Source organism: Notolepis coatsorum, assembly GCF_963971535.1.
Source record: "Notolepis coatsorum genome assembly, chromosome: 2".
NCBI lineage: Eukaryota > Metazoa > Chordata > Actinopteri > Aulopiformes > Paralepididae > Notolepis > Notolepis coatsorum.
This window is the reverse complement of record NC_140166.1, coordinates 228,620,967-228,765,145: the sequence shown is the minus strand read 5'-3', so window position 1 is coordinate 228,765,145 and position 144,179 is coordinate 228,620,967. Positions and strand designations below refer to the sequence as shown.

The 144,179-nt window shown below is 43.6% G+C and overlaps 4 protein-coding genes across 4 annotated transcripts in view; 3 read left to right on the top strand and 1 right to left on the bottom strand.

Moving 5' to 3' along the window:
• The window catches only part of srp54 (signal recognition particle 54), a 32,857-nt gene extending 19,340 nt beyond the window's left edge, over positions 1-13,517 (bottom strand). The window contains exons 1-5 of the mRNA XM_084307354.1: positions 13,445-13,517; positions 12,617-12,735; positions 12,163-12,260; positions 4,771-4,862; positions 1,412-1,496 (exon numbers count right to left, since the gene is read on the bottom strand). Coding sequence (XP_084163480.1) covers positions 1,412-1,496; positions 4,771-4,862; positions 12,163-12,240 — 255 coding nt within the window. The 5' untranslated portion in view covers positions 12,241-12,260; positions 12,617-12,735; positions 13,445-13,517. The remainder of the gene's footprint in view (positions 1-1,411; positions 1,497-4,770; positions 4,863-12,162; positions 12,261-12,616; positions 12,736-13,444) is intronic.
• A 666-nt stretch (positions 13,518-14,183) lies between these two features.
• Positions 14,184-37,461, top strand: LOC311248329 (uncharacterized protein). Its single transcript, XM_084337990.1, has 8 exons — positions 14,184-14,322; positions 16,924-17,045; positions 23,089-23,227; positions 25,205-25,326; positions 30,180-30,290; positions 34,056-34,162; positions 35,599-35,689; positions 35,861-37,461. The coding sequence occupies exons 1-8, from the start codon at positions 14,226-14,228 to the stop codon at positions 35,978-35,980; spliced, it is 909 nt and encodes a 302-aa protein (XP_084194116.1). The 5' UTR covers positions 14,184-14,225; the 3' UTR covers positions 35,981-37,461.
• Positions 37,462-37,731: 270 nt separating this feature from the next.
• Positions 37,732-41,229, top strand: dynlt5 (dynein light chain Tctex-type family member 5; the record flags this gene model as incomplete). Its single annotated transcript, XM_084338217.1, has 5 exons — positions 37,732-37,758; positions 38,669-38,802; positions 39,549-39,640; positions 40,114-40,238; positions 41,026-41,229. Exons 2-5 carry the CDS (start codon positions 38,690-38,692, stop codon positions 41,227-41,229), a joined length of 534 nt encoding a protein of 177 aa, XP_084194343.1. The 5' UTR covers positions 37,732-37,758; positions 38,669-38,689.
• A 14,999-nt stretch (positions 41,230-56,228) lies between these two features.
• baz1a (bromodomain adjacent to zinc finger domain, 1A) lies at positions 56,229-138,160 on the top strand. The gene is made up of 32 exons (XM_084308633.1): positions 56,229-56,348; positions 56,791-56,945; positions 60,159-60,437; positions 67,451-67,612; positions 69,553-69,657; positions 70,361-70,448; positions 74,979-75,113; positions 80,214-80,447; positions 82,567-82,662; positions 82,926-83,064; positions 83,979-84,113; positions 86,613-86,717; positions 87,237-87,461; positions 90,463-90,628; positions 92,862-92,975; positions 95,239-95,327; positions 99,571-99,659; positions 100,445-100,630; positions 100,712-100,821; positions 102,308-102,576; positions 106,385-106,554; positions 111,465-111,598; positions 114,806-115,020; positions 118,452-118,523; positions 119,126-119,208; positions 121,090-121,254; positions 123,743-123,942; positions 125,012-125,155; positions 128,387-128,778; positions 129,474-129,670; positions 135,405-135,492; positions 136,398-138,160. Exons 2-32 carry the CDS (start codon positions 56,833-56,835, stop codon positions 136,568-136,570), a joined length of 4,872 nt encoding a protein of 1,623 aa, XP_084164759.1. The 5' UTR covers positions 56,229-56,348; positions 56,791-56,832; the 3' UTR covers positions 136,571-138,160.
• The last annotated feature ends 6,019 nt before the right edge of the window (positions 138,161-144,179 follow it).

Genomic DNA, 144,179 nt, shown 5'->3' with positions numbered 1-144,179 from the left:
ACCATCCTAACCACTGAGGAGCAGAGGGCAGCCACACAGAGCGCCTGGGGACCAGCCTAACCACTGAGGAGCAGAGGGCAGCCACACAGAGCGCCTGGGGACCATCCTAACCACTGAGGAGCAGAGGGCAGCCACACAGAGCGCCTGGGGACCAGCCTAACCACTGAGGAGCAGAGGGCAGCCACACAGAGCGCCTGGGGACCATCCTAACCACTGAGGAGCAGAGGGCAGCCACACAGAGCACCTGGGGACCATCCTAACTACTGAGGAGCAGAGGGCAGCCACAGAGAGCGCCTGGGGACCAGCCTAACCACTGAGGAGCAGAGGGCAGCCACACAGAGAGCGCCTGGGGACCAGCCTAACCACTGAGGAGCAGAGGGCAGCCACACAGAGCGCCTGGGGACCATCCTAACCACTGAGGAGCAGAGGGCAGCCACACAGAGAGCGCCTGGGGACCATCCTAACCACTGAGGAGCAGAGGGCAGCCACACAGAGAGCGCCTGGGGACCATCCTAACCACTGAGGAGCAGAGGGCAGCCCCACACAGAGCGCCTGGGGACCATCCTAACCACGGAGGAGCAGAGGGCAGCCACACAGAGAGCGCCTGGGGACCATCCTAACCACTGAGGAGCAGAGGGCAGCCACACAGAGCGCCTGGGGACAAACTCCAGTTGGAATGGCAGTACCCTGGTCAAGGACAATGGCAGGAGTCTACCTAGGATGTCTTTTATGGTGTGGGAGGAAACCAGAGTACCTGGAGGAAACCCACGCAAACACAGAGAGAACATGCAAACTCCACACAGAAAGGCCCCCTGCTGGGGTTTGAACCCAGGACCTTCTTGCTGTGAGGCAGCAGTGCTAACCACTGTGGGGTTTGAACCCATGGCCTTCTTGCTGTGAGGCAGCAGTGCTAACCACTGTGGGGTTTGAACCCATGGCCTTCTTGCTGTGAGGCAGCAGTGCTAACCACTGTGGGGTTTGAACCCATGGCCTTCTTGCTGTGAGGCAGCAGTGCTAACCACTGTGGGGTTTGAACCCAGGGCCTTCTTGCTGTGAGGCAGCAGTGCTAACCACTGTGGGGTTTGAACCCAGGGCCTTCTTGCTGTGAGGCAGCAGTGCTAACCACTGTTCCACTGTGGGGTTTGAAGTTGACCCCAGGACCTTCATGCTGTGAGGCAGCAGTGCTAACCACTGTTCCACTGTGGGGTTTGAAGTTGACCCCAGGACCTTCATGCTGTGAGGCAGCAGTGCTAACCACTGTGGGGTTTGAAGTTGACCCCAGGACCTTCATGCTGTGAGGCAGCAGTGCTAACCACTGTGGGGTTTGAAGTTGACCCCAGGACCTTCATGCTGTGAGGCAGCAGTGCTAACCACTGCTCCACCGCGGCATCATAAGAGAAGCAGCTCTGACCTTGACCAGCTCCTTGAAGACGGCGTGCTGGATCATCCTCCTCTTGTTCAGGCCAGACGCCATCTCCTCCAGGTCTATGGCTCCCCTGGGGGGACAGACAGGATCACAGAACATCATGAAGCATCACAACGGATAAGACTGGTGAAAATAAAGACTGGGTATCATTCTCCAAGGACTTACGACAAAAAGGGCTTTCTCTTAGGGCCATTTCAGACCTTTTCGGCACCAACCGTCCCAATAAAACATATATAATTAATATTATATTATAATATATTGTCTATATTCATGTCTTGCCCGAAAAGGTCTCAAATGGCCCTAAGAGAAAGCCCTTTTTGTCGTAAGTCCGTTGGAGAATGATACCCAATGTTTAATCAAGGAGTCTTTTCTGTGTGCGGTGACAGTGTTATTATTCATAAATGATTTGTTTCAAGTTAAAAACAATAACAGGAGTCTTAGTCAGCTACTTTACCATTTTGGTAATTTTATATCCTCCATTGTTCTTTTTTTGTCATGTAACCCTGATGAAGGCATGTTGCCAAAATGCATTGGTTTTAATTGGTATGAATAAGGAACATTATTTTTAGAACATCCATCGGCCTCCAAAGAGTTGCCGAATTCTTCTCCCTTGATAGTCGTGTCCAGTTCACGCACCTTGGCTGAAGGACGAGGTGGAGACACATCTTCCGTTTCTCACGAAAACAACAATGAATGGAATGAATGGAAGCGGACAGTGCCGGTTAGCCTAGGCATTGTCCAACTAACACCTCTCCCGAAAGCTACCCGGTCATGTCCGCTTCCATTCATTGTGCTAAGCTAGGCTAACGTGCAGCCAGATAGCTTTCTACTGAACGCACAGAGAGGAAACTGGTATCTATCTTCTCGTCTCTCTCTGGAGAAGACGGTAAGCTCATTTCCCCAAATGTCGGCGTGTTCCTTTAAGTTTCAAACGGTGCCTGAAGAAGGCCCCAGACAGAAACACTACAGGTGCATTACATAACACTGAGTGAAGACACTCCCCACTCCTTGCTTATAGCAACTTTACATCAACAGCGTCGTCAGTTACTTTCCCTGAATATTTCTTCAGCTGCGTGTGTGACGATTCTCCTCGAGGGACAATACACCCTGTGTACCCTTTAGCTGTGCGTGTCCTCACAAGCATATCAAAACTCAGTTGATATTATTTAGGGCTGACCCCTATTAGTCGACTAATCGATCGAAAGGAGCCGTAGTCGACTGCAAAAAAAATTATATATATATATATATATATATATATATATATATATCTTTATCATTTTTTTTATCATTCTTTCCAAAAGAGAAAAGGCCTAGAAGCGTGGCTAACGCTAATGGCACGCATACCAGAGGCTAACTGCCTAAGAAAACAGGCACAGAGGCACTGAAAGAGGATTTCACCCATCTAATGAAAACACTAGACTAGACAAATATCAAGATGTATCCATCAGTGGACCAATTGCATGCTTTCGCAGAGAACAAGAAGCCTTCAGTCGACTCCTTCAGACATTAAGCACCCCCCACAGCCCAAATGGAATGATAAAAAAAATTATACTTATCTTTTTTTTTTTTTTTGTAGTCGACTAATAGTCGACTATCGGCTAATTTTGGCGACTACAAATCGACTATACAAATCCTTAGTCGGGGACAGCCCTAATATTATTAGGTTGTTTGTTGTGGTGATGGCAAGCTTGGATGGGCAACATACACCGTTATTATTACTGAATGAATGTGTGATAAGCCTGTCGGGATGACTGGAAGCACCGATGGAGGGACGGCCGAGGACGACCTAGATAAATATGGTGGTGGGCCTGTCTGATATGGTGGTGGGCCTGTCTGATATAGTGGTGAGTCTGTGTGATATAGCGGTGAGCCTGTCTGATATAGTGGTGAGTCTGTCTGATATAGTGGTGAGTCTGTCTGATATAGTGGTGAGTCTGTCTGATATAGCGGTGGGTCTGTCTGATATAGTGGTGAGTCTGTCTGATATAGTGGTGAGTCTGTCTGATATAGTGGTGAGTCTGTCTGATATAGCGGTGAGCCTGTCTGATATAGTGGTGAGTCTGTCTGATATAGTGGTGAGTCTGTCTGATATAGTGGTGAGTCTGTCTGATATAGCGGTGGGTCTGTCTGATATAGTGGTGAGTCTGTCTGATATAGTGGTGAGTCTGTCTGATATAGCGGTGGGTCTGTCTGATATAGTGGTGAGTCTGTCTGATATAGTGGTGAGTCTGTCTGATATAGTGGTGAGTCTGTCTGATATAGCGGTGAGCCTGTCTGATATAGTGGTGAGTCTGTCTGATATAGTGGTGAGTCTGTCTGATATAGTGGTGAGTCTGTCTGATATAGCGGTGGGTCTGTCTGATATAGTGGTGAGTCTGTCTGATATAGTGGTGAGTCTGTCTGATATAGTGGTGAGTCTGTCTGATATAGTGGTGAGTCTGTCTGATATAGCGGTGGGCCTGACTGATAATGTGGTGAGTCTGTCTGATATAGTGGTGAGTCTGTCTGATATAGTGGTGAGTCTGTCTGATATAGTGGTGAGTCTGTCTGATATAGTGGTGAGTCTGTCTGATATAGTGGTGAGTCTGTCTGATATAGCGGTGGGTCTGTCTGATATAGTGGTGAGTCTGTCTGATATAGTGGTGAGTCTGTCTGATATAGTGGTGAGTCTGTCTGATATAGCGGTGGGTCTGTCTGATATAGTGGTGAGCCTGTCTGATATAGTGGTGAGTCCGTCTGATATAGTGGTGAGCCTGTCTGATATAGCGGTGGGCCTGACTGATATAGTGGTGAGTCTGTCTGATATAGTGGTGAGTCTGTCTGATATAGTGGTGAGCCTGTCTGATATGGTGGTGAGTCTGTCTGATATAGTGGTGAGTCTGTCTGATATAGTGGTGAGTCTGTCTGATATAGTGGTGAGTCTGTCTGATATAGTGGTGAGTCTGTCTGATATAGCGGTGAGTCTGTCTGATATAGTGGTGAGCCTGTCTGATAATGTGGTGAGTCTGTCTGATATAGTGGTGGTGAGTCTGTCTGATATAGTGGTGAGTCTGTCTGATATAGCGGTGGGCCTGACTGATATAGTGGTGAGCCTGTCTGATATAGCGGTGAGTCTGTCTGATATAGTAGTGAGTCTGTCTGATATAGCGGTGAGTCTGTCTGATATAGTAGTGAGTCTGTCTGATATAGTGGTGAGTCTGTGTGATATAGCGGTGGGCCTGACTGATACTGTGTGGTGACTGAGCCGGTCTCATATCGCGCGCCGGCTGGCTGTCAAACATGAATCTATGCAGGTGAAAGACAGGATGGCGTGTCAGATCAGATAATGATCCAGCATGACTCACTTGACATTCTCTCTGAGCTGTTTGACCAGTTTGATGTTGACGTCGGCTTCCAGGAGGGCGGCGCACACCTCCTTCAGCATGGCGTTCAGGACCTGGACGAGGAGACGCACGCATCATGTCACCACGTCGTTACATAAAACACACGTTCAGGAGGATTACCAGGCGCAGAGAGAGAGAACATGCTTCTCTCACGACACGATGCCACACACACACACGACATGGGATTCATCAAGATTCCATACGACCAGTGATTTCAGGGGAGAGTTGAGGTGGCGCCCGCCCCACACCGATGGCTTCAGAGCAGACGGAGCGTTCACGATCTCAGAAACTAACTTGGTCCTGATACTAACTCAGTCCTGATACTAACTCAGTCAAGACGTTCATTATCAATATTAAAGACTTGTTGTGACATTACCAGACAGTATTGCATACAAAATGGCGCCCTCTGCTGTACAAACTGTAATGGGTGACCCGAGAGCTTGTAAAAGTGCAAGGCATCCAATTTGTCATCAATACTAAGGCAGAATAAAACCTAGCAGTTTTTTTTTTTTTTTTATCTACGATGGCTAGTGTCACAGTTTGTATGAAAATATATTGTCCCATTCCTTGATAAGAATCCTTATGAGGTTGTGTAATCCGAGTAAACTCCCCGTTATGAGGTTGTGTAGTCCGAATTATTCTTGACTTGTTTAAAGAAGACTTGTCCGGCCCATGGGGACATTAACTTGTGATTTCTGGCTTTACATTTTACATTTTGTCATTTAGCGGACACTTTTATCCAAAGCAAGTTTTGTACAACAAGACAGCAGGAAGGGTACAACTATATCAGCTGAGTAACTATGTTCATCAAAGTGTTGAGTGCTACAGTGTAGGTTAGTATATTAGGACTAGTGCATGACAGTAAAGTTAGTTAGAGTTAGATATATATTTTTTTCCTTTTACAAAAAAAAAATACAAATACATTTGTAGATGTGTACATGTATGCAATCATGTGTGTGTTGTGTGCATGTGTGGTGTGAACCAGGAAAACAAACAAGGACTGGAGTAACTTTTGTTGCGTTGGAAAATACAGCTATTTTAGCATTTTCTAAAATAAATAAAAACAATGGTTAATGTTTGCACATTTCCAAATTGTGTCAATAACATGTCGCCTAGTTCACATAACAGTCATATACTACTGATGATACGGACGGACACGCTTAAGTTGTGGCTAGCTTTTTAAAAAAACATCTGCCGTTTAATTAATATATAGAGAGAGAGAGAGAGAGAGAGAGAGAGCGAGAGCGAGAGCGAGAGCGAGAGCGAGAGAGAGAGAGAGCCGCTGCAGTGCAGAGTGGAGGTAGCGTAAATTGTTACTATTGATACGGACGGACGCGCTGAAATTGTGGCTGACCGAGTTGTGCCCAAATAGTGCAGGCAGAGTGGAGGTAATGTAACTTTAATTATTACAAATGGTAACTGGGACTTTTTTGATTGACAATAAGTATAATGTTATTGCAATCAGCTCAATAAACACTGTCAATATTTGACCGGAATTTATCGTATTTTTGTCCGGGACATTGAAATCTTCCCGCACATTTTCCAGCACCAATTTCTTTGAGCGGAAACCCTGGTACTCTTGCAGGGTCTTGAACGAATCCCCTAACCTGATGCAGAACCTAGTACTACACGTGTGTCTTTAAGCCAGGGAGCACCGTGGTATCGAATAGTTTCTTTAAAAAAAAATCTATTCGCTAACACACTACAAAGGGTTAATGCCTGGGTTAACAGTCTGTAGTGTGGTAGTGAAAGGGTTAACCTTCTGTAGTAGTGTGGTAGTGAAAGGTTAACCGTCTGTAGTGTGGTAGTGAAAGGCTTAACCTTCTGTAGTAGTGTGGTAGTGAAAGGTTAACCGTCTGTAGTGTGGTAGTGAAAGGGTTAACCTTCTGTAGTAGTGTGGTAGTGAAAGGTTAACCGTCTGTAGTGTGGTAGTGAAAGGTTAACCTTCTGTAGTAGTGTGGTAGTGAAAGGTTAACCTTCTGTAGTGTGGTAGTGAAAGGGTTAACCTTCTGTAGTGTGGTAGTGAAAGGTTAACCTTCTGTAGTGTGGTAGTGAAAGGTTAACCTTCTGTAGTGTGGTAGTGAAAGGTTAACCTTCTGTAGTGTAGTGAAAGGGTTAACACTTTGAGTGCCACTCACGGCTTTTCTCTGGTTTATGCCCAGACCGTTGAATGCCACGGTCACAAGTATTCTCGGGTATTTTTACATTTTTTTTATTAGCGATCTGAAATCATATTGCATCACGCAAGCCTACCGTTGGAGATCCAGGGACCGCCGGCGCTCAGATGTGAAAAAAGCGCCCCCTATCGTCTCCCAGATGGTAAATCACCCTTTTGGAATGGACTCAATGAAAGTGAATGGGAGAACGGATTTCTGACTCCACATTTAACTTCTCACTGATGCAGCCGGGGTCTACCAGAGTTCATTCTGGAGCCTCTGAGCCGCGCGAATCATGTGTTATACTGTACACACGATGGATCAATACATTTTTTTTTATCCACTTTTTCTCCCATTTTTCTATATTTTCTCCCATCCCAATTTCGTATCATCCAATTCAACCCTCCCCTGTCACGAACGCTGTTTCTTGCCTCCCACAAGCCGGCTGCAATGTGGACTAAGTCATACATAGCACAAGTCCCCTCCGGTACTTGAGGTAACAGCAGTCGCATCTTTTCACCTGCGCAGCTCGATCTCTCAGTGGCGAGGAGTAACGCGTGGGAGGCTCACGCTGCCCCCGACACTTCCTGATTCTACTGCGCAGGCGCACCAACCGACCGGTAGGAGTCGCTGTCCCCAACGCCCGATCCCCACCCATCAGTTTCCCACCCCCTAATACGGCCAATGTGTATTAGTACGGACGACCAGCTAAACTGAAAGCAATGTGGAGCGCTGGGCTCGAACAGGCAAGCCCAGCGTCTCCGTCATTCGTGGCGAGCGCCTTGCCCACTACGCCACGTAGCCGCCCACGATGGATCAATACATTTATCTATTTTTTCGAATGGCGATCGGAAATTGGAATAAACCATTTGGATACCATCGGACCTCAGGTAAGTAATCTATGTTATCAGTGTTAGGATAATCAGACTCGTTTTCACGGATATATAAGCGTTTATGTGATATGTGATATGGCTGTTTTGACTGTAAAAGCCATGAGGAAATAAGAGCAGCGATTATCAGCGCTCGGCACGAGCGTGCGTGCGCACACATATACTATCGATCATCTAGCGTTTATTTGAAAACGATTCATAAATAGGCCGACAAATGACAACGTTCTGGAATATTCCAGTAAAAGGCGATTATCATAGGCATGGGTTGTTTTTCCCCGGAAAACGGGTGATTTTCAAAATGCTATCAAACGGAAATGAAGCGATAAAAATACAATCTGCCTTGCCAATGTTGACTGGAAAATGAGTCTTTGATAAGCGACGGGCAGATTAGACACATAGCCATAATTTAAAACATAGATTAGGCGATATTAACGTTAACATTGGCCGTGGATGGTGGCATTCAACGGGGTAAAAAGGAAAACGTGGCCGGCACTGAAAGTGTTAGCAGTCTGTAGTGTAGTAGTGAAAGGTTAACCTTCTGTAGTGTGGTAGTGAAAGGTTAACCTTCTGTAGTAGTGTGTGGTAGTGAAAGGTTAACCTTCTGTAGTGTGGTAGTGAAAGGTTAACCTTCTGTAGTGTGGTAGTGAAAGGTTAACCTTCTGTAGTAGTGTAGTAGTGAAAGGTTAACCTTCTGTAGTGTGGTAGTGAAAGGGTTAACCTTCTGTAGTGTGGTAGTGAAAGGTTAACCTTCTGTAGTGTGGTAGTGAAAGGTTAACCTTCTGTAGTGTAGTGAAAGGGTTAACAGTCTGTAGTGTAGTAGTGAAAGGTTAACCTTCTGTAGTGTGGTAGTGAAAGGTTAACCTTCTGTAGTAGTGTGGTAGTGAAAGGTTAACCTTCTGTAGTGTAGTGAAAGGGTTAACAGTCTGTAGTGTAGTAGTGAAAGGTTAACCTTCTGTAGTGTGGTAGTGAAAGGTTAACCTTCTGTAGTAGTGTGGTAGTGAAAGGTTAACCTTCTGTAGTGTGGTAGTGAACGGTTAACCTTCTGTAGTGTAGTGAAAGGGTTAACCGTCTGTAGTGTAGTAGTGAAAGGTTAACCTTCTGTAGTGTGGTAGTGAAAGGTTAACCTTCTGTAGTGTGGTAGTGAAAGGTTAACCTTCTGTAGTGTAGTGAAAGGGTTAACCGTCTGTAGTGTAGTAGTGAAAGGTTAACCTTCTGTAGTGTGGTAGTGAAAGGTTAACCTTCTGTAGTGTAGTGAAAGGGTTAACCGTCTGTAGTGTAGTAGTGAAAGGTTAACCTTCTGTAGTGTGGTAGTGAAAGGTTAACCTTCTGTAGTGTGGTAGTGAAAGGTTAACCTTCTGTAGTGTGGTAGTGAAAGGTTAACCGTCTGTAGTGTGGTAGTGAAAGGTTAACCTTCTGTAGTGTAGCGCCCTCTGCTGTACAAACTGTAATGGGTGACCCGAGAGCTTGTAAAAGTGCAAAGCATCCAATTTGTCATCAATACTAAGGCAGAATAAAACCTAGCAGTTTTTTTTTTATCTACGATGGCTAGTGTCACAGTTTGTATGAAAATATATTGTCCCATTCCTTGATAAGAATCCTTATGAGGTTGTGTAATCCGAGTAAACTCCCCGTTATGAGGTTGTGTAGTCCGAATTATTCTTGACTTGTTTAAAGAAGACTTGTCCGGCCCATGGGGACATTAACTTGTGATTTCTGGCTTTACATTTAACATTTAGTCATTTAGCGGAGACTTTTATCCAAAGCAAGTTTTGTACAACAAGACAGCAGGAAGGGAGGGTACAACTCTATCAGCTGAGTAACTATGTTCATCAAAGTGTTGAGTGCTACAGTGTATGTTAGTATATTAGGACTAGTGCATGACAGTAAGGTTAGCTAGGGTTAGATATATATTTTTTTCTTTTTACAAAAAAAAAATACAAATACATTTGTAGATGTGTACATGTATGCAATCATGTGTGTGTTGTGTGCATGTGTGGTGTGAACCAGGAAAACAAACAAGGACTGAAGTAACTTTTGTTGCGTTGGAATACAGCTATTTTAGCATTTTCTAAAATAAATAAAAACAATGGTTAATGTTTGTACATTTCCAAATTGTGTCAATAATATGTCGCCTAGTTCACATAACATTCATATACTACTGATGATACGGACGCTTAAGTTGTGGCTAGCTTTTTTTTTTTTTTTAAAGATCTGCCGTTTTTAATTAATATGGAGAGAGAGAGAGAACTGCTGCAGTGCAGACAGAGTGGAGGTAGCGTAAATTGTTACTATTGATACGGACGGACACGCTGAAATTGTGGCTAACTGAGTTGTGCCCAAATAGTGCAGGCAGAGTGGAGGTAATGTAACTTTAATTATTACAAATGGTAACTGGGACTTTTTTGATTGACAATAAGTATAATGTTATTGCAATCAGCTCAATAAACACTGTCAATATTTGACCGGAATTTATCGTATTTTTGTCCGGGACATTGAAATCTTGCCGCACATTTTCCAGCACCAATTTCTTTGAGCGGAAACCCTGGTACTCTTGCAGGGTCTTGAACGAATCCCCTAACCTGATGCAGAACCTACTACACGTGTGTCTTTAAGCCAGGGAGCACCATAGTATCGAATAGTTTCTTTTAAAAAAATAATCAATTCGCTAACACACTACAAAGGGTTAATGCCTGGGTTAACAGTCTGTAGTGTGGTAGTGAAAGGGTTAACCTTCTGTAGTGTGGTAGTAAAAGGGTTAACCTTCTGTAGTGTGGTAGTGAAAGGGTGGTAGTGAAAGGTTAACCTTCTGTAGTGTGGTAGTGAAAGGTTAACCTTCTGTAGTGTGGTAGTGAAAGGGTGGTAGTGAAAGGTTAACCTTCTGTAGTGTGGTAGTGAAAGGTTAACCTTCTGTAGTGTGGTAGTGAAAGGTTAACCTTCTGTAGTGTGGTAGTGAAAGGTTAACCTTCTGTAGTGTGGTAGTGAAAGGTTAACCTTCTGTAGTGTGGTAGTGAAAGGTTAACCTTCTGTAGTGTGGTAGTGAAAGGTTAACCTTCTGTAGTGTGGTAGTGAAAGGTTAACCTTCTGTAGTGTGGTAGTGAAAGGTTAACCTTCTGTAGTGTGGTAGTGAAAGGTTAACCTTCTGTAGTGTGGTAGTGAAAGGCAGTGGTGTAGTCTAGCTTTTTGCTGGGGGTACAGGGTACACTGATTATTTTGGGCGGCGGTGGCCCAAGCAGTGTTGAGGGCGTGGCCTAAACCTGGTGTCTAATAATAATAATAATAATAGATATATAATAATACATGCATCCACACATAACAGCATTCAGTAATAGGTATGAAAGCCAATTACATTTACAATTAGGGGTTGAGTGTCTTGTAGGGCTGAACGATTAATCGATTTTAAATCGAAATTTGAAATGATGCAATTAGCAAATCGCAAAAAAAAAGAATTGCAATTTTTTCTTTTTTTTTAACCAGGAAGTCCCATTGAGATACAAGATCTCCTTTGCAAGTTGTTGTTATTGTTATAGGAACGGTTTGGGAGAGGGAGGTAAGGGGTTTTAGATTGTGTGTTGTGAAGTTTAGACTTCAGAGAGGGAGAGAAAAGCACAGAAAAAAAGGTACCGTTGGGTACCGGTATCGATTCCCAGGTAAAAAGAAAAATTTTCAGGCTCTGTGTCCCGAACAGACCCAGTGCGTAGGCCAGATGCAAGCCATATTTTACAATAAACCTCTGTGGGGCTGCTAAAAAATATATATATATAATTGCAAATTTAATCGCAATATCCCGCAATATTGCCGCTTGGGAACCAGGTTGCCGGTTTTCCAGGTGGGGTATCTCCCGGGCCTTTCTGTGTGGAGTTTGAATGTTCTCCCCCCCGTGCTAGTAAGGGTTTCCCGTCCAGAAAAATAGATAAACCCAATGGAAAAACATGCAGAACAGATCGCCAATGCTGTCGTGTCCCTGACGAAGGCGGACAGGAGCACTTGGATTGGTCCCCGCAGCCCATGTCTGCTCCCGGCTGCCCTTGGGGGGGGAAGGACGACGAGATGGGTCAAGCGCAGAGAGAAAATTCCACCGGCTACCCAAAAGAAAAATATGCGTTGTTTCCCATGTGTGTTGCCCATCGCATGCGTGTGTCGCTGCATGACAACATTGTGTGCTACGAATAAAGACTTCTTCTTTAATCATATGCGCAAAAAGCGCTGACCAATCACTCCGAGTTCACTTGAAAGGCTGAGACGGAAGGTGAAAACACCTTAAATACGGGGCTGTGAAAGAGGGTCTACTACAGTGTCTTGATAGCTACCTCCTCGTTGATGATGGTGGCATTACTGAGAGATCTCAGCGCCGATGTGATCTTTCTTCCTAGGTCGGCTAACACCATCTTGACGGTCCAAATGGAACCTGAGAGACAAGACGACGAGACTGAGCATTAAATGGTTTCCATTAAGGAGGTACTGCAAACGACATACATAACACAATACAGACAGGGGGGGAAAAGGAAGAACAGAAATGAGGAGGATGGTTTTTAACATATGCCGTTTGGTAAAGGTCTTTATCCAAAGTGGCTTCCAGTACCAGACATGCACAAAATGTTAACCCTAAAATTCTGTCAGTCACTTTTATTAGGCCTATCCCAAGATAGGGAAACTTTGACTTGCACGTCAAGGACACACGATTAAAATCTAAAAGTACTGTCAGTGGCATTTCTACTTGACGTGGGTAAATTTCGAGTACATGTCATCACATGGTCAACTCACAGAATCAATCAGATGAAATAAGGGCCTCGAAGGCTTAGGCCCCTGCTGCGGTGGTCAGCTCTCCTCAGCTCACCGGGGTCAAGGGACAGATCCGGGCGGCGACTGCAACCGATGATTTCCTACAACACGACAATAGGCGGAAAAACAACGGCAACGACAAGATGTAAATCTGGTATGTCATAAATGTATAGATGTAGCAGGACTGTACAGTCATGTATATATGTCATATTATGTTATGATGAATTGAAAATGGGGGACCCTGATGTAAACAAGATGAAAGTCTTTCTCTGGTCTGCTGCATCCCCTTATACCAATTGTGTGTATTGTTGAGCTGTACTGTATTGTACCCATTCTGCAATCTGTTAATAACATTTTCAATCAATCAATTCAATCAATGTTTTAGTGGATAGGATCGACGGCAGGCAAATGTGTCCATCTTGATTTAAAAAAATTATATATATATATATATATATATATATATATATATATATATATCGTTCCAACTTACGATAACATATTTGGCTGATTATTGACAACGATTGGATAACGTTAGCAGCACCGCCCCCCCCAAACAAAACACACAGTATGTCACACAGATGTTGACAACATTAGCTAGCTATCAGCAGCTATCACAAGCTGTCAGGGTTAGCAGCAGCTACTGTTAGCCGTTAGCTTGATCCTCGGCATTAATATAAACTCGAGTCAGGCCGTGTTTGCGACTCATTCAAACGAACACCAAACGTGACATTCCGGTAGACCTGTTTCGTGGGCCCAAACGTTATATAATGATATTTCTGACACAACAGGTCATGTATTTGTTAATCTTACCGTTATTATAAAGTGGGTCCGTTTTTCCCCTGAACTGAACAGCTACCAAAAGAACGTCATCAAATCCTCCTAACCCGGAAATAACCCGGAAACTAAACAAAACAGCTTCCGGGGTTCTGTTTTACTTCCGCGTAAGATCTTTTAAGGTCGTCTGACGTTTGGGAAGTAATAATGAAGTTCAAGTTTTTTTTTATTCCAAGTTTCTTTATTAGTTGTCAGTACAAAAATACAGAATACTTTTATATGAAATGCTTCTTTCTGTTTTGCTCCTGAGAGTTTGCTAGATAAAAAGTATAAAGTTTAAAATAAATATAACAAAGTATAAAATAGAAAGTCGTGTACAAGTGTAAACAAAACAAAAGTGTTTCTCTTTACCAATCAATATAAAGTGTGTTAAGTGTCTGTCTAAAGTGGGTGCTACAGTGAGTTGTTTGTTTAAAGTGAGTGTGTGCGTGTGGAGGATGTGTGTGCTGTGAGTGTATTTGATGGTTTGTTGTATAGTGTTATTGTCGTTGAGCAAATGTCTCTGAGTCTCTCAACTGGACTTGATTTACGTATAGATTATATTAAATAGCGTGTATTTGTATTTAAAAAAAAAAAAAAAAAAAAAAAAAAGTATAGGTTTCGATCATGCATGCTATAGTAATCGGTATGGTCACAAAATAATAAAAAATTATAACGGCTCCACCTTAAATTCCAAACACGTTGTTTCTCTCTCACACATGTTGCTTTGGCGAGCCTTCATTTCCAAGTAGATTTATGTTGAAACCTGTTCATCGCAATGGACTTTTCAGAAGCTAAACACGAAATTCAGCATCTGCTCTCTAGAGTGAACGCCAGAGACCTTCCCAGACTGATAGACTGGATGAAAAACTCAGGTATGCTTGTCCTCTTCCTGTCATCAAAGAAGACAACTTGGAAGTATCTCTCCCTTTGATTTGACTGTGATGCACTTTTCTCTGCTTTTCTACCATGTTCTCTTAGAGAGACCTCCAGCAGCTAAACAGCCTCTCATTATATATATTTATAACAGACCCATATGCAAAACTTAAAGGAAGAAAGGACCAGGTACCCCCTCCAATGTACAGTAAATGACCATGGCCTTGTCAATATTCCAATGTACAGTTTTGCTTGTACAGTTGTACAGTGTCCCCCACCCACCCCTCCTACCCAACCCCCACCCACCCAACCACCTCCAATGTACAGTCCCCCCCACCTACCCAACCTCGTCAAATGTATATACTCTCTTTTCTGGACTCTTTTCGTATCACAAACTACTGTATTTGCAAATCTGGTATGTCATAAATGTATAGATGTAGCAGTACTGTCTATCTGTATGTCATGTATGTCATATATGTTATGATGAATTGAAAATGGGGGACCCTGATGTAAACAAGACGAAAGTCTTTCTCTGGTCTGCATCCTTAACAATTGTATGTATTGAGCTGTACTGTACTGTACCCATTCTGCAATATGTTAATAAAGTTTTCAATCAATCAATCAAACCAGAAAGTTACAGGTTGAAAAAACCCTCAGCTCAGAACTCGGCAGAATCTGCACCTGGCTCACTGATAACAAACTATCATTACACCTGGGTAAAACAGAGTCCATTCTCTTCAGATCAAATAACAAACTCAGCAAGACCGACGGCTTCTCAGTTACAGTGGGTAACAATATTGTCACAAGGAAAGATGAAATTACCTACCTGGGTTCCATCCTAGAGGCAAATCTTTCCTGTGACAAAATGGCATCCAATGTAATAAAAAAAGTCAACCAACGAACTAGATTCTTGTACCGGATCTCCTCTCTGGTAAACAGGAATACCCTGAAGACTCTGGCAGGAGCACTCATTCAAGGGTACTATGACTATGCTTGCACCTCATGGTACCAAAGCACCTCAAAGGCACTAAAACAAGATTAAAAACATCACAAAACAAACTGGTCAGACTACTACTTGACCTTACTCCTAGAACCCGCCTCACCCCTGCCCACTTTGACAACCTAGGATGGCTTAGATTAGACGACAGAGTACAGCAACTTGCAATGGGCCTGGTCTACAACTACAAGATACACTACACGACTAAGGTACCCATGTAGTACATGTCAAAATACTTCCCAAAGGTCAGTGAATACCACAACCACAACACCAGAGGGAGTTCCACAAATCATGTTAAACCCAGATTCGGCTCAAACAAGGGACTAAAAACATTTAGCAATTATGCAACAACAATGTGGAACGCCCTACCCAAAGCTGTAAAGGAATGTGAATCACTACCCACTTTCAAAATCTCTCTAAAAGAACACCTACGGGAGACTGCAATTCGAAACTGGCCCCTGTAAATGTACAGTAAATGTCCTAACCCAATAATACATGTGTACAGTTTCTATGTCAAATGTATATAATTCAATTCAATTAATTCAATTAAATTATCTTTAATGACCACCCAGCCAGGCTGGTGGAATTTGGTTTCAGTGCAGCATGTTACAGCATATTGTTCCAACATAGAACATAGAACATATAACATCACTTACATTACATACATACTACATAAATACACAATTACAAGACCTCAATATCAAATGTCCATAGCAGCAGAGGTAGGGGGGGTTGCTACAGGGAGTTCAGTGTCCGTATGGCAGTGGGGAAGAAGCTGTTTTTAAAGCGGGATGTTTTGGTGGTCAGGGATCTGTAGCGCCTCCCGGAGGGCAGCAGCTGGAAGATGTGGTGTGCTGGGTGAGTGGGGTCAGAGATGATTTTTCTAGCTCTTCTAATTGTGCTTTGGCGGTGGAGTGATTCGAGAGAAGGGAGGGGGGGTGCGGATTATTTTGGATTATATACTCTCTTTTTTAGACTCTTTTTGTATCACAAACAGTAGTGTATTTGTAAATCTGGTATGTCATAAAATGTAGTACTGTCTATAATATATGTATGTCATGTATGTCATATATGTTATGATGAATTGAAAATGGGGGACCCTGATGTAAACAAGACGAAAGTCTTTCTCTGGTCTGCATCCCCTTAACAATTGTGTGTATTGAGCTGTACTGTATTGTACCCATTCTGCAATCTGTTAATAAAGTTTTCAATCAATCAATCAATCAATCAAACAAACCATTTATCAATTTACAAAGACGCACACTAACTTACACAGCTAGCCCCGTTCGGGACCAGCACAGACCTGGGCTTGATTGATTGATAACTTTATTAACAGATTGCAGAATGGGTACAATACAGTACAGCTCAATACACACAATTGTTAAGGGGATGCAGACCAGAGAAAGACTTTCGTCTTGTTTACATCAGGGTCCCCTCCCCTAAGTCCCCTTACAGAACTGTACACATCTCTTATCTCTCTCTCTCTCTCTCTCTCTCTCTCTCTCTCTCTCTCTCTCTCTCTCTCTCTCTCTCTCTCTCTCTCTCTCTCTCTCTCTCTCTCTCTCTCTCTCTCTCTCTCTCTCTCTCTGTGTGCTTGATTCAGATGAGCTGGATGAGGCGTTGGTGGACAATCAGAGAGTGGTTCTGGAGGGTATAGCAGATGATCTGAGGAGCTGTCTGCCTGTGGAGGCCATGCTCTCCTCTGAGACCAGGGCCATCCAGAAAGTAAGTGTAGCCATCACATTAGCCCCACCTGAGACCCTGTAAGCCAAAATATCTCCCAGGGGGAAATTATTTAGTTATTTTTGCTGTTTCACTAGCATGTAGCATGTAGGATAGCATTTATTTATATTGCAATATGATTCATGCTATTGGAATGTTAATTGTTGAGTCATTATTCAAATGTTCACTGAAAAACGTATTCAAATGATCATGGTGTGATTTTTGCCTGGATCTTTACCAAATAAAAGTGTTTTCTTAAGTCTGTAGAATATGTTTCCTAACATATAAAACAAAAAAAAACTGGTTGTTATGACTTATTGATCACAAAGCAGAGTGCAAGTCTAGCCTCTCTTTCTTTGGTCTTATGATAATGTCCTTGGATCCAAAGAGCACTTCTTTTTTTTTTTTTTTTTTTTTTTTTATATACCTGCCTACTTCCCTTAGTCGCCTATTCTCAGTCCTTGCCCCACAATGGTGGAATGAACTACCCACCCCAGTTAGGACAGCCGAAACATGTCCAATCTTTCGCCGTCGACTAAAGACGCACTTCTTCAACCATTATCTGAATAAAAAAAAAATAAAAAAAATCTAACCCTAACTAACCGTACTGTCATGCACTTGTCCTAATAAACTAACCTACACTGTAGCACTCAACACTTTGATGAACATTGTTGCTCAGCTGATAGACTTGTGCCCTTCCTGATGACTTGTCGTACAGAACTTGTAAGTCGCTTTGGATAAAAGCGTCAGCTAAATGACTAAATGTAAATATGAACCCTTTCACTATCACACTACCAAAGGGTTAACCCTTTCACTGCGACAATACAGAAGGTTAACCCTTTCACAACCACACAGTGTGGTAGTGATAGGGTTAAGTAGTGCTCCTCCTCAGTGGAATCTTTTGGCTTTCTCTAGTCTAGATGTTTTCTAGGCCAGGATGTCTACAGAATTACAATACTTACTTCAGAATGGTATATTCGACACACATTCGCCTTTAAGAAATATCACGCTTCCTGCGATTTGGATATTGTACTAGGCCATATTGGCGATTTCAATAACATATTGATTAACTGTTCAGCCCTAGTGGTTGGTGGTTGCTCAAGGGCACTTCAGTGGTGGATATTGAGGAAGACAAGTGTGTTAGTCATTCACTTCCCCGCCCCATATTTTCCTGCCAGCTCAGCGAATCGATACAGGGATTGAACCAGCAACCTTAATCGTTTTTTTTCTTTTAATTCGGATGTTCATTCATATGTTACACGTCAGTCCAGGGACCTGCATATACCTTATTGTGGTACTTCCCTTAGGCAGTTCTCAGTGAGGTATAGAGGGTCCCATCTTTGGAATGCAGCTGATCCTATACTGAGGAAATCTCCATCTCTGCTTATTTTTAAAGTAAACTACAAAGACATGCTCATATCCAAAAGTAGTAGATAGATAAATAGGTCAACATAGGTTTGTAGGCAGGTGGGTGGGTGGTTATGTATTATTATGTACGCAGTATACAGTATATGCATGTATGTACTGTGTATGTATGTTTGTGTTAACCAGTGTCGGCGTCAGAACGAATTTATCAGGGGGGCATATGGTAATTTTGGGAGGGCATAAAATATACGCTTCAGAAAACGCATGTGTTAATAATAATTATTGTTTTTGTCCTCTCACTAATCCCCAAAACATGCACTAATGCACGCACCGCAAGTACTACATACGTAACGTTACGTAACGTTATGTAACATAGCCTATAGTCTAACCGGCACAAGCGCATTATATATACCTGGCGCGAGCTGTTTATTTCCGGTCGCTCAAGTTGGCTGCAATAAACAGCTCGCGCCAGGTACTGACTATATTATGCAAGCTGTTATTGGCTATTGGTTATTGGTTATTGGGGGATGACGTGACTGTATGCGAGGTCTACCCCATACCCTGCGTCTGCACTGACAAGTCCAAAAGCTTGTCGTTTGTTATTGGCACAACCCATTTAAAATTTGAAACGGTAAAGGATCATGAAATATCAAACGGCCACATACATACTCTAGCTACCAAGCGGGCGAAGACTGGTCTGTTAGAGGAGAGTGTTGCGGTCAGATCCCTGGTCTCAATGAAATCAGCTCAGATGGACAAGTTGAAGCTGCTGTTCCGCACATGTGCGAGTAAGTATTAGACAAACTAACATGTATTATGTAACTAATATTACGGTGTTTGTTAGCTAGCCACATTCATTTAACATTAAGAAGCATATGGGCTCCAGACTAACACAGCCCTGTCGCAAATATTCAGCACCATGGACAGCTGCTCTCTCTCTCTCTCTCTCTCTCTCTCTCTCTCTCTCTCTCTCTCTCTCTCTCTCTCTCTCTCTCTCTCTCTCTCTCTCTCTCTCTCTCTCTCTCTCTCTTTCTCTCTTGCACGTCACGTCACAAACACACTGGGTCTTGCGCACACACACAAAGTGAAAGATCACGTATTTCGTTTTCGTATTATTATACACCTGGCTGAGAATCTTTGACGAGTCCAAACCAGCATTCTTTTAGCTCAGCTAAGACGAGAAGTAGTACCTGTTCCTTCGTAGCTGGTCTGTGTTGACAAGTGTCGAAATCTCCTTGCCGGTATTGCCGTGAAGAAACCTTAGGTGCGCCTGCCCCAGCCAACCATTTTCGTATATCCATTTTATTTGTATGTCCGTCTCCAAGAAGTGATTATTATATTTTACCTGAGTCTGACTCTATCTTTGACTTTCGCGCTCACTGACCTCACTCAAGTCACGCCCTACCCATATCAAAATCAATTCAAATGCAGTCACGCCCTACCCGTCAACTCAACGTAACCAATAATAACGCGTGCGTGAGCCGTGGCGTGAAGCCGCGTGATATCAAACATACACTTCATTTAAGACTTTTTTTGTTTAATTTCGTTTAATAATAGGCTAAATAGCCTATTTATAAAGGAAAACATCTGACTTTTACTATAATAAAAAAAATTTATGTTTAATTATTTTATTTTTTTATAATAATTGACCATGCCGGTTGGAGGGGCACAGTGCTCCATCTGGGGGGGCATGGCCCGCGAATGCCCCCCCATGGCGCCGACACTGGTGTTAACACTAGGGGTGGAATGGTACGCATTCGAACCGTGTACCGAACAATACACACATGCCCCGAACCGTGGAGGTCGTACCGAACGGTATGCATTCAGGGCATGTGTGTATTGTTCGTTTATACACCGTTACGTTAGCTACGAGCTAACTAAATTTAGCCGCGAGCTAACTAATGTTAGCCGCAAGCTAACCATGGAAACGCTCACAGAGAAGTGACTCCACGACACCAGTTCGATTAGTGGGGAAGGGGGGTATATTGACGAGTTAATACTTTGACAAATGTTGCCTATATTTTTCAGTCAGTTCGGTCTTTCTGTGCCAAACATTATTAAAGGTAAACCTTTTTTTTTACCAAATAAATGAGAAGCATGTTTAAATCAGCAATGCCTACCCTCTTGCTGTACCAAAATCTCTCCTAGCTCTAACCGTCACTGTCAAAATAATGTGCCTGATGTCAAATGGCCTCATTCTTTCAGTTTTTGCATGACTACGTCCTTGAGAATAACTGAAAAGTTGGATTATTTTTAGGCTATATATCTTATGTTGATGTATGGTATTTTTGGAGTGTTACATTTAAAAAAAAAAAAAAACAACGTATACCGAACCAAAAACCGCAAACCTAAAACGTAAGGTTATTCTATAACCCTAGTTATGAGTATAGCGAGCGCTCTGCTCTATTGGAACTATCCCTTTAATCCATTCTAATAATGAAAAAACCTTCACATGTACACACCCCTATTCACCTCCGCCTGGCCACACCCACATCCGCTCCTATATAAGCGGGGTCGTGGCCACACAATCAGCTCCTTCCCAAGTCTTTCACCACCAAAGGAGAAGACCGTGGGGTCCTCAGTGAGTCAGAGCAGAGCGCTTGCTATATTCGTATAACTAGGGTTATAGAATAACCTTACGTTATAGATCGTATAGCTTTACGCTCTGCTCTATTGGAACACAGGAGCTGAGCAGAGCGAAAAGCTCGACAGATGTACCCGCTGAGGCCCCCTACAACCATCAGAACCGGGGAGGATCCGAGCCCCCCAGCCCCCCCCCCCCCTAGTGGAGGACGGGAGGGAGATCGGATCCGACTGTGCGAAGAGGGTTTAGCACCTCAAACGCACAGGGTGAGCAGACCATGGGACTTACCTTCGTTCAGAAGGGCCCGCGACCACTTGAGCGCGCATCCCACATGCCACCAGGGAACGGACGTGAAGCAAAAAAAACCTGTCACAGCCGTAGTGGGAGTGCCAGGGCCCGCTACCTCCTCACAGCTAGCGCCAATGGTTGTAGCACAAGCTAACAGCTAACTCCAGGCTAACTGATAGCATAAAGCTAACGTTTCTAGCCGAGCATAGCCGCCAGCTAACGACTTAGCCTAACAGCTAACTGGCTAACAGTTAGCTTCTACTGGCTATCGATAGCCACCAGCTAACGCAGTAGCAAGCTAAGCGGCTACTACTGAAGCTGTATAACGTGAGAAATAGCGATACAGGCCAACACTTCTGACAGCCGCTGTCTCTTCCTCTTTTTATCCAAAAGAAAAAGGGAAAAAGGCAACACACGTCCCTCTCACAGAACGGTGTTTACCAGATACAGCGGCATCGGCAGTAAGCCCCGTCATACGCGGGCTGCAGCTGACTTGAGCTCGGAGATATTCTCATAATGAAACACCAAGCTCGCATCCTTCGTGCCAGGTGTTTTCATCTTGAAAAGCAGGGCCAGCGTAGTGGCATCCGTTTTTCAGAGACCCGGGGAATTGAACCGCAGACTCGGAATCACGGCCCCAGGAAAACAAAGCTACGACTTCACTGAGGAGGAGCACTGTGTTATCGTGGGGCATCAAACTAGAACCCCCTCCACGCCGCTATGAGGGGCAACGAAGGGATTCTAGCCTGGAGCCGACCTTACGCAAGCTGCACAGTTGTTCCCTCACAACTGACACACCTGAGGCTCGCGTCGCAAAAACATCACCCGCCCAGGGAGACCGTCAGCTCTCACACAGCCGACCGCCTCCCGAGGCAATCCAGCTGCAGAGCCAGAGACAAGGCCGGCGGGGATTGCTCAGCGACGCACGCCCCAATGATCATCATCTTCTAGACTCTCCGGTGGTGAAGACATTATCGCTTTATCTTCTCGAAAAATAGTGAGAGAAAAAACAAAGATATAATGTCAACGCAGCTCCTTTACTAACTAACTACCGTACTTTTAGCACTAAACTAAAGTGGTGTATACACAAAAACTTCTCGGTGGTGAAAGTAGGGAAGGAGCTGATTGTGTGGCCACGACCCCGCTTATATAGGAGCGGATGTGGGTGTGGCCAGGCGGAGGTGAATAGGGGTGTGTACATGTGAACGTTTTTTCATTATTAGAATGGATTAAAGGGATAGTTCCAATAGAGCAGAGCGTAAAGCTATACGATCTATAACCGTGATACGAACCGAACCGTCGATTTTGTGAACCGTTCCACCCCTAGTTAACACATATATTTTGAATGTATTACTGGTATTTTTAAAATAATATGTATATTTTTGTATGTTTTGATTTTACAAAACGGGGGAAGTTCTCGATAAGCCTCTATGCTTCTAACTTCTCCATCACAATGTGTTTTTTATATATTTTTTTTTACTTTTGTTTAACTATGTGTTCATAAATAAATACAAATACAACCTTATGGCCACAAGCACACTTCTCTAACCTGTAGGCCACGGTTGAATTTGCCTTCAATTGACTGGTAGTTGTTTGAGTTCTACCATGTGAAGTCAATGGTGAGAAATAGTCATTTAAATATACTCCTGAATCTACTGCTTTCAGAACGATAATAATAATAATAATTACATAACAATATTACAATAACAATGATCCATGTGTTAAAACGGACAAATCACTTGTGTGTGTGCGTGCTTGTGCGGGGGGGGGGGGGGGCTGCTGTATATAACACTGTTGTTGGTGTGTCAGACCCAGCAGAAGCCCCAGCCAACAGTCCATGTGGACGCCTTCCTGTACAACGAAGAGACCGTTGATGCTCTGTGTGAGGAGGGGAGGATGAGCCGTAACTACTGTCTGAGCTGTGGCTCCCAACGCACCGCTGCTTTAGGTAACTAACTAACTAACTAACTAACTAACTACTGTCTGAGCTGTGGCTCCCAACGCACCGCTGCTTTAGGTAACTAACTAACTACTGTCTGAGCTGTGGCTCCCAACGCACAGCTGCTTTAGGTAACTAACTAACTAACTAACTAACTACTGTCTGAGCTGTGGCTCCCAACGCACCGCTGCTTTAGGTAACTAACTAACTAACTAACTAACTACTGTCTGAGCTGTGGCTCCCAACGCACCGCTGCTTTAGGTAACTAACTAACTAACTAACTAACTACTGTCTGAGCTGTGGCTCCCAACGCACCGCTGCTTTAGGTAACTAACTAACTAACTAACTAACTACTGTCTGAGCTGTGGCTCCCAACGCACCGCTGCTTTAGGTAACTAACTAACTAACTACTGTCTGAGCTGTGGCTCCCAACGCACTGCTCCTTTAGGTAACTAACTAACTAACTACTGTCTGAGCTGTGGCTCCCAACGCACCGCTGCTTTAGGTAACTAACTAACTAACTAACTAACTACTGTCTGAGCTGTGGCTCCCAACGCACCGCTGCTTTAGGTAACTAACTAACGAACTAACTAACTACTGTCTGAGCTGTGGCTCCCAACGCACCGCTGCTTTAGGTAACTAACTAACTAACTAACTAACTAACTAACTACTGTCTGAGCTGTGGCTCCCAACGCACCGCTGCTTTAGGTAACTAACTAACTAACTAACTAACTAACTAACTAACTAACTACTGTCTGAGCTGTGGCTCCCAACGCACCGCTGCTTTAGGTAACTAACTAACTAACTAACTAACTACTGTCTGAGCTGTGGCTCCCAACGCACCGCTGCTTTAGGTAACTAACTAACTAACTAACTAACTACTGTCTGAGCTGTGGCTCCCAACGCACCGCTGCTTTAGGTAACTAACTAACTAACTAACTAACTAACTAACTACTGTCTGAGCTGTGGCTCCCAACGCACCGCTGCTTTAGGTAACTAACTAACTAACTACTGTCTGAGCTGTGGCTCCCAACGCACCGCTGCTTTAGGTAACTAACTAACTAACTAACTAACTACTGTCTGAGCTGTGGCTCCCAACGCACCGCTGCTTTAGGTAACTAACTAACTAACTAACTAACTACTGTCTGAGCTGTGGCTCCCAACGCACCGCTGCTTTAGGTAACTAACTAACTAACTAACTAACTACTGTCTGAGCTGTGGCTCCCAACGCACCGCTGCTTTAGGTAACTAACTAACTACTGTCTGAGCTGTGGCTCCCAACGCACCGCTGCTTTAGGTAACTAACTAACTAACTAACTACTGTCTGAGCTGTGGCTCCCAACGCACCGCTGCTTTAGGTAACTAACTAACTAACTAACTAACTACTGTCTGAGCTGTGGCTCCCAACGCACCGCTGCTTTAGGTAACTAACTAACTAACTAACTACTGTCTGAGCTGTGGCTCCCAACGCACCGCTGCTTTAGGTAACTAACTAACTAACTAACTAACTAACTAACTAACTAACTAACTAACTAACCAACTAACTACTGTCTGAGCTGTGGCTCCCAACGCACCGCTGCTTTAGGTAACTAACTAACCAACTAACTACTGTCTGAGCTGTGGCTCCCAACGCACCGCTGCTTTAGGTAACTAACTAACAGAATTCCAAGCATTAGCAACTAGTTATTGTAGAGGTCATTCTTTCTTTAACTGTGGATTTTAAGCAGAATTGAAAGGAAGTAGCCCCATTCCCTCCCATCATTACCAGAACCAGAACCTTTACCAGAACCAGAACTCTAATCTAAACAAACACATTGACCCACCGGTTGGTTTCCACGCCAGTAACCTTGGAAATGCTGTTTTTCCCACATGAATTCAGTAGATTCTGTGAATCCAAGTGTGAGGTGCTCAAATCAAGTGATTTGAGAGATTTGACAAAACTCCATCGTGTTCTCTGTAAATCTCCCTCCTGCCGTTTTCCTGCAGACTTCATCTCTCACTCCTTCTCTGTGCCGGAGCTCCGCTTCCTGTTTCAACACGTTCTGCCCGACCTGACGGGGAGACTGCTGGTGGACGTGGGCTCCAGGCTGGGAGCCGTGCTCTACGGGGTAAAGATAGATTCATGATTAAATAGAACAGAATAGAAGACTGCTGGTGGACGTGGGCTCCAGGCTGGGAGCCGTGCTCTACGGGGTAAAGAGAGATTCATGATTAAATAGAACAGAATAGATAGAATAGAATAGACGCGGCAGACAAGCTGTGCTCTATGGCAGGGGTTCCCAAACTTTTCAGGCCGGGGCCCAGAAATTAAGGCGTCAGAGAGCCGCGGCCCAATGCACATCGTCAGGCTTTTTTTTTTTTTTTTTTTTTGCCAGGCGACCGATTTTTGAAGCCAAATATCACTTCAATCCTATTAAGTTAGTTCAAGTTAGTTATTCATTTATATGTGCTATTTATGAGAGGGCTAACTTGTTGCAAAATAATAATGATAATAATAATAGTCTCATTAAAATACTATTGTTGCTTCGGTTGTTTTCAGCGTTTTATGTGCATAATCTGTTATTTAGTTTGAAATGTTCGTTGAAATAAGTAGATTTTTCGTTTTTGTTTATTTATTAAGTTAATATAAAACCATATAGTCACATTTTAGAATACAATAGAATAGAATTTTAGAATACAACTAGAAACACTGTCCTGGCCTGCTTCTAAGTTCAGTGGCCTGACAATTTTTTTTTTTTTTTTTTTTTTTTTTTTTTATCATCTCGCAGCCACCCATGGCTGCTCGCGGCCCACCTTTGGGTCGCGACCCCAACTTTGGGAACCACTGCTCTATGGCAGGGGTTCCCAAAGTTTTCAGGCCGCGACCCCCGAAATAACGGTGTCAGAGAGCCCCCACTATTATAGGAGGCAAACATTTTTTTTATTATTATTATATATTTTTTTTATAAATGGAAATGTAGGTTGAAACATGCAAACGTTCAAACACACACACACTAATAAGCATTGGAGGCTTTTAACCAGGGCCGGACTGGGGAAATCATTCAGGCCAGGAAATATAGTGCGAAATATAGCCCCAGTCAGGCCACTTTTCAAGCGGGGGGTCTGGGGGTCCCAGGCTAGCATGTGTCAATGATTAGCAACAACACTGTTTTTGATGGATTTTTTGTTTTTTGTAAGGGTCCCGCCTCCAATCACCAATCACATGCGGCTCCCTTTGTGTGTGTGTGTGAGCAAGAGAGAGATGGAGATAGTTCCCCACCTAGGTTATCTAACTATTGCACCGCTGCAACTAGAAACACTGGCCTGGCCTGCTTCTAAATTCAGTGGCCTGACTGCATACAAATATATATATATATATATATATATATATATATATATATATATATATATATATATATATATATATATATATATATATATATATAAATGTTTTCTTTTTGGATTTTTCTTTTATTTTTTTAATCATCTGGCGACCCCCCCCCCCCCCCCCCCACTGCTCTATGGGGTAAATGCCAAATATAGATGAATAATTCTATAGAATTGAATAGAAGAGCGGTGGTGGATGTGAGCTTAAGGCGTCGAGCACTGATCCGTGGGGTAAATACACTGATCTATGAGGTAAATACACTGATCTATTAGGTAAATACACTGATCTATGAGGTAAATACACTGATCTATGAGGTAAATACACTGACACACTGATCTATGAGGTAAATACACTGATCTATTAGGTAAATACACTGATCTATGAGGTAAATACACTGATCTATTAGGTAAATACACTGATCTATGAGGTAAATACACTGATCTATGAGGTAAATACACTGACACACTGATCTATGAGGTAAATACACTGATCTATTAGGTAAATACACTGATCTATGAGGTAAATACACTGATCTATTAGGTAAATACACTGACACACTGATCTATGAGGTAAATACACTGATCTATTAGGTAAATACACTGATCTATGAGGTAAATACACTGACACACTGATCTATGAGGTAAATACACTGATCTATTAGGTAAATACACTGATCTATGAGGTAAATACACTGATCTATGAGGTAAATACACTGATCTATTAGGTAAATACACTGATCTATGAGGTAAATACACTGATCTATGAGGTAAATACACTGACACACTGATCTATGAGGTAAATACACTGATCTATTAGGTAAATACACTGATCTATGAGGTAAATACACTGATCTATTAGGTAAATACACTGATCTATGAGGTAAATACACTGATCTATTAGGTAAATACACTGATCTATGAGGTAAATACACTGATCTATTAGGTAAATACACTGATCTATGAGGTAAATACACTGATCTATGAGGTAAATACACTGACACACTGATCTATGAGGTAAATACACTGATCTATTAGGTAAATACACTGATCTATGAGGTAAATACACTGATCTATTAGGTAAATACACTGACACACTGATCTATGAGGTAAATACACTGATCTATTAGGTAAATACACTGATCTATGAGGTAAATACACTGACACACTGATCTATGAGGTAAATACACTGATCTATTAGGTAAATACACTGATCTATGAGGTAAATACACTGATCTATGAGGTAAATACACTGATCTATTAGGTAAATACACTGATCTATGAGGTAAATACACTGATCTATGAGGTAAATACACTGACACACTGATCTATGAGGTAAATACACTGATCTATTAGGTAAATACACTGATCTATGAGGTAAATACACTGATCTATTAGGTAAATACACTGATCTATGAGGTAAATACACTGATCTATTAGGTAAATACACTGATCTATGAGGTAAATACACTGATCTATTAGGTAAATACACTGATCTATGAGGTAAATACACTGATCTATTAGGTAAATACACTGATCTATGAGGTAAATACACTGATCTATTAGGTAAATACACTGATCAATGAGTTAACTACACTGATCTATGAAGTAAATACACTGATCCATGAGGTAAATACACTGATCTATGAGTTAACTACACTGGTCTATTAGGTAAATACACTGATCTATTAGGTAAATACACTGATCTATGAGTTAACTACACTGATCTATGAGTTAAATACACTGATCTATGAGGTAAATACACTGATCTATTAGGTAAATACACTGATCTATGAGGTAAATACACTGATCTATTAGGTAAATACACTGATCTATGAGGTAAATACACTGATCTATGAGGTAAATACACTGACACACTGATCTATGAGGTAAATACACTGATCTATGAGGTAAATACACTGATCTATTAGGTAAATACACTGACACACTGATCTATGAGGTAAATACACTGATCTATTAGGTAAATACACTGATCTATGAGGTAAATACACTGACACACTGATCTATGAGGTAAATACACTGATCTATTAGGTAAATACACTGATCTATGAGGTAAATACACTGATCTATGAGGTAAATACACTGATCTATTAGGTAAATACACTGATCTGAGGTAAATACACTGATCTATGAGGTAAATACACTGACACACTGATCTATGAGGTAAATACACTGATCTATTAGGTAAATACACTGATCTATGAGGTAAATACACTGATCTATTAGGTAAATACACTGATCTATGAGGTAAATACACTGATCTATTAGGTAAATACACTGATCTATGAGGTAAATACACTGATCTATTAGGTAAATACACTGATCAATGAGTTAACTACACTGATCTATGAAGTAAATACACTGATCCATGAGGTAAATACACTGATCTATGAGTTAACTACACTGGTCTATTAGGTAAATACACTGATCTATTAGGTAAATACACTGATCTATGAGGTAAATACACTGATCTATGAGTTAACTACACTGGTCTATTAGGTAAATACACTGATCTATGAGTTAAATACACTGATCTATTAGGTAAATACACTGATCTATTAGGTAAATACACTGATCTATTAGGTAAATACACTGATCTATGAGTTAACTACACTGATCTATGAGTTAAATACACTGATCTATGAGGTAAATACACTGATCTATGAGGTAAATACACTGATCTATTGGGTAACTACACTGATCTATGAGGTAAATACACTGATCTATGAGGTAAATACACTGATCTATGAGTTAACTACACTGGTCTATTAGGTAAATACACTGATCTATTAGGTAAATACACTGATCTATGAGTTAACTACACTGATCTATGAGTTAAATACACTGATCTATGAGGTAAATACACTGATCTATGAGGTAAATACACTGATCTATTGGGTAACTACACTGATCTATGAGGTAAATACACTGATCTATGAGGTAAATACACTGATCTATGAGGTAAATACACTGATCTATGAGGTAAATAGATGAGGTAAACGCTACAAGATATTACTGCCGAAGGAATTTCCTCGATGCACCGAGCGCCACTTCCGGTTTGGCTTGGAGTGTAACTCGCCCGACATCCACCTGGCGGCGGTATTGAGGCGTTGCAATATCAGACAGGGTCCAGCTGAAGTCCCGCAGGGAGGCTGGATGAATTATGAATGCCAATGTTGAAGAAATGAAATATTGATCCCAAAAACGAGTTAACTCGTTTCTGGCGCACAACGCATGGCGGGCAATAACGAGTATACTCGTTTTTGGCGTCCAATGTGTTAATGTAGGGAAAAAAAATATTTGTATGTCAGCCAGAGTGGAATGGACTCAACCTTGATGACTTGGACTCGGACTCAGACTAGGGTAATGATGGGGACTCGACTCTGGCTCTTCTTTGGTGACTCGGACTTGGACTCGGACTCAAACACTGGGGACTCGAGATTCGACTCGGACTCGAGATTTGAGTGACTCGACTACAACACTGGCTCACAGTACGAGTGGATGGATGGTTCTGGTGCCGCTTGGGTCCGGGTACCACTGGGTCTTCAGCATCCGACCCTGACCCCTTGTGTTTCAGGGTCACTTGTACAGCTCGGCTGCCAGGCTGGTCGGGGTGGAGGTCAGTGAAGAGTTCGTCAGGCTTCAGGCCACGGCTGTCCAGAAGTATGGATTCAGCGACCGAATACAGGTAGGATCTATTCTCTCTCTGTCTCTCTCTCTCTCTCTCTCTCTCTCTCTCTCTCTCTCTCTCTCGACGGAGCGTATGCATTTGACTTGTCAATTGTGTCTATGTGCACGGAAGGAAAATGTTGGGATATATTGGGGTGGGTGTGTGCAGGTGAGCGAGCATGTGTGTTTGTGGGAAGGTTGGTTTTATGAAGATACCGTGAGGTTTTTTGTCTCTACTGGCCATTTTCTTTTAGTTGAGATGTTTTAATAAAGAATATCAAAAAGTCAAAGTCTCTCTCTGTCTCTGTCTGTCTCTCTGTATCTCTCTCTCTCTGGCTCTCTCTCTGTCTCTCTCTCTCCATACCCCCTCTCTCTGTCTGTCTCTCTCTCTGTCTCTCTCTACATACCCTCTCTATATCTCTCCATACCTCTCTCTCTCTCTCCATACCCTCTCTCTCCATACTCTCTTTCTCTCTCTCTATGTATTTATTTATTTGTATATTCAAATAGGTAGTCTCTATATAGTTTATTCTCAGACAAGGACGCCCAAATATACTGAAAGTATATAAATGTGACTTTTATGAAATTGTGACTTCGAGCTGTATTTTAATCTATATTTGTTTCTTTATTTGTCATGTTTTTTTGTGGTTAGTGTTTTCTTAAAGGAACACGCCAACATTATGGGAAATGCGCTCTCCAGAGTCGGACAAGAAGATAGATACCAGTTTCCTCTCTGTGTGTTCAGTAGAAGGAGGACGTGACCCTCTTTGCGCCGCCCCTGTGCCTCAAATAGATCCGCTATCAACTCTATCTTTAATCTTTCAAAATGTTCAGTTGCTATCGCTATTTGCTCTATCTTTAATTTTTCAAAATGTACAGTTGCTATTGCATGCACTCATCTGTGTTTCACCACACACATGAGTGCATGCTTACCAACTGTCCGTCTGCAACACTACTATCACCAACATCTAAGAAGGGAGATCCCCCCTTGAATGGCCCTTCTAAGGTTTCTCTCCTCCACACCGCCTGTGGAGCTTTTTTCCCTATTGTTAGGTTTTAGTGAGTTTTTCCTTACCTTCGCGTGGGGTATGTCTGGGAGTGCTTGCATTCTTTCATTTATTTGCATTCATCTAAAAAATGTTTGGACCCTATTGTGTTCTTGTTCTGTTCTTGACTTATTGTTATGTTGTCTTCTTGACTTGTTTAAAGAAGACCTGTACGGCCCATGGGGACATTAACGTGTGTTGTCGGGCCCTATAAATACATTTGATTTGATTTGATTTGATTTAGAAAGCTATCGGGTTGTAAACGAACCTAGCTTAACACAAATTAATCGAACAGGAACATGTTGGCATGTTCCTTTTAATAATAATTAGAAAACGTACAATGAGTCCTTTTCGAAGGGTCGCATGCCCCCCCCCCACTATGTCTGAGGCCTCGATCTCTCTCCTGCTCAAGAAAGACAAGGACCCTCTTCTCTGGCAGCTATAGGCCCATTTCACTTTTAAATGTAGATTTTAAAATTCTATCCAAAATCCTAGCCCAACGTTAACAACAGGTTTTACCAAGTTTAATTTCAACCGACCAAACAGGATTCATGCTGGGTAGACACTCCTTCCATAATACTAGAAGGCTCCTTCTACTCCTTCATGTCTTTTCCAGACCTCGTAAAGAAATTTGACCTTCCCAAATCCCACCAGTTTTGTTTCTTCCAAATTAGGCACTTCACACAGAACCAGAACCCCAAATTCCCTAGTCGGCCCCCTGAAACCCTTATAGACTCACTAATGGTTCTAAACCCGGGGAAGAAAACGGCTAATCTCCAACATCTACAATCTGATTAACTCCGCTACGGATACCCCAGGAACCGGCCCTCTGTCCACTCATCTTCCATTTGTGCGAGACACGGCCTCACACAGTGCAAGATTATACAAGGAAGATGTATAATTTGTATAGCTATCTGTACTTTTTATTTTTTTGAAAACTTCCAATAAAGAAAGTTAAAAAATATATATAATAATTAGGAAGAAACAATCATGAGTTTAAAGGTGCTATAGTATAGATAACACTCAGCCACTAGATGTCACAGAGCACCAGCATGTCATTTTTCCAATCAAGTGCTGGTGTCACTGTCATGAAACACATCGATCAGCTTTATCATAGAGCCATCAAGGTATTTGCCAGGAAACCATTGGCATACCACCATTGCAATATTTTGAAACAATATAGCTTTTTGAGCTTTGAAAATTTCAAAGTCTTAAAAAGCTCTTGTTTCATCTACAAATGCCTACATGGACTAGCTCCCCCTCCTGTACAGGAATTCATCTACAAAAAAAGAAACACTGGACTGCACCAGGTCAGACACCAGAGGTGACTGCATGGTCCAAAGTAGACTGACCACGTTTGGCCAAAACGTCCTGTCCATAAAAGGCAGTCAAACATGGAACAGTCTCCCCATTTCCACAAGGGAAAGCCCCACCCTTGCTTCTTTTAGAGGGCAACTAAAAAAATGGCTGAAGTCCAACCAGTCATGTGAACACATGTGACATGCTGTTATGTATTTGTTCATCTTTTTTTTACTGTTTTTATGTGTCCTGTTTTTATGTATTTGTACATTTCTTACTGTTTCTATGAGTCCTGTTTTTATGTTTGGGGACAACGGATGGCCTAAATCCGGCAATTTTTACACTCCACAGTGTTCATTAATTTTGCATTGTCCCGTCCAAATAAACTAATAAAAAATAAAAAAAAATAAAAAATAAAACATGAGAAATGGGAAGTAGGGAGGGGATACATGTAAACAACAACATCAATTTTGGTCCCCGCCAACTTTTTTTTTAATAATAGGGCTGTACAGTCAAAAGCATACAAATTCCATAATACTAAAAGGCACAGCAGGACAAGACGGTACAATCAGACAATAAGACAACCGTAAGCCAACACACGGATAGAGTAGCACAAAGTACAATATAGAACATAGGACAATAGCGGGACACTAGACATGGGGTTATTTACTAAAGTACAATGAAGCAACCTACAGGACAATGGAGCACAAAGGACAATGCGGCACAGGGGACAGAAGAACACAAGAACAGATACAAGGGGAAAGGGGCAAGATAAAATAGCATGGGAGTGTGTGAATTGGGGTGTGGGGAAATCAGGGTTTATTGAAGGCTAGGGAGTAAAGTGTGTTTTTAGTCGGGACTTAAATGTCTCCAGCAAGGGGGCAGTTCTGATCTCCAAGGGTAGCTGGTTCCACAGCTTGGGGGCCACGGCCTTGTGCTATTCCCTCAAATATCTTACTGACTGGTTTGTTGTATAGAAGAAGGATGCATGTCTACTAGGGATGCTCGATATTGGCTTTTTTACCGATACCGATATTCCGATATTGTCCAACTCTTAATTTCCGATACCGATATATGCAGGGTTTACCCCCCCAAAAAACGGAATAATTTCAGGTAACTAATAATTTCACTGGATGCATTCAAAAGGCTTTCTAAATGTAAGCATTATCTGTGCAAAATATGATCATTAAAAAAGTAAAAATTAACATTACATATCTCTTGTTGTTGAATTAAACCAACATGCATACTTTTGACAATAAATAAAATAAGAATTGGTTCTTACTTGCTTGCCTGGGTAAATAAATGTAAAAATAATTTTTTCTTTTTTTTTATACCGATACCAATATTTTTCGATATCACATTTTACTGCCGATATCGGCCGATAATATCGGACATCCCTAATGTCTACTAAAGACACACTGTTTCTCTTACCTCCTCAGTTGGTGCACGCAGATGTTTGTACCCAGGAGGCCCTGGTGAAGGAAGCTGACGTTCTCATCATGAACAATGTCTTTGAGTACTTCATGGAACCCAGCGACCAGATCAAGTAAGGACAAGGGGACACTTGGACCAGTCCTACGTTTACTTGGGATACTTTTGGAGACGTTGCATTGACTTACATTAATTTCCTAGCCTCTAACCTTAAAACGGAATGTCACCCATTTTCAGAATCCACGTATGTTCTTCCTGTGCCCCGAGGACGGTTCATTCATAAAGGCAGGGCCCCATTCATTGTCTACGGAGCAGCCCCAGATTTGACATTCCAGTGACATCACAGATTAGAGGGTTCCCTCCATAGGAATATCTGATCTCTAGCTTTAGGAGAGAGTGGTGTGTGTTCACAAACACTGACTGAACTGTCCTGGGGCGCAGGAAGAACATAATATGTGATTGGGTGACCTTCCCCTTTAACCTAACCCTAGCCTTAACACTTTCAACGCCATAAACTGTCCCCATCTCTGCCGCTTCAAGGCCAGCTTAAAATGGTCATTTTCGCAGTGTTTTTCACAATGTTTGCAGGGCTGTGTGTGTGTGTGTTCTGTATTATATCTGTGGAGACAATGGTGTGGCTCATTTGACAGACACTACTTGTAGTGCAACATGGAAAAAAGGGTTTGTTAGATAGATCGCGAGATAAAACGCGTTATGTGCAATAAGCCCAAACCGTTCTGGTTGATCCCCTGAAACCCCAAATACTCTCAAATCAAAGGTATATACACATGTACCTTCACAAAATCATCAAGGGGGGGCGTTTTAACTCAAAACCGTGATCGTGTTTGTCGAGCATGTTTTACATCCGGTAAAGCACAAAACTGTGATTGTTAGAAAAACATGTTTCAGGTTCGGTAAAATAGACATAGAATATACCTTACCTTAGCCAGAAGGTATTCCAAAGAGAATAATTCCAAGTGATCGCATGGCCATTGCGATTACCAGTGTATAATGTCTATACACGTTTCGATGGTAAACACGCTTCGGCAACGGAATTTCGAGGCGATCGATGTGAATCTCTGTTCAAGCAGGAGGAGGAGCCCTTACCAAAAAAAAAGGAATGCAATTCCAGTTCAGACACAGACGATACTGCCACCTGGTGATATTCGATCGGCATTGCAATTCCAACGTATACAAACGAGCCAGGGACGGCTAGAATGATCCGGATGATGATTTAGAACGGGGATCGGAGGAAAAATATCAAAGGATCAAAACCCGACTATACTCGTGATTGGCGCTCAACCGCTGGCGAGATAACCCGACTATACTCGTGATTGGCGCTGAATGTGTTAACTACTGATCCCAAAGAAATTGTTTTCTTTCTAATTGTGGACGGGCCTTTTGTCCCCATTTAGACAAGCCATACCCAATCAACTGGTCTTTAGTCTGAAATTCATCCCTGATTTTAGGTTAAGTCAGAAACACACACACACACACACAATGATGCGCATTTCACTCATATGTTGGTTAACACTTCATCATTGTTTGCAGGGCATGGCAATTTATCATCAGTCATTTCCGTAAGAAAGGAGCTCTGTTGGTCACTGTCCCCAGTATCCAGGAGTCACTCTCTACTCTTCAGGTAAGCAAGACACAATACACACAGGTATACCACAGGTAAACAACACACACAGGTAAACAACACAACACACTACACACAGGTAAACGATACACAATCTGGTGGTACTGTAGGGCTCTCTGAGTGAAAGAATACACCGAATGACGTTTTTTCTACCTACTGTTGTCTCTCTAGGGAGAGGTCATGAACCCGTGCCAGTGGGTGGAGGAGGTATACCTGAATTACGACGTGTACATGGGCAAAGACACCGACGCAGACGCCCTCCGAGAGATACACCTTTACAGAGTGTTGTGATACATAGAGTACAGGATGGACTCTGCTTTACAGACTGTTATCATGAGGCGATGCACACAGTATGGACTCAGAGAGACTTTGAAATGGAACTGAACTGAACTGAACTGAACTGAACTGAACTGAACTGAACTGAACTGAACTGAACTGCAGTGTGACAGACTCTAAGAAGCTACTACACCTATGCAGGGTGTTATTATGACATGGATCTCCATGTAGGTTCTGTCCCACAGCAGCCATTTTTGGGCCAGAGCTTGAATGTTCCACTATCAAAAAATAAATAAATATAAGTATATACATATTATTATGAATAACCTTTTTTTTTTATCACAGTGAGGCTAGCACAGATAATGCTATACATATGGTATATTATAGTCTTCTTTAATTAGCAATTCACTTGTTGATTTACTCAATTATATAGAAACCATTCATGATGTGAAAACGGGTGGTCGTGTCGCCCCTTTCGGGACTGTGACGCACCGAGTGAATACACGGTCCCTTATGCCACCATGTAAAAATCCTACAATTAAGTCTGTCTCGCTTTTCTCTATCAAAACGCTCCCCGTACAAGTATCGCAGAGACATTTCAAAGGTACTCACAGTTGCACGAGGGTTTCGGACAGATAAACGCTTGCTAATAAACATTTTAAATCATTTTTTATAAACTGGTCAACTTGGCTCAAAACGGCTTTATTTCCGGCTGTGGGTGCCTGATGCGCCTGCGCTGTGATCATGTCATAAATGTATAGATGTAGCAGTACTATCTATCTGTATGTCATGTATGTCATATATATTATGATGAATTGAAAATGGGGGACCCTGATGTAAACAAGACGAAAGTATTTCTCTGGTCTGCATCCCCTTAACAATTGTGTGTATTGAGCTGTACTGTATTGTACCCATTCTGCAATCTGTTAATAAAGTTTTCAATCAATCAATCACCATCACACTGCTATGGAATCGTACCATCATCCCAGGGAGACATATTCATGAGACGGACACTGCTATGGAATCGTACCATCATCCCAGGGAGACATATTCATGATACGTTGTATGGCCATCGTGATCACTTCCCCCACGCTTTTGATATCGTCAAGAACATTTGAACATGCATTTGATTATTTTATTGAACACTTTTGACGTCTTGACTTGAATCAGTTTGGAACCCTGGTCATATTATTTAAGCCTTACTGGTCTTTGGTGGAATTTGGAAAGAAAAATAACACGCAACAAATGTCACTTGGCTCTCTTTTGGTGATAGGATTCAGCAGTTCATAAATATTTTGTTGGTGATAATTCTTTATTTGCCTTGTGTGTGACATTTTCTTTTATGCTTATATATTTTTTTTCTATAAAATAACTTTTTTGTCTGTATACTATTCACTGCATAAGACACAGAATATGCAAACATTTCATGTAAATTTCCCATCCAAAGATTTTGAGAGTAAATATATAAAAAAGTGTAATGTAATATCTGTTTTACTTTGTAATAAAGACGGGGAAATATTGGACATTGATCTCTCTCTTTTTTTATTTATTTATGCATATAAACTAAATATAGATCATGACTATATGAACAGGGGTTTGTACAATACATACAGTAGTCAAATCCTGATTATTTATTGGCCCTGAGAAATGATCGACGGTCTCTTTAACCACTGGGGGCGGGGATGGGGAAGGCCCGCCCCCTAGATCGAGGGTTGCCAGGACAACACTATCAAACGTTCCTCGGCTCGGTGAGTTCAAATGTTTCCTGTTCAATTCACGAGATCCTGAATTCGGTAAGAATGAATCCCCTTCTGACTAACTTACCTCTGCTAGCATGAAACTAACCCTCCTGACTCCCTCTGCTAAACTAAACATGAAGCTTTTTGGACTTTGTGTAATTTGCGATCTTCACTTGTAATGTGAGATCTTCCGTGGATCGCGCGGATTGATTGATTGATTGATTGATTGAAAACTTTATTAACAGATTGCAGAATGGGTACAACAGTACGGCTCAATACACACAATTGTTAAGGGGATGCAGACCAGAGAAAGACTTTCGTCTTGTTTACATCAGGGTCCCCCATTTTCAATTCATCATCATAACATATATGACATACAGACAGTACTGCTACATCTATACTTTTATGACATACCAGATCTACAAATATACAGTACTGTTTGTGATACAAGAAGAGTCTAAAAAGAGAGTACATACATTTGAGGGGGAAGAAACTGTACATTGGTCTTCTGGATACACGATGCAACAGAGGGACACTCGACTGTCAACAGTCAGTCTCATTGGGTTCTTAATTAAACCAAGTGAAATAAACAACGCAAGGCAATCACACGTGTCTGAGTATCTTCATCTACGACTTCACTGCGAATGACACTTTGGCCAAGACCGTTGTTTGTAATTTTGACTGTCTTGTTTTTATGCCCTGTATATAAGGTGACCTTGGGTGTTTTGAAAGGCGCCTCCAAATAAAATGTATTATTATTATTATTAATGTATCTCAAGTTGTGATTAAAATAAATATTCAAAATGTTGCATCGTGAAAAAATAATAACCCAATAGTTGTTTCTGGCTTGAGATAGTCCAGTGAGTGAGTGATTATCAGTAACGTGACTCCAGGGAGGAGAGCGGCCCCTAGAGGCTGCAGGAGGTACTGACTGTTTGTTGTGCTTCCTCCTCCTGCTGTGAAGAAGAGGAGCAGAGCTATCATCATGTGTGACCTGGCCAAGGAGAAGGCAGCGCGTCTCCTGAAGAAGAGGGGCAGCCTGTCTTCACTGGGCAGCCATGAGGTCAGAGCCAAGGAAACAGTGGGCAAAACCAAGGAGTGAGTGGGCTGGATGTGGCAGATCCATCTATTTACTATTTCCTTCTTCTTCTTTTGTTGTTGTTGTTGTTGTTGTTGTTCTTTCAACCTTTCCAATATTTGCTATGCTATGTCATCCAGAAATGAGTACAATCAGACATCTGCACTTATAGCACTGATATTCAGAAAGGAACTTATATGAAAAGTAGAGCAATAATGAATGAATTTGTCTGGCAGGCGCCCGCTGCATCTCTGAAGCATGCCTAAAGCACGCAGATAACTTCTCTCTTTTTTTTGTATCCACTTTTTCTCCTTATTTTTCTATTTTTCTCCCATCCCAATTTCGTATTTCCAATTCCCCCCTCCCCTGTGTTGAACGTTGCTCGACTATGCCCCCCACTGGTCGGCTGCAGTGAGGACAGAAGCCTTGCATCACGTGTCCCCTCCGGTACACGAGGAGGCAGCCTGTCGCATCTTTTCACCAGACAGCGCGGACTCTCAGTGGCGAGGTGTAACGCGTGGGAGGCTCACGCTGCCCCCGCTACTTCCTGTCTCGGCTGTACAGGCGTCCCCCGACCGACCTGTAGGAGTCGCTGTCCACAACGTCCAAATCCCCACCCATCGACTTTCCACCCGCTGACTCTGCCAATTGAGATAGTATGACGACTGGCCCAAGCCGCAGGCAACGCTGACACCGGGATTCGAGACCGGAGTCTCTTGCACTGGTGACGAGCGCAATCTCCGCTACTATTGTGATGTGCTTTCAGCTCCATGAGCACCGTGTCCTACATGGAGGAGTCGGGTCACCATGACGACGGCAGCCGCCCTCCGGTGCCGATGGAGAACACCTACCGGATGGGTGAGACCCAAACTCTAACCCTGCACCCAGGCAATACCGTTAGGGCACTTGCACAGTAATTATATTGACTGTGTACAGTAACAATTGCAATTGACCTGTACTCCGTAATATGACTCAGATACCTTGTTCTGACAACGACAGTAATGGGGAGGGTTGTGGGGGGGGGGGGGGGTTATTATTTGGGGGGGAAGGGAGGGGGGTCTGTTATAACCGACACTGTCGTAAATAGTAATACTGTCATTGTTATTTTTCTCGCTGTTCTCCTCTGATACAGAGGCCACATGTTTATGCTCCATACACTCCAATGGACTTGTCTCAAGGGGGGGGGGGGGGGGGGGGTGGAGGGAGGGAGGGAGAAAAAACAGGGAGGGGGGGAATCTATTCATTGCAAACTGTTTGTAAAATTGAAAAATGCAAAAAGAAATATATTGAAAAAAAAAATATGAATGGGTGTGTTCCTCCTTCTTCAACAGGGCCGTGTCAGCGCTTCCCTGTCCTCACGGTGAACGCCATACTGCAGGACGTGCTCTCCAGCTACCTGCAGCGGGAGCGCTACGACGCCGAGCTGTGTCGGCAGATGACCAAGACCATATCTGAGGTGAGAGGGGTTTGATTGATTGATTGATTGAAATATGTATTAAAGGGGAACTATTTTACCATTTCTTTCACTATTTGGGCACTTTTACACAATTCCTGTGAGTTTATGGAACACCTCTGTAATTTTTTATTTTTTTTTAATTCATCGTTTTGTATTTCTAATCAAGTCCTCAAAAACAGCATTTTTCTACCTCAAGATCTTAAGCCGTTTTGAGCCTGGGCTCCAACCACGGTGGGAACTGTGTGGAGTGTGTGTGAGTCTCAGCTGATTATCATGCAGCTGAGTCTCTCTGACATCACAAATCAGCACATTTTCAGATGACTCAGTTCAGTGAGGGTGAATATTGTGAGAGGGTAATTGGAAGAATGCGCCAATATGAGAATTAGAGACATAGATCATATTAATATAAGTCCACATAGCTAGGAAACAATGCTAAACACTGAAAAAGGCCATTTATAAGATAGTTCCCCTTTAACAGATTGCACAGAATGGGTACAATACAGTACGGCTCAATACACACAATTGTTAAGGGGATGCAGACCAGAGAAAGACTTTCGTCTTGTTTACATCGGGGTCCCCCCATTTTCAATTCATCGGGAAATTCGGGAACATTCAGAACATTCAATGAGAAGAGGCTGCTACTCGGTGAAACGATATAGCTGCTGTTCTAGCAAGAGCTCATTTATATTAGATTCCAAAAAAAGTGCATAAAACTGAAATCTTTACCTTGTTTGACCTTAAAATTCTCTATGGCTCTTTTATTCTGATTTAACCCCCCCCCCCCCAGGTAATAAAGGCCAGAGTGAAGGATCTGATGATCCCCAGATACAAGATCATCGTTCTCATCACCATCGGCCAGCTCAGTGACCAGAACATGCGCATCGGCAGCCGCTGCCTTTGGGACGCGACCAGCGACACCTTCTCCTCCCACACCTTCAAGAACAGGTCCCTCTTCGCCGTGGCCAGTGTCTACGCCGTTTACTTCGAGTGAGTCCACTCCCCGACACTCCCAGACAATGATGCCGACAACCAGGGGTGTAGCTCCAGATTCTGGGCCCCATGAAAGAATGTATTTGTAGGCCCCCAGTGAATGCGAGCGCGCAAGCGGAAATTTTTTTGGCCATTTTTTTATTGATGAAAACGCATAATATGGTTTTTACCTATACATTCGGATCAGCAATTCAGCACCTGCACTGTTGGTGGGTGAGCCTAGTAAAGGATGTCGCATTGCATTCATCTTAAATTAATGGACCAATGCAATAGTCTACCAAAGCCCCCCCTCTCTCTCTATATATCTCACACACACACACACATACACACACACACATACACACACACACACTTCAGAAACAAACATAGTATCAATGAGAGCATCAATAATACACCTGAGTGATGTCTAGTACATTTTATTTTTTTTTTTTTTTTTGGGCCCCCCCCCCCCAGTGCTGGGCCCTTGGAATCATCCTAAGCTACCCCCCCCCCCCCAGCTACGCCCCTGCCGACAACTGCCACGAACTGTCTTCTCCTTGTGTCGTGTTTCTGACAATGATTCTAATCATCAAAATACCTGCTATAGCCTCCTGTTCATTTACACGTAGTGTAATCTTTACTTTGGTCAATGAAAATACAGTATCTGTCTACTCCTACGGATTTTGATAACATGCTTTTATTGTACTTATGCTGATATTCTGTGGACAGACTTTTCCTTATTTGGAATTACATTTGTTGTACGATCTGTCCCTCGCGACAGTGTGTGATAAAACAAGACTTGGTAAAGAAATTATTATTTTTTATTATTTGTATTAAACCATCTTTACAAGCAAACAATCAAATTGCATTGCCATTGTCATTCTACTCGTTGCCGACTTGAAGTGTGTGTCTTGAGGGACGAGGCCTCCACAGGACGCGTGCTCCTGGTCAGCACAGTCTAGTCTAGAGAGGTCACTCTTCAGACGGCCTATCTGGCAGCACAGTGTGTTCAGGGCCTGGTTTAAGTTCCGCTGGTGTCGATCCCTCGCTGCTGGTGACACCTTCCAGGTTCTCGACTCATCCTCCTCCTCGCTGCTGGTGATACCTTCCAGGTTCTCAACTCATCCTCCTCCTCGCTGCTGGTGAGACCTTCCAGGTTCTCAACTCATCCTCCTCCTCGCTGCTGGTGACAGATAATCACCGTTCTTGTTACACCTGCTCTCTCTTTATATGTCGTCTTTGGAAACCGAATGATTCACTTGTATACAATCATAGTTTTTCCCTACCTCAATGTACAAAGACAATGATTGTTTTTTCTAACAATAATTACAGTCCCTATGGACAGTATTTACCCTCTTGTAGTGCAGTATTACCCTCTTGTAGTGCAGTATTTACCCTCTTGTAGTGCAGTATTACCCTCTTGTAGTGCAGTATTACCCTCTTGTGGTGCAGTATTACCCTCTTGTAGTGCAGTATTACCCTCTTGTGGTGCAGTATTAACCTCTTGTGGTGCAGTATTACCCTCTTGTAGTGCAGTATTACCCTCTTGTAGTGCAGTATTACCCTCTTGTGGTGCAGTATTAACCTCTTGTGGTGCAGTATTACCCTCTTGTGGTGCAGTATTACCCTCTTGTAGTGCAGTATTACCCTCTTGTGGTGCAGTATTACCCTCTTGTAGTGCAGTATTACCCTCTTGTGGTGCAGTATTACCCTCTTGTAGTGCAGTATTACCCTCTTGTAGTGCAGTATTACCCTCTTGTAGTGCAGTATTACCCTCTTGTAGTGCAGTATTAACCTCTTGTAGTGCAGTATTACCCTCTTGTAGTGCAGTATTACCCTCTTGTGGTGCAGTATTAACCTCTTGTGGTGCAGTATTACCCTCTTGTGGTGCAGTATTACCCTCTTGTAGTGCAGTATTAACCTCTTGTAGTGCAGTATTACCCTCTTGTAGTGCAGTATTAACCTCTTGTGGTGCAGTATTACCCTCTTGTGGTGCAGTATTACCCTCTTGTAGTGCAGTATTACCCTCTTGTAGTGCAGTATTACCCTCTTGTGGTGCAGTATTACCCTCTTGTAGTGCAGTATTACCCTCTTGTAGTGCAGTATTACCCTCTTGTAGTGCAGTATTACCCTCTTGTGGTGCAGTATTACCCTCTTGTAGTGCAGTATTACCCTCTTGTAGTGCAGTATTACCCTCTTGTAGTGCAGTATTAACCTCTTGTAGTGCAGTATTACCCTCTTGTGGTGCAGTATTACTCTCTTGTAGTGCAGTATTACCCTCTTGTAGTGCAGTATTAACCTCTTGTGGTGCAGTATTACCCTCTTGTGGTGCAGTATTACCCTCTTGTGGTGCAGTATTACCCTCTTGTGGTGCAGTATTAACCTCTTGTGGTGCAGTATTACCCTCTTGTGGTGCAGTATTAACCTCTTGTAGTGCAGTATTACTCTCTTGTAGTGCAGTATTACCCTCTTGTAGTGCAGTATTAACCTCTTGTGGTGCAGTATTACCCTCTTGTGGTGCAGTATTACCCTCTTGTGGTGCAGTATTACCCTCTTGTGGTGCAGTATTAACCTCTTGTGGTGCAGTATTACCCTCTTGTGGTGCAGTATTACCCTCTTGTGGTGCAGTATTAACCTCTTGTGGTGCAGTATTAACCTCTTGTGGTGCAGTATTACCCTCTTGTAGTGCAGTATTACCCTCTTGTAGTGCAGTATTACCCTCTTGTAGTGCAGTATTACCCTCTTGTAGTGCAGTATTACCCTCTTGTGGTGCAGTATTAACCTCTTGTGGTGCAGTATTAACCTCTTGTAGTGCAGTATTACCCTCTTGTAGTGCAGTATTACCCTCTTGTGGTGCAGTATTAACCTCTTGTAGTGCAGTATTACCCTCTTGTGGTGCAGTATTACCCTCTTGTAGTGCAGTATTACCCTCTTGTAGTGCAGTATTAACCTCTTGTAGTGCAGTATTACCCTCTTGTGGTGCAGTATTAACCTCTTGTAGTGCAGTATTACCCTCTTGTGGTGCAGTATTACCCTCTTGTAGTGCAGTATTACCCTCTTGTAGTGCAGTATTAACCTCTTGTAGTGCAGTATTACCCTCTTGTGGTGCAGTATTACCCTCTTGTAGTGCAGTATTACCCTCTTGTAGTGCAGTATTAACCTCTTGTAGTGCAGTATTACCCTCTTGTGGTGCAGTATTAACCTCTTGTAGTGCAGTATTACCCTCTTGTGGTGCAGTATTACCCTCTTGTAGTGCAGTATTACCCTCTTGTAGTGCAGTATTACCCTCTTGTAGTGCAGTATTACCCTCTTGTAGTGCAGTATTACCCTCTTGTAGTGCAGTATTACCCTCTTGTAGTGCAGTATTTGTAGTACGGATAATACGGATGAACAATGGAATGGAACGGGAGAATATGAAACATGTGTAGTATGGGGGGTTTGCTTGCTGGTTGTCCTCGACGGGTTCAACCAAATAACCCACGGGTCAAGGTCTGCTCGATAGGAAACCTGCGGCCTGATTTAGACACTGCCACCTACAGGTCAGATTCTGTCATGTCATGTGTGACACAGATGTTATATCTTTGGTAGCGCTGTTCTAAGCCACACTTTACGACTTCAGGAGGTCAACTATATTTTACACATCAGCACTCTGAATATAAGATTCATGATGCATGTCTAAAAGAGAGAAAAAGAAATCTACTGGATGGTGGCAGGTTAAGTCAGGCCAGAGTGGACTGTCTTAAGTCAGGCCAGAGTGGACTGTCTTACAGGCTAGTTGGTTAACAATTATTAGTATTGAGCTGTACTGTATTGTACCCATTCTGCAATCTGTTAATAAAGTTTTCAATCAATCAATCAAATCAATCAATCACTGATCGCTGATATTCTTTTATAAAAAAACATTTAAAATGTTTATGGGGGCAGCATCATGGTTTCTGACAAAAAAACGTATAAATAAAGTCATTAAAAAGGCTGCCTCAGTGATTGGCCTCCCTCCTGATTCCTTGGAGGTCATCATAGCCAAGCGAACTAGAACTAAACTGAACACCATTTCTTCCTTTGAAGGTCACCCGCTGTTCATCATTTTTGATGCTCTGCGAAGCTCATTGATAGGTTGTTGATGCCTCGATGCTCTACTGAGCGATTGAGAAGGTCCTTTGTTCCTGCTGCGGTTCCGTTTTGTAACGAACACCGTTAGCACTGTGTTGAGAGGCTCTCCTCTTCTTACTGTGTTGTGTATCTTCTTGTATTGTATATCATGTAATTGTTTCTTTCATGTTTGTATATTTGTATTCGCTCTGGTGGCAAACCATGTTTCCCCTCTGGGATTAAGAAATAAACCATACCATACTATGACGATGACGATGAAGATCCACTATGGATTAACACACACACACACACACACACACATGCGATGGGCGACCCACAGGAACACACACATGCACTGAGTCGCTGATGAAATGTTCCCTGCACCTCCCAAAGCTACCTTTGAGCTTTGAACTTAAAACCCTCTCAACTCAAAACACACATTATCTTAACGACTTAACCCATAGGCTGCTGGAAAATCTGGGCTATTTTCAGCTAACGGTGAAGATGGGCTACTGCGCCTACACAAATCAAAGTTTGTCTTGGGTGTGTAGGTTAGGGAAGACCTGAAGAATCGAGTGGAAATACCCACATGTTAAAAAAAATAAACGCTCGGATCAAGACTAGCGGTTTATTCCATGATCATCGTTATGAGAAAAGTGCTCCACTGCAAAAAATTGCACACAAAGAAAAAACATACAAAATCCAAAATCAACGACCGAAAAAAAGGAATAGGCTGAAGCAGGGGCGTAGCTGTAGATTCTGGGGCCCATGAAAGAATGTATTAGTGGGCCCCCAAAGAATGTGAGCGCACAAGCGAATTTTTTTTGGCCATTTATTTATTTATTGATGAAAACGCATAATATGGTTTTTACCTATACATTCGGATCAGCAGTTCAGCACCTGCACTGTTGGTGGGTGAGCCTAGTAAAGGATGTGGCATTGTGTTCATCTTCAATGAATGGACCAATGCAATAGTCTACCAAAGAACCTTGAGTCGCACTAGGCTGGGAACAACCCTGGGTCAAGTGATAGTAAACTGGACTGGACGAACAACATCGAGGCCCTACAGGAAGGGACAGAGCAGACTGTTCTTCCTGAGAAGGCTCAGGTCTTTTAATGTCTGCAGCAAACTGCTGCAGATGTTCTACCAGTCTGTGGTTGCCTGAGATAGGCCTTCTCGGTCCCGATGAGAAGGCCTATCTCCGCCTGGATCTTCGGTATTTGCACTTCACTGAGAAAGGGCTACTTATCGACTTCCTCTTGCAGTGGGATGCTCTGTTTACGAGCAGGTATTGACTTATTTTTTTTTTATCCACTTTTTCTCCCATTTTTTCTATATTTTCTTCCATCCCAATTTCGTATCATCCAATTCAACCCTCCCCTGTCACGAACGCTGTTTCTTGCCTCCCACAAGCCGGCTGCAATGTGGACTAAGTCATACATAGCACAAGTCCCCTCCGGTACTTGAGGTAACAGCAGTCGCATCTTTTCACCTGCGCAGCTCGATCTCTCAGTGTCGAGGAGTAACGCGTGGGAGGCTCACGCTGCCCCCGACATGTCCTGATTCTACTGCGCAGGCGCACCAACCGACCTGTAGGAGTCGCTGTCCACAACGCCCGATCCCCACCCATCAGTTTCCCACCCTCTAATACGGCCAATGTGTATTAGTATGAACGACCAGCTAAACTGAAAGCAATGTGGAGCGCTGGGCTCGAACAGGCGAGCCCAGCGTCTCCGCATTTGTGGCGAGCGCCTTGCCCACTACACCACGTAGCCGCCCGAGCAGGTATTGACTTCTGAGAGAAGGTGTTGGGTAGCTCTAGAAAGTTGTCACTATCCAAGCTACAGACTTCTAAACCAGACACCATCTGGCTGCTCACGACCTGCTCGCCTCCCATGGTCTTTAGCAGGATACTTGTCTTCCTGCCGGTGACGTTAAGCGCTGCCATTAACTTCTCTGTGCAGAAAGTGACGTTGCTGCCTGGGTCGAGGAACACGTAGGTAGCCACCATCTTTGTTGCCTTTCTTGGCTTTGATGTGGACCGGAACGATAGCCAAGATGCTTTCCAGGTCCTCGTTTCTGCATTGATGCATCCACTGACCCTAGAACTGGCTTCGCCTTCTTCTTCCCCGCCCCTGTGCTTATTTTCTTTGGGCGCATCATCCGATGTCTCCTTCTTGTGTCTTGCTTCATCATAGGCAGCTTTGTTATTAATATGTAGAGCTGTAGGGTGGGGGTGCTCCAGTAGCACACCATGTTACCGCGCTCGCGCGGGACTCCGTGCTGCGTCACGGATCTGGTTGACTCCGAGTTCGATTCCCGGACTCGCCGTCATTTGCCGAATGTCTCCCCCTGCTCTCTCTCCCGTTTCACCCTACAACTGTCGGTCATGCTTGACCAGAAAAGCGATAAACGCTAAAAAAATTAAGTTTAAAAAAAAAAGAACTGTAGGGTGGGTAAGCTGGCAGTCTTGGCAGCTCATCTTTTCTTGGCAGGCCTTGCTCATGTGACCCCGTTTCAGACAGCTGAAACATAGGCCTTTACTCTTGAGAAAATCTATCTTCTCCGTGTGAAGAGACTCCTTCATCTTTTTGCATTGCTCCATGGCATGCTGTTCTCCTTGGCAGAAGAGGCAAGGGTTGGAGCAGGCACAGAGTGTATCCCCCTTGGTCCTTGCTTTAGTCTCTGCCGGGTTCTGGACTGCTGTAGCAGCTGTTATGAAGCTTCCCCAAGCGCCGCTCTTTCTGGATGTCTTCTCATCTTTGTGAGCCTTAGCTTGGCTCTTGTTTCCATCTGTGATGTTGCCGAAGAGAGGATGTAGGGCTTCTTGGGCTTGTAGGTTGACAAAATCGGCAAGGTCGCTGAACTTGACGCTGCGCTGATCTTTCTCTAGAAGAGCATAGGCTTTGCTTCTCCACCGTTCTCTCAGCTTGTACGGAAGCTTGGCTGTGATGGCACGCATATTTGATATGCTGTCAAGCTCCTGCATGTACTCCACGTCAGCCATAGCGTTGAGGCATCCAGTGAGATAGAGGCCAAAGGCGTGGAGCGCCTCTCCGTCATCGGACTTGATAGTAGGCCAGTTCAGTGCCTTGTCTATATACGCCATTTAGATCTTGTATCCATTTCCAAAATGCTTTTTCAAGAGCCTCCTTGCCTCGTCATAGCCTCGCTCTGGTTCCATGTGAAGACAACTTCTTATCAGCTCTCTCGGCTGTCCATCCGTGTACTGCTCCATGAAGTACAGCCGGTCTCTGTTACTATCTGTCTTGTCCTCCACTCCGTGTTCAAAGGCCCTGATGAATAGCCTGTACCCCATAGGGTCTCCCTTGAATATAGGAATCTGTTGAGGGGGCAGAGTAGCATGGTTTTGTTGCTTCACTAGGAAATCCACCATGGCTCGTGTGGACTCTTGTTGCAGAGACTCTTGTTAAGTTGTTCCCTCCGTGTAGCACCGCCAGGTGCACTGGAGCTGCTACTGTAAGCAGGTTCTCCTTTTATCGCTACGGCCTGGGGAGTAGGCGTAGCCTGCTCGTGAGCTTGTGATACGAAGGAACTCTTTTTCTCTATGTAAGAGTTCGTTCCATCCCTACGGGACACTCTGGATGAGGCTCGCAGGCCCTCGTACTCTGCCAGTACTTTGCACTTAGCCTCTGAGGCAGCTAAAGCAGTCTGGACCTGTAACTCATCTCTCTCTGCTCTTAGCTTAGATGAGGTAGCTAGGAGCAGAGCCTCCTGTTTTAGAGCGTGTTCCTCGAGTTGTCGTTTTTGTTTCAGCCTGGGCTAGCAACTCAGCCCTCTCTAAGTCAGCTTTCAGACGCTGGCTTGCAGATGATGTTCTGGAAAATGTAGTGGATGGTGCTCTAGACCCTTTCCTTTTTACGACGCCGGATGCACTGTCTTCAGGCCTGACCTCATCTTGGTGCTTCCTAGACTCCGCTATACGCTGATGATGCACCTCCTCCATCCATGTGTCAGCCTTTTCTGTGAAGTTGTAAAATGTGTCAGCCTTTGGCGTGAACCATCCATCCTGATCTCTCCTCTTCTGATGTCTTGCTCATGGGTTTGCTTAGTACCACCTGGACTGAAGTATTAAGCTCACCGAACTCTCCAAATAGCTTGTTGAATTCTACCAATCTTGTCTGTACACCTTCCAAGTTACCGTCGTCGTCCTCATCCATTAATTGATTCATCTGCTTCATGCGATCAGTTAGCTGACCTAGCTTAGCTTTCCTCTTATTGATGGCATGACGGAACCTTTTCCTCATAGGCCTCTTGTGTCATCTCAACCTTCTTAGGCTCCGACATTTTGTTGTTATCCTTCTTTCAGCGCTCCAGTAGTTCGTGTTGATTCCTTTTTCCTCTTGGAACAGAGTTTTCTTACTAATATGAGGGCCGACGTTCCACTCTACTGGTTAAAGTTGCTTACTCGTGAGTAGTACGTTCGTTGATAAAGAAAAATACTGTCCACAGCCGCTCCAGTGTAAAACAAAGATATCCAAATGGTTTATTTCTCTTCCACAGCGAAGTCTTTCTTTACAGAAGTGGTCCTAAAGCTATTTTCCTAAATATTCACGTTACTACTACAAGGTAAGAAAACTGTATTTTCCCAGTCTCCAAAATCACCGCCGACTCGACACATGAAAATTCCTCCACACTGGAAAGCCGTAAATCAACTTGCCGGCCCTTTCCACAGCAAAACGGTAGGCTTGGCACCTTGGTTGAGAAATGCAGGCTTCAGTCTTTGTTGTTGAGTCTATCCGTTCAGTCCTGTTCAGTCCTGTTTCAAGCTACACACCTGTTCTTCTTCTTCTTCTTATTTGAATTTCCGGCAGAGTAGACGCATCGTGGCGTATTACTGCCCTCCGCAATTCTTTTTATGGGCTCTTCTTCTTCTCCTTCTTCTCCTTCTTCACCTTCTTTTTCTTCTTCTACTGGACCCCGTCATCAACTACATTGTCCATTGGAGTGCAGCTACTGCTGCTACTTCCTGCCTGAGCCCCCCTCCGCGGGACCCTCCTTGCCCCCTGCTATCTTATCCTGGGCTGCTTTGTCCCTCGCAGCCTTGTCCCTCGCAGCCCCCTCAGCCAATTCTTTACACACCTCCTTCCAGTCCAGACCTTCCAATCCCAGATGTTGAACCGCTATCCTAACAATCATCTTCACCATCTCTGTTCTACCCGTAGCCTCTGCCATACCAGTAACTACCCCTGCCACGAAGGCCACAATACCTAATTTCTCCTCCCTTCCCCTCTCTCTTTCCACCTGCTCTACCCTCACTGCCAAATGCCCTCCTTCAACCCCCTGCACCCTTTCTTGGCTACCCTGTCCTGCCCTGCTAACCGCCCCAGCATACGTCAACTTACCCTCCCTTCTCTCTCTCCGATCCGCGACCTCCTTCATCATCACCTCGCACCCCCGAAACGCTACACTATGCTCCCCACCACAACTACAGCACTTCGGCTTCACTCCCTCTCCACATTTCCCATATTCATGTTCCCCGCCACACCTAGCGCACCTCATCCCCTTCATACACGTGGTAGCTATATGGCCAAACCCCTGGCACCTATAGCACCTAAGAGGATTATGAACAAATTCCCTAACCCTATACATCCTACGCCCTACTAACACCTCCCTAGGAACAACCCCACCCTCAAACGTAATCACTACCGTCCCCGTCACTGCCCTCTCCGCTCCCCTCTTCATCCTTGCTGCACTCTTAACTATGCCATTACGCCCGTCCTCCTTTAGCTCTTCCACCAGCTGCTCTACTGTAACCTCGACCGGTACCCCAACTATCACCCCCTTACATCCCCCCCCCCTCTTCTCCCCTACTCTCGCCACCTTACTTATACCCACCCCCCCAATGCTCTGCATCTTCCTAGCCACCTCCACCTGCCCCTCACTACCACACCCTACGGCCAGATTCCCATCCCACAAAACGTTCACGTACTTTACCTCTCCTAATCGCTCGGCAATGAGTTTGGGCCACTCGAGCCTACCTACTTTCCTCTCATCCCTCTCCCCCTCAAACCTGACCACTATATGGATCACTTCCGCTTTTGCCACATCTTTTCCTGCACCCTCGTCTCCCGGCCCACTTGAGCTATCGTCCCCCCCTTTCTTCCTCTTCCCCCCTTCTCCCCCCCTCTCCTCCCCCCTACTCTCACTATCCCCATCGCTGTCGTTCCTCTCCGTCCGCTTCTTCCTCTTCTTCCTCACCGTTTCCCACCCCTCCTCCTCCCTCTCTTCTTTCTCCCTCTCCTCCCCACTGTACTCCGACTGATCGCGAATATCGGTCGTTAGCTCCATTTGCCGTTCTTCCTCTTCCTTCTTCTTCTTCTTTACACCATCCGACTCCTTCCCTTTGTCTTCCACCATCTCCGAGACCTCCTTCTCACTTCCCTCTCCGTAGTCTTCCACCATCTCCGAGACCTCCTTCTCACTTCCCTCTCCACACGTCACACCCCGAGGGGACACTGGGCTCGCACCCGGTGACTCGCGTCCCTCCTGACGCAAGCCCTCATTCCACTCGCTCCCATCTCGATTCACCCAAAACCCTGGACATTCTTGCACCGGCCGGGGCCATTCACGAGGAATCCACTCTCCCCACTCTCCATAAGCTGCATGGCTCGCCTTCCACCACCGCTCACTCCCCCTCAGCTTTACCCAGCGGTTGTCTTTCCACAGCTAACCGGTAGAATTGTGGACTATATATAGAGACACAAATGTTCTAGAATGTACGGTTATGACATCATACGGTGACATCACCAATGTTCCAGAACGTTCGATCATGACATCTACTGTGACATCACAAATGTTCTATAACGTTCGGTCATGACATCATACTGTGACATCACAAATGGTCTAGAATGTTCTATTATGACAAATAAGCTGGTTCAATGACTTCATCTAAATCCAATCAATATTCCTAATGCCGTTTCAATGTAAGGTTATACAAATAAACATATAAACATTCATATAATACAATAACCTAAATATTTAGCTTTGGCTATGAAAAAACTATCCGTTTTGTACATGTTGACTAGAAGCAACTCACTGATATTCGATGGGTGTATTAGACCCATAGCTATAATTTAAAATATATTTTAAGCACTCGCAAATCTCGCAGTCCCCCCATTGATTAAAGCGGTGGCATTCTAGCGCCATCTCGCGGATTAAGCGATGGCGCAGAATGAGTTAAGGGTCAGTGGCATTGTTCGTCATATAGTATCGATGTTACACTCTGAGTGCATAGTAGTATTATATTTTATTATAACATAACTGTATTAAAATCGTGACAAAATTATATATATATAAAAAACGAATAAATAAATATGTATACGTTTTGTATATAAAACTATATGAAACTTTTGTAACCTTTTGTTTTTGCAAAATTATGTACTGAATTGTGTTTTTTGGTAAATAATGTAATGTAAAAAGGGTAGGCAATTATAAGCCTCGGCTTCAGCCTACACCTTTTTTTTATTTTTTTATCCATTTTTCTCCTTTTTTTCTATTTTTCTCCCATCCCAATTTTGTGTATCCAATTCTCCCCTCCCCTGTCTTGAACATTGCTCGACTATGCCCCCCACTGGTCGGTTGTAGGGAGGATGGAAGCCTTGCATCACGTGTTCCCTCCGGCACACGAGGAGGCAGCCTGTCACATCTTTTCACCTGCCAGCGCGGACTCTCATTGGCGAGGTGTAACGCATGGGAGGCTCACACTACCCTCGCCACTTCCTGTCTCTGCCGTGCAGGGCAGGCGTCCCCCAACCGACCTGTAGGGGTCGCTGTCCACAACGTCCAATCCCCACCCATCCACTTCCACCCGCTGACTCTGCCAAACGAGCCAGTATGACGGCCGGCCCAAGCCGACGGCAATGCTGACACCGGGATTCGAGGCCGGAGTCTCTTGCATTGGTGACGAGCAGTCTCTGCTACGCCACCCAGCCGCCTATAGCCTACACCTTTTCTGTCATTTTCTTTCTTTTATAAATGTTCTACTACTGTACATTGCTTTGTAAAACAAGACCGAAATAAAATCATTCATTCATATTATAGACATATTAGCAAGATAGGTAGTAGTATAAATATAGTAGCATAGTCGTAGGGTACATAATAGTAAAAAGACAGTACTTTCTTTTTTTCAGATATTGCTTTATTCTCCACCAAAGGAGAGACAGCATTGCTGTGTGACATGTTTCACATCCTAGTTTGGAGATTAACTGTGAGGAACTTAAAATATTTAAGAATAAAAACAATATCTGATGAGGGTATATGAGATGCATGAGGTGGCCACACACAGCTGGGACCATTGAGACAATCTCTCAGAGAAGACGGTTAGACCTTTCCTTCAATGAGTGCACATAGACAATGGATGGCCATAAGCACTGGGGGAGAAGAAGGGCTGCCTTTTGTACAGTAGTACAAGTTCTTCTTGCCAAACAGTTCCGTTGGTTCTTGCCCATCACCAGTGTTGTCAAATCAAACCTAGTCTATTCCTCAATGAAGCATAATTAAAATGTCCTCAAAAATTTATCTAAACTTTTTTTTCATTCCCTTACATGCACATTTTTAATCATTCTTTTCTCAAGAGAAATCCCACACAGTAGCTAGCACACCTTTGAGCTTCAACGGGACGTACTATTTCAAAGCCAGTGATTGGCTGTAAAAGAAGGAGTGGCGGGGCGGTAAACCAATTGACGTGAGAAATCGTCACCAAAAGACACGCCCAATTACTCTCTCCATGCATCAACACAATGGTGCGTTTGCTGTTCCTCGTAAATGGATACACCTCAAGAGTGTAAATGGAGCCTCTTTGGTTTCAGTGATAAACTCGGGCTAGTTACTAGTTTGGTGTGATGTGTGAGTGACCTTATCTGGTGGGGGAAAAACACATGGTTCTATGTTTGCATAATAAAGATAATGAAACATTAAAATATGCCTATGAGTGTGATTCCATGTGATCAAACCACATACGTAAAATGTGTTGATGAGTTGAATTTGCCATTTTGGATCTAATTTTTTCTGTAAAATGATATTTGTTGTTTTATTGATATTTGATTTGTTCTATATGTTTGTATATTTGTTATTGTTCTATATTAGAAAATGTGGCATACATATTTGTTTGTATGTCTGATTTTGATTGGTTTAATGTTCTATAATTGTTTGTATATTTTATTGGTGTTTTATTGATATTTGTTTTGTTTTTATGTTGTTTTATTGATTATTCTTGTTTAATTTTTATATGTTTGTATATCCAGACCCCAGGAAGAATAGTCGCTGCTGAGGCAGTGACTAATGGGGATCTGAAATAAAGAAAAAAAATCTAAGATAAGATATTCCTTTATTGCTAAATTTGGCTGTATTTTTGGCCCTTCAAAGGGTCCCAGAGAGTGACAAAAATCAACTTAAGTTAGATATTCTAGATACGTAGATATTCTAATTTCTACTATGTCTAATAGCGGCACAGTGGTGTAGTGGTTAACACTGTCGCCTCACAGCTAGAAGGTCCAGGGTTCGATTCCCGCTTGGGGACCAGGTTTCCGCGTTGCCAGGTACCCAGGTGGGGTATCTCCCGGGCCCCTCCGTGTGGAGCTGCTCTCCCCGTGCTCGCAAGGGTCCCCCCCCCCCCCCCATAAGAGAAACCCAATGGAAAAACATGCACAAAAACAGATCGCTGATGCTGTCGTGTCCCTGGCGAAGACGGGCAGGAGCACATGGATTGGTCCCCGGGGCGCGGTACCTCGCCAACGTCCCTATCTGCTTCCGGCTGCCCTTGGGGGAGGACGACGGGATGGGTCAAGTGTAGAGACTCAATCGCATCGGCGACACAAAAAATTGCATGTGTGTTTGTGACGCCCATCGCATGTGTGTGTCGTTTGCATGCTAAATAAAGACTTCTCTAAAGCCCTGCATTATTATTATGTGTCTAATGCAATTTTATTATATTTGAGGGGATACAATGATGACATCGGACCTAAACATCTATGCCGATTTCAAACTAAACCTATCAAATAAACCACCTATTTAACATTTTGACGACCTCGGTTTCATAAAAGTTGTTGGTACCCCTGGGCTACACTATGTAACAACCATCAAATGCACTCACAGCACACACATGACACATCCACACTCACTTTAAAACAAACAACTCACTGCAGCACCCACTTTAGACAACTAACACACTTTTATATTGATTGGTAAAGAATTTGTACTACAACCCATACCTCATTACACCTTACTGTAAATTGTACATCATCCCATTTCTGCATTGTACTGTATAGTATATTGTATTGTAACTCAGTTACTTTTCTACTCTGCATTGTACATTGTATATATTGAACACTTGTCTACGTACTTGACTTCTATTTTATACACTTACTATACTTATTTTATACTTATCTATTTTTATCTAGCACAATATCTCTGGACCAAACCAGAAAGAAGCATTTTATATAAAAGTAGTCTGCACTTCTATATGACAACTAATAAAGAAACTTGTGTATATGTATATATTGAACACTTGTCTACGTACTTGACTTCTATTTTATACTTACTATACTGAATGAATGAATGAATTTATTCACACACACACACACGATACATTACATGTAAGTATCCTCATGTGATATAACAATGTCGCAAATTGTGTGCATGTGCCAGGTCTCCCAAGAAGCTATTTATATTTATATATTTTTATCTAGCACAATCTCTGGAGCAAAACAGAAAGAAGCATTTTATATAAAAGTATTCTGCACTTCTGTATGACAACAACTAATAAAGAAACTTGAAACTTGGGCTGTGCTGTACACTTGTTTAATCATGTACCACAAATGAACGAGTTCAGGGAGGGGCGCTCGAAGGCCGCATCACAGTGAACTGGAGCGCGGATCACCAACGTGACGTCACTAACGCGCCAGTCGGCCCGCCGCTGCTCCGGGGAAGTCAGTGGGACACACAACACAACATAACAAACCAGGCAAAGCCGGAGTTTCTTTTGTTTTTCTGTGTTCGGATTATCTTTCCATCGCTGCTACACAACTAAGGTATAAAGACTACAGGCTCGAGATACACCTCCTCCGGTCTTCTCCCGGTTAATAATGCTCTCTGTTTTTTTTGGATTCGATTGATTTCCAGTACGAGGAGAGAGTCGGGAGGACCGCGCGTCCACCGTCAAATCAATGAGCACATTTTCATCATGTGTGTGTGTGTAGTGTGCGTGTAGTGTGTGTGTGCGTGTAGTGTGTAGTGTCACTAACCGCTAGCTAACACAAAAGGCTCCGCGCCGCGTTTCCTCTTGAAATTTCTCGTAGTTATTTTTTGTTTTGTAAACAAACACGGCACCGAAAAAACGGGAAAAAAAACACGGAATAATAATCTCTCATTCGCTCAACTTTTACCCCGAAAATAAAGATTTATTAATAAAGTAACGTTGACTTTACTTTCCCTCCTTTTTAATTTTTTTTTAATTTATTTATTTAATAATAGGACGGAACCGAGCCCGTGGAGGAGACAGAGACCGACAGAGAGATGCCGCTGCTGCACAGAAAGCCCTTCTCCAGACTGCAGCCCCCGGCGGACCTGCGGCCGGAGGAACAAGTGTTCCTGTGCAAAGTCACCCACGAAGTGTTCAGGACATACGAGTAAGTCTTATTGTTGTTCTGTTTAGCACCAAAAAAAGTGATATAAAAGTTTGTTGCCCGCTTTCTGGAAAAAGTGACATTGATTGATTGAAAACGTTATTAACAGATTGCAGAATGGGTAGACGAGAGATAATAAGGGATTATGATGATAACGTTACAACAAGGCCAAGCAGAATGACTGATTGATTGAAAATTGTATGAACAGATTACAGAATGGGTACAATACAGTACAGCTCAACAATACATACAATTATTAAGGGGATGCAGACCAGAGAAAGACTTTCTTGTTTACATGATCAGGGACAGGGTCCCCCATTTTCATTCATTCATAGTGACATTTATAGACATACACCGATAAAAGTAACGTTACAAAAGGAAAACATTTGCACACAGACAACGTGGTTACTTACAATAGGCTTCACCATAATAGCCTTAAATACAATATAAACAGGGTAGCTCGCCGTGGGTTTAATGAACTGTGTGTGAGACCCTGATGTAAACAAGACCAAAGTCTTTCTCTGGTCTGCATCCCCTTATTAACAAGTGTGTGTATTGAGCCGTACAACTGTATTGTAATAACATTTTCAACCAATCAGCTGGTTAGCTAACGAGCTAACTACCGTTAGCCTGCTTACAGACGAGCTAACTACCGTTAGCCTGCTTACAGACGAGCTAACTAACGTTAGCCTGCTGACAGACGAGCTAACGTAACTGTGTTGTCAGTGTGTGTGGTGTGTTCTCATCACCGGGCCTGCTGCTGCTGTAGCGCCGAGCTAACGCTAGTAATGGCGACCATAAGTAGACTTATATATCTATATATGTGTTTAAATATGTGTCGAAACCAATCACTTTTAGAAGTAGTTGCAACTGTGTTTTGTGCTAAAAGTTGGTGGCTAGTTCTGGATGCATTTGGGGGGGGGGGGGCAAAGAGCGCCGTGTTTATAACTGTTCTTTGAAAGTCAACTTGACTGAGCTTAGGAGGAGGATGAGAGGCGTGTGTGTGTGAAGGCTCAGCTAGAAACGTGGTGGTCTCTCTCAAGGCTATTGATTGAAAACTTTATTTAACAGATTGCAGAATGGGCTCAATACACACAAGTGTTAAGGGGATGCAGACCAGAGAAATACTTTCGTCTTGTTTACATCAGGGTCCCCCATTTTCAATTCATCATAACATACAGTACTAGTAACAGACAGTAGGCCTACTGCTACATCTATACATTTATGACATACCAGATTTGCTAATACAGTACTGTTTGTGATACAAAAATAGTCTAAAAAAGAGAGTATATACATGTATAATGTTTTACTACCCGACTCAAATACATCTGACTGGACAAGTTCACTACTATCATATAACCGGAATGAATGGAATAATTTGGCTCTGATCCTCATGTTTGTAAACAATGGTAGTCTGTGTGTGTGTGTATGTCCTCACAATTGGGGGGGGGGCGGGGTCATTTTGGTTTACATAATTTAAGATAGTGCCAGACGGTAATCAAACTAATATTTTAATTTAGTCATATTGTATAGTTTCTGATAAGTTCTCAGAATTGGTGTTGATGGTACCCATGATTATATTAACTCATTCGAGAGGCTGATTTGGAGGAATAAGATACTTCCAAGTGGCAGTGATTTTTTTTTTTAGAAGATGGGGTTTTAGGATTGCCCATGCTAGTCTAGACTTTGCCATACATTCTCATTTAAAACACCTAGCTACGTTACCCACACACAACACCTAGCTACGTTAAACACACAACACCTAGCTAGGTTACCAACACACAACACCTAGCTACGTTACCAACACACAACACCTAGCTACGTTAAACACACACAACACCTAGCTATGTTACACACAACACCTAGCTACGTTACCAACACACAACACCTAGCTACGTTAAACACAACACCTAGCTATGTTAAACACACAACACCTAGCTACGTTACTCACAACACCTAGCTATGTTACACACAACACCTAGCTATGTTAAACACACAACACCTAGCTACGTTACTCACAACACCTAGCTATGTTACACACAACACCTAGCTATGTTAAACACACAACACCTAGCTACGTTACTCACACACAACACCTAGCTACGTTACTCACACACAACACCTAGCTATGTTACACACAACACCTAGCTATGTTAAACACACAACACCTAGCTACGTTACTCACACACAACACCTAGCTACGTTACCCACACAACACCTAGCTATGTTACTCACAACACCTAGCTATGTTACTCACAACACCTAGCTATGTTACACACAACACCTAGCTATGTTACTCACACACAACACCTAGCTACGTTACCCATACAACACCTAGCTATGTTACACACAACACCTAGCTACGTTACCCACACAACACCTAGCTATGTTACTCACAACACCTAGCTACGTTACCCACACAACACCTAGCTATGTTACTCACAACACCTAGCTACGTTACACACAACACCTAGCTACGTTACACACAACACCTAGCTATGTTACACACAACACCTAGCTATGTTACTCACACACAACACCTAGCTATGTTACACACAAGTACAACACCTAGCTACATCACACACACACACAACACCTAGCTACGTGTTGTTACCCATATACACGCACAACACCTAGCTACATTACCCACACACACAGTAGGCCTACATCCACCCACAATGTAGCCCTCACAAACCTGTAGGCCTACATCCACCCACAATGTAGCCCTCACAAACCTGTAGGCCTACATCCACCCACAATGTAGCCCTCACAAACCTGTAGGCCTACATCCACCCACAATGTAGCCCTCACAAACCTGTAGGCCTACATCCACCCACAATGTAGCCCTCACAAACCTGTAGGCCTACATCCACCCACAATGTAGCCCTCACAAACCTGTAGGCCTACATCCACCCACAATGTAGCCCTCATAAACCTGTAGGCCTACATCCACCCACAATGTAGCCCTCATAAACCTGTAGGCCTACATCCACCCACAATGTAGCCCTCTGACATATGAATTGCAATTATGTTCAGACACGTGACGGACAAAAAAAAGCACACATCTCGTATGCTTTCAACATAAGAACCACCGTCTTCTATTCCCTCAACAACATGAATTATTTGAGGAGATGGCTTATACAATTATTATATGATGATTAATAACTATTTATAACATGATATATATCCACCCCTTCTCTCTGCCTCTCTCTCCAGTGAGTTCTTTGAGAGGACCATCCTGTGCAACAGCTTGGTGTGGAGCTGTGCGCTGACCGGTAAGGCGGATCTCACCTACCTGGAGGCGCTGGAGAGCGAGAAGCGCGCCCGGCTGAGCCTGCAGAGCTTCCCGAACTCGCTGGTCGTCCCCCTGTTCCACCTGACGGCGCTCACACACCGCTCCAGCCTGACGGAGCTCTGCGAGGACATCTACGCCTTCGTCAAGGACCGCTTCTTCCCCGGAGAGGTCGTGGACGTCACCGGACGCAATGGAGTCAGGTGTGTGCGCAGCGAGAGAGAGAGAGAGAAGCGCTCGGTTGTTGGAGCAGTTCGGGAATGTGCCCATTACTGGTATCGGGTATTGGTCTGATCTGATGGCAAGCTGAAAATGGGTATCGGGAGAATTTCACCAATACTAAAATATGATACCGAGGACAATAATCAAAGCAAAGTCACTCGATTTTCTTCATTTTAACACATACAAGCAGGGTAGATCTCTATCTTTTGTCCGGTGACCACAAACTGATGGACTAAGTCTACACTGTTCAGTCAAACTGATGCTCTAAGTCTCTACTGTTCAGTCAAACTGATGGTCTAAGTCTCTACTGTTCAGTAAAACTGATGGTCTAAGTCTCTACTGTTCAGTAAAACTGATGCTCTAAGTCTCTACTGTTCAGTAAACTGATGTTCTAAGTCTCTACTGTTCAGTCAAACTGATGGTCTAAGTCTCTACTGTTCAGTAAACCTGATGCTCTAAGTCTCTACTGTTCAGTCAAACTGATGGTCTAAGTCTCTACTGTTCAGTAAACTGATGCTCTAAGTCTCTACTGTTCAGTAAACCTGATGGTCTAAGTCTCTACTGTTCAGTAAACCTGATGGTCTAAGTCTCTACTGTTCAGTAAACTGATGGTCTAAGTCTCTACTGTTCAGTAAACCTGATGGTCTAAGTCTCTACTGTTCAGTAAAGCTGATGGTCTTAAGTCTCTACTGTTCAGTAAAGCTGATGCTCTAAGTCTCTACTGTTCAGTCAAACTGATGGTCTAAGTCTCTACTGTTCAGTAAAGCTGATGCTCTAAGTCTCTACTGTTCAGTCAAACTGATGGTCTAAGTCTCTACTGTTCAGTCAAACTGATGGTCTAAGTCTACTGTTCAGTAAACTGATGGTCTAAGTCTCTACTGTTCAGTAAACCTGATGGTCTAAGTCTCTACTGTTCAGTAAAGCTGATGGTCTTAAGTCTCTACTGTTCAGTAAAGCTGATGCTCTAAGTCTCTACTGTTCAGTCAAACTGATGGTCTAAGTCTCTACTGTTCAGTAAAGCTGATGGATCGGAGCCGTACTCGGTTTTTGGCCGATATTGAAAGTGTTGGACTGAATCGGTATCGGCAGAGAATAATGGTATCGGTGTCTCACTACTTCAGTTTAGTACTTTTATTATCCCAGATGGAAACCTGACTCGCAGTCATGAGTTCAGATAAAAGCTACATGATATCCCTAAAATACAATACAATATACACAAAACATCATCACTGACGTGCATAGTTACCTGCACAGGGAACCAAGAGTATTTACCAGGGGACTACAGCTGTTACTGACCATTATTCTAATTCATTCAATGATTTATTATTCTTATCCATTTTAATTGTTGCATCTAAACAATAAATCTTCACAGCCCTAAAAAAAAAACAGACCATTGAACATTTACTTGAAACCAAACTGATGCGCTTCTGTGCTTCTTGACTGGTGAAATTGTTCTTCCTCTTTTTGTATTTCCGTCACACTACTAAGACGCGTTGGAACATTTAGCTGCCACCCAAGAAATGTCTGGAAGCATTGATGCAGTAGTTTGTTAGTTTGTTTGTATTTGATTGATTGGATTCAGTGGATTAACGGTGACAGCCCTCCAGGGTGCTCTAGATCCACTGACTTGGTCTACTGTAGGGATCCACCATCCCTTTGTTTCCAATGAGCACAACGTGTTCCAGAAATGACATTATCTTTGGAGCATGAAGAGATTTTGAGGCGTGCTCTGTGTGACTAGAACTGAACATGTATGTACACTAGGGCTCGGGGTGATTCTTGCTCAAATGTGAATCACGATTTCTCTCTTAAGAATTGAGATCACGATTCTCTCACACGATTCTTGTTTTTTCAATAAAATCATTTATTGCACTCTTTCTTAACACTTTCAGTGCCTTTGATTAACGTCGATTTACCCCGTTGAATGCCACCATCCACTTCAATGTTAGCGTTAAAAACGCCTAATCTATGTTTTAAATTATGGCTATGTGTCTAATCTGCCCGTCGCTTATCAATGACTCGTTTGTAGTCAACATTGTCGAAACGGATTGTTTTTTTATCGGTTAATTTTCATTTTATAGCATTTTGAAAAGCCCTAGTTTTCAAGGAAAATATAAAGATTCCACATTCCATGATAAAAGACATTTACTGGAATATTCTAGAATACACAAACGTTGTCATTTTTCGGCCTATTTATGAATCGTTTTCAAATAAGTCTAAGCGACTGACCTGCAGTTACACAGGGATAGACGATAGGGGGCTCTTTTTCCCAATCTGAGCTCCTGTAGGGGCTGATGTACCAACGGGAGACTCGGTTGATGAAATATGAATTCAGATCGCTAATAAAACGATATTTGTCGTCGTGGGCACTCAATGGGGGGGCTGATAAAATGAGATATGTCGTCCGTGGCACTGAAAGGGTTAAACGGACAACATAACATATCAAAGTGCTTGATTTAAACATAACATATATGAAAGTGCTTGACTTAAACTTAAAAGTCTCTTGTAACATACAAAATAACTTGAGTCAGAATCGTCATCATTTAAAAAAGTTAAGTAAAAAAATACAAATAAATAATAATAATAAAATCGTCATAATTTAGAAATTAGATTGCATAGGTCTATGAATCGAGATTGTGATTTTATTTTGATTAATCGGCCAGCCCTAAGTACACATACTATCAATCTGAAGTCACACATGAGCTCCTTTTATCAGGTGGATTTACCTTTAGGACCATAATGCTGTTTAAATGGTTGCAGAGTAGGACTCGTGTGAGGGAGTGGGAGTGAGAGACAGTGGTCGGTGGCTGGCTGGTTAGCTTGGTGGGTGGGTGGGTGGCAGGCTGGTTGAGTGGTTGGCTGGATGGTTAGCTTGATGAGTGAGTGGGTGGGTGGCTGCTTAGCTGGCTGGTTGAGTGGTTAGCCGACCGGTTCAGTGGTTAGCTTGGTGGTTGGCTGACTTGTTGGCTAGCTGGTTGAGTGGCTGGCTGGCCAGCTTGGTGGTTTGCTGGCCGGTTAGCTTGGTGGGTGGGTGGCAGGCTGGTTGAGTGGTTGACTGGCTGGTTAGCTAGGTGGTTAGCTGGCTGGTTGTGTGGTTGGCTGGCTGCTTAGCTGCCTGGTCTACATACTACCATGGCATCAAGCTTGTCAAACAATAGAACTTGATCTCTACCACTACTCTGCGTTCTCTTCTCTCTATCTCAGTTTCCGGCCGCCTTTCTCTCTGTGTCTTTCCCTCGTCTTGGTTGTCATCTGAAGGTTTTCAGTTCAGTTATCACACGGGGGGGAGTCATAGTATAACATCTATAATGTTTAATTTATAATCCTTCACAGTAGTTACAATTGTGTTGCACTGCATACTTGAATCCATCTGTTCAGTGTCCCAGCCAGCCCGTCAGCCATCATGGCCTGACCTTGTTGTGAAGCGCAGATAAGATGAGGGAGTCGGTGAGCATGTGGGTGGGAGGAGCCTAAACGACACCCTCTCGCTACAATTGGCTGCTGGGTCCACAGGGAGCCGTCCCAGACATTGTGACGTCATATCTACAGTTGGGGCAGGAGTAGTAGAGAAAGAGACGGAGGGAATGAGAGAGAGAGAGAGAGTGAAGGAGTGAGAGAGAGTGAGAATGCCACCATGATTTTGTTTAGAAAGAAACAACAAGAGAGGCTGACAGTCGAGAGTAGGGAACGACAGAGGGGCTGACAGTTGAGAATAGGGAACGACAGAGGGGCTGACAGTTGAGAGTAGGGAACGACAGAGGGGCTGACAGTTGAGAGTAGGGAACGACAGTGAAGCTGACAGTTGAGAGTAGGGAACGACAGAGGGGCTGACAGTTGAGAATAGGGAACGACAGTGAAGCTGACAGTTGAGAGTAGGGAACGACAGAGGGGCTGACAGTTGAGAGTAGGGAACGACAGTGAAGCTGACAGTTGAGAGTAGGGAACGACAGTGAAGCTGGCAGTTGAGAGTAGGGAACGACAGAGGGGCTGACAGTTGAGAATAGGGAACGACAGTGAAGCTGACAGTTGAGAGTAGGGAACGACAGAGAGGCTGACAGTTGAGAGTAGGGAACGACAGTGAAGCTGACAGTTGAGAGTAGGGAACGACAGTGAAGCTGACAGTTGAGAGTAGGGAACGACAGTGAAGCTGACAGTTGAGAGTAGGGAACGACAGAGAGGCTGACAGTTGAGAGTAGGGAACGACAGTGGGCGGCTACGTGGCGCAGTGGGCAAGGCGCTCGCAACGAATGCTGGAGACTAGGCTCGAACAGGATGCCTCCTGTTCGAGCCCCGCTCTCCACATTGCTTTCAGTTTAGCTGGTCGTTCATACTAATACACATTGGCCGCAGCGTTTCCGTTAGAACATATTCGTGCCGGTCTGGGTGTCCTGCAAGATTTCTATCCCCGGACATATTCCTGAAATTCCGGTCAGAGTTTTAAACAGCAGTCTGTTATAATCACATTTTTATGAGCTAACGAATTCCGTTATATTGGACATTTGTATTAATTACATCAAGCGAAGAATGAGAAATTGATTTGCAGAATCAAATTACTATCTCTCGCCTCTCAAGTTAGTGCGATACGCTGATCCAGCATCAAGCTCCCGCCCCGCAGGCTCGCACTGCAGCAGCTGTCACACGCACCCCCAAATGAATCTCGAGTCGACATCGCTTCACCTCGTTGTATCAGACACGTCACGCATATCATAATGTTCAACTTCACACACAGCAAACTGTAGTTGATCATCACATTGCCTCGTTTGCATGCAGAGAGCGAGAGGACGAGCCACATGCTCGTAATGCGTTTGTTGATTTCATTATAGCCTACATTTAGTTATAATCAATTATATGCATTACTATGTGACACGGCAGTCAACCAACAGTTGCATTATGATTAAAAAATGTCAACACTTACTCACCCCGTCTCGTTCTGCCTATCCGTTTTGTACCTGCGACTAGATCCCCATTGCATTGGAACAGGTGGACTTCTGCGAGGCTCGCAACGGTAGCAGCAGACTGGGGATGCTCTTTGTGGTTCAATCAATAAAGTGTACTTTGTGTACGTTCAATCAATGTTATCTCTCGTACATCATAGACGCTAGACTACTAGACTATAATGTCGTACCTCAGCCAGGAGAATTTAACTTTCCACTCGGGCCGCCGCCTGAACGCTCGACATTTGTTTATTTTCCGCGGGAGCATCGGCGGTCTCTGTGACTTCAGAAGACTCATCTTCGTTGTCAATGTCATTATTATTAGACCTGCTTGTGCTTGGTTTCATGAAATATTTGTTAAGTTTAGCTTGTTTGGCCATCTCTCTCTCTTGCTCGTATAGCTGTTTGTCGTTATTATGGTGGCCAGACCGGCTCAAAAAAAGAAGAAAAAAAGATTCACATCCGAGCGGCGCCATCCGCGCTTTATTAGAGCGAAGCACAATGAAACAAATGTAATGATTGTTTCGTTCATCGCATAGGCTATTTAATTTTAGCCTATTTTAATACAATTCAAATAATAAAATTGTGCTTAGAGGAATTATTTCCACCGGACATTATGACCGGAGATATTTAAATATTCGGACTTCAACATATTTTGCCGGTCAAATACCGGTAATTACCGGCTAACGGAAACGCTGATTGGCCGTATTACGGCGAGGGAAACTGAAGGGTGGGGATCGGGCGCTGTGGACAGCGACTCCTACAGGTCGGTTGGTGCGCCTGCGCAGTAGAATCAAGAAGCGACGGGGGCGGGGCCCCTCTAAAGCCCAGACCCCGCCGCTGAAAGATCGAGCCGCGCAGGTGAAAAGATGCGACGGCTGTTACCTCGAGTATCGGAGGGGACTCGTGCTATGTATGACTTAGTCCACATTGCAGCCGGCTTGTGGGAGGCAAGAAACAACGTTCGAAGACAGGGGAGGGTTGAAATAGAAAATGAAAAATAGAAAATGGGAGAAAAAGTGGATCAAAAACAAAAACAAAAAAAAAGAGTAGGGAACGACAGAGGGGCTGACGGTTGAGAGTAGGGAACGACAAGAGAGGCGGTCAAGGAAACAACAGAGTAGGAAAGACGGAGAGGCAGAGGTTTTCTGAAAGGTCTTATGATGACCATGTCTAAGAAGAACTGGTTTTCACAATGAATGTTGGATTATTATCTCTTATCAGCCGTTTCTCATGCCGATGCTGACAGTGGCCTGGTTAAAAGACAAAAGGAATTTTGAACAGTGATTTTGACATGGATTTCCTGATGGCAGTGACTGAATCTTGGAAGCATTCAGGTCAGCCCTAAGCCTAAGTAAAGGTTCTCGACTTGGGCCATAATATTGGATGAGAAGGAGGCACTACTGCATGGCTCAGTCCACCACGTAAGAATGAATGTAAGGGCAATTCTGGGCTCCACACTCAATACAGCGGTGAACCATGCCTTACTGCGCTCAAGAGACATGTTTAGGGCTGGGCGATTAATCGATTTTATTGATTAATTTGAATGAATGATTGAGGACGATTTAAAAAATCTTTTTCAATAGTCTGTCACCTTTTATTTTACAAAAAGTGATGTTTGGTGAAAGTTAGATTTGCACTTTATTAATCCCAATAGGGAAATTCATTCTTGTTTGATGATCAAAAGGCACATTTTATTTGTTTTAAGTGAAGTTTGGTGAAAAAGCAAGTTATTGCACTATTCATCCCAATAGGGACATTCATCTTTGTTTGATCAAGAGCAACATTTTATACACATATTATTTTTTTTAAGTGAAGCTTGGTGAAAGTTAGGTTTGCACTTCAATCCCAATAGGGAAATTCATCTTGGTTTGATAATTTTTTTGTATCACTGTCAAATAAAAACAAAGCTTATTTGAATGATTTCCTTGGCGTTTCTAAAAACCGATTAAAATCGGTTGTGGTGTGAAAAAATCTGAGATTTGATTTTTAGGCCATATCGCCCAGCCCAAACTTTGACATAATCTGATCTCCTGTGTGTGTCTGTGTGTCTCTAACAGGCAGCTGTGTGAGATCCTGGAGGTTCAGGCTCCCAACTCTAACGGCCATGCTGCCGTTAACGGCCACGCCAAGCCGGCGCCCCCCGGGGATGCAGCCGTCATCGTCATCAGTGACAGTGATGAAGAGAGCAGCGCGCCCAAGACCAAGCCACAGGTCAACAGGTCAGCAGCTGCCAATCAATCAATCAATCCATCATTAAACATGATCTCAAACTCTTGCATAGGAATGGGGGCTTCAAGACACTTGGAACACTTAAAAGTTATATATAAAAGAGGGGGCGGCTGGGTAGCACAGTGGAGAATGCACTCGCCTACCACCGCAGAGACTCTGGGATCGAATCCAGCTGTCAGCGGTACCTCCGGCTTGGTCAGTCGTCCCTACTAACACAATTGTCAGTGTTAGCGGGTGGGTATGTGTCCTGGTCGTTGTAAACTGCGGTTCCTACTGGTCGGTTGGGGCGCCTGTTCAGCAGGGAAGGGATCGGGGGGAAATAGCGTGAACCTCTGCGCGCGTTACATTCCCCCGGTGAGAGTCCTCGCTGTCGGATGAAAAAAAGCGGCTGGCTGACTCCACATGTATCGGAGGAGGCATGTGGTAGTTCTACACCCTCCCCAGGCCGACAGTGGGACAATGCTCCCAACGACCAGGAAGGGAATTGGCATAGCGACTAAATTGGGATGGGAGCAAAAATACAGAAAAAGTTAAAAAAGAAATTAACAATTTTTTTTTAATATAAAATAAGGCACTTGCATTTAGCTTATCCTTCTATATACTTACTTATACACTTGCATATTATGGAAAAATATATGATTATGGCAAAACTTAACTTAAATAATAAATAATCACTATTATGGGTCCATAAAACATTTATTCAGCACTTCTGAATACATACAGTACATTAATTCCATCTTTTCTCTGGCTGCGCAGCGGACATCTGTGCTCTACTGAGCGCATCTTTCTAGTCCCCAGCTGAATGTGCTCGCTTGACTCGGCACAGTAGACGCGCGACAGACAGACAGCTGGGCTGTGTTAACATTACAATGCACAGTCGCGCGAAATAACGTTATGAATGCCCGAAATAACATAGCATTACAAAGTACAGTTGACAGCTGGGCTGTGTTAACGTTAAAATGTACAGTCGCACGAAATAATGTTATGAATGCCCGAAATAACATAACGTCACAAAGTACAGGTCCAGCTCAGTATGATGTCATAATCAAACATTCTAGAACATTTGTGTATCTATTCAACAATTCTCTCACAGCTGAGTGTGGACGACAGCGGGGACGAGGGAGAGTAACTACATAACATAGGCAGAAACACAATCCCCCCCTCTCGCTCTGAATAATATGCATATTAGATCACTCAGTGATTAACCGCGGCATATAGTAAATAAGGATATAAAGCATGTTAAAGACGCATTTATTGGATGCGTTGCGCGCAGTTTACATAGAAACAGCGCGACTCCCGACAGCGCGACATCATCACAACAACACGCGAATAATATGCATATTAGATCACTCAGTGATTAACCGCGGCATATAGTAAATAAGGATATAAAGCATGTTAAAGACGCATTTATTGGATGCGTTGCGCGCAGTTTACATAGAAACAGCGCGACTCCCGACAGCGCGACATCATCATGCGGGGTTGTTAGGTTGTTTCTGTTTCTGTGACATATTTTCGGTGAAAAAACTATTTCGGCCGAAAGGCCATTTTTTGCCATTTTCGGCCGAAATTTCGGTGCATCCCTAGTACCTGCACATAATCCTTTTACATATCCTGTAGAAGATAAGATACTATATCTATATCTGTACATATCCTACTCTTACTAGTTACGCTGCTGGCCAGTATGACAGTACTACCATACTGTCTTTATCCCTGTTATACATACCTTTTATACATATTATATTACAACTCTGAACATACATCTGATTAGTACTACACTCTGTAGTACTCATTTATATATTTTATACCCAGTTTAATCACCGGTACATTGTATATTACTATTGCACTTTACTGTTACATTTGCACTCTGGTTGGATGCCAAACTTCCACGGCTGTGTTTTAACAGCAGCGTCATGTTCTTCTTGTCCTCCAGCGGTAAGAAGAAGAAACCATTGGTCCCGTCGGTGTTCAAGTACAAAGTGAAGCTGGTGAAGACTGAGGGCAGTGAGCCGTTCTCGGCCAAGTCCAACCAGATCAGGTACAACCACAACAACAACAACGTTTGTCCTCCAGGGTGAACCGTTCCTTCCACAGCAGATATTGATGAATGTTTGTCCACTAGGGGTGGGGGAAAATATCGATACGTAGTAGTATCGCGATACTTAGCGTGGCGATACTGTATCGATACAGGGACGGCAAGTATCGATATTTGGAGGAAGTTGCATTGTTCATTTCAATACCTGTAATAGTACAGTAGTCCACACATGTGCATTCAGTTAAGTTGGAATATGACTGTAATACAAACAGTTCAGTTTGTCAGGTACATGCAACACAGATTACAGTGTTTATATCTGTCTGCTTGAGAAAATACCATGTTCTGCAATAAAAATGATTGAAGTGAGATGAACAGACTGAACTTTATTTTATTAGATAAAACATGTTGACAAAGTTTTACTTTGCAGTTGAAAAAAGGTAATAAATTGCAATATTGATATCGCAATACTCAGCATACCGCAACATATTTAGTATCGCAATACTATCGTATCGTGACTTAAGTATCGTGATAATATTGTATCGTGAGGCCTCTGGTGATTCCCACCCCCAGCAGATATTGATGAATGTTTGTCCTCCAGGGCAAACCGTTTCCTCCGCAGCAGATATTGATGAATGTTTGTCCTCCAGGGTGAACCGTTCCCTCCGCAGCAGATATTGATGAATGTTTGTCCCCCCCCCCTCCCCAGTCGTAAGAAGAACACGTTCTCCAGAGAGAGGCTGAAGCTGCTCCTGAAGCAGCACTGTGAGCCGCAGTACGGGACCATCGTGCTCAAGGTGGGAAGAAATAACTGTAATAACTAGTGCTGTCAATAGATTCATTTTTTTTTACTAATTAATCTCACAATTTTCTGTAATTAATCTAGATTAAAAATCGCATTTTTCTACTTAAGACTGAAGCTTGTAACAGATATTTACTTGAGTGAAATCATGGAATTAATGTAAAATCAACACAAAGAAATAAAAAGTGCAGATTGGCCTTAGAGGACGATAATGTCTTGTATGAACTACCAGTAATATAAATCATATTAACAACAAAAATGTGTTCCATCTTCATGTCGGATGATTTTCAAAAAGGTGCATGCGTCGATGCAAAAAGCAAATAAAAGTTCAGAACGTTGAACATTTTTCACTCCATAGATTAATCTAGATAATTTTTTTTAATGCTTTAAATAATTTAAATTAATCTCCAGAGTTAAAGCATTGATTTTGACAGCCCTAGTAATAACCTGTGGTCGTAAACCTCGGAGCTCCTGGGTTCAAAGCAGATGACGCACCGGTATAGGGAGGTGGAGTGGTTACTTCCTGGTCTATAGGGAGGTGGAGTGGTTACTTCCTGGTCTATAGGGAGGTGTAGTGGTTACTTCCTGGTCTATAGGGAGCTGTAGTGGTTACTTCCTGGTCTATAGGGAGGTGTAGTGGTTACTTCCTGGTCTATAGGGAGGTGTAGTGGTTACTTCCTGGTCTATAGGGAGCTGTAGTGGTTACTTCCTGGTCTATAGGGAGCTGTAGTGGTTACTTCCTGGTCTATAGGGAGGTGTAGTGGTTACTTCCTGGTCTATAGGGAGGTGGAGTGGTTACTTCCTGGTCTATAGGGAGGTGTAGTGGTTACTTCCTGGTCTATAGGGAGGTGTAGTGGTTACTTCCTGGTCTATAGGGAGGTGTAGTGGTTACTTCCTGGTCTATAGGGAGGTGTAGTGGTTACTTCCTGGTCTATAGGGAGGTGTAGTGGTTACTTCCTGGTCTATAGGGAGGTGTAGTGGTTACTTCCTGGTCTATAGGGAGGTGTAGTGGTTACTTCCTGGTCTATAGGGAGGTGTAGTGGTTACTTCCTGGTCTATAGGGAGGTATAGGGAGAACTTGCCGTTACGCTCTAAGACAAACTCTAACCTTAACCAACTTCGAAGGAGTGCCTAAGCTTAACCAGTGTAGAAACAGGCGTCAGCCTATCAGAGAGCGTCTTGCCAGAAATGCGGCTACGGAAAGAAATAACGCGGGAGGTGTAGTGGTTACTTCCTGGTCTATAGGGAGGTGTAGTGGTTACTTCCTGGTCTATAGGGAGGTGTAGTGGTTACTTCCTGGGCCCTCATTTATCAACGTGACGTACGCACAGATATGTGCTTAACCCGTGCGTACAACCATTTCTAAGCAAAGTGTGGGATTTATCAATTTTAACTTGAACTTGACTTTGTGCTTATGTCTACGCACAGCTCTGAGCATGCTTAGCTGACGCCCAGTGGTAGAATATCGTTACTACGGCATATGCGCTCCTCAGTTAATGCATTAGTTTCAACGCGGAAATAAGCTTCCGTGCATTACTTCCAACACTGGCGTGTTCAACTTCTGTATGACCCGTAATTCATTATAGTTCATTGTAAAATAGCGACAGTAGTGTAATTATAACGGGCTCATGCGGGAACAAGAGGTTGGCTTGCTTGTTTGGCACGGGGGGCAGAAGCAGAACACCCACCTCCAAACGCCATTAAATATTGTTTCAAATAAAAAGCGACATACTATTATTTTGTGTCATGTTTCCAAATAAGATTGGCCACAACGGAATGCTTTCTACTTCAATTTGTTGATTAGAATAGATTACCTCGCTCCGTTGAAACTTCACTGAGCTCAGCACACAGACATGATAATAATAATAACAACAACAATAATAATAATAGCTTCATTTTACATAGCGCCTTTCAAGAGACCCATGCAAGGTCGCTTTACATAGATGGGGGGGGGGGGGGGGGAATAACAAAGTAATAAAGATAGTGGACAGACTATGTAAATATGATGATGGGATTCAAGTTCGCGTTTTTATTGATCATAGGCATGCTGTCAGAGTATGATGTCATAATCAAACATTCTAGAACATTTGTCGTCACAGATCATGTCATAATAGAACATAGGCTACATGGCATGGTCCATCGTGATATTGTGTAGACTGTTATTACTGTACCACCCATTGTGACAACAGCCTTGTGAGCTCCCGCACACAAACATGATGGAATTCAAGTTCATGTATTGATCACATAGGCAGGCTACATCATACATGGCAGTGAGATTCATTGTTCTTGTATATGCTCTCGTATTATTGTTTATATAGGCTACCCAATACTGACATCAAAATAGATTGTATGCCTCTAGAAATCATATGCAGCAGGTAGAAAATTGATGGAAAATCCGTCGCGATTTGGAATAAAATTGAGGAGAACTTTAATCCCTGGGTATTAATCAAACAAAACGGAAAAAGGCAGTCATATTCCAGCACAGTCTTTATTAGTGTTTGCGCTGCCCAGGCAGCAATGGTTAATAGATATCATATCCGACATCACCGTACGTGTACACGTCTGTCAGCCTGTCTCATAACACGCTTCCCTCGGTTTAGTCCATTTTTCCACATTTCATGGGGGTGTTCCATTACCGTATATGGTTAATCGGGGCGGTTTTGGTATGCAAATACATGAAAGTGTGCACGAGCCTCAGCGTAGAAGCAAGGTGATATTTATCATGACAGGTGTGCGTAGGACCTGTGTACGCACGTGTGATAAATCCAGTTTTTTTTGTGCATGCACACATTCTAAATTCTGTGCTTACGTGTGGAAATAGAACATTTTCTGAGGAAACTTGATAAATGAGGGCCCTGGTCTATAGGGAGGTGTGCATTATTTCTTTCCGTAGCCGCATTTCTGGCAGACGCTCTCTGATTGGCCACTGACATGTTTGCCCAATCGCGTGACGAGCTGTGTCTTTGCCCATTTCCGCGTCGAACAGCCTGCTCTAAGACAAACTCTAACCTTAACCAATTTCGAAAGAGTGCCTAAGCTTAACCGTCGAAAGAACTTGCCGTTACGCTCTACGACAAACTCTAACCTTAACCAACTTCGAAAGAGTGCCTAAGCTTAACCAGTGTAGAAACAGGCGTCGGCCAATCAGAGAGCGTCTTGCCAGAAATGCGGCTATGGAAAAAAATAACGCGGCAGGTGTAGTGGTTACTTCCTGGTCTATAGGGAGGTGTAGTGGTTACTTCCTGGTCTATATGGAGGTGTAGTGGTTACTTCCTGGTCTATAGGGAGGTGTAGTGGTTACTTCCTGGTCTATAGGGAGGTGTAGTGGTTACTTCCTGGTCTATAGGGAGGTGTAGTGGTTACTTCCTGGTCTATAGGGAGGTTTAGTGGTTACTTCCTGGTCTATAGGGAGGTGGAGTGGTTACGTCATTGCCGTTTTTCGTGTTCCACCCTCTGTTCCACGGGTGAACATGGTCAAAACATGGTTGAATGCCAGCACCCACTTCAATGATAGCGCTGTGAACGCATAAACTATGTCTTAAATTATGGCTATGTGTCTAATCTGGCCGTCACTTATCAATGACTTGTTTGCAGTCAACATTGTCAAAACAGATTGTTTTTTAATCGGTTCATTTCCGTTTTATACCATTTTGAAAAACCCTTGTTTTCTTGAAAGTTTCAGGAAAATATAAAGATTCTGTGATAAACGGCCTTTACTGGAATATTCTGGAATACATTTTCCAGCCTATTTATGAATCGTTTTCAAATAAATGCTAGATTATCGATAGTATATGTGTACTTATGCACGCTAGAGAAGCGAGCTGAAAAATCTATGATTACAGTAATATATGAAGTATAGGATGAGGTAGGTAGTTATGATTACAGTAATATAGGAACTAGCATGAGGTAGGTAGTTATGATTACAGTAATATAGGAACTAGCATGAGGTAGGTAGTTATGATTACAGTAATGTATGAACTATAGGATGAGGTAGGTAGTTATGATTACAGTAATATATGAACTATAGGATGAGGTAGGTAGTTATGATTACAGTAATATAGGAACTAGCATGAGGTAGGTAGTTATGATTACTGTCATAAACTATAGCATGAGGTAGGTAGTTATGATTACAGTAATATATGAACTATAGGATGAGGTAGGTAGTTATGATTACAGTAATATATGAACTATATGATGAGGTAGGTAGTTATGATTACAGTAATATAGGAACTATATCATGAGGTAGGTAGTTATGATTACAGTAATGTATGAACTATATGATGAGGTAGGTAGTTATGATTACAGTAATGTATGAACTATAGGATGAGGCAGGTAGTTATGATATATGAACTATAGCATGAGGTAGGTAGTTATGATTACAGTAATAGAGGAACTATAGCATGAGGTAGGTAGTTATGAGTACAGTAATATATGAACTATGGGTAGTTATGACTGCAGACTGTTTCGTCTCGTGTTCATCTATATCGTGTTAATGTGAGTATTTGCTTGCCTTGTCCCCCCACAGCCATCTACAGTATCTAAGCACCAACTAGAGGAGCAGACCTTCTCTAACTTCTTCCCTGACGAGCCCCCACAGTTCCCCTTCAGCCCCCCAGCCAAGGGCCGGGCCCGTCGCCCTGGAGACGGCTCAGCGGGACAGGTGAGGAAGGAGGCAACGACGATGTTCAGTGATTGTGACGGTTCTCTTTTTGTAGTGTCTAGATCCACAGCTGGGAAGGACATCTGTACATTTATGTTTCATTTGTATGTGTTGGGAGTGGTTACGATAAGCCCAAATGGAATGATAAAAAATATATATATATATATATATATTTTAGTCGACTAATAGTTGGCCAATCATAGTCGACTATCCAAATCCTTAGTCGGGGACAGCCCTAATATATAGTAAGGCTGTCAAAGTTAATATACGCGATTCTGGACAGTATTTCTTTGTGGCAATAAATAAACATGCATTTTTTGCATAAAGCAAGCATTTGTCAACTCAATGTTGATAAGAGTATTAAAACTTGAATTCTTTTAAGTTTAAGGTAGATTTAGAACAGATAAAAAATAGAGGCGGTTAGGTGGCCGAGCGGAGATTGCGTTCGTCACCAGCCCCGGAGCTGTGAGCTTGGTTCGCCTGTTCGAATCCAGCTCACAGCTCCGGGGTTGTCACCAGCTTGGCTGGCCGTCTGCACTGATACAATTGGCTGTATCAGAGGGTGGGAGAAGCTGGCGGGGTGGGTCCGGGTCGTTGTAAACAGCGACTCCTACAGTTCGGTCGGGGCGCCTGCTAAGCGCGGATTGGACGTGAGGGGGATAGTGTGGTCCTCCCACACGCTACGCCCTCTCAATGAGAATCCGCGCTGCCAGGTGAAAAGAAGCGGTGATTGGCTGGACGTGTGTCGGAGGAAGCATGTGGTAGCCTCCACTCTCCCAGATGATCTGACTGTGGGGGGGTAAGTGCGCAGCGATCAGGAAGGGACTGGGAATTGGCATACGACTAACATTGGGATGGGAGAAAATCGGAGGAAAATGGAGGGGGAAAAGACAAAAAAAAAAAAAAAAAAACAGATAAAAAATATGCTATTAATTTGCGATTAATCACGAGTTAACTATGGACAATCATGCGATTAATCAGATTCAATACTTTAATTAGGGATGCCCCGATCAGGTTTTTGCCACCGATACCGATCACCGATAGTCTATGAGCCATATTGGCAGATACACTGCCAATACCGATCGTTTTTGGTTTTATAATTATTTTCTTTTTTTTTAATATATATATATTTTTTTAATAAAATATATATATTATATAATTATACTTGTAGTTGTATTATCTGCGAGACATCGCCACCAAGTCAAAATGCTCGCTATCTGCCAACAGCTCCACTGTCTGTGTGTATACTCTGACTAACAGGGTCTGAAACGTATAAGATGTTCGCAGTGTTGTTATGAAGCATGATAGCTAATTAGCCAACAGCTACAAAAACGAATAATGTCAATTATGTTATAAGACATTGATATCAGGAGCTATCTGTAGCTACTTCTAGCCGGCTAGATACAGTTAGACAATGCATCATGTATTAAACTAAAGTGAACTATTTAGTTTACGGGGTCATTTCGTTTAAACAGTGAGCTAACGTGAGCTAACGTTAGCTACCTAGCTAACGGAGCTGCTCATGCAGACTATTGCCGGAGCTTGTTCAAGTTTCTCAAGTTTCTTTAATAGTTGTCATACAGAAGTACAGAATACTTTTGTACAAAATGCTTCTTACTGTTGCGCTCCAGAGACTGTGCAAGACAAGATAAGTATGAAATAAAAACATAGTAAAATTAGAAGTAAAAAAAGAGGTCACAGTGTTCAGTTTAGACATATGTACAATGTTCGATGCAGAATAGACGTAGTTACCATACAATATACAATACTGTGCAGTGTACTAATATACAATACTATATAGTGCAAGGCAGAAATGGAGAAATGGGACGAGGTGCAATTTAGGTACAATTCACAGTAGGTGTACGAGTTGTAGTGCAAATCCTTTATCAATAAATATAAAGTGTAAGTGTGTTTGTGTGATCTAAAGTGTGGAGAGTGGGTGCTGCAGTGTGTTGTTTGTTTGAGTGAGTGTGTGCGTGTGGGTGTGTGTGCTGTGTGCATTTGATGGTTGTTGCATAGTGATTATTGTTCGTTTAGCGATTATTGTTCGTTTAGCAGCCTGATGGCCTGGGGATAGAAGCTTCTTCTGAGTCTTTCTGTGCTCGCCTTAAGACTCCGGTATCGCTTGCCTGACCGCAGCAGTTCAAAGAGGCAGTTGTTCGGGTGGCTCGAGTCCTTAATAATTCTCTTAGCCTTCCCCTTGCACCGCTTGATGTAAATGTTCTGGAGGGTGGGAAGCCCCCCTCCAATTGTGCGTTCGGCTGAACGTGTCACTCTTTGTAGTCTGCTACGGTCTTGTGCAGTGCTATTCCCAAACCAGGAGGTGATGTTGCCGGTCAGGATGCTCTCTATTGTACATGAGTAGAAGTTCCTAAGGATCTTCTGACTGACTTGGAACTTCCTTAGGTGCCTGAGGAAGTAGAGGCGTTGTCGTGCCTTCTTCACAACACTGTCAATGTGTGTGGTCCATGTCAAGTCCTCGGATATGTGGGCTCCGAGGTACTTGAAACTGTTCACTCTCTCAACCGGTGCCCCGTCGATGCTGAGGGGGCTGTAGTCCTTGACCCCCGACCTCCTGAAGTCCACAATCATCTCTTTTGTTTTGCTGACGTTCAGGGAGAGGCAGTTCTCCTGACACCACTGTGACAGGTTCTCTACCTCTTCCAGGTAGGCCCTTTCGTCGTTGGCAGAGATCAGGCCCACCACTACTGTGTCATCAGCAAATTTGATGATGGTGTTGTTGTTCCGCTGTGCTACGCAGTCATGTGTGTACAGGGAGTAGAGGAGGGGGCTCAGAACACAGCCCTGGGGGGCCCCTATGTTGAGCGTGATGGATGAGGAGGTGCAGTTGCCGGCTCTTACCACCTGGGGTCTGCCCGTCAGGAAGTCCAAGACCCACTGGCACAGGTCATAGTTCAAGCCCATGTCCCTGAGCTTGGCTATGAGTTTGGAGGGGACTATGGTATTGAATGCTGAGCTGTAGTCGATGAACAGCATTCTCACATAGTTCCCCTGCCTCTTGTCCAGATGTGATGCTGCTGTGTGCAGCACATGGGCTATGGCGTCCTCCGTGGACCTGTTGGGGCGATATGCAAATTGCAGAGGGTCCAGGTTGATGGGGAGGGAGGAACAGATGTAGCCCTGTTGACAGGAGGAGTCTGGGAGGGGGAGGGGCAGTGCGCTGCAGCAGCAGCAGCTGTGTGCCTGAGAGAGAAGTCAGCGAGTGAGAACTCCGCTGAGAATTGGATCATGTTTTCCGCGCGTCTTCGATCGGTTTTCACGATCGGCGAAAATAAAGCATTATTGGAATTCACCGATCTCATATTTATACTGATTATCGGCCGATACCGATCGCTGGCCGATCGATCGGGGCATCCCTAATTTTAATCGATTGACAGCCTTAATATATATATCAAGAAAAAAGCCTTATTATTGTGGTACTCATTTCTCTATATCACCCAGCCCTAATTCATGTTTTTGCTATATATATTTTGGAGTTGGGCGCAACGTGTTTGGGCAGAGTCTCGCTCTCCATCTATATACAGGGTATCTGCGGGGTATTAAAAAGTATTAAATTCATAATTCTCAATTTAAGGCCACAACCTCTTAACCCCTTAAGCCCGAGCGTTCCGGTACACGATTGATATCACGTCATAAATAGTTCAATACAGAACGTATTAATTAATGTTGCGTTTCTTTTTCAAATGTAGCCAGCCAAGAGTAAAGACTCTAATCCTGTCAAAACGGTAGTCAAAGTGTATATTTTCAGCACTATGTTTGTTTACCAATGATTTTAAGTGTTATTAGTGAAATATGAGTTTATAAATATCTCTGCGCATCCCGACGGAAACCGGATGAATTACCGTAATTGCCGGACTATAAGCCGCACCTTTTTACCCATGTTTTGAACCCTGCGGCTTATACAACGATGCGGCTAATCTATGGATTTTTACAGCGAACGGCCACCAGGGGGCTCTCGCAGGTGTCTAATGGACACCTGCGGCTTATAGTCAGGTGCGGCTTGTATATGTACACATTTATTTTTCGTTCTATATCTAGCTGGTGCGGCTTATATTCAGGTGCAGCTTATAGTCCGGCAATTACGGTAGACTGAAATAAAGCAAGCTGGCATAATGTGTGTCTAGTCCTATGAATGAGGAGATCCAGGGCTTTCGAGGGACTTTCGAATTTCATAAAATTACACTTCCCAGCTCACCAATCATCTGACTTCCAGCGTGAACTTTCTTTTTGAATGCTATTTATGGGATCATATCTCACAGGTCGAACAAACCTGAGCGTTGCCGTAAAATAGAACGCAGTTAGTTTCTCTACCTGTCTGAACGTCTAGGGGGAAAAAGTGGCTCAAGCTGATGAAAAATGTCGGAGCTATTTACATGACAAAAAAGTAACTGCACTTACAGTAGATTTCATTCACAGTTTCTGCTGCCCTGTCGGGGGCGCCTGGTGCTACTAAATCCAGATTGAACTCTGCCATTGGAAAGAGGAGGTTTGGCCCGATCCATAGAGGTGTGACTTGGGCCATAATTCAAATTGCGTGTGTCCAGATGGCAAAATCCAATACTCCAATTATTATCTACAAAAAAAAACTGTAAATAATTTGCCCTTTGTTCATTTGCTTAGATTAGAGACAGTTTGTACACTTGGTCTACCGGTGAAACCGGTATTAACCCTTTCACTGCCACACACTACCAAACGGTTAACCCTTTCACTGCGACGATACATGGAAGGTTAACCCTTTCACTGACACACAACAGCAGGTTAACCCTTTCACTGCCACATGACAGAAGGTTAACCCTTTACTATCACACTACCAAACGGTTAACCCTTTCACTGCGACAATACATAGAAGGTTAACCATTTCACTGCCACACAACAGCAGGTTAACCCTTTAACTGCCACACGACAGAAGGTTAACCCTTTACTATCACACTACCAAACGGTTAACCCTTTCACTGCGACAATACATAGAAGGCTAACCCTTTCACTGCCACACGACAGAAGGTTAACCCTTTACCATCACACTACCGACGGTCGGTTAAATTTCGTGTTTTTTCTTTTTTAACGTTTGGTTCTTCCCAGTTGAGCTCCAAGCTCCTGAAAGCGGCGGCCGAGGAGAAGCTGAAGCTGCTGCAGCAGAAGGAGGAGATGCACGAGAAGGCCAAGCAGAGGAGGGAGAGGGACGACCTGCAGGAGGCCAGGAGGAGGGAGCGGGAGGACAAGGACAAGATGAGGGAGGAGTTGAGGAGGCGGTTTGAAGAGGAGAAACAGAGGAGGAAGGAGGACAAGGAACGCATGAAGCTGGAGAAGGACCGGGTGAGTTTGTGTTAGGGATGCACCGATCCGACTTTTTCAGTCCCGATACCGATACCTGGGTTTGGGTATCGGCCGATACCGATACCGATCCGATACCCATTGTCTATTTTTTTTCCAAAAAAATTTAAATAAAAAATAAATTTTATCCATGTTTCTTTTTATATACATTTTTTTATATATTTTGTTTTTAAGAATTGTAAAGGATCACAAGTGTGTTTTTAATTTGTTGTAAACAAAGACCGAAAATAAACTTCATTCAATCAATTAATAAACTGTATGCCTCACTGTCACTGTGTGGAAGAGACTGGGATCATTCTTTTGTGCAACAAGGCAACATCAGGCTTGACTTAAAACATTACTTTCCTAACGTAGTGAAACTAAATGTAACAAATTAACACATAGATATAAATGTACTGAATGGTTATTTCTTATTTTATTTCTTATTTAAAAATAAGATAATAATAATAATAAGATAATAATCCCGATCCAGCTATTTTACTGATATCGGCGGCCGATACCAATATCGGATCGGTGCATCCCTAGTTTGTGTGTCAGAGACGTAGTAGATCTGGAGAAAGACGATGAACGACATGCATCTCATCTCACTTCCATCTGTGGAGGAGGGTGTGTGTCGGTACGAGCGGTGATGATAAAGATCAAGGTACATGTGGAAGTGACCCGCTGACACCCGGGTCCAGCAAAGCTCTCATTTTCACGTTTTTGAGTTGTGTACAATTAGAGCTGCCGCGATTACCGCATTACCGCGGTATCGCTGTTACATCACGGCCACCGCAGAGTAGGCTGAATACCGCGTCACCGCTGTTTTTTATAATAATAATAATAATTTACCCTCCTCTCGTTGGGCTTGCGGCTCTGCAGATATACCCTACTCGTCTATCGAGGTTCCAAGCGACCCTATTGGGTACCAGAAAAGTCACGTGAAACATTGCAGACCACTGATTGGTCAGAAGAGAGACGCGTCACACGTTTTTACGTCCTGAATGTCAAGTTCATCACAACAGCTAATAACGTTAGCTTTAACTCTCCGCCGGAGTGGACTATCATCGCTCTTCAGGAGTACTAAACGAGACATAATGATTTTACTGTCTGCAACGAATGTTATAATAAAAGCCCTTCGTTCTATACACTTGTCTGATTGAAAACTTTATTAACAGACCGCAGAATGGGACAACTCAGCACGCTCTGAGCAAAGAAAGGAACTGAGATATGAATAGAGTATTGCTTGCTATGGTCCGGTAAATACGCTGATGTTATTGAACGCATAACTATATAATGTCAATGCCACAAAACGAATGCCTTTATTATAAAGTAGTAACTTTATAGTAATAATAATAAGAAAGGGTCGGGGGGGTGCCCGCGACACCGAGTGAACTGCGCATCCGTGTTTCACTTTCAATAACTAATGCGTGCTTGCCGAATCCCAAACAATATTCATGCTGCAAAGTCATCCTCTAAAGATAGACATTTAGACTAGAGGCAGGCTATATGCTATAAAGAGTAGACTACTACTAAAAAAAAAAAAATGCATTCAAACTTTTTTTTTAATTTTTTGTGTGCGTGCGGTAAAAACCGCGGCGGTAGGAAATATTTTGCAAATTTGTGCGATAAGGAAATAATCAATACCGCGGCAGCTCTATGTACAATTAACATTTGAAGTGTGATTTATGCTCAATCCGCTTCGCAGCCTTGGCAGGGCTGCACTGCAATATATTGTAATACTTGAGAAAAATGTGTGTTAATAATATTGACCGATATGGTCATTTTTTTTACACATCGCTATCGGTCCGATATCAAAATAGGGCAGATTTTCATTTAAAAAAAATATATAATAAATTACTAACATGTTTTGGTCTTAAATTGTTTGAAAATATCAGTCATTTCCGAAAATAAATTACAAAAAAAAGAGAACTTTTTGGAAAATAGCTCTTTATTTGATTATCATAAAAAAAGTGTTTTCTATACAGAGATATCGGTATCGGCCAGAACGGCAATATTAATATCGGTTATTGGCCACAATTTTCACATCGGTGCATCACTAGTCCTAGTTATAATATCCCCTTTTGCATATCTGTAATCGCACCTTTTCCGCCCGTCTCAGGAGCGAGAGAAGCTGAAGGAGGAGAAGAAGTTGTACGCGGAGCGGCTGAAGCTGTGGAACAAACCCAGAGAGGACATGGAGCTGGAGGACCTCAAGGTAAACTGCTCATCATGAGACGATTATACAGTGACGCTCTATATAATGAGGCGACGGAGCACTCTGGAGTTTTGAACGTTAACGCTAAAACAAAACTACTTTCTACCAAAAACGAACGGAGAAAATAAAAAAAAACGTGTCGTCGTTTTATGTTGAGTGAAATTATAATCGAGTTTTTTTAAAGTTGTTTAACAACGAGTGAGGGTGTCTACGGTGAGCGGTTGCCGTGGTAACCGAGGACTCGTCGTCTCTCCCCTCACCAGGAGCTGCCGCGCCCCGTGCCGGTGAAGACGCGCCTGCCGGCCGAGCTGTTTGGCGAGGCTCTCATGGTGCTGGAGTTCCTCAAGGCTTTTGGAGAACTGTTCGACCTCAAAGATGAGTTTCCTGACGGCGTGTCCCTGGGTATGAAGCAACTTCTCTCTTTCTGTACACGTGCCTTTCTGCCACTGTAGTTTGTGTTGTCGTTTATGTTATCGTTTGTGGTGATGTTGTTTGTGGTATTTGTTGTTTGTAATCCAGGGTTCCTGTGGGGGGGGGGGTCTTAAAAACTCTTAGATTTTAATAAGCAGAATTTTAGGTCTTGAAAAAAGGTATTGGATTAGGAAGTTACGTCTATGTTGCGATAACGTCTCTGTTTTCACATTTAAATGTGTTCGGGGGAAATGTCCAGGCTGCAAAGTAGATCAGTTCCTCCCCAACATTTCATATGGAATGACTTCTTAAATTCAGGGTCATTTTCCTTCATACCTTTTTGCCAGTATGACCAAGAAAGGGGTATTAAATGTATTAAAAGTGGTATTTAAAAAGTGTTGAGTCCTGCAGGAACCCTGGTAATCGCATAACGGTACAATAGTTGTAATTGTTTATATATATATACAATCGTCTTTGTATTTCAAGTTAAGAATGGGGTCAAGGGTCACAGAGGACCTGGTCAGTATACCTACAGGAATCATTTGTCCGTCATATTTGTGAGTTTGAGGAAACTGGCATCGTAAACCATGAATACTCTGCGTGAGATCCACCGATCCTGCTAGATCAGCGCTGGGAAACTCAGATTTTGGTTTTATTTGGTAGAGAGGTTGTAGAATGAGTGCTGCTTTGGTCCGACCTGTGAAGCTGTCTCGAGCGCTGCCGTCTGTGTTAACGGCTCTTTCCTCCTGGCTACCAGAGGTTCTAGAGGAGGCCATGGTTGGTTCTGAGCGCTGCGGTCTGTGTTAACGGCTCTTTCCTCCTGGCTACCAGAGGTTCTAGAGGAGGCCATGGTTGGTTCTGAGCGCTGCTGTCTGTGTTAACGGCTCTTTCCTCCTGGCTACCAGAGGTTCTAGAGGAGGCCATGGTCGGTTCTGACCCAGAAGGCCCGCTGTGTGAGCTGCTGTTCTTCTTCCTGTCGGCCATCTTCCAGGCTCTGGCTGAGGAGCAGGAGGAGGTGGCCAAGGACCAAGTGGCTGAGGGTGAGAGACATACACATAATATTATATTATACACTCTCTCTCTCTCTCTCGCTCTCGCTCTCGCTCTCTCTCTCCCTGTTCTCTCTCTCTGCTCTCTTTCTCACTCTCTCTCTCTCTCTCTCTCTCTCTCTCTCTCGATGGTATATAGTATTTTTACAGTATATTGAACTCCTTCTTTTCTATTGTGTTTGATCTAGGGTTGCAAATTGTAAGCACTTTCCTGACTCGGTCATTGATAACGTTAACGAGCAATTAAACGATCAATTGTAACAAAAGATACCAAATTTACCAAACGATAACAAATGCATTAGTTTGCTCAAAGGGTTTATTTATACAGCAGCAACATATTGCATTCGAACAACACGCTCACAACATTGCATAGCATATTAAACGTATAGGTAGAGGCCTAGACATAATTAACCGCCGTCGCGTTAAATACATTTGTGTGGGCCAGCGCCGCATAATATGGCTACAAAAAGAAATAATATATTAACTAAATAACTGAAACGCGCTGAAAACGACTGTAATAACGAGCCAACAAGATTATTTAAGGCTATTAGTATTATTATTACTTTGCAACAAGATCGCCAACATAGAAAATAAAAAGCCTGTCTCATACTGACTCTCAGGGTCCTGGTTGCTGCAGGTGAGGCGAGGATGAGCCAGCCAACTTAACGTTATCCGAATGAACCTGACGTGGCAGAGCATTGCTGTTATCGCTGGGTTGTATGTAGGGATGCCCCGATCGATCGGCCAGCGATCGGTATCGGCCGATATTCAGTACAAATATGAGATTGGTGAATTCCGATGATGCTTTATTTTCGCCGATCGTGAAAACCGATCGAAGACATGCTGACTTCTCTCTCATGCATACCTTTCACCCAAATCTAATCTGAACAACCGTTGCGTTGATTTGGTTGGTTAGTGAATGGGGGCGGGGCTGTCATAGAATAATATTGGTCCCGCAGGCAGGAATATTATCCTCGAGTTAACGTAATTTATACAAATGGAAGTATTGATTTCGCCGTAACGAATCATTAAAAAAATATACCATTAACTGGAATATGTTAGTTTCTTACACATATGTTGGATTATGTAATTGGTTTGTCATGACAAACTAATAAAAAAATCGCGAATTAAGCGGTGGTATCCTATATGTACATTTCAACAAAGTGGAGCCGCAGGGGACTTCCATAGCATACGCCTTCAAATCCTCTTACCTTGACGATTAAAAGCCTCCACAATTTAGAAAACAGTATACCCATGGCTGGTGTTGATATTTTACGATGCCAGCTTGTGAGAATTCGTTGTAGCCAGCCAGCTAACGTTAATGCCATTCAGAAGTTATTAACATAGCTACAACAACACACAGTAATGTTAATATAATTACATGCATCATTGTTTACAATGAACGGTGGGGCTAATCGAAAGGACTGGACACGGACAAGTTAAACAGCAATCAATTAATTTAATACAACAACAGGTAGTTCGAGCTGCACTTTCGTGCCTACGACCGCACCACAGCCACAGGGATATGCGGCTTTGACGAGCTCTCTCTCTCTCCTGCCGAATAAATTCAGCAGCTCTTCCTCGACCTCGAGTGCCTGTAGCTGCCTGCATTTGCACAACGGCGTCCATCCCTGCTGCTAGCTAACGTTAAAACTAACCTAAAGTTAGTTGTTCACCAACAATCTACACGGACACCAACTGAACCAACTGACTTGTTGCGTGGTGGCGATGTCTCGCAGATAATACAACTACAAGTATAATTATATAATATATATATTTTATAAAACAAAAAAAATTATATATTTAATAAAAAATTATAAAACCAAAAACGATCGGTATCGGCAGTGTATCGGCCGATATGGCTCATAGACGATCGGTGATCGGTATCGTAAGTACTAACTTAGGACTGGCACAAACTAATGCATTGGTCTTTAGTCAGCTTTTAGAATGAGTATTATATCTAGGGCTGTACCGAATGCTTTGAAGCTTCGATCATAATGTTGATTCGAATTCTAAATCAACATTCGATTTTTTTATTTTTAATAAAAAAAAAATATATATATATATATATATATATATTTTTTTTAATCTTTTTTTATTATTTTTTTCTATCTGTTTAAACCAATGGGGGTTTGGCTACACTAATATTATAATATTATACATAAGACGTCACCATCACTTTCATACCAACCGTGCTCTTATTGGATTATTTTTGTTGATGAAACTGATGAAACTTTAATATTCATTAAAGAAAGTTGATTTAATAAAAAAAATACTAAGTTAATCAGATTAATCACTTTATTAAAATTGAGGATTTAGTTTTAAAAAAAAAGTTAATCTTTTTTTCATAGACATTCAAAGCTTCGTTCGAATACTTCAATCGAAGCTTCGAATGTTAAAAAATGACATTCGGTACAGCCCTACTTATATCTAGATAATAGTAAAAAAAAAAAAAGGCCTCATATTAAAGAAAACTTGTAACTTCTCCAGGTTCTAAAGACCTGTCTGAGGCGCTGGATGATGATGGAGACCCCACCCAGTCAGCCATCAGCGCTGTGGCCTCGCTGGCTGCTGCCTGGCCTCAACTACACCACGGTAACCACACACACACACACACACACACACACGCACACACACACGCACACACACACACACACACTACAACACCAAGGTAACCACACACACACAACTACACTAAGGTAACCACACACGCACACGCACACACAAACACACACTACACCAAGGTAACCACACACGCACAACTACACTAAGGTAACTACACACACACACACAACTACACTAGGTTGAGAACACACACACACACACACACAACTACACCAAAGTAACCACACACACACACACACACACACACACACACACACACACACACACAACTACACTAAAGTAACCACACACAACTACACTAGGTTGAGAACACACACACAACTACACTAAAGTAACCACACACACACACACACACACACAACTACACCAAAGTAACCACACACAACTACACTAGGTTGAGAACACATACACACACACACACCCAGATAAGAACACGATGACAGGAGACCGTTGTAAGACGTGCAGTGCGTGTCTGTCTCCCGCCACCAGGCTGCGGTCTGAAGCAGCTGGACCTGGACAGCTGCACGCTGTCCGAGATCCTCCGCCTGCACATCCTGGCCTCCGGTGCCGACTGTAACCACGGCAACGCCAAGTTCCGCTACCAGAAGCAGGGCGGGTTCATCTCCACCGACGACCCGTGTGTGGAGCTGCGATTGGCCAACCCGGGGCTGTTCAAGAGGCTGGCCTGCACGTCCGTCTACGACCTGACGCCAGGTGTGACCCTTCTTTGACCTCTTTAACGCTTTCATCGCCGCCGCACTACCAAACGGTTAACCCTTTCACTGCGACAATATAGTAGGTTAACCCTTTCACTGCCACACACGACAAAGGGTTAGCCCTTTCACTACCAACACCGCAGAAGGTTAACCCTTTCAGAAGGGGTTAACCTTCTGCAGTGTGGTAGTGAAAGGGTTAAGCCCTGGCCATATTTCCGGAAACCTGCCTGAAAGTACATAATACCCATGTAAATGGAAGAGTGCTCCACTTCTACAAGGCCCATTTGCATGTTCTTGCTATCTAGGGACATCTATGGACCTAGTAGTAGTAGTAGTAGTTAGTTTATTCAATCATTATCTCACACAATACAATATGCACAATTACTCATTCTTAACTGTATATCAGCATTGTTCCACAAGGTAATGTATGGAGCATCTATCTATCTACACGTTGGGTTGTGGTGTCATTAGGGGCCATGTGGTAGGTGGCTATGTAGCATATATCTCAGGGTTTCCGTTAGAATTTTTTTTTGCAGGTCTGAGTGTCCGGTAGATTTCAATCTACCGGACAAATGGGATAAATTCCGGTCAGAGTTTATTGAGCTTAAAAACAATTGATAGGCCTATATAAAGAATGACATCATCAAGGCATTTATAATATTTTAACTTAAAACTAGGCTACTTTTGCGTATACAGTCATTAATATATTCCAAATAAAATAAAGTCCCTCGAGACTTCGTGCTGCTGCCGACTTGAGGTGTCGGTGGGCAGTCTGCCCGACATTAATAAATAGCAGTCTGTTATAATCACATTTTTATGAGCTAACGAATTCCGTTATATTGGACATTTGTATTAATTATATCAAGCGAAGAACTGAGAAATTTGGCAGAGAGAGACGGCAACATTATCGTGGGTTTGCGTGATGACTCCACCTCCCAACCACTTGGTGCTGGTCATAATGTCCTGTGAAAATAATTCCCTCTAAGCACAATTTGATTATTTGAATTGTATTAAAATAGGCTAAAATTAAATAGCCTATGCGATCATTACATTTGTTTCATTGTTGCTTCACCAAGCAGCGGGTCTAATAATGACATCGCTGTTGTCAGCGCGAGCTGGCTGCAGTTAGATTTACGTGAAGCATGGAGCTGCAGACACACAGAGCAGCGGTGTTTTTAGGTCCGGTCCGGTCTGGGCTCAGCAGCGCCCCCCACCCAACAGCTGAATTGCCAATGGCTGAATTTGAGTACTGCACCCTGCCGGCCTGCAGATGGATGCTTCTCACAAATCTAACTGCAGCCAGCTCGCGCTGACAACAGCAATGTCATTATTAGACCGGCTGCTTGGTGAAGCAACGATGAAACAAATGTAATGATTGTTTCGTTCATCGCATAGGCTATTTAATTTTAGTCTATTTTAATACAATTCAAATAATCTAATTGTGCTTAGAGGGAATTATTTTCACCGGACATTATGACCGGAGAGATTAAATATGTCGGACTTCAACAGATTTTGCCGGTCAAATACCGGTAATTACCGGCTAACGGAAACGCTGATCTATCTATCTATCTACACGGTGGGTCGTGGGGCCATTAGGGGCCATGTGGTAGGGTATGTAGCATCTATCTATCTACACGTTGGGTCGTGGGGCCATTAGGGGCCATGTGGTAGGGTATGTAGCATCTATCTATCTACACGTTGGGTCGTGGGGCCATTAGGGGCCATGTGGTAGGGTATGTAGCATCTATCTATCTACACGTTGGGTCGTGGGGCCATGTGGTAGGGTATGTAGCATCTATCTATCTACACGTTGGGTTGTGGTGCCATTAGGGCCCATGTGGTAGGGTACAAAATGTAATGATTGTTTCGTTCATCGCATAGGCTATTTAATTTTAGTCTATTTTAATACAATTCAAATAATCTAATTGTGCTTAGAGGGAATTATTTTCACCGGACATTATGACCGGAGAGATTAAATATGTCGGACTTCAACAGATTTTGCCGGTCAAATACCGGTAATTACCGGCTAACGGAAACGCTGATCTATCTATCTATCTACACGGTGGGTCGTGGGGCCATTAGGGGCCATGTGGTAGGGTATGTAGCATCTATCTATCTACACGTTGGGTTGTGGGGCCATTAGGGGCCATGTGGTAGGTGGGTATTTAGCATCTATATCTACACGTTGGGTTGTGGGGCCATTAGGGGCCATGTGGTCGGATATGTAGCATCTATCTATCTACACGTTGGGTTGTGGGGCCATTAGGGGCCATGTGGTAGGGTATGTAGCATCTATCTATCTACACGTTGGGTTGTGGGGCCATTAGGGGCCATGTTGTAGGTGGGTATGTAGCATCTATCTATCTATCTACACGGTGGGTCGTGGGGCCATTAGGGCCATGTTGTAGGGTATGTAGCATCTATCTCTCTACACGGTGGGGTGGGTTGTGGGGCCATTAGGGGGTCATGTGGTAGGTGGCTATGTAGTATCGGCATTGTTAATACATGGAGCTCTCGCATAAAAGGGGCGCAGGTCTGTTGAAGTTAGTGATGCTGTATGGGTGGCTGTTATGGACCACGTAATACATTTGTAGTGTATAATTCCATAGTAATTCCATACTACGGACCTTTAAGGCCATGCTCAAAACCCACCTTTTCGCCATAAACAATCCATGAGCTCGGTTTTTGTATTGTTGTACGTGTGGTGTGGTATCTGCTTGGTTGGACTGCATGTATTTTTTTCTGTTTTCGTATTGTCCCTGTCTTTTTTGTTTCTCTTTCTCTCCCGGGATGCGCCCGGGGCCGATGTAACTATTGGTTGAGGGGCGCAATATAAATAAATGTATCATCATATCATATCAAGTATGAATAGGTATGTTGGACTTCCTTTGACGGTGGGAGCGGGTTTCTTCATTGAGCGCTTATCCTGATCATTAGGACACGCGTGTCTTGTGTTTCATTATAAACTAAGTGTGTGTGTGTGTGTGCGTGTTCTCCAGGTGAGAAGCTGAAGATCCTCCATGCTCTGTGTGGGAAGCTCTTGACTCTGGTCTCCACCAGGGACTTCATAGAAGACAGCGCTGAAGACCAGAGAGCTGCCAAACATGAGCTGAGAGACATGAAGACTGAACAGCACCGCAGGGAGAGAGAGGAGGTCGCACACAGGTACACACACACACACACACACACACACACACACGCACACAGATATACACAAGCACGCAAGCAAGCAAGCCTAGAGAGATCAGGGCACGCACAACCACAGAGAGAGGAGATGTTGCACATAGGTGGAAGGATATATTAACACTAGGGATGCTCGATATTGGCTTTTTTACCTATACCGATATTGTCAAACTCTTAATTTCCGATACCGATATCAACCGATATCAACCGATACCGATATATGCAGGGTTTCCCCCCCCAAAAATGGAATTATACATATCTCTTGTTGTGGAATTAACACATTATGCATACTTTTGACAATAAATAAAATCAGAATTTGTTCTTACTTGCTTGCCTGGGTAAATAAAGGTTATAGAAATGTAAAAAAAAAAAAAAAAAAATTGAAAACTGATACCGATATTTTCCGATATCACATTTTAATGCCGATATCGGCCGATAATATCGGACATCCCTAATTAACACACACACACACACACACACACACACACACACACACACACACACACACAGCATATGCAATGAGGCCATTAGACATGCACACATTTCTACTGTGGGACAGAGTAGAACAACACACATAAAGCCCAACTCACTCTCTCACTTATCACTCCTACTACTCTCTCTCTCTCTCACAGACGCACGCACACTCTCTGATAACGGGGCTAAGCTGAGCTCAAGGCTTATCAGTGATATAAAGGTTGAACATAGACTCTAACCTGACCTACAAGATAGAGTTCTCCTACCAACCGACTGTGGTTAACAACACTACTGCCTTGTAGCATGCAGGGCCTGGGTTCAAACCCTGTGGTTAACAACACTACTGCCTTGCAACATGCAGGTCCTGGGTTCAAACCCTGTGGTTAACAACACTACTGCCTTGCAACATGCAGGTCCTGGGTTCAAACCCTGTGGTTAACAACACTACTGCCTTGCAACATGCAGGGCCTGGGTTCAAACCCTGTGGTTAACAACACTACTGCCTTGCAACATGCAGGTCCTGGGTTCAAACCCTGTGGTTAACAACACTACTGCCTTGCAACATGCAGGTCCTGGGTTCAAACCCTGTGGTTAACAACACTACTGCCTTGCAACATGCAGGGCCTGGGTTCAAACCCTGTGGTTAACAACACTACTGCCTTGCAACATGCAGGTCCTGGGTTCAAACCCTGTGGTTAACAACACTACTGCCTTGCACCATGCAGGTCCTGGGTTCAAACCCTGTGGTTAACAACACTACTGCCTTGCACCATGCAGGTCCTGGGTTCAAACCCTGTGGTTAACAACACTACTGCCTTGCAACATGCAGGGCCTGGGTTCAAACCCTGTGGTTAACAACACTACTGCCTTGCAACATGCAGGTCCTGGGTTCAAACCCTGTGGTTAACAACACTACTGCCTTGCAGCATGCAGGTCCTGGGTTCAAACCCTGTGGTTAACACTACTGCTGCCTCACAGCATGAACCCACAACGTGTCCCCTTTATTCCTAACTGCTAATGGGTTCTGTCACACCTTCTGCGGTTAATTAAATCAGCTAATCAATCAATCAATCAATCAATCAATCAATTCAATCCTAATGGCTATTAGTTGATGTAAGAGCTGACATTCATCATGTCTCCTATTTTAATTGTCCTCTACTGGGGTCAGAAAACGCACACGGGTTGACTTTCTAAAACCCCTGGCCCTGACCTCCATGTACTGTACATGTCTGGGCGGCGTGGCTCAGGGGTAGAGCGGGTCGTCCAATGATCGAAGGGTTGGTGGTTCGAATCCCGCTCAAGCCCATGTCCATCCCACTGCCGTTGTGTCCTTGGGCAAGACACTTAACCTACTTGCCTCGTATGAATGTGTATGCATGTGAATGAATGTTGGTGGTGGTCGGAGGGGCCGTAGGCGATGATTATTCGCCACGCTTCCGTGAGTCTGCCTCAGGGCAGCTCTGGCTGCAATTGTAGCTTACCACCACCGGTATGACTGTGTATGAACGAATAATGGACTCTGTAAGCGCTCTGGGGTCTCTGGGGTGTCACGAAGAGCGCTATATAAATCCAATCCATTATTATTATTATTATTATTTGTCTGTCTGTGTTCTTCTTGTTATGTATGTTTGCTGTGTGTTTTTTGGAGCTTTTATTTATCTGCTGTAACATGACTTGCCCAGTTTGGGACATACTAATAAATTTGACCCTGACCTCCATGTGTTTTTGTTATTGTAACCAGAGTTCGCGTACGCAAGGAGGAGCGTCTGAGGGAGCAAGACGTGATGAGGAAGATGTTTGAGAAACACGAGAGGCTGAAGGAGCAGGAGGCGCGGAATGGACTCCCTGGGAGCAGGTGTGTACGACCGCCACGTTACTGAAGGTCAGAGGTGCATTAATGAACTTGACGATATGTATCGCGGCCACAGGGCAGAGGAACGTAATCTCAAGTTCATTTTCTTCTGCTGTAGCGGTAATCACAAATTGGATTAGTTGCCTTTTACAAACTCTGCATCGCCCCCACAGTTGGTACAACCGATGAACCAGATGAACCAGATTCATTAATGTTGCGTTTGTTTTTCAACTGTAGCCAAGAGTAAAGACCCTAACCCTATCAAAACGGCAGTCAAAGTGTATATTTTCAGCACTATGTTTGTTTACCGATGAATTAGACGCGAGGAAATGACGCCGTCATTCATGTTTGTAGTCCTAAGAGAGAGGAGACCCAGGGCTTTCGAGGAACATGTTCCGTTCAGCCCTGTTCCATCCCTTACATAACGACTCCCAGCTCGTTTACTCCTCCCAGCTGCAGTGTGATTAGGGATGGGTACCTTTCACATTTGAACCGGTACCGGTACCTGTGAATCGATACCGGTACCCAACGGTACCTTTTTTCGGTACTTTAGTCTCAAGAAATTTAATTTACCTACCTCAGTCGTAAAAAAAGAAAAAATCCAAACTTCAAATAACTACAATTTCGACAGTTTTCGGCTTGTCATTGCTCCGACTGCTTTGTTGTTGAATCAAGTCAAATCCTAGGTAAGCATATATTGTGCGTGTGAACGTTGACATGAAAGTAAAAAAAAAAATCTCTCTGTATCTCACTTGATTCGATACTCAGTAGTACCGACGTGTTTCGGTTCGGTACCTCAAAAGTACCGAATTCGGTACCCATCCCTAAGTGTGACGCTTCAGGACGCTTCCATTCCCTTACAAGGAACGCATAAACTTCAAAATACTACGAGTCCTCACCTTCAAAGCCCTCCACAGCCTGGCCCCCCCCTACCTGACTGACCACATTCTCCCTCACCGCCCCACCCGTTCCCTCCGGTCCTCTTCCACTTCTTCCCTCACTGTACCGTCATCCAAACTCAAAGGCTTTGGTGATCGGGCCTTCTCACGTGCTGCACCCCGACTCTGGAACACCCTCCTCCCTCAGACCATCAGAGACTCTCCCTCACTCTCCACCTTCAAATCCAGTCTCAAAACCCACCTGTTCTCCCAAGCATTCAACCTTCCCTACCCATAACCACCCTCCTCCATCCTGTTGTTATTGTGGCTCTATGTGCCTGTATTTCATATTGTTCCCTGTTTTCCCTGTGGTTCTAGGTTTCTTTTGTTTTTCTTTTCTTTCTGCCTACTGTCAGTGACTTCGGGTTACTGAGAAGCGCTCTATAAATTAAATTAATTATTATTATTATTATTATTATTATTATTATTATTATTATTATTATTATTATTATTATTATTATTATTATTATAACGACTTCCAGCTCCTTTACTCCGCCCAGCTGCAGTGTGATGCGAGCTCTGTTCTTCAGGACTGTTCCATCCCTTACATAACGCCTTCCAGTTCCTTTGCTCTGGCTGTTGGTCTGTGGCCCCTAATAGGTGGAGAACAAAACCACACAGAAAGGCTTCTGCGCCTGCAGCTGTTCCACTACTAAACAAAGCTAGCAGGACATGATGCACTTTAAGCTTGTGTGTGTGGAAGCATGACCAACTCGGGAGTTCTTATACTTTAATACTATAATTTTTTGTATTATATATATATATATTAGGGCTGACCTCGACTAATCGATCGAAAGGAGCCTTAATTGACTGCCAAGCTCTTAGTCACATTTAATTTTTTTTGATCATTCTTTACAAACGCAAAGAGGCCTAGAAGCGTGGCTAACGCTAATGGCGCGCATACCGGAGAGGCTAACTGCCTACGAAAACAGGCACAGAGGCACTGAAAGAGGATTTCACCCGTCTAATGAACACGCATGACGATGTATCCCATCAGTGAACCAATTGCATGCTTTCGCATTTAGCTTCATGTCTTTTTGAATCTGTATCACTGTGGTGTCTGACCCTGAAATGCTGAATCCCTGAATCCACATGAGCCCTTGGGTACTAATAAAGAGACCTTGAACATTGAAATATGAAGTCATTCTCAAATCGGTTGTAGTACGAATGTTACAGATCAACCAAAGATACACAAACCTCTCTACCATCTTTAACTTGTTGTATGTAAATAATCAGATTTGAAAACATCTTGTCGTCTAAAATGTTGCAGTTGATTTATATGATCGTGATGTGAGCTATAAGATGTGTCTTTTCTATGTCTTTCTTAGCATTGAAGCGCTGAACGCCAGCACAGAGAGCCATGGGGGACACCACACTGAGGACGAAGACGAGCAGGGCACCTCCAACAACAAGAAAGGTAAAGACTCAACCTGCGTCTTTCTTGTGTTTACATTTACATTTAGTCATTTAGCTGACGCTTTTATCCAAAGCCACTTACAAGTTCTGTACGACAAGTCATCAGGAAGGGTACATTATGACCATTAAATACCTATTAGGGACGCCATTAACACTTTCAGTGCCTTTGATTAACATTGATTTACCCCGTTGAATGCCACCATCCACTTCAATGTTAGCGTTAAAAACGCCTAATCTATGTTTTAAATTATGGCTATGTGTCTAATCTGCCCGTCGCTTATCAATGACTCGTTTTCCAGTCAACATTGTCGAAACAGATTGTTTTTTTTATCGGTTCATTTTCGTTTTATAGCATTTTGAAAAGCCCTTGTTTTCAAGGAAAATATAAAGATTCCATGATAAAAGACATTTACTGGAATATTCTAGAATACACAAAAACATTGTCATTTTTCGGCCTATTTATGAATAGTTTTCAAATAAATGCTAGATTATCGATAGTATATGTGTACGTATGCACACTATAGACGCGAGCTGAAAAATCGATTCTCTTATTTCCTCATCAGCGATCACAGCCAAACAGCCACATCACACATGGGGCAAAAGCTTATATCTCCGTGACAACAGGTCTGATTATCCTAAGACTGGTAAAATAGATTCCTTACCTGAGATCAGATGTTATCCAAAAAGATTATTCCAATTCCTGATCAACATTCCAAATATTGATCACGCTTATTGATTACAGCTAGGGATGTCCCGATCCGATCGGGATCGGGGCCGATCACGTTTTCCGAAGATCGGGATCGTTATTTTTTTTTTACTTTAATTTTTTTATTCAACAAACATGACCATGTTCACGTCTTAAACTCATACTGAGGCCTTAGTTTTGGTTTTAAATTGCATATCATCATTCATTTATTTATTGTCACACAGAGCAGAAGAATTTTGCCAAAACAAACCAATAGTATCCAGCTGCAGAACGGCAGACCAGCCACACTCTCAGACCCAAATCATTTCTTTTAACTTCATTCAAGCGAGGCATTGCAATCCTTGACATAAATCATTTGATGTATAATTAAATCAAAGGAAATGCATTTGAGTCTGAGAGTATGGCTGGTCTGCCGTTCTGCAGCTGGATACTATTGGTTTGTTTTGGCAAAATTCTTCTGCTCTGTGTGACAATAAATAAATGAATGATGATATGCAATTTAAAACCAAAACTAAGGCCTCATTTTGAGTTTAAGACGTGAACATGGTCATGTTTGTTGAATAAAAAAAAAGTTAAAAAAAGAATTGATCGGATCGGGAAATATCGGTATCGGTAGATACTCAAAATCACATGATCGGGATCGGATCGGGAGCAAAAAAACGTGATCGGTACATCCCTAATTACAGTGTTGATTCCTGTAAATACATAATCCAGGCTGATTTCCGTCCCGCGAGCAGATCGCTCTTGAGCAGACTGCTCGCCAGCAGAAGGAGCGAGTTGGTCCCCCCCCAGAGATCTACAGATCCCAGGTCAATAAAATACGGTCCGGGATTCACATTTCCTATGTTATGTATATACATTCTAATAAAATCTACAGAAATCTACAGTAAGTGTACAGTAAGTGTAATATTGAACAATGTCCAGGAAGATGGCAACTGTCGCCCTGTGCTCAGTGATGCAGTATATACCAAGAGGTGTTGGCGGTATGGGAGGCGGATACCTGGGTGGAGCTGAGCAGTGCTCTGCCCGTCACTAGTCCTCCAAACAGCATCCCTGCTCTCTGATGACCGGGGCGAATTTAGAGAAATCGCAACGGACAGATACGGGGCAGACAAAGTCACATGGGGTCAATAGCACTCTACCTCCAAACTGCCACTCCACCGTTAACCCTTTAGTAGTGTGGTAGTGAACGGGTTAACCTTCTGTAGTGTGGTAGTGAAAGGGTTAAGGAAATAACATGGTAATTTTAGGTACTACAACACAAATGTTGAAATGACAATAGCTGTGTATGTTGCTCCCTCACTGAGGCAAAGCAAAGACAACCGAGACAACTCTTGATATTATTTTCAGAGTTGTAAGCGTTAGCTAGCTAGCTTTCCTAGCTTGTCTACAATGAGAGAGTGGCCATTTCTGCGTCACCGGGAAATAAAAAAGCATGTCCATTGTCCAAGGTTTAAAGAAAAAAGTGTTGGCGGTATCACGCGAAAGGTCAAAAACTGTTCGAGTCGCTTCAGAATCAGGGGTTAAAATGAATGACAGGGAAAGCCTGACATCCAACGATGAATTCTCCACAGCTCTTTAATACAGCAGTTCTCAATCCATTCACTCCAAGGCACACTTAAACACAAGAATAACAAGAACCAATCACGCCTAATAATTCTGCACGTGAAGGTCACATGAAGAGTAGAATGATCATGCAAGAGGCAGAATATGAGCAGCTACTGGCCAAGGAGTGAGATTAATTTACACACAAATGAAACATACAGTTACATATTATGATTATTATTGATCAATATCGATAGCTGAAATGCTGTGGTATAAAAATGTATGGTATCGAATGACACTGTGTTCAAAGATATAACATTTCTTCTGTTCAGCCTCAATCCAAAATCATCCAAAATGTAAGAAAGCCTCCAATTGGCCCACACAGCACACGCAACTCGCATAACCCCGCAAAGTAAGGTATCGAAAAAAAGGATCGCTTTGGTATCGGTATCAAATCGAAACCATTTTGAAAGTATATAAATACAAAACACATCAGTCATCATCATGACATTCATACCTATGACATTATATATCCTCTAGATTCAGTGAGCAGCACACGGGTTTAGCAGCAGGATAGACTGATGAATAGACTGAGAATCCTTCAGCCCGATTGCGCTTCTCACCTGCAGTTACACAGGGATAGACGATAGGGGGCGCTTTTTTCCAATCTGAGCTCCTGTAGGGGCTGCTGTACCAACGGGAGACTCAGTTGATGAAATATGAATTCAGATCAATAATAAAAAAATAAAAAAATATTTGTCGTCGTGGGCACTCAATGGGGCGGCTGATAAAACAAGATATGTCGTCCGTGGCACTGAAATGGTTAAGACATTCAATGTACAGGAGAATTTAACCCTCAATCAAATCATTTGGAGTGTGAATGTCATATATCACAAGAAACTACTCAACCTCTACTGTCTTTAACTATGAATGAACACAACACTCTAACTTACCATCTTTAGATAATAAAGTACTCAACCTCTACTGTCTTTAACTATGAATGAACACAACACTCTAACTTACCATCTTTAGATAATAAAGTACTCAACCTCTACTGTCTTTAACTATGAATGAACACAACACTCTAACTTACCATCTTTGGTTAATAAAGTACTCAACCTCTACCGTCTTTAACTATGAATGAACACAACACTCTAACTTACCATCTTTAGATAATAAAGTACTCAACCTCTACTGTCTTTAACTATGAATGAACACAACACTCTAACTTACCATCTTTAGATAATAAAGTACTCAACCTCTACGGCCTTAACTATGAATGAACACAACACTCTTAACTTACCATCTTTATATAATAAAGTACTCAACCTCTACTGTCTAACTATGAATTAACACAACACTCTAACTTACCATCTTTAGATAATAAAGTACTCAACCTCTATGTCTTTAACTATGAATGAACACAACACTAACTCACCATCTTTAGATAATAAAGTAACAAGAGCTGTAGCAGGTTTGTGGCAGATATTATGTAAGAAAACATTTTAATGACATAGTTTTGTTTGTTTTTGTTCATTTGTTTGTCTAGTTTGCTCCATCTCTCTTTTTTCTCACTCTGTGTCCTGCTAGCTTTTTTCCTCTCATAATTCCCCACACATATGCTTGTCTGTTTGGCGCTTCCCAAATTTCCCAAAGGGGATCAATAAAGGAATATCTTATCTTATTCCATTGTTTTGTATTGATATCAAAGTAATGTATCCCTCTAATTCCCCAACTCCCTTCCTTTCGTTGTGGCCTTGGTTTCTGTCGCCGGGCACCTTCTTTCTGTCATTATAGCGACTTGTAGATGATGAGGAATTTCAGTTTGAAGTGTGGTCCTTTTTTGGTGGGCTGCGGGTGTTTATATATCTGTGTATATCTACACATCTTTTTATCCTCTTTAATAAAATGGTGAGGGGGAGACAATAATATAATAATATATATAATATAATAATAAAAAATTATATAATAATATTAACCCTCGACCCTCCAGGCAAACCCAGTCCCAAGACGGCCTCCTCCTCCGGTGCTCCTGCCCTGCTCGGCCTCACGCCAGAGGAGCTGGAGGATGAACAAGACAAGGTACCCCCCTGTTTACACACCTGTAGGATGTACAATAATGCTATTATACTGTATAAATATATATTTATCTACAACTGTTGGATATATATATACTGTATATCCCTGTTCACATACATGTGTATTATATATATATCTGTATATATTCTATACCTACTTTTACAGCCTGTTGGGATGTTAGATCCTAATGTGAAAAACTGATTTTATATGTCTGCACTTTATGTGCACATTTGATCTTCTTATTGTCTTTTTTTAACCTTCTGTAGTGTGGTAGTGAAAGGTTAATTGTCTGTAGTGTGGTAGTTAAATGTTAACCTTCTGTAGTGTGGTAGTGAAAGGGTTAACCTTCTGTAGTGTGGTAGTGAAAGGTTAACCTTCTGTAGTGTGGTAGTGAAATTAATGTAACCCTGGGCCTGTGTGCTTGTGGTCCCACCAGGTGAATGTAACCCTGTGTGCTTGTGGTCCCACCAGGTGAATGTAACCCTGTGTGCTTGTGGTCCCACCAGGTGAATGTAACCCTGTGTGCTTGTGGTCCCACCAGGTGAATGTAACCCTGTGTGCTTGTGGTCCCACCAGGTGAATGTAATCCCGTGTGCTTGTGGTCCCACCAGGTGAATGTAACCCTGTGTGCTTGTGGTCCCACCAGGTGAATGTAACCCTGTGTGCTTGTGGTCCCACCAGGTGAATGTAACCCTGTGTGCTTGTGGTCCCACCAGGTGAATGTAACCCTGTGTGCTTGTGGTCCCACCAGGTGAATTTAACCCTGTGTGCTTGTGCTCCTCCTCCAGGTGCGAGAGCTGCAGGAGAGGATCCAGACGGCGGCGGCCTGCACCTACATCCTGCCCCTGGGCCGAGACCGACTCTACAGGAGGTACTGGCTCTTCCCGTCCGCCCGCGCCCTGTTTGTGGAGGACGACTACTACGGCGTGACGGAGGACATGCTCCTGCCGCAGCCCGCGCACCCGGAGGTGGAGGTAGAGGTGGAGCTGGAGGAGGAGGAGGAGGGGCAGGCGGAGGTGGAGGTGGAGCTGGAGGAGGAGCAAGCGGAGGTGGTGGTGGTGGAGGACGAGGAGCAGGCGGAGGTGGAGGTGGAGGTGGACGAGGAGCAAGCGGAGGTGGTGGTGGTGGAGGACGAGGAGCCAGCGGAGGACGTGTCCATGAAGAGGTGGGTGACCAGTAGGGTCTGTCCGGGAGGTATATGAAGGCATTTCTTGTAAATATATATAATTTGTAGGGCTGTCAAAGTTAATGCTTTAACTTTGGAGATTAATTTAAATTATTTAAAGCATTCAAATAAATGTATCTAGATTCATCTATGGAGTGACAAATCTTCAACGTTCTGAACTTTCAGCAGTATATTTGCTTGTTCTTTTTTTTTTGCATCGACTCGTGCACCTTTTTGAAAATCATCCGACATGAAGATGGAACACATTTTTGTTGTTAATATGATTTATATTACTGGTAGTTCATACAAGACATTATCGTCCTCTAAGCCAATCTGCACTTTAACATAGGCCTGGGTTGTTTTTATTTCTGTCAGCGCCGCGGATATAAGAAAGAGGTCTAGCTGAGACAATGTTGATGGTTTTGTTGAATATTTGTATTTCACAGGAGAGAAACTGTATTCAAAGAAAGCTATTAAAATAGTCTTTGAATCTAAATATACTTTTTTGTGTTGATTTTACATTAATTCCATGATTTTACTCAAGTAAATATCTGTTACAAGCTTCGGTCTTAAGTAGAAAAATGCTATTTTTTATCTAGATTAATCTAGATTCATTACAGAAAATTGTGAGATTAATTAGTTAATCTTTTTTAATCTATTGACAGCACTAATAATTTTATTTCTCAATATTATTTTCCATTTTTTTTCACATAACCTATAACAAGACATACCAGAACATAATAATAAATAATATAAAGAATAAATGAAGGAGTAAATCAAAAAAAAAATTATATAATAATAATAATAATTAACAGATCAACAGACAATGACAATAACAAATGTTGTGGTCACAAGACGAGAGAACAGGACAAATTCTAATTTATATATATGATTATAAAAGTACAAAAAATATGTTAAGAATACTAAAAGACACAATTCCCACTAAACCCACCCCCCCACCCCAGGACCTCTCAGGACCAACCACCCCGACCTCGCTCCGTTGTTAGATCATTGACTTGCATTTCTTGTATATTTTATACTTTTTTTAATAAGTGCAGTGTGTTCATTACAGTCTCGCGTAACTGTACAGATGATGATGATGATCATCATAACATTTTGAGGAAAACATTAACCCTTTCACTGCCACATGACAGAAGGTTAGCCCTTTACTATCACACAACCGACGGCGATGCTCCATCATTAGCATCATTAGCTCCGCAAATGCGGAGCTAATGATGCTAATGATGGAGCATCGCCGTCGGTTGTGTGATAGTAAAGGGCTAACCTTCTGTATTGTCACAGTGAAAGGGTTAACCGGCTGTCGTGTGGCAGTGAAAGGGTTAAAATGAGCCCTAGCGTCTATCAGTTTGCTATTGGAACTGAATACAGTGGATAATCTGTAGAGTAAAGGCTTTTGACCGAAGAGTTGCTCAGACCTTGTTTCTCTCTGTGAGCCCTTGTGTCTCTTATCGTCCTCGTCCTTCAGCCCCGACTCCGATGACGCCACCAGCCCCAGCTCCAGCTCCAGCCCCAGCTCCAGCCCTAGCCCCGCCCCCGTCCATGTCAGCGCCCCGCTGGTCAACCGTCCCAACCAATGGGCTTTCTACAGCTCGGCGGCGGAGGTGGAGCAGCTCATCGAGGCCTTGAACCCGCGGGGTCACCGGGAGAACGGCCTGAAGGAGGCGCTGATGCAGGAGAAGGAACGCATCAACCAGCTACTGGACGACACGGCTGCTGAGAAATACACCTATACAGGTACAGGATCAATACACCTATACAGGTACAGGATCAATACAGCTATACAGGATCAATACAGCTATACAGGTACATGATCAATACAGCAATACAGCTATACATGATCAATACAGCTATACAGGATCAATACACCTATACAGGTACAGGATCAATACAGCTATACAGGATCAATACAGTTATACAGGTACATGATCTATACAGGATCAATACAGCTATACAGGATCAATACAGCTATACAGGTACATGATCAATACAGCTATACAGGATCAATACAGCTATACAGATACATGATCAATACAGCTATACAGGATCAATACAGCTATACAGGTACATGATCAATACAGCTATACAGGATCAATACAGCTATACAGGTACAGGATCAATACACCTATACAGGTACAGGATCAATACAGCTATACAGGATCAATACACCTATACAGGTACAGGATCAATACAGCTATACAGGATCAATACACCTATACAGGTACAGGATCAATACAGCTATACAGGATCAATACAGCTATACAGGATCAATACAGCTATACAGGTACAGGATCAATACAGCTATACAGGTACAGGATCAATACAGCTATACAGGATCAATACAGCTATACAGGTACAGGATCAATACAGCTATACAGGATCAATACAGCTATACAGGATCAATACAGTTATACAGGATCAATACAGCTATACAGGTACAGGATCAATACAGCTATACAGGATCAATACACCTATACAGGTACAGGATCAATACACCTATACAGGTACATGATCAATACCGCTATACAGGATCAATACAGCTATATAGGTACCTGATCAATACAGCTATACAGGATCAATACAGCTATACAGGATCAATACAGCTATACAGGATCAATACACTTATACGGGTACAGGATCAATACAGCTATACAGGATCAATACACTTATACAGGTACAGGATCAATACAGCTATACAGGATCAATACAGCTATACAGGTACATGATCAATACACCTATACAGGTACAGGATCAATACACCTATACAGGTACAGGATCAATACAGCTATACAGGATCAATACAGCTATACAGGATCAATACAGCTATACAGGATCAATACAGCTATATAGGTACAGGATCAATACACCTATACAGGATCAATACAGCTATATAGGTACCTGATCAATACAGCTATACAGGATCAATACACCTATACAGGTACAGGATCAATACAGCTATATAGGTACCTGATCAATACAGCTATACAGGATCAATACAGCTATACAGGTACAAGATCAATACACCTATACAGGTACAGGATCAATACACCTATACAGGTACAGGATCAATACACCTATACAGGATCAATACAGCTATACAGGTACATGATCAATACACCTATACATGATCAATACACCTATACAGGTACAGGATCAATACAGCTATACAGGATCAATACACCTATACAGGTACAGGATCAATACAGCTATACAGGATCAATACAGTTATATAGGTACCTGATCAATACAGCTATACAGGATCAATACACCTATACAGGTACAGGATCAATACAGCTATACAGGATCAATACAGCTATACAGGTACAGGATCAATACAGCTATACAGGATCAATACAGCTATACAGGATCAATACAGCTATACAGGATCAATACAGCTATACAGGATCAATACAGCTATACAGGATCAATACACCTATACAGGTACAGGATCAATACAGCTATACAGGATCAATACAGCTATACAGGATCAATACACCTATACAGGTACAGGATCAATACAGCTATACAGGATCTATACCGGATCAATACAGCTATACAGGATCAATACAGCTATACAGATACAAGATCAATACACCTATACATGATCAATACACCTATATAGGTACAGGATCAATACACCTATACAGGTACATGATCACTACACCTATACAGGTACAGGATCAATACAGCTATACGGTTACATGATCAATACAACTACATGATCAATACAGCTATACAGGTACAGATCAATACACCTATACATGATCTATACAGGTACATGATCAATACAGCTATACATGATCAATACAGCTATACAGCTATCTGATCAATACAGCTATACAGCTATCTGATCAATACAGCTATACATGATCAATACAGCTATACAGGTACATGATCAATACAGCTATACAGGTACACGATCAATACAGCAATACATGATCAATACAGCTATACAGGTACATGATCAATACAGCAATACAGCTATACATGATCAATACAGCAATACAGCTATACATGATCAATACAGCTATACAGGTACATGATCAATACAGCAATACAGGATCAATACAGCTATACAGGTACATGATCAATACAGCAATACAGCTATACATGATCAATACAGCAATACAGCTATACAGGATCAATACACCTATACAGGTACAGGATCAATACACCTATACAGGATCTATACAGGTACATGATCAATACACCTATACATCATCAATACACCTATACAGCTATACAGGATCAATACAGCTATACAGGATCAATACACCTATACAGGTACAGGATCAATACAGCTATACAGGATCAATACAGTTATATAGGTACCTGATCAATACAGCTATACAGGATCAATACACCTATACAGGTACAGGATCAATACAGCTATACAGGATCAATACAGTTATATAGGTACCTGATCAATACAGCTATACAGGATCAATACACCTATACAGGTACAGGATCAATACACCTATACAGGATCAATACAGCTATACAGGATCAATACAGCTATACAGGTACAGGATCAATACAGCTATACAGGATCAATACAGCTATACAGGATCAATACACCTATACAGGTACAGGATCAATACAGCTATACAGGATCAATACAGCTATACAGGATCAATACAGCTATACAGGATCAATACACCTATACAGGTACAGGATCAATACAGCTATACAGGATCAATACAGCTATACAGGATCAATACAGGTACAGGATCAATACAGCTATACAGGATCAATACAGCTATACAGGATCAATACAGCTATACAGGATCAATACACCTATACAGGTACAGGATCAATACAGCTATACAGGATCAATACAGCTATACAGGATCAATACACCTATACAGGTACAGGATCAATACAGCTATACAGGATCAATACAGCTATACAGGATCAATATAGCTATACAGGTACAAGATCAATACACCTATACATGATCAATACACCTATATAGGTAAAGGATCAATACACCAATACAGGTACATGATCACTACACCTATACAGGTACAGGATCAATACAGCTATACGGTTACATGATCAATACAACTACATGATCAATACAGCTATACAGGTACAGATCAATACACCTATACATGATATATACAGGTACATGATCAATACAGCTATACATGATCAATACAGCTATACAGCTATCTGATCAATACAGCTATACAGCTATCTGATCAATACAGCTATACATGATCAATACAGCTATACAGGTACATGATCAATACAGCTATACAGGTACACGATCAATACAGCAATACATGATCAATACAGCTATACAGGTACATGATCAATACAGCAATACAGCTATACATGATCAATACAGCTATACATGATCAATACAGCTATACAGGTACATGATCAATACAGCTATACATGATCAATACAGCTATACAGGTACATGATCGCAACCGTCATGGTTCATATTTTATAAACCCATATCAATCTTATTCTCAAATGTCTTATACAATATAACTATACAGGCATTTTACCTGTCGGGTTGAATCCCTGGCCTCAGATAAACCAGAGGTGACGCCGGCGAGGAGCGGCTCCTCCAAGAGCAGGACCAGCGCCCCCCCGGCCCCCTTCCCCGAGGCGTCTGCAGAGAGCTTCATGGAGACCCGCCTCAGAGACCTGCTGCTCGACATCGAGGACCGGATCTACCAGGGGACCCTGGGCACACTCAAGGTACACACACACAGAGACACACACACACAGAGACACACAGACACACACACACAGAGACACACACACACAGAGACACACAGACACACACACACACAGACACACACAGAGACACACACAGACACACACAGATACACACACACACAGAGACACACACACACACACACACACACAGGGAGCGAAATTAAAGCCCGCCAAGCGCCATTTGCGGGCAGATGTTACGTTTGGCGGGTGGGACTGAGAGGTCTGTCCGCCATGTGGCGGCCAACGAAATAGTCATGTGAAAACCGATCGAATAACATGATCCAATTCTTAGCGGAGTTCTCACTCGCTGTCTCAAGCACACAGACATGCAACGCGCTGCTCCTCCCTCCTCCAGCCCCTCCCAACCCCATGTAAACAGAGAGGCTAGAGTCGGGCCGGGCAGTCTTCTGACTGCTCTAACGTTAGCTACCGTTACAAAATGACCCAGTCAGGCGGTTAGGTGGCCGAGCGGAGATTGCGTTCGTCACCAGCCCCGGAGCTGTGAGCTGGATTCGCCTGTTCGAATCCAGCTCACAGCTCCGGGGTTGTCACCAGCTTGGCTGGCCGTCTGCACTAATACAATTGGCTGTATTAGAGGGTGGGAGAAGCTGGCGGGGTGGGTCCGGGTCGTTGTAAACAGCGACTCCTACAGTTCGGTCGGGGCGCCTGCTAAGCGCGGATAGGACTCGAGGGGGATAGTGTGGTCCTCCCACACGCTACGCCCTCTCGATGAGAATCCGCGCTGCCAGGTGAAAAGAAGCAGTGATTGGCTGGACGTGTGTCGGAGGAAGCATGTGGTAGCCTCCACTCTCCCAGATGATCTGACTGTGGGGGGTAAGTGCGCAGCGACCAGGAAGGGACTGGGAATTGGCATACGACTAACATTGGGATGGGAGAAAATCGGAGGAAAAATGGAGGGGGAAAAAGACAAAAAAAAAAAAAAAAATGACCCAGTCAACTATTCACTTTTAGTTTAATACTGAGGCATTGTCCGTTATCTAGCCGGCTAGCTACTGATAGCTCCCGATATCAACAAATGCTCCAGCAAGTCTAGTAGTGCATAATACCTCCGTTGGATAGGTAGCTACCTAGTACACGTTAGCTCCAGTAGGGTCCAGCTGCAGCGCCGGAGAATCCTTGCTGGAGCTGGAAGCTACTCGAGTATACACACAGACAGTGGAGCTGTTTGCAGATAGCGTGCATTTTGACTTGTTGCGTGTTGGCGATAACGTTAGCTACCGTTACAAAATGACCCAGTCAACTATTCACTTAGTTTAATACATGAGGCATTGTGTAACGTTATCCAGCCGGCTAGCTACGGATAGCTCCCGACATCAACAAATGCTCCAGCAATAGTCCAGTGCATAATACCTCCGTTGGCTAGGTAGCTCACTAGTCACTACGAAATGTCGCAGTAAACTAAATAGTTCACTGAGGCGTTGTCCCAACGCCATCCAGCAGTAGCTACAGAAAGCTCCTGACATCAATGTCCTACAACAACATGCGTATTCGAGTCCCTGGCTTACATCGCTGCTGAATAGGGTCCAGCTGTAGCTCAGGAGAATCCTTTTGCATGCTGAATGTAGCGTTTAGGGTCCAGCTGCAGCGCCGGAGAATCCTTGCTGGAGCTGGAGGCCACTAGAGTATACACACAGACAGTGGAGCTGTTTGCAGACAGCGAGGTGGCGATGTCTTGCAGATAACACAATCACAAGTATGATATATACCGGTATATATATTTTATTAAAAAAAAATATATAATAAATAAATAAAATAATAATTTTTTTTTTATCAAAAAAAAGTTGGCAGGTAAGAAATATGCTTGGCGGGTAGATTCTTCCCATCTACCCGCCACTGGCCGGTGAGTCAAAAAGTTAATTTCGCTCCCTGCACACACACACAGAGACACAGAAACAGAGACACCTTGTGGTACACCCTTTATTATGTGTAAAAACTCATTTGCTATTTCCGGACGTCACACACTGACATCTTTCAAACAAATAATCGCAAGCCTTTCTAAAAAGCTAATATTTTGTAAAAGAAAAGAATGATCAACTGTGTCAAATGCTTTAGACAAGTCCACAAAATCATCTAGTGCAGACACAATGTCATTTGGAACTAATGTGACGGCGGACATGGTGCTGTGATTAGCTCTGAATCCAGATTAATGCAGGCTTAAGACTGAGTGAGTTGGCAGAAACGTCTTGAGTTGATTGTTTACCAAGGATCTCTCTCTGTTCTCTTCCTCTCTCTCTGCTCTCTTCCTCACTCTCTGTTCTCTTCCCCTCTCTCTTTCTCCATCTCTTCCCCTCTCAGCTCTCTTCCTCACTCTCTCTGTTCTCTTCCCCTCTCTTTCTCTATCTCTTCCTCACTCTCAGCTCTCTTCCTCACTCTCTTTTCTCTTCCCCTCTCTTTCTCTCTTCCTATCTGCTCTTTTCCTCACTCTCTCTGTTCTCTTCATCTCTCAGTTATCTTCCCCTCTCTCTGAATGACTTATCTTATTGTTTGATTCTCTCTCTGAATGACTTCTCTTATGCCGCTTTTCCACTGCATCGTACCTACTCGACTGGACTCTACTCGACCCGTTTTTGGTACCTCCTGCTGGTACTTTTCCACTGCAGTTAGTACCCCCCCATCAGTGTAGCTGGTTGTCATAGCGAGGGCGCAGTGACGTCATCTTCAACACGACACACCATATCGAATGACTAGCTAGCTATGAAACCAGTGCCTTATTAGCTAATGTACACTAGCCGCAATGCTAACGGTTATAATGGGAACATAAGCTAACAAAATTTGCAATCTTTTTGTGAGACTAAACGCTGTTCTTGGTGGTAAATTGTGTTGCTGTTGGTTTTGTTTCATCAATACATAAGGCAGAATACACTGAATATCTTTTTTGTTTATTGCACTTTGTTCTCGCGGCAAACAAATAATGAATGCTAATGTTTAGTAGTAGCGAGGCTATTTAAAGATGGCGGGTTTGTGTTTTGTGCAGGACGTCCCCTGTGTAGCGCAATGATACCGTAGTGACGATTCTCTCTTCTGACCAATCAGTGGTCTGCACGTAATTTTTCCAAATAAAATCAAACGCATGTTAATGTCCCCATGGGCTGGACAAGTCTTCTTTAACACATTCACGGCCATTCGATTTCCCCATCTAGCTATAGCTGGGCCAGCTTTCCATTACACTTTCATGGTGCGTTGCGTTGTTTGTAGAGCTAAATCTAGATTTTATATTCTAGCTATGGATACAATATCATGGTCATTTGACAGTAAGAACCTTCCGTTCAAGATGCAAAAAAGAAATAATTTTTCCATCCATACGTTCCCGTTCTATACCATGGTGAATATGAGTGTTATTTCGGAATGATCAGGGCTAATTCCTGGGAGGCTATTTATAAGCTGCAAGTCTGCAACGTGTATTATACCAAATCCATTGGCGTTTTGTCCCTACACACGCTACAATAAAAAAATCAAATGCATATGATAGGAATTATGTTTCATCATGAATGCATGAAAGGGGGGGGGGTAGTTTCTGATTAATTGATTGCCAATAACGGCATTCGTTATTACCACAACATACACTGATCAGGGAGATGAAAACAAGGCACAATCAAGCTGAAATTGACGTAAAATTGTTCTTACCTGTGGCCGGTGGGATTCCAAAAAGAATATTCCAATTATTTGATCGCCATCTGGTAGATCGTATGTCCATTTGGTCGATGACATAACCCACCACAGCATAATGAATCGGGGGTCCCGAAAACGATTCAATGCGATCGGGTGAAGCCCTAGGTTCAGGTTAGTAGAAAAGAGCGCCCGGGCACCCGGTCTGGAACAGGGGTTACTGCATTCTCGCTACTAGCAGGATCTGGCCGGTACTGCACCTTCGGAGTCCCAATATGCCTTTTACAGGCAAAATAAGGTATTCAAATAGAATAAAAGGGAAAACAAGCCGTTAACCACTGGCGCCCAATAACATATATATACGTGGTTGGCCGGGAATGTTTTAAACGGGTCAAGAAGAAACATCACAATAAATTAAAAACAAACCCGCTTGGAACCTCGACAGAGCCGGTACTAAAAAAAGTACCATCTACACATTTTGTCAATGGGAAAACCGAAAAGGCAAAGTAGAGTATTTTTTTTTTTTAGGTCGACTTTTTTATTGACTTATAGTCCATTCATGCTGAGTGAATCAGTTCCCCCAGCCACATTTGTGTATAAATATTTTGGGGAATTAACTGCGAAAATGTATCTCGTCGAATCATGGTCAAATGAAGAGATTTCATGATTCATTAAATCATTCCCTGAAGAATCGTAATCGAATTGTTGTGGGGTCAAATATTTACACCCCTACTTCTTATTGTTTGATTCTCTCCCTCTATCTGTCTCTCTTTCTCTGAATGACCTCTCTTATTGTTTGATTGTCTTTCTCTCCGTCTCTCCCTCTCTAAATGACCTTATTGTTTGATTGTCTCTCCTCTGCCTCTATCCTCTGTGCGTCTCTCTTTCTCTCTCTCTCTCTCTCTCTCTCTCTCTCTCTCTCTCTCTCTCTCTCTCTCTCTCTCTCTCTCTCTCTCTCTCTCTCCTTTCTCTGAATTACCTCTTATTGTTTGATTGTCTCTCTGAATGACCTCTTGTTTGATTCTCTCTCTGAATTACCTCTTGTTTGATTCTCTCTCTGAATGACCTCTTATTGTTTGATTGTTTCTCTCTCTGAATGACCTTATTGTTTGATTGTTTCTCTCTCTGAATGACCTTATTGATTGTTTCTCTCTCTGAATGACCTCTTATTGTTTGATTGTTTCTCTCTCTGAATGACCTCTTATTGTTTGATTGTTTCTCTCTCTGAATGACCTTATTGTTTGATTGTTTGGTGTCTCCAGGTGATTGAGAGAGGCGTGTGGAGGTCAGCGTTAGAGGGACGTCACTACGAGCTGCTGAACCCCGCGAAGGAGAACGGGGAGGTGGAGGACATGGAGGTGGACTGTAACCACATCAAGACCAGCCACAAAGACAGGTAGAGGGGTGGAGATGATGGGACGGGTGAAGGGGTAGATGGATGGATAGATCATTTGCATTTCTTCCATCTCCGTTGCCTGTTGCTGCATGCTCCATTCTGGCTGCACAGTCGATTGTATCGCATGTACCCGTACTTTTCGCACTATAAGCCGCACCTGACTATAAGCCGCAGCAGCTAAATTGAATGATGTGTACATATATAAGCCGCACTGGACTATAAGCCGCAGGTGTTTTAATGTTTAATTACCATATGTAATTAGCATTGGGACACAATACTGTCGGACAAATAACAAGAATTAACCCATTTACAAGTTGTATTAAGTTTAGCAAATAAGGGAACAGATAAATAACATTTCAATGCCGTCAAAAAAGCAATATTTAGATTTTTACATTTTCGGGTTTGGTCACGTCGAGTCACATATAAGCCGCACCGTTATATAAGCCGCAGGGTCGAAAAATGGGGGAAAAAGCCGCGGCTTATAGTCAGAAAAGTACGGTAATTCAACGATTTTCACAGATCATGTTAAATGTATTTTCCTGTACCACTAAATGTGTGTACTATTAGGAAAGAATGACCAATTGATTTGTGAGCAAGCTAAAATGGGCCACATTTTTCGAGCGCCATACTGGTTACATTTCAGAACATTTGACATTCAGGGATTTCAAACCTTTATTGTATTCTCAAAGACAATTGAGGTCCCCCTCGTTTTCAATGCCCTACATTGTATTCAATGCCCTACATTGTATTCAATGTATTACATTTTGAACCAAGATTTTGCGTCTTTAAAACGTTTAACCCATGAAGAAACATTGATGAATGGGACCCGTGTCGGCTTGACTCGTCATTGTAAAAGCAGGTATTTGTCTTAGCCGTTCATGGACAGTAGCCGGTCACATCAGGTAGTATCTCAAGATCAAGTGCATGTCGTTTGTCCTTCTTGCTTTCTGTATTGCATTAGAATAGGGCTAATCCTTAGAACCTCGCTCATCCAAACGCCTTCTGGCATGGAGGTGGTTAATGACTAGTGTGGGTCAGCACCACCGTGTCCTCCATCCTCAATTTTTACTCCACTGATCACGGTAAACACAAACACAATCGAGTGGTTTGGATGAACGAGGTTCTGCTCTAGTTAATGTGCGTCTTCTAGTCTCTTTGTTTGTTTTGTCTGGTGTGAACTTGGATGTATGGTACAAGATTTCTGAGATTTAGCTTCCAAGCAGGGTTTGTTAGCCAATAGGAAACTGAACAAGCTGGTTGTTAGCCAATAGGAAACTGAACAAGCTGGTTGTTAGCCAATAGGAAACTGAACAAGCTGGTTGTTAGCCAATAGGAAACTGAACAAGCTGGTTGTTAGCCAATAGGAAACTGAACAAGCTGGTCGTTAGCCAATAGGAAACTGAACAAGCTGGTCGTTGACCAATAGTAGACGCCGGTGTCATGTTAACACCATCATTCACAAGCCACTTTCATCAACAATACAAACGGATTAGGATTGATCCCTTTTTACCTAAACGTGCTGTTGGTTTAGACACATTGTTATCAAGCACAGATTAAATGAACCATGTTTTGACTGACATTAGTTCTTCAGAACAAGAAGATGTTGTTGTTTATCCCAGGCTTTCACGTGGTGCCTTGCTCCTGAGCACGTTGGCAGGGAGATATCTCGTACCATGCATCCAGGCGATCGGTATCGGCTCCTGGTGGTTCTGAGGCCGTGGACGGTATTGAATTAAAGGTCGAATCTGTAATGCCGTCAAACGGCAACCTCTAGGCAAAAAAAAAGCTTTGTTTACTTTTTTGGTTTTGGTCTGACATGTGGGTTGGGGTTTAGTAACTTATTATACTGTGAGTTTTCTCCACAGACACAATTAAAATAATCAAATTAATATAGTGTATTAATTAATAGTAATTATTTGTAACATTGACCATCTCCATTGTGGTTTATTTAGAATGGAAATAATCAAATTAATATAGTGTGTTATAACTAATCATTGTTAACATTGACCATCTCCACTGCCTCAGAATGTTTGTCTATGTATCGACCTGGTCTTTTAGTCCTGCTGGTTTAGTTAGATGTCGTATGTCCCTCTGTCATAATGTTGGATCCCATGTCCCTCTGTCATAATGTTGGATCCCATGTCCCTCTGTCATAATGTTGGATCCCATGTCCCTCTGTCATAATGTTGGATCCCATGTCCCTCTGTCATAATGTTGGATCCCATGTCCCTCTGTCATAATGTTGGATCCCATGTCCCTCTGTCATAATGTTGGATCCCATGTCCCTCTGTCATAATGTTGGATCCCATGTCCCTCTGTCATAATGTTGGATCCTATGTCCCTCTGTCATAATGTTGGATCCCATGTCCCTCTGTCATAATGTTGGATCCCATGTCCCTCTGTCATAATGTTGGATCCCATGTCCCTCTGTCATAATGTTGGATCCCATGTCCCTCTGTCATAATGTTGGATCCCATGTCCCTCTGTCATAATGTTGGATCCCATGTCCCTCTGTCATAATGTTGGATCCCATGTCCCTCTGTCATAATGTTGGATCCCATGTCCCTCTGTCATAATGTTGGATCCCATGTCCCTCTGTCATAATGTTGGATCCCATGTCCCTCTGTCATAATGTTGGATCCCATGTCCCTCTGTCATAATGTTGGATCCTATGTCCCTCTGTCATAATGTTGGATCCTATGTCCCTCTGTCATAGGGAGGTGTAGTGGTTACGTCATTGCCGTTTTCCGGCCGGTCCACCTCGCAAAATTGCAACGTATTTTGCCCATTTCTAAATCGTCTCGTTTTAAAACAAATAGAGCATGATTGAACATTTGCATGGTGTATTCATCCACGATCTATAGCTCAACGTGAAAATATTCGCAATTAATCTCATTTTATTTCAATCAAAAATGCTTAAACAATAATGTTAGTGATAGAAGGGAACTCATTTTGTGCAAAAAAATGGAAAGCTTTCCAATGTGTTCATGAGGCAGAATTGTTACAATAGCCGATGATACGTTTTCCCAATGATGAATCCCTATATACGGGTGGACCTCGCGGGCGGTCCAAAGTGACGTCGGACTACACCTCCCCTATTAGTGTTGGATACTGTGTCGGTGTGTCATGTCCCTTACTGGTGGCTCCTCTTTTATCTCCTTTCCTCCCTCCTCTCCTTTCCTTTGCTCCTTTCCTCTCGCCCTGTAGAGAGAAGAGAAGTATAAAACAAACACTAGAGGGCCCTTGTTTCCTCCTCTTGTCTCCTTGTGTTACGTTGAACAGGCTACAGGAGCTCCGCGGAGACAGCGTGCACGTGGGCTCTGGCACGCCCCAGCCGGTGAACAGCACCGTGCGCCGTCTGGCGCGCGCCCTGGCACAGATAGAGATGGGCATCGAGAGGAAGTTCCTCAAAGCTCCGCTGGGTAAGACGACCGAGAAGATCAGTAGTTACTTGATCGTCTGTAAAAAAAAATTAAATAGGGGAGCTCCCGTAGCTCACTGCATATCTCGGCGCTATTTCTGCGTCGGGGAAAACCGTGCTCGTCACGGATCTGGGGGACACGAGTTCGATTCCCGGACCCGCCGTCATTTCTCAGAATGTCTTCCCCTGCTCTACATCCCATTTCAACCTGTTTCTGTCGGTCATGCTTGACCAGAAAAGCGATAAACGCTAAAAAATAAAGTTAAAAAAAAAATAAAAAAAAAAAGGCAATAGAAATCACATTCATTTCCTACAGGGGTGTCGGAGTGCAGCGTTCCAGGAGCAGTGTTGGGGGGGTTCAGTTCCTTGCTCAAAGGCACTTGGTCAGAGATTGTTTACATTTACATTTAGTCATTTAGCTGACGCTTTTATCCAGAGCGACTTAAAAGTTCTGTACGACAAGTCATCAGGAAGGGTGCAACTCTATCAGCTGAGTAACAATGTTCATCAAAGTGTTGAGTGCTACAGTGTAGGTTAGTTTATTAGGACAAGTGCATGACAGTAAGGTTAGTTAGGGTTAGATTTTTTTTTAAATTTTATTAAAATTTCAGATAATGGTTGAAGAAGTGCGTCCTTCGGCTGTCCTAACTGTGGTGGGCAGTTTACGCCGTAGATGTAATACCAGCCAACCGTCTAGGTATACACCCTCCTGTCAGTACTGGGGGATCGAACCGTTGACCTTTCTGTTACTAGCCTGTCTACCTCTAGACGCCCACAGGAGCACGACTGGATCCCCAGGCTCAGCCTCCGCCACAGTCTTTGTAGTAGATAACAGATGGGCTTTGATGCATGACAAAGGGGCAGAGACCACAATATATTTCCATTAGTTAGCCATGCTAGCGATCTGAACAATCAACCCATGGCCCAAGCTAGCTAAGTAGCTATGGTGAAAGAGTCACACTCGCAGCTAGGGCTGCACGATTCGTGCTAAAATGTGAATCACGATGTTTCTCTAAGAATTGAGATTGCGATTCTCTCACACGATTCTTATTTTTCCGTCATCATTTAAAAAAAAGTAAAAAGTAAAAATGTTTGTCGTCATAATTTAGAAATGAGATCGCATAGGTCTATGAATCGAGATCACGATTTTTCGTTCTATTAATCGTGCAGCCCTAGACTCGCAGCCATGCTGATTTGGCAAAATGACATCCAGCTGTTTTTGTTTGAAACAACTTTTAGTCAGGAGAGTGCGATGGTTTCTCCATAGAGCCCCCTTTTTCTTTAGCACAGGAGCTCATCGCAGGTCGGGGGATTCAGCGGGTATCGCGGTTTGGCTCGAACACAAGTGTGTTTACAAACAGGAAGCCCGTCTATGGAATGTCCTTCCCATTCTGCCTTCTTGAGAGCCTAGCAGATTATTAAAAATGTTTTAATTATGTTTTTGGTAGATATTTTATTGTTTTGTTCCCGGGCAGTCCGGCAGAGAGAGAGAGAGAGAGAGGCAGTATGGAAGGATAGATGGGGGAAGACATACGGCAAAGGTCGCCGGGTCCGGGAGTCGAACCCCCGGGACGGCCGTGTTGCACCACAGTGCTGTACGCGGTGTGCCACCCTGGGGCCCCTGCCTAGCAGTTTTTTGACCTTGGGTTCAGTACATAGTCTGCACATGTAACACAGGAAGCATTGTTGATGTATTACTGGGAAGGTTGATACTGTGCAGAGCCACTGCCCGTAAATCTTTGCATTGAAAACTCTTGGTCGCCAGATCTCTCAACCTGATTGAATACTTGTTGGACATACTGAGCTAGCTCTTGATGTTTCCCAGCAGGCGTCTTGCTGTCCAGGACCATGTCACAACACACTTGGAAGAAAAGAGTTGTTCGTCTTTCACTACCTTCACCACCCATTTGAGAAGGGATCATTTTCATAGGATATTATCAGAGTGTGTGTTGGTATCTTTCTCTACTCCTCTAAGTCGAGATCATGCACCCATGTAAAAGTTGGTCATCCTTGGCTCTCATCCAGTGCTAGCTTAGTTACAATGTGCTGTAAATGGCATAGAAAGCATTTCATTGGATGCTAAATTAGTAGGGGTGTAACGATGCATCGATTAATGGAAATGCATCGATTCTAATGTGACGATTCAACTGCATCGATTTGAAAATCTTAGAATCGATTATAATGTTTATATATTTTTATGTTTTTTTTTGTGTTGTTTTTATTGACCTATAGTCCATTCATGCTGAGTGAATCAGTTCCCCCAGCCACATTTGTGTATTCAACATCTTTTGGCGAATTAACTGATAGAAAATTTATAGAAAATGTATCAAATCGAATCGTGGTCAAATGAAGAGATTTCATGATGCATTGAATTGTTGCCTGAATAATCGTAATCGAAATTAATCGCTGTGAGGTCGCATCGTTACACCCCTATAAATGAGTATACACCCCTTTGTGCAGGATGACAAAATTGGTTTCCAGGAAATGACAAACTCGAAAATAACATTAAGAAAACCTACAAAACAACCTTTTTGTCATTGTTGGGACAGATACTGGTGTATAGGTGACAATCGGTGCAATACATTATGTGACAAAAGAACATAAACCTCTATTTTAATTCCATGGGGCCTCATTGTCCTCTTGTCTCCCTCAGTGTCTCCCAGCGGCACTCCTCTCAGCCCAAGCTCATTTAACCTACATGCACTTTGTACTGTGTGTTTTCACTATTCAACTTATATTGATCACGAAGATCCATTTACAACATAATTGATGAGTCTGGTTCAACCACACGCCCCGTGCCTCTTTCCACCTATGGTGAAATATAACGTTTATCTATGTTTACTTGCAATTCTACATTTGTTTTGGCTCTAAATTTCTATCCATTTTCTTTCAAAATTGGTCAAGGTAAAGAGCCCGTATGAACCACAGATGAAGCTAGTTTAATAAAGACTGTGGTCAAGGTAAAGGGCCTGTATGAACCACAGATGAAGCTAGTTTAATAAAGACCTTGGTCAAGGTAAAGGGCCTGTATGAACCACAGATGAAGCTAGTTTAATAAAGACCTTGGTCAAGGTAAAGAGCCTGTATGAATCACAGATGAAGCTATAGTTACTTAATTCATAGTAACGCATTCATGTTCCCATGCAGAGGAACACGTGAGCGGTCTACAATACCTTAGTCATCACCAGGGAAGGACTCCTGTCATTATGTGACTTCACACCTACAGTTTACTCATAATAACCCATTATGAACAACATCCATTATCCGGTTAGTCAGGTTCACAAGCGTGCGATTATATGTCGCTGGCACACACAGATTGCTGGGTGTCTCATCGAGGAGATTGTGTCGAACCTCGCCCCTATTTTCACCTCGCCCCTGCTGCTGCCGCCTCCTCCTCCTCCTCTTCCTCACACCCTCCTCTGCTGTTACCAGGTGGTGAAGAGTCCAAGAAAGACCAAAAGACAAAGAAGAACAAGAAGAGAGACGAAGACCAGTCCAGCGATGGTGAGACGGGCCGCGCCGCCACGGTGCCGACACCCGAATGGCTTTGCGTTGGCACAACCCAACAGTGGATCATGTGTGGTGCAGAGGGCGGCTTTGTGCATCGCCTGCGCTTATACCGCTGTGCATGCCCGTACTTATACCGTTACGCATGCCTGTGCTTACTGTACGTACCTTTGCGCATGGGTATGCATGGCTTTGTACAAGTGCCCGCTTGTCTCGCTCGCTCTAAACGCACACGCCACCTTCCACCGCATCCTTCCTACTCGAGAAAGACGGCCGTGGTTGTGTTTTGTAAGACTGTCTGAGCCTGCGGGATAATCTCCTCCATCCTGCCCATATCTGTCTCTCTCCATTCCCTGCATATCGCCTGTGTCGTCTCGTAAGAACCTCGGACAGAAGCTCTCAAGTCTTCAGGAATGGAGAGAAAGAGATGTCTCTTTTCTCTAATCCATGTTTAACCCGTCCAGTGTCGAGGGTATCTCTCTCTCTCTCTGTCCCGTCTCTCCCTGCTCTCTTTATCGCTCTCTGTCCTGTGTCTCTTTTTTAATCTTTCTCTTTATCTCTGTAAACACGTGACCTTTTCCTCTCCTCCTTCCCCCCAGACGGCAGTGATAGTGGCAGGGTGTCTAAGACTGTCCTGGAGCGATGGCGGGAGTCTCTGCAAGGTTGCTCCAGCTTCTCCCAGGTCAGTGACAGTCAACCTTCAGTGTTGTAGTCGAGTCACCAAAGAGTCCGAGTCCAAGTCATCATGTTTGAGTCCACTCCACTCTGGCAGTCTAAGAGCTGACATAAAAAAAATAAAAGGTCTACATTAACTCATTGACTGCCGGGAATTAGCCGGGGCCCCGCTCTAGCACTGCCACGCTTTAAAAGATAGGAGTGGATCACCTTGTTTGTAGAGCTATAACTATATTCTATATTATAGCTATGGATACAATACTATGGCCCATTTGACATCACCTATCTATCGTTCAATATGTGATTATAATGTTTCCATCCATACGTTCCTGTGTTATACCGTGGTGAATATAAGTATGGTTTTAGAGCGGTCTAGGGTAATTCATGAAGGGTTGAGTAATAGCCGTATACGTCAATTCCACTATAGACGTTGCCATTTCTTGCCTGTACACGCTATTATTCCGAAATCAAATCTATATCAATCATGAATGCATGAAAGGGGGGGGGGGGTTGTTTCTGATTGTCAGTAACGGCATTCGTATTGAACACTAAAAACGCTTATCAGCCCGATCGGTATAAAAGCATTGCAGGATCAAGCTATTGGATCAAGTATTCCAAAAATAATATTCCAATTGTTTGATCGCCATCTGGTACATCCAATGTCCATTTGGTCCACGGCATAATCCACCACAACATATGGATCGGGGATATTTGACGCGCTTCAATGGAACCGGGAGAACCGTTCGCCTCGCCCGACAAGGAAAAATTAAACCTGAGACATTTGGCCGTTCCACAGGCCAAGATACAAGGTTACAAAGGGTGCTCGATACCGCCGTCTAGCTGGATGCGGCCGGTATTGCACTTTGGCATTCTCAGCATGATTCCCCATGTTAACCCCGAGTCCGTGTGCCTGTAATAAATAGAAATATTGAATAAAAGAAATAACGATCAAATAACGAGTATAATCGTTGTTGGCGTTCAACGGTTGGCACCCAATAACGAGTAAACTCGTCGTTAGCGGGGAATGAGTTAAACAAAAATTACGCAGCGGTCACTGTTTCAAATAGTTTATTTATGTTGTGACACAATAGCCAAACAAATGCACTAGCCATCAATATCTTATGCCAAATCATTGGGGCCTATTACAAAAAAACTAATCAATTAACAAGTCAGTCCTTGTCTGCACCTTCCGAGTCCGAATGCTGTCAATGCTCGAGTCCAAGTCTGAGTCACGAGTCCTGAAAATCAATCGGGACTCGAGTACTACAACACTGGTAACCTTATAATCAAACGACCAAATAGCATGATTGGCACGCGCCTTTTGGTGTGAAAAGTGCACACCTTGTTCAAAGGGGAGCCACCAGAGGGCAGAAGGGCACTCTACAATAACGGTGTGGGTTTCCCCCTCTACAAAAAAACAAAAAAAACCAACCACCAGAACTGTCCTCGTGTCTTTTCCCTCTCTGACATCATCCTGCCTTGGAGGGAAAGAGATGAAGTGGGGTCCATCTTGTAAAATCTTTTGTTGTATGAAGTATTTATTGACTAAAGGAGAGTCTTATAGAGAACAAGCTTTACAGAAATCTAACTGGAGAGTTCTATATCTGTTTAATATGTTTTCATGTACATATCTTGTATTGTTTTGTCCCTGTATAACGGCGATTAAGTCCTAGACTTTATCATGTTATCCTTGACACTGTTCAGCCCTGGCTATTTCCTATGAGATATTTGAATATCTTGGGGTCAAGGTTCAGACACCCATCTGGAGGGCATCATTTATTTTCCATTTTATTTCCTCTTCATTAAAAACGCAGCTGCTGTTCGGTATCGTCGAGTGCCGGTCGACTCTGAAACGCTTCCCGTTGAAATGTCCCCCCCCCTCCTCCAGGTGTTCCTGCACCTGTCCTCGCTGGAGAAGAGCGTGGTGTGGGCCAAGTCGCTGCTGAACGCCCGCTGTAAGCTCTGTCGGAGGAAGGGAGACGCCGAGAACATGCTGCTCTGTGACGGCTGTGACCGGGGCTACCACCTCCACTGTCTCCGGCCCAAACTAAAGGTACACACTCTCTACCACCTCCACTGTCTCCGGCCCAAACTAAAGGTACACACTCTCTACCACCTCCACTGTCTCCGGCCCAAACTAAAGGTACACACTCTCTACCACCTCCACTGTCTCCGGCCCAAACTAAAGGTACACACTCTCTACCACCTCCACTGTCTCCGGCCCAAACTAAAGGTACACACTCTCTACCACCTCCACTGTCTCCGGCCCAAACTAAAGGTACACACTCTCTACCACCTCCACTGTCTCCGGCCCAAACTAAAGGTACACACTCTCTACCACCTCCACTGTCTCCGGCCCAAACTAAAGGTACACACTCTCTACCACCTCCACTGTCTCCGGCCCAAACTAAAGGTACACACTCTCTACCACCTCCACTGTCTCCGGCCCAAACTAAAGGTACACACTCTCTACCACCTCCACTGTCTCCGGCCCAAACTAAAGGTACACACTCTCTACCACCTCCACTGTCTCCGGCCCAAACTAAAGGTACACACTCTATACTAGCCTGTCTGACCTTGGCTATTATTATCTCGTCTCCCACAGGCCCCGAGTCAGAAAATGTCTGTCTTAAAGTTTGACACACACACACACAGGGTCCGTTAAACTAATATCTATATAGATATTTACTTTACATACATGTTGTTATAACCATATGAAAAAAACAGTGATATCCTTCAACACTCAACACCAAACTAAAGCTACACACTCTCTACCACCTCCACTGTCTGAGGCCCAAACTAAAGGCACACACACACTTGATTTTTGCCCTTGTTTCTTTGAGAACTGGAACACGTCCACATCTTCTCTGCAGGTGCAAAAAGGAGACTCATTTCCCAGACTTAATCGATGAAGGAATTTCATGCACTGCATGCAAAACATTGTTTATTATTAGCGGAACTTTCTATCCTCGGACCATCATCACAGCAGACATTTAGTTATTGTGTTTGTTGTTTGTATGAATTATTTATTGACTAACTAACCTTACAGAAATCTAACTGGACAGTTCTATATCAGTGCTTTACCTACCATCTCTTACCTGCCTATCTTCTCTATCCCCCTCCTTCCTCTCCTTCCCTCTCCCCTCCTTCCTCTCCTTCCCTCTCCTCTATCCCCTCCTTCCTCTCGTCCTTCCCTCCTTCCTCTCTATCCCCTCCTTCCTCTCCTTCCCTCCTTCCTCTCCTATAATACCCTCCTTCCTCTCCTCCTTCCCTCTCTCCTCCTTCCTTCTCATATATCTTCTGTCCTTCTCTCCTATCTTGTATTTCTTCTCTTCTCTTGTACCTCCTACCCTCCTATCTTGTATCCCCCTCTTCCCCTTTCTCCTATCTTGTATTCTCTCCTCCCCTTTCTCCTATCTTGTATTCTCTCTCCCCTTTCTCCTATCTTGTATTCTCTCCTCCCCTTTCTCCTATCTTGTATTCTCTCCTCTCCTTTCTCCTATCTTGTATTCTCTCCTCTCCTATCTTGTATTCTCTCCTCTCCTATCTTCTATTCTCTCTCCTTCCCTTTCTCCTATCTTGTATTCTCTCCTCCCATTTCTCCTATCTTGTATTCTCTCCTCTCCTCCTATCTTGTATTCTCTCCTCTCCTATCTTGTATTCTCTCTCCTCCCCTTTCTCCTATTTTGTATTCTCTCCTCTCCTATCTTGTATTCTCTCCTCCCCTTTCTCCTATCTTGTATTCTCTCTCCTCCCCTTTCTCCTATCTTGTATTCTCTCTCCTCCCCTTTCTCCTATCTTGTATTCTCTCCTCTCCTATCTTGTATTCTCTCCTCCCCTTTCTCCTATCTTGTATTCTCTCCTCTCCTCTCTTGTATTCTCTCCTCCCCTCTCTCCTATCTTGTATTCTCTCTCCTCCCCTTTCTCCTATCTTGTATTCTCTCCTCTCCTATCTTGTATTCTCTCCTCCTCCCCTTTCTCCTATCTTGTATTCTCTCTCCTCCCCTTTCTCCTATCTTGTATTCTCTCCTCTCCTATCTTGTATTCTCTCCTCCCCTTTCTCCTATCTTGTATTCTCTCCTCTCCTCTCTTGTATTCTCTCCTCCCCTCTCTCCTATCTTGTATTCTCTCTCCTCCCCTTTCTCCTATCTTGTATTCTCTCCCCTTTCTCCTATCTTGTATTCTCTCCCCTTTCTCCTATCTTGTATTCTCTCTCCTATCTTGTATTCTCTCCTCTCCTATCTTGTATTCTCTCTCCTCTCCTTTCTCCTATATTGTATTCTCTCTCCTCCCCTTTCTCCTATCTTGTATTCTCTCCTCCCCTTTCTCCTATCTTGTATTCTCTCCTTTCCTATCTTGTATTCTCTCTCCTCCCCTTTCTCCTATCTTGTATTCTCTCCTCTCCTATCTTGTATTCTCTCTCCTCCTCTCCTATCTTGTATTCTCTCCTCTCCTGTATTCTCTCTCCTATCTTGTATTCTCCTCTCCTATCTTGTATCTCATCCTCTTCTCTCTCATATCTCCTCCTCTCCTCTCTCCAGTCAGTGCCGGGGGGAAACTGGTTCTGTCCAGAATGCCGTCCCAAGCAGAGAGCCAACCGCCTCACCTCCCGACAGCGCTCCTCCGTCGACTCTGAGGAGGAGGAGGAAGAAGAGGAGGAGGAGGAAGAAGAGGAAGCGGATGAGGAGTCAGAAGAGGAGGAATCGGAGGAAGAGGAATCGGAGGAAGAAGTAGTAGTGAGGTGAGAGTTTGAGCAGCGGTGAAGGTTAGAGACTCCTCTCCTGTTAGGGTTAATAAATGTTGTTCTCAAAAACAAATTCATGCCGTTTTTTAAATGGCCTTGTCATGTTATCTAGTAAAACGCCCCAAAAGGCAAATTTTTTTTTATCCACTTTTTCTCATTGTTGTTTTTCTATGTTTCTCCCATCCCAATTTCATATTGCCAATTCTCCCCTCCCCTGTCTTGAACGTTGCTCGACTATGCCCCCCACTGGTCGGTTGTAGGGAGGATAGAAGCCTTGCATCACGTGTCCCCTCCGGTACACGAGGAGGCAGCCTGTCGCATCTTTTCACCTGCCAGCGCGGACTCTCAGTGGCGAGGAGTAACGTGTGGGAGGCTCACGCTGCCCCCGATACTTCCTGTCTGCTGTGCAGGCGTCCCCCAACCGACCTGTAGGAGTCGCTGTCCACAACGTCCAATCCCCACCCACCGACTTCCACCCGCTACCTCTGCCAATTGAGATAGTATGACGAGTGGCCCAAGCCGCAGGCAATGCTGACACCTGGATTCGAGACCGGAGTCTCTTGCATTGGTGACGAGCGCAATCTCCGCTACGCCACCCAGCCACAAAAAATAAATAAAAAAGGCCCATTTTCATATTTTTCACATGCTGTCTAAATCTCAACGCATCTTTCCCAAACTTTGCACAAATAATTTGTATCTGTGTCCGAACAAAATGCAACCCCAGACAGATCGATATGTTGAGATTTCATTTTTACATTGCAATTTGATGCACCCTATTAATGATTCTATGGGATGAAATAGTGTTTACACCCTGTGTGTGTCTCTCTCTCAGCACTAAGAAGGGGCGAGCAGCAGTGTTTACACCCTGTGTGTGTGTGTCTCTCTCTCCGCACTAAGAAGGGGCGAGCAGCAGTGTTTACACCCTGTGTGTGTGTGTCTCTCTCTCCGCACTAAGAAGGGGCGAGCAGCAGTGTTTACACCCTGTGTGTGTCTCTCTCTCAGCACTAAGAAGGGGCGAGCAGCAGTGTTTACACCCTGTGTGTGTGTGTGTGTCTCTCTCTCTCAGCACTAAGAAGGGGCGAGCAGCAGTGAAGCTGCCTCCTCCCAGAGGAAAGTCTGCCGGCAGCAGCAGCCGGTCGGCCAAGCAGGGAGGCTCGGCTCAGTCCACCCCCAGGAACAGCACCTCTTCTGGGAAGGCCTCTTCATCCAGGTCAGTGTGGAGGAATCTACCACGAGGGTAGAGAGGATGTACTCGGACAAATGTAGACTTAGTTAACCCTTTCACTACCACATGGTTAACCCTTTCTCACTGCGACAATACCAAATGGTTAGCCCTTTCACAACCACACCACAGAAGGTTAACCCTTTCACTGCCACACTACAGACGGTTAAGCTATAGGGTCCCCCGATGTTTTTTCTTTTATCATAAATCGATCAATACAGACCGTATTAATTAATGTTGCGTTTCTTTTTCAAATGTAGCCAAGAGTAAATACCTTAACCCTATCAAAACGGCAGTCAACGTGTATATTTTCAGCACTACGTTTGTTTACCGATTTATCGGGAAAATGCTTATTTTATCTATTTTATTGTAAAACCGAGAGGAAATGACTAAATCCAGATTTAATTTAAGAGGAGCTTCTTCCCTATCCATATATGTATGATTTGGCCATAATAAGGTCAAGTTCAAGGTCAAATATGAATTTATAATTTAAATGGATTTTATTTATTACTGTATCTACAAATCCTTCTGTTTAATCATCTTCCCTTTATTCATTTGCTTGGATTTTGTACACTTGATCTCAGGAAGGTGGTGAATGAGCTCAGTGAGCGAGCTCGGTGGTTGTAACACAATTGTAACGTGGCGTTATTCACCGGCAAAGATGCAAAAGAAAATCATAATTTATATTCTCTTTTTTTTCATCACAATTTACTCAAGCCTAGTAACGGACACAATATTTCTGACACTGGGAATACATTCCCCCAGGTCCCTAGATGTTCCTAGATACCGAGAAGATGCTAATGGACCTTGTAGAAGTGGAGCAATCTTCCATTTACCTAAGCATGTACCTTTAGGCGGAATTTCTGAAACCACTTACCGTAATCGTTTTAGGGCTGGCCCCTATTAGTCGACTAATCGGTCGAAAGGAGCCGTAGTCGACTGCCAACCTCTTAGTCGAATACACATTTTTTATTTTTTTATTATTCTTTCCAAAAGAAGAGAGGCCTAGAAGCCTAACGCTAATGGCACGCATACCAGAGGCTAACTGCCTACGAAAACAGGCACAGAGGCACTAAAAGAGGATTTCACCCGTCTAATGAACACACTAGACTAGACAAATATCAAGATGTATCCATCAGTGGACCAATTGCATGCTTTTGCAGAGGACAAGAAGCCTTCAGTCGACTCCTTCAGACATTAAGCACCCCCACAGCCCAAATGGAATGATACAAAAAAAAATATATATATATATATATAATATTAAAACATTTCTAAAAATTTTGTCGACTAATAGTCGACTAACGGCACATTTTGGCCGATCATAGTCGACTATCCAAATCCTTAGTCGGGGACAGCCCTAAATCGTTTGTAGTGTGGTAGTGAAAGGGTTAACCTTCTGTAGTGTGGTAGTGAAAGGGAGAGAATTGGCTTGAGAGACCCGGCAGAACCCCTGGCCAGGTGGGGGGCGGGGTGAGAGAGAAAAGGTGGATAAATGGCGGAGGGTAGACGGATTGGAGAGGTGTGGGGGGAACAATAAGAATGGGAAGGGGGTTGGAATGACTGGGAAATGTTTGAGGGGGGGCGGGGGGATCATTATTCCACATTTATTATCGTATGGACCACATCAACGTAATCCTATTCTTCTACTATCCACAGTGATCTATCATCGCAGGCATCGTGGTTAGGCAAACGGGTGACTGTAAGCCAGGCGATACTGACGAGTGTTTATGGCATTGTGCCGTATTTGGTAGGAAATGTTTGACACTTCATGAGAATACTATGAATTACAACTAATTCCAACAGCATCATAGGTTTATATCTGTCTCCTGTGCACACAACTTGCATACAGTCGGTATTTTTCAGATTTGGAATAAAAGATCAGGTAAACCAGAGGAAGGAAACATCTCCATCTCCCTCCTCCCCTCTCCTTCCCTCCCTCTCCCTCCCTCTCTTCTCCCCCTCCCTCCCTCCCTCCCTCTCTCCTTCCCCTCCTTCACTCTCTCCTTCCCTCCCTCCTCAAGGCCAGAGTCCTCATTATTTCCCAGTGTCCTCAGGCGTCCGCCATTGTCCTTTCATTCTCCTCTCCCAGCCTTAGAAACTACAAAACAACCACTGTATGCAGCCATAAAAACTTTGGTGATCGGGCCTTCTCTCGCACTGCACCCCGACTCTGGAACTCCCTCCCCCAGTCCATCAGAGACTCCCCTACACTCTCCACCTTCAAAGCTCGCCTCAAAACCCACCTGTTCTCCCTTGCCTTCAACCCCCCCCTCCCCTCCAACCTGATTGATGTCTGTCTCCAGTCTGTTTTGTGCTATCAGGCTGTCTCCCCTGTTCCCCCCATGGTCTCATGATCCCTTTGTTTTTGTTTCTTTGCTTTCTTTGTTGTTTTTGTTTTTGTTTCTTTGCTTTCGTTTCTTTGTTTGTACTCCTGCTCCCGACTACTGTCAGCGACTTCGGGTTATTGAGAAGCGCTATATAAATTAAATTAATTATTTATTTATTATTATTATATCTATAGATCTACCATATCTGTGTTCTCTCATACCTGTCCTGAAACATCCAGCTCACAACAGCTGCTGTATTCAATAGGGGTGTAGTGGTACGTGTATTCGTCCCGTGACTTCACGGTACGGACGCCGTGGTTCCGTACATCCAGCCATACGACGAATACGTCTCATACCACTAGGTGAAACTAGGGTTGCACATTTAAAACATGTATGCTCAATATCTCAACGGTCGCAAGTGTGGTTACACTTTACAAAGCTAGATGCAGACAATGCTCGCTGCAATATTATATATATATTAACAAATTGTTCAAAATAAAAAATTATAATAAATCATTTGAAGTTTGGACAAATCTTTTACACTTGAGATGACATTTTTAGAGACTAAAGTACCGAAAAGGGCTTTTCAAAATGCTATAAAACGGAAATTAACCGATAAAAAAAAAAAAAATCCGTCTCGACAATGTTGACTGCAAACAAGTCATTGATAAACGACGGGCAGATTAGACACAGCCATAATTTAAGACAGATTATGTGTTTAGAGCGCTATCATTGAAGTGGGTGGTGGCATCCAACGATAAATACGCCACGCTGGCAATCAAAGTGTTAAAGTAGGATTCATGTTGATTATTGCATTATTCATGACGGTGATGTAATGAGGGAAAATCATATGCCTTATTAAAAACATTAATTTATTTAACCGATTTCACAGGTCTTCCTCGGGCAAGAAAGCGACACCCACATCGTCCAAACCAACCTCATCGTCCAAACCAACCTCATCGTCCAAACCAACTCCGGTGTCCAACGGCAAACCCCCTCCCCGCCCCGGGAGCCGCGTCAGCTCCCGTCTGAGCCACGAGGTCCTGGCGACATCGAGCACCAGCAAGAGCGCCAACGCCTCGCCCGCGCTGAAGAAGAGGGCCGACGCCTCGCCCGCGCTGAAGAAGAGTGGCAAAGCCTCGCCCGCGCTGAAGAGTGCCGACGCCTCGCCAGCGCTGAAGAAGAGGGCCGACGCCTCGCCCGCGCTGAAGAAGAGTGGCAAAGCCTCGCCCGCGCTGAAGAGTGCCGACGCCTCGCCCGCGCTGAAGAAGAGGCCCCTGACAGGTGAATAACACGTGTTTATGAATTAAAAACATTTAATTGAATGGTAAATGATGGCTGTTTTTTTATATAGCGCTTTTATCCAAAAGCGCTTTACAATTTGTTACTCACATTTACCCATTCACTCACACGTTTACTCGACACACTCACACACCGACGGCGGAGGCAACCATGCAAGGTGCCAACCTGCTCATCGGGAGCAATTAGGGGTTAAGTGTCTTGCTCAGGGACACATCGACACGCTGCCCGGGAGGAGGAATCGGACCGGGAACCTCCGGATTGCCAGACGACTGCTCTATCTCCCGAGCCACTGTCGCCCCCCCCCCCCCAATTGAGTTGATTCATGTGAATTTACACTGGGAGCTCCTCCAGTGGCGAGCTCCTCCATGTTGGAAGAGACCGCGGTTGCTGTGTGCAAAACAACAGTTGCTAGGTGTCGATAACGGAGAAATGTATCAACGGACATTCAATAATTTTGGTGTCTAATTACTGGATCTTGTAATCAAGTCACAGTAGAACGGTAATATCATGCTTTCCCCGTGTTTAACTGCTCTATCCCACTGCACAGAAAGTTGGCATTTTCTTTGGAAGAGGCAACCAGTGGTTAGAGGCAGCCATGTTGGAAGACATTCTGTAGACTTTTGGACGTAACGAGTCACCACTCACCATCTAACTCCTCCTTTCCTCCCTCCCAACAGAAGTCACTCCGTCCCCGAAGCCCTCCAAGCCCGTCCTGACTCCCTCCTCCTCCCCCTCCTCCTCTTCATCGTCAAGCCGACGAAGCTCCGGCCGTAACCACGGCGTCCACGAGCTGTCGGCCTGCGAGCTGCTGACCGTCGAACTGGTCAGACATCAAGACAGCTGGCCCTTCATGAAGCTAGTGACTAAGATACAGGTATGTGCGCGCGCACACACACACAGTAGTAAACATTCAGACATGTTCTCTCTGACATTGGAGAGACATGAGTTATGCCTTATGTCTCCATTAGCTATGTTCAGCCTGGCTGGAGCTAGCCATGGTCTAGCATGGTATGGTTGGTTGTGATAGAAATCGGTGTTAAGCCTCCTTGTTGATCGGTATCACCTTCCGGGAAGTGTCTGCGTTGTGTTTATTTGTTGTTGTTGAGGCAAACGTTCGGTGGAATTCTGTCCTCCCACGCACTGACTGTAACACTGTTTCACCCCGTTAATGCATCCGGACAAAAAGGTACTGGAATCGTCGTCTCATATCAGAAAGGAGGATGTTTATTTTGCATAAACAAAGGTTCTCGTACAGCATGAAACAAATTGAAAGTCTTTAGAGGGATAAGAAACTAGATTAATAGATTCTATCTCTCTCGATACCCGCTTGGTGGTTCTGATTAGCTATGTTCAGCCTGGCGGGGTCTAGCATGGTCTAGCATGGTCTAGCATGGTATGGTAATGGTTGGGTTTGTGTCTCCATTAGCTATGTTCAGCCCGGCTGCGTGTATCACTTCCGCAACGGATTTAGTCTGATTTCGGTTTCCGGGTTGGCCTGATTGGCCGCGTGACCCACACCGCTATACACGCCTCTCTGCCTCTGCCGCTGCCTGTGTGTTGCACGGACTTCACTGCCGCTTTCCCACTTCAACGCCAGAGCAATATTGTTGCGCCATCTTCTGAGTGCAGACGCGCTGCTGTTTAATCACTTTTCCCACTTCAATGACAGAGCTGCTGTTTAATGCTCACTTTTCCCACTTCAATGACAGAGCTGCTGTTTAATGCTCACTTTTCCCACTTCAATGACAGAGCTGCTGTTTAATGCTCACTTTTCCCACTTCAATGACAGAGCTGCTGTTTAATAATATTGTCGCGTTGTGGAAAGCAGGATGAGAGAGCGTAGATTTCAGTGTATCATTTAATCATTTATCATTTAACATTTGAAAGGCATACATTGTTGTCATACAGAAGTACAGAATACTTTTATCCAAAATGCTTCAGTTCTTACTGTTACTGTTAGAGACTGTGCTAGACAGCATAAGCGTGGCGCGATGTGAAAGGGGAAGTGAACTCCAGCGTCTCACCACAGCAGGGTGCAGCGGCAAGCCTGCCGAGTCTTCCGCTGCCGCGGGGGCGTGCCACGGCGTGTCACGTGGCCGTCGTGGCCAATCAGGCGAACTCGGAAACCTAAATCCGTTGCGGAAGTGATACACGCAGCCCGGTTGTGGCTAGCCATGGTCTAGCATGGTATGGTATGGTTGGGGTTGTGTCTCCATTAGCTATGTTCAGCCTGGCTGGGGCTAGCCATGGTCTAGCTGTAGCATGGTAGCTGTGCATTTCTTGTAAACTCTCCAGTTAAAAATCCACCAACACCAACAACTGTGGTCCACAAGCTAAACCATGATGGTCCAACAGTCCCAGCCAGGTCCAGGTGTGAAAGGTGTCAGTCTCAGCCAGCGTCCAGCCAGGTTCTAATTAAAGACCATGGAGATTCTCACTGCGTGCCAGACGGGCCACAGCACTGCTGAACACTGGCTAGTGGAGACAAGGTCACAGCACTGCTGAACACTGGCTAGTGGAGACAAGGCCACAGCACTGCTGAACACTGGCTAGTGGAGACAAGGCCACAGCACTGCTGAACACTGGCTAGTGGAGACAAGGCCACAGCACTGCTGAACACTGGCTAGTGGAGACAAGGCCACAGCACTGCTGAACGCTGGCTAGTGGAGACGAGGCCACAGCACTGCTGAACGCTGGCTAGTGGAGACGAGGCCACAGCACTGCTGAACACTGGCTAGTGGAGACGAGGCCACAGCACTGCTGAACGCTGGCTAGTGGAGACAAGGCCACAGCACTGCTGAACGCTGGCTAGTGGAGACAAGGCCACAGCACTGCTGAACACTGGCTAGTGGAGACAAGGCCACAGCACTGCTGAACACTGGCTAGTGGAGACAAGGCCACAGCACTGCTGAACACTGGCTAGTGGAGACAAGGCCACAGCACTGCTGAACACTGGCTAGTGGAGACGAGGCCACAGCACTGCTGAACACTGGCTAGTGGAGACGAGGCCACAGCACTGCTGAACACTGGCTAGTGGAGACAAGGCCACAGCACTGCTGAACGCTGGCTAGTGGAGACAAGGCCACAGCACTGCTGAACGCTGGCTAGTGGAGACAAGGCCACAGCACTGCTGAACACTGGCTAGTGGAGACAAGGCCACAGCACTGCTGAACACTGGCTAGTGGAGACGAGGCCACAGCACTGCTGAACACTGGCTAGTGGAGACGAGGCCACAGCACTGCTGAACGCTGGCTAGTGGAGACAAGGCCACAGCACTGCTGAACGCTGGCTAGTGGAGACAAGGCCACAGCACTGCTGAACACTGGCTAGTGGAGACAAGGCCACAGCACTGCTGAACGCTGGCTAGTGGAGACAAGGCCACACACTGCTGAACGCTGGCTAGTGGAGACAAGGCCACAGCACTGCTGAACGCTGGCTAGTGGAGACAAGGCCACAGCACTGCTGAACGCTGGCTAGTGGAGACGAGGCCACAGCACTGCTGAACACTGGCTAGTGGAGACAAGGCCACAGCACTGCTGAACACTGGCTAGTGGAGACGAGGCCACAGCACTGCTGAACGCTGGCTAGTGGAGACAAGGCCACAGCACTGCTGAACGCTGGCTAGTGGAGACGAGGCCACAGCACTGCTGAACGCTGGCTAGTGGAGACGAGGCCACAGCACTGCTGAACGCTGGCTAGTGGAGACGAGGCCACAGCACTGCTGAACGCTGGCTAGTGGAGACAAGGCCACAGCACTGCTGAACGCTGGCTAGTGGAGACAAGGCCACAGCACTGCTGAACACTGGCTAGTGGAGACAAGGCCACAGCACTGCTGAACGCTGGCTAGTGGAGACAAGGCCACAGCACTGCTGAACGCTGGCTAGTGGAGACAAGGCCACAGCACTGCTGAACGCTGGCTAGTGGAGACAAGGCCACAGCACTGCTGAACGCTGGCTAGTGGAGACGAGGCCACAGCACTGCTGAACACTGGCTAGTGGAGACAAGGCCACAGCACTGCTGAACACTGGCTAGTGGAGACAAGGCCACAGCACTGCTGAACACTGGCTAGTGGAGACAAGGCCACAGCACTGCTGAACACTGGCTAGTGGAGACGAGGCCACAGCACTGCTGAACACTGGCTAGTGGAGACGAGGCCACAGCACTGCTGAACGCTGGCTAGTGGAGACGAGGCCACAGCACTGCTGAACGCTGGCTAGTGGAGACAAGGCCACAGCACTGCTGAACACTGGCTAGTGGAGACAAGGCCACAGCACTGCTGAACGCTGGCTAGTGGAGACAAGGCCACAGCACTGCTGAACGCTGGCTAGTGGAGACAAGGCCACAGCACTGCTGAACACTGGCTAGTGGAGACAAGGCCACAGCACTGCTGAACACTGGCTAGTGGAGACAAGGCCACAGCACTGCTGAACACTGGCTAGTGGAGACAAGGCCACAGCACTGCTGAACACTGGCTAGTGGAGACGAGGCCGCAGCACTGCTGAACACTGGCTAGTGGAGACGAGGCCACAGCACTGCTGAACGCTGGCTAGTGGAGACGAGGCCACAGCACTGCTGAACACTGGCTAGTGGAGACAAGGCCACAGCACTGCTGAACGCTGGCTAGTGGAGACAAGGCCACAGCACTGCTGAACGCTGGCTAGTGGAGACAAGGCCACAGCACTGCTGAACACTGGCTAGTGGAGACAAGGCCACAGCACTGCTGAACACTGGCTAGTGGAGACGAGGCAGCAGCACTGCTGAACACTGGCTAGTGGAGACAAGGCCACAGCACTGCTGAACACTGGCTAGTGGAGACAAGGCCACAGCACTGCTGAACACTGGCTAGTGGAGACAAGGCCACAGCACTGCTGAACACTGGCTAGTGGAGACAAGGCCACAGCACTGCTGAACACTGGCTAGTGGAGACAAGGCCACAGCACTGCTGAACACTGGCTAGTGGAGACGAGGCCACAGCACTGCTGAACGCTGGCTAGTGGAGACGAGGCCACAGCACTGCTGAACACTGGCTAGTGGAGACAAGGCCACAGCACTGCTGAACACTGGCTAGTGGAGACGAGGCCACAGCACTGCTGAACGCTGGCTAGTGGAGACAAGGCCACAGCACTGCTGAACACTGGCTAGTGGAGACGAGGTCATGTGACTTTCATGAAACTGGGTCAACGACCTGAATCCCAGATCAGTAGAAGTCTAGACGGCAAAACAATATTGTCAATATTACACTTACAGTACACTTAATGTAGATCTATCTCTGTATTTCTACTGTATATCTATATTAGAATGTACATACATTACATAGGAAATGTGAATCCAGCCCAGGGCCGTATTTTATTTTATTTTATTTTATTATTATTATTTTATTCTTAGGCTTATTTTATTCTTTATTCTTAGGCAATTTTTTGTTATTCTTATTCGTGATTTGTTTTGTCTACCTAAATGTTTACTGTGAGAGATTTGTAGTGGCAAATTTCCCTCGGATGATTAAAGTATTTCTATTCTATTCTATTAGGACTAAAGAAAAGTTATGGTATGAAATTATCATGACAATCAAGTATGTGTATGTCACCGAATTTCCCCAAGGGGATTAATAAAGTATCTGTCTATCTAAGTGGCTAGAGCTCAAGTTCACGACTTGATCTTGTCCATTCCTCTCTCCTTCCCCCCCTTCATCTCTCCTTCCCTCCCTTCCTCTCTCCTTCCCTCCCTTCCTCTCTCCTCCCCCCCCTTCCTCTCTCCTTCCCTCCCTTCCTCTCCTTCCCTTCCTCTCTCCTTCCCCCCCTTCCTCTCTCCTTCCCTCCCTTCATCTCTCCTCCCCCCCTTCCTCTCTCCTTCCCTCCCTTCCTCTCTCCTTCCCTCCCTTCCTCTCTCCTTCCCTTCCTCTCTCCTTCCCTTCCTCTCTCCTTTTTTTTTCCTTCCCTCCCTTCCTCTCTCCTTCCCTCCCTTCATCTCTCCTTCCCTCCCTTCCTCTCCTTCCCTTCATCTCTCCTCCCCCCTTCCTCTCTCCTTCCCTCCCTTCCTCTCTCCTCCCCCCTTCCTCTCTCCTTCCCCCCCTTCCTCTCTCCTTCCCTCCCTTCCTCTCTCCTTCCCTTCATCTCTCCTTCCTCTCTCCTTCCCTCCCTTCCTCTCTCCTTCCCTCCCTTCATCTCTCCTTCCCTCCCTTCCTCTCCTTCCCTTCATCTCTCCTTCCCTCCCTTCCTCTCTCCTTCCCTCCCTTCCTGTCCTTCCCTCCATTCCTCTCCCTCCCTTCCCCTCTCCTTCCCTCCCTTCCTCTCCTTTCCTCCATTCCTCTCTCTCCTTCCCTCCCTTCCTCTCTCCTTCCCTCCCTTCCTCTCTCCTTCCCTTCATCTCTCCTTCCCTCCCTTCCTCTCTCCTTCCCTCCCTTCCTCTCTCCTTCCCTCCCTTCATCTCTCCTTCCCTCCCTTCCTCTCCTTCCCTCCATTCCTCTCCCTCCCTTCCTCTCTCCTTCCCTCCCTTCCTCTCTCCTTCCTTCCTCCTCTCTTTTCCTCACCCATTACTAACCACTTCACCGTTTCCAGCGGTCGTCGCTGCTCCTTATTGTAACGCTGTTGTAATGTCTCCCGTCTCCGCAGGTCCCAGATTACTATGACATCATCAAGAAGCCCATTGCACTGAGCACCATCAGAGAGAAGGTCAACAACTGTGAATACAAGACCTCAGGTGAGGAGGAGTGTTGCAGAGCTGTCCCCGAAGCCTGTTTTTAGGATTCTAACGTTCGCCAGGGTTTTTCGAACGGACGTTCGAACCATCGTTTTTAATCATGCAAAAAAATGTGCTCCTAAATAATTTTTAGACTTCGGCGGCTAGGTGGTGTAGTGGGAAAGGCGCTCGCCACCAATGCAGGAGACGCTGGGTTCGAGCCCAGCTCTCCGCATTGCTATCAGCTTGGCTGGTCGTTCATACTAACACAATTGGCAGTGTTAGGGGTGGGAAAGCTGATGGGTGGGGATCAGACGTTGTGGACAGCGACTCCTACAGGTCGGTTGGTGCGCCTGCGCAGCAGAATCAGGAAGCGACGGGGGCGGCGTGTCCCTCCCACGCAGACCCTCGCCGCTGAGAGATCGTGCAGGTGAAAAGATGCTACGGCTGCCTCCTCGAGTACCGGAGGGGACACGTGATGTAAGGCTTCGTCCACATTGCAGCCGGCTTGTGGGAGGCATGGCCTAACGGCGTTCGAGACAGGGGAGGGTAGAATTGGACGATATGAAATTGGGATGGGAGAAAAATAGAAAATGGGAGAAAAAGTAGATAAAAAAAAATAGTAGTAGTACCTACTTACTGGATGGAAATCCATTTTGTGAATCCATTTGTTGAAACAACATCTTAACGTTAGCCAGCTAAATGTGCATAGCTTAATTAACGTGCATAACATACCTGTCTTGCTCTCCTTTCCTCTCCCCTTCTCTTTCCTCTTTCTCCTCTTGTCTCCGTCTCTCTCCCCTCCTTCTCTCTTCCCTTGTCTCTCTCCTCTCTTTCCTTCTCTCTCCGCTCCCTTTTTCGCTCTCCCCTTCTCTTTCCTCTCTTTCTCCTCTCTTGTCTCCGTCTCTCTCCTCTCTCTCCTACAGCCGAGTACATAGAGGACGTGGAGCTGATGTTCTCCAACTGTCTCCAGTATAACCCCCGTCACACCAACGAGGCTAAAGCCGGCCAGCGCCTCCAGAACTTCTTCAACGCGGAGCTCAATAAGCTGGGTCTGTCGGATCAGGTCTTCCCTCCTCAGAAACGCTCCAGGGTGTAAATCGAACGCACCTTCGACTTCAGCTTTCACAAAAGCATATTGGCAGTGAGCTGACCGTTTTTTTTTCCACCATTGGCTTATAATCAGGACTTGAAACTACCACCAGACGAAAGCGAGTAGAGTTTTATCTGACTTCTACTGGACACTTGGATGGTACACAAACCGGCGTGTTCATTGTTTTTTTTTTCAAATCTAACAACTGATTTGGCTGCTAATACGTTAAATCGGCTGGGGATATTTTTGAGTCCACTTGCTACTGTGGCTGATTAACCAAAAAGTTAAGTTTCAGGTTCGTGCTTAAAATGGAACCAAGATTGTTCTTTTTAAAAGGAAGTATTTTGGAAACCTACCCCCCATGGCTCGGTAAGGGGCTTAGCTCCGCATCAGATTCTCTTAAAACAAAGAAGTATTTTGATCGATTCCCAGGAAAATAATACATCCATACAGTTAAAATGTAGACCTAGCCTGCAGCTAGAACTAAAGCGACCAGACCTGACCTTTGACCTGACCTGTGACCCCGGGGGTCCCTGTAAACCACAGAGCCGGTACGAGGAGGACCGTCTCCAACCAGTGAGAACGCGGCGGGTTTCAGCACAAGTGCTCAATCTACTTATTTTAGTTCTGTGTTCTGAGTGAAATCCACATAATCGGACTGGACCAATGAGAGGGCTAGCTTTTAAAATCTGCTTCATTCTGATTGGTCCAGAGGAAGAAAGAAAGAAAGAAAGAAAACGAGCATTTCCAGTGAATCTGCCACCAGGCTTGAACGTGAACCCTGCTGGAACCCGAGGAAGGAAGGAATGGTCTTCTCTATTTGGTCTAGTTCTGTGTTGTAAACTCAATCTATCACTACTGTCGTGTGAAGTCCTCCTTAACTCAAGATTATTTTTTTCTTAATGCAATTGTGACTTTATATGGTCCTCTATATATGGTGAGTTTTAGGACCCTGGAAACCTGTTTTATACTTTCAGAAAAGCAAAGGCGGACATCGATGTTGACGTCAGCTCTTGCCTCAGTTCCTAGACGGTTGACTGTTTTGGAGATTTTCTTTTTTCTTTTGCTAGCAGTGGTGTTTGATCTGACTGAATCTCAAGATCAAACTCCAAACCCACCAGCTGCCAAGGCAGACCCTCGTTAAATGCTGTGATCTACTATTTAGTTGTTTTTCTACACATAACCTACTTGACCCAATCTTTTCTCAAGGACTTCCTCCAAACCAGCATCGATATACTTAAAGCAGGCACTTGGATTCTCTACAGTGGCTCGGTACCCAAAATGGGCCACATGTCTTCCTCAGGTCGGGTCCCCCCGTATGACGAGAGCACTGGCGTGTTTTTAGTGAGCCTGACGTCTTGAGGATGAGACCCAATTCACTCCGTTTGGGTGAACGGATCCAGGGTGGGAAAGAAACTGGACCACTTAAGCGGCTAGCTCAAACTCCTCAGGTTAGCTTACTGTTCAGCGGCTAGCTCAAGCTCTTCAGCTTAGCTTACTGTTCAGCGGCTAGCTCAAGCTCTTCAGGTTAGCTTACTGTTCAGTGGCTAGCTCAAGCTCTTCAGGTTAGCTTACTGTTCAGTGGCTAGCTCAAGCTCTTCAGGATAGCTTACTGTTCAGCTGCTAGCTCAAGCTCTTCAGGTTAGCTTACTGTTCAGCGGCTAGCTCAAGCTCTTCAGGTTAGCTTACTGTTCAGCGGCTAGCTCAAGCTCTTCAGGTTAGCTTACTGTTCAGTGGCTAGCTCAAGCTCTTCAGGTTAGCTTACTGTTCAGTGGCTAGCTCAAGCTCTTCAGGTTAGCTTACTGTTCAGCGGCTAGCTCAAGCTCTTCAGGTTAGCTTACTGTTCAGCGGCTAGCTCAAGCTCCTCAGGTTAGCTTACTGTTCAGTGGCTAGCTCAAGCTCTTCAGGTTAGCTTACTGTTCAGCGGCTAGCTCAAGCTCCTCAGGTTAGGTTACTGTTCCAAGAGTGTTTGTGGTTACCTTTTTATTTTCCCGATTCCTCTGGCGTACCACTAAAGAACAACTTCTGATCAAGCAATAAAGTGTCCTCACTAGAAGAGCAGCTATTCTATAGCACGTCTGTATTATAGCGTGTTATTTCTTAGTTCACTTGTGAGAACTAAAGCTATCGCCGCGGCCGCTGCTTCTGTTCCCCTTCTCGGGCCGGGTGTCGGTCGGGCATTCAGTCAGAACTGGGCAAAATTGACAGGAGGATTTGATGGTGGATGGCCTTCTCATTAGCGGAATTTAAAGGTCACATATTATATTCAATATGAACAAGTTAATTTAAGTCTCTGAGGTCCTCAAAACATTTCTTTGAAAGTTCCCCCCCCCCCCCCTGAAAATACCCCTAAATGAATTCTAGCATGTCTCAATAGCCCTCTGTTTCAGTTCTGTTCGGCATGGGCTGTTTCTGTGTCTAGCGTTGAATGAGACATGGGGAAATTCAGATCAAACTGTCAAACTACTGTAGGAGTTGCAGATCAAATATTAATTAAGATCCAGCAATTGCATATCCTATTTCCCGCGTAAAACATTGTCGGGAAAAATAATTAAAAACAAAAAAAGGACACGCACAAGTCAAAGAGGGAGAGGCAAATTTGAATGGCTCGTTTAAAGGCACAGTTTCTGAATACCGGCTGTGTGCAAAATCTGACTGGGTTGTCTTATTTCACAGGTTGTGTTGGTTGGACCATCAGAGACCCAAATGTATGTGCAGCACAAGCGCTGGAAAAGTTGGGTTTTTCCACAATATGTGACCTTTTTAAATGTGGACCGTAGGTAAACTGTCAAAGGAAACGAGAACCTACCTGCCCCGCCGCCATCATCCTCGTTAAATGTCCTCGTTAGAAATAAGAAGTCGCCTTCTGAAAAAGGGTGAATACATTCAAATACTCAAAGATTTTATTAAACTCCGTAGTTCCCCAGGGGTCCTTGGAGGGCTCCCAGGGGGTCCTAACGACGTTAAGAATAGTTTAATTTCACTATAGTTTCATCCATAAGGAATACAATAACAGAACTGTGACTATTCTGGTTATAGGTTTCATTCTACATCTCATCTACAGTATAGAATAATTTGGTAATAAAACATCTAAAAGCAAAAATATAATCAAATGGGGTCTAATTTGTGTTTTTCACAATGTGTAAATTGTGTCAGTTTAGGGGTCCTTGATGTGGACAAGGTTTGAGAACCACTGGTTTAATTGTATTCTGCAGTTGATTTTGCCCTCTTTTGAATCCCTTCGATCAGGCAAATGTCAAAAAGTTTGTAACCCAATAATGTTTTAGTTTTGTTTGGTTCAGCGTTCTGCTAACATGAGAGTGGATGGAGAGTCTCCTCTATAGTTGGAAGCTTTGAAACATTCCTGGAAACCAAAATCACAGTCTAATCACATTCCCTTTTACGTTCCGATGAGCAGAAACCACTAACTGTGAACAAACACAGTATCTTTTGCACTGATTATTTGTTTAAAAAAAAGAAAAGAAAGAAAAACAGGCTATTCGTATTCGCTCAGGAAGCACGAATTGTGATTGGATAAGAATCGAGAACATTTGCTTTGTAACAGTGCATTCTAATTTTGTATCTTGACTACTACTTATGCTACTACTTTGAGTGCATACTGTTTTGTAAGTGGGTGAGCTCAGTACTTTTTTTTTTCTTTTTTTATAAATTAGGTTTTACAATTTTGAATGAGACCTTTTTCTTTTCTCTTTGTTTTTGCGCATTTGTGCGTTTTTCTTTCCACAGTGGTGGAAAAAAGTAGAAAGCTAGATCGGGGTTGATTCTTCTAATTTACTTCATTATGGAAAGTCAATTATAACGTAAATAAAATTACTCATTGAAAAATAAATAAAAAAGGATACATTCTTAACATGTGTTAAATATACATTTTGAGAAATGATTGACTTTCTGAGAGAAGTAAAAAAAGGGATTGGACCCCGATCCTGTTAGAGAAACGTTGGCTAGTCTTCACCTTACTGTTCACATCCCCTCTTCAGTGAAACACTACACTGGAACTGCTCCTCCGCCCCGCATCACCTTCATCCATCCTTTTTATTTGTCATTTGGTTATTTATTTAGTTTTCGAATGTATTGACTCACTTTATTTATGACAAGTTCAAAAAAAATATTTTCTTTTTTTTATAGCGAGAACGAAACCTTTTTTGTTTTTTTGTAAAGAATGATCAGTTTAGTTTGTCTTGTTTTTGTTTTTAGGGCTTGAATTACTGTGTGCTTCTCCCTCCCTACCAACTCTTCCAACCTCTGCTTTGTAGGGTATTTGCTATTGTGTACATTTTTCTATATGTAAAAATAAATTGACTTTGTTTAATAAGTCTGTGTATAGCATCTTTTTTACTGCTATATTGTGCCACTAGCAGAAATGTGCTGATGGATGGATGCAGATTGATTGATGGGCCCACTTCTGTCCTCATCAATATAAGTCTTCTATTGAGGATAGATGGATAGGCCTGTTTCTGTCCTCATTGTCAACTATAAAGTCTCATGGATACAGTAGGCCTCTTATTGTCCTCATTGTCAAATATGAAGTCTTATATTGAAGATGGATACACTAGATGGGTCTGTTTCTGTCCTCATTGTCAAATATAAAGTCTTATATTCAGGATGGATTGATGATTGAAAACTGTATTAACAGATTGCAGATTGGGTACAATACAGTACAGCTCTATACAAACTATTGTTAAGAGGATGCAGACCAGAAAGACTTTCGTCTTGTTTACATCAGGGTCCCCCATTTTCAATTCATCAAGACATTTATGACATACAGATATACAGTACTGTTTCATCAAGACATTTGTGACATACAAGACATATACACAATATACAGTACTGTTTAAGAGAAAGATCTTACAAGAAATATATATATAATAATAATAATAATAATAATAATAATAATAATACATCTATTTTATATAGCGCTTTTCCAGGTGCTCAAAGACACTTTACATGGCAAAACAAAACTAATGCAAAACACAAAACGGAACAAAAATAAAATAAAACCGACAGAATTAGAGGTAAAAAACAAGATTGAAAAGGTGGGTTTTGAGGGCTGATTTAAAAGATGTCAGGTTGTTTGCATCACGTATATGGCTGGGGAGGGCATTCCAGAGGGAGGGGGCAGCAGCAGCAGCAAAGGCCCTGTCGCCCCAGGTCCGGATACATTCAAAGGGGAAGAAACTAGAGCGGTTTTGAAGGTGGGTCACATTATTTTACGGCTGTCTGTGGGTAGGGCGTTCCACATTGTTGTTGCATAATTGCGCAACGTGTTTAGTCCCTTGTTTGAGCTGAATCTGGGTTGAACATGATTTGTGGAGCTCCCTCTGGTGTTGTACAGTAGATAGGCCTGTTTCTGTCCTCATTGTCAAATATAAAGTCTTATACTGAGGCTAGATGATTGGCCTATTTCTGTCCTCATTGTCCAATACAGCCTTATATTGAGGACGGATACAATAGAGATGGGCCTGTTTCTGTCCTCATTGTCAAATATAAAGTCTTATATTGAGGATATATAAATATAAAGTCTTATTTTGAATATGATTAGATGTGGACTTTATATATATATTTTTGTATCTATTCTATTCTACAATTCTATTGCACTATTTTACTCTGTCTATTTTATCTTACTGTTTTTATTATTGTTTATTTAAAACTGAATCAAACCATAAACAAGGTGGCCTGTTGGGATGTTAGATCCTAATGTGAAAAACTGTGATTTTATATGTGCACTGCACTTTATGTGCTCATTTTATGCCTGTCTTGTTTCTGTTGTGAAGCACTTTGAGCTGCAGTTTCTGTATGAAAGGTGCTATACAAATAAAGTTTATTTCTGATGCCGGATGCACACCGGTAGGGATCTCCTCTGGTAAACAAGAATACCCTGAAGACTCTGGCAGGAGCACTCATTCAAGGGTACTACGACTAACTACTCACTCATATATCGGTACTCTACGCCGGCAAGTAGCCAAATACAGAAAGATCAAGACATCCCTGGTAAAAATCCAAAGTCCAAAGACATTCTATGTGTGTCTCTTACATTGTAACGAAGTACAATTACTCAAGTACTTTACACCCCTGAACATGGGCCCTCTGGCTGCTGACGGCTGCTCTACCTCCTGAGCCACTGTCGCCCGTATGTAGGGTGTGAGAGAATTGTTCCCGGAGTAATCAAATGTAGACAGTCAGGTAGGCTTGAACAATCATGGGTTTAATACATCAGTTAGGTTCAGATGAATCAAAGAGTTACAGCAGGATGACTCAGACTGGCCGGTGTGTCCCAACTGAGCTCTAGATCAACCATTGTGGTCACATTATATACAGGAGGGGCAAAAGGTGTGTCCATTGTCAGTGGTCGAACTGGAAAGGTGGGTGATTGGTCTGTTCCAATGGGGGGGGGGGGGGGGGGTTCGGGTCCATGGGGGGGGGGGGGGGGGGGGGGGTGATGTGTTTCGAGGTGGTTTGTCTGGAATGGTGAGTGGTGTGGTTTGTTCTGTCTCGGGGGGGGGGGGGGGTGGCTGGATAGGACAGGTGAGTGGCGGGGGGGTCTTTGGACACAAAGGAGGGTGGGGACGTCTTTTGTCTTCATGTTGGTGGTAGGAGATGATAAGTTTCATTCTCTCACAAGGCCCAGGGCATGTAGTACAATGTTGTTTAGAACAGACAGACCCATCTGTGTTATAGGAAGCTGAAGGAGAGAGAGAGAGAGAGAATTGTTCTTCTGGTGGCATACTTTGAGGGAGACAGACCTAGATAGGAGCTGGCTTAGGAAGAATGGCCATTCATTGAATATTGTGCATTTAGTCTCTTGTTCTTTTATTCTTACTAAATAAACGTGGACGTCTAAACCCAGAAGGACCCGTGTGGATATTTGCTTAAAACATGCCGTTTCACCGACTTGATTGATTGATTGAAAACTTTATTTAACAGATTGCAGAATGGGTACAATATACAGTACGGCTCAAAACACACAATTGTTAAGGGGATGCAGACCAGAGAAAGACTTTCGTCTTGTTTACATCAGGGTCCCCCATTTTCAATTCATCATATTTGATTAACCTCAATATAAAACTTTGAACACAAGAGAGAGAGAGCAAGAGAGGAGAAAGAGTGAGTGTGAGAGAAAGAGAAAGCAAGAGAGAATGAGAGTGTGTGTGTTTGAGAGAGAAAGAGAGAGAGAGAAAGTGTTTTAATGAGTACTGTATGTTTACCATTTCCTCTCTGTCTCTCTTTGTACTTATTAGTTTTAGTGGGTTTTCCTTGACAATGTAAACAAATTAGAGGTAGTTGATGACGAGAGAAAGTCCAGAACTATGTAAACAAATGTGTGCTGTCAATAGATTAAAATAAATTAACTAATTAATCTCACAATTGTCTGTAATTAATCTAGATTAAAAATAGCATTTTTCTACTTAAGACCGAAGCTTGTAACAGATATTTACTTGAGTAAAATCATGGAATTTATGTCAAATCAACACAAAGAAAGTATATTTAGATTCAAAGACTATTTTAATAGCTTTCTTTGGATACAGTTTCTCTCCTGTGAAATACAAATGTTCAACAAAACCATCAACATTGACTCAGCTAGACCTCTTTCTTATAT

What these genes read in the sequence shown, in the direction of transcription:
- LOC311248329 (XM_084337990.1), top strand. Translation starts at nt 14,226, where the DNA reads ATGGACTTTTCAGAAGCTAAACACGAAATTCAGCATCTGCTCTCTAGA. An exon ending in AGACTGGATGAAAAACTCAG is followed by an intron (nt 14,323 to 16,923) that starts GTATGCTTGTCC and finishes TGCTTGATTCAG; the next exon opens with ATGAGCTGGATGAGGCGTTG. An exon ending in GATTCAGCGACCGAATACAG is followed by an intron (nt 30,291 to 34,055) that starts GTAGGATCTATT and finishes TTACCTCCTCAG; the next exon opens with TTGGTGCACGCAGATGTTTG.
- baz1a (XM_084308633.1), top strand. Translation starts at nt 56,833, where the DNA reads ATGCCGCTGCTGCACAGAAAGCCCTTCTCCAGACTGCAGCCCCCGGCG. An exon ending in GCCAAGTCCAACCAGATCAG is followed by an intron (nt 69,658 to 70,360) that starts GTACAACCACAA and finishes CCCCCTCCCCAG; the next exon opens with TCGTAAGAAGAACACGTTCT. An exon ending in TGGAGCTGGAGGACCTCAAG is followed by an intron (nt 82,663 to 82,925) that starts GTAAACTGCTCA and finishes TCCCCTCACCAG; the next exon opens with GAGCTGCCGCGCCCCGTGCC.